The 110,165-nt window shown below is 51.5% G+C and overlaps 2 protein-coding genes and 1 pseudogene across 2 annotated transcripts; 1 reads left to right on the top strand and 2 right to left on the bottom strand.

Annotated features, from left to right (window-relative positions):
* The first annotated feature begins 3,832 nt into the window (after positions 1–3,832).
* Positions 3,833–5,711, top strand: LOC118904234 (annotated as a pseudogene).
* A 2,526-nt stretch (positions 5,712–8,237) lies between these two features.
* LOC118903076 (copine-5) lies at positions 8,238–21,898 on the bottom strand. The gene is made up of 9 exons (XM_036867754.1): positions 21,866–21,898; positions 18,536–18,597; positions 15,011–15,057; positions 13,207–13,388; positions 12,170–12,297; positions 11,826–11,928; positions 11,013–11,070; positions 10,505–10,578; positions 8,238–9,286 (listed from the first exon to the last, which is right to left on the bottom strand). Exons 1-9 carry the CDS (start codon positions 21,896–21,898, stop codon positions 9,068–9,070), a joined length of 906 nt encoding a protein of 301 aa, XP_036723649.1. The 3' UTR covers positions 8,238–9,067.
* A 15,792-nt stretch (positions 21,899–37,690) lies between these two features.
* Positions 37,691–98,275, bottom strand: LOC118903077 (copine-5-like). The gene is made up of 10 exons (XM_036867755.1): positions 98,181–98,275; positions 83,832–83,872; positions 81,997–82,043; positions 57,677–57,780; positions 56,185–56,224; positions 55,894–55,970; positions 54,056–54,115; positions 51,525–51,588; positions 40,299–40,402; positions 37,691–37,780 (listed from the first exon to the last, which is right to left on the bottom strand). The coding sequence occupies exons 1-10, from the start codon at positions 98,273–98,275 to the stop codon at positions 37,759–37,761; spliced, it is 654 nt and encodes a 217-aa protein (XP_036723650.1). The 3' UTR covers positions 37,691–37,758.
* Positions 98,276–110,165: the final 11,890 nt, after the last annotated feature.

Raw genomic sequence — 110,165 nt, 5'->3', positions numbered from 1 at the left:
GAAGAGTCTAGAAAAGTGACTTAAGGAAAATACACCACAATATTGGCAAAACATCTCTGGGTGGTAAAATTTACAGGGTAAATGTGTGAGAGTGTTTTCCTTCTTATATGTATTTGTATTTTCAGATCTTCTATAATGACTGGGTGTTGCTTATGTAGTCAGAAATAAGGGCAAATGTGGAGGGGTGGGAGAGAAACTTTTCAAAGAGCTTGCTTTGGTGCTGATTACAAATTGATATGGCCTGTTAATCGCAAAGTACACTGTTTATTAAAGCAGCCCCACTGTTCCATGCCTGGCAAAGCCGGTGAACCTTGTCACACTCACTGTATCTGTTTGCAAGCATGGGGTTCTTTCGAGCAGAATCCGATTCCTGGGGAAGAGCGATGTGCTGATGGCCCCTGATATGCTCCATCACCCCCTGTCTCCCTGAGCCCCAAACCCACTCTCTTTCCCCAAGATGTGCCTCTAAGGGGCCACATTTGGGGATCCCACTCCTGCCCCCATGCCATGGGGCCCCTGGTGCAGCCCTCTGCCTTGACGTGTCAATCTCTGGATACACTTGAGGCGCAGCTGGGGTGTGGCTTGTAAAGCCTGGGGAGCAGCAGGGGAAACTGGATTCAGATTACTCAAGGGTTCCTCTTTGGAGCTTTTGTGAGAGTTCCCAGAATTGCACAACATTTGCCTCCTGAAAGGTGGCTGCACATTACAGCCTGGGGCTGGGAATTTCAGTGCCCTTAGGGAGCTTGCTTTGAGAGTCTTAGACAGCCTCTTGGTGTTGGACTATCTCCTGTCATCTGTGTTTGCTGTAAATGTCGACTGTCTCATCTTACCGTTAACCAAAATAATGCTCACCAGGTACTGCGGTCCAGTGTGGGCAGGGTGCTGAGTTTGGTACTTTGTAATCATTCGGGTACTGGTGACTTCCTCAGCTGAATCAGAGGAAAGCTCAGTTGCATACAGAGACAAGCAAATACAGTTCCGGAGGCAGAGGTACAGAGAGAGAGCATGAAGGAGAAAGAGGAGGGCATGAGATAGAGGAAAGAGACCTCCAATCAGTTTAATCAGAGTCTCCGCTCTTGGCCCCTATCCCTCTGCTCAGTTCTAAAAGACTTCGAGCTCTCTGTCACTAAAGGCATACAAGCCAAAGCCAGGTAACACTTGGCAAAGAGGTGAGGTGGGGAAGATTCAGGTATCAGAAGCCACCCGAGGGTTAGATCAGATGCCCTAAATGGATCCCATTCAATCTCTAGACTAGTAAATGCAGAATGTTTCCTGTGATACAGCCATTTCTCTTACTGGTCCTGCTCACTGATTCTTTCTTAGCTCCAATGTCTTCTCCCTTCCTGGATCCTGTCAGCCCACAAGCCTCCTCCTGTTCTGAGCAGGTTCTAGGCTGTAGTAGGCTCAGAGAAAGACAGAGACAGACAGAGAGATAGGGAGAGGTGAGCTGGGGTAAATGATGCCTGGCCCTGGCTGAGAGTGGGGGGCAGGTCCTACTGTTGCTAATGGCTCTCTCTCAGGGGTCTGGGGATCTGGCAGGCACCAACATCTCTGTCCTATGGGCCAGTGAGTTAATGAGGCAGGTAGGCAGGGTGTGATTCCTGGGGGAGCCAGTAGAGTGGATAGAGCCCTTATTCTTTGGGGGATCCAGTATAGAAATGGCCTCTCTGCCTGCCCCTCCCATCTCAGCTCTGATCCCACCTCAGGCAGCTAGCTCAAGTTCCTTGGAGGTGGGGTGCTAGAAGGGACTGCACACCTGCCCAGAAGCCTCTCCTGGCTTTCTCTGGCTGGATCCAGCTTCTGTGCAGAGTACAGCTGCAGAGGGGGCGCTACACTTTCCTGGTGTCAAAGGGCTCCAAGTCACCAAGCAGGGCCCGGGAACCTCAGAGCAGCACAAGGCAGGTGAGGAGAGCAGCAGGAGGGACTCAAGGTAGACTTCAGAGTGAACTTCCAGGCAAGTGGTGAGTTCTCAGGGCATGTCAGCCAAGGGGGCTCTGGTCATAACTTAGCTTGAGGCTGATTAAGAAATGGAGGGTGGGACTAGGTTGATGGGTCTCAGGGTGTGGAGTGAGAAGGGGAGGGCAGGGGGATAAGATGGAGCCTGGGCAGGGGTGTCAGATAAGAGAGCTTTTTGGAACTGAGGGTGGGCAGGATCAGAACAATAGCCATCATTTACCAAGCACCTACTATGTGCCAGGCACTGTTCTGAGCACTTAGCTTGTATTACCTCGTTTAATCCTCACATCAACCCTTTGAGATGGGGCCTGTTATTATCCCCATTTTACAGATAAGGAAAGTTAGGCATAGAAGATTGAGTAGATTGCCCATAGTTACCTAGCTAAGCAAGTGGTTGAGCAAGGCTTTAACCCCAGGCTCCAGTGCCCCATAAGCTTAACCCTGAAGTTATAGAGCTTCTTATAGGAAGGTATGGATGCTTAGTTAGAGCAGGGGCAAGGTCCTTTGAGCCTTCTCTTTTCCCTTCTCCCTTTCCTTCCCCTCCTCTACAATCATATTTCATATTACTAGCAGGCAAGCCTGGGCCATGTAGAAGAAATAAAAAAGCAATGACAAATGCCTAGAGAGTGGCTCAGGAACAGTGTCCTTCCCCTGCAGCCCCTGGAACCAGAGTCTGAGATCTGGGGCATTGGCGGCAGAATTTATAGAGACCCCCCACCCTCCAGTCTCTTCTCAGCTGTTTTCAGGCAAGTGGCTGCCGTTGGGTCCCGGAGACCAAACAAGTCCTCCAAGCAGGGTTCTGCAGGAGGGACCTAGGGGACCCCCAGCCCTGGCTCTGAGCCAACTACCAGAGGGGCTTTCCAGCCTCCACCCCCTGGTGTAGGAGAAAAGGGGATGGCGACATCAGCCCCTGAGCCAACTCTGGGATGCCTTGACCCCATCTCCCAGCCTGAGTTCTCTCATTTGGGGGCTCCCCATGTCCTCAACGTGTCGGATGGAGTGGGGGTGAGGAGGAAGATCTGACAGCTGGGGTGCAGCACATCCCCCCCCCCCCCACCGCCAGGTAACCCGCATAGCATGACCACAGAGGGCAGTGGTTCCCAGGCTGGTCTTTCAAAACTGCCAAAGCCCAAACCAATCAAATCCGGTCTTTGGGGGTGTGACCCATGTATTACTATTTTTGAAACTCCTCAACTGATCCCAATGTATAGACATGCTTGGGAACCACTGGTTGGGGCTTTATACCTTCTCAAAGCACTTGCACATTCATTTTCCCACTTGAACTTCAAATTAAAACTTGCTCATTTTTGTAAAGCAATTATACTTCAATAAAGATATAAAAAAAAACTTGCTCATTTCACAGGCAGGGCAAGGTTTTGTTAAAAAATATATATATATATACACAATAAATAAATATATATACTAAATATATATACTATAATAAATATATATGCTAAATATATAAATAATGTTTATCAGATTCAATTTGTACTCCCTGCAGAAATTTGAGAAATACAGAAATTAAAAAGAAGAAAATGAAAATTACCTGAATCTCATCCTTTAGTGACAGTTACTGTTGACACCTGTTTTATTTCCTTTATTTCCTCGTTTCCTTACAGTTGAGGAAACTGAGGTAGAGAAACGTGAGGTAACTTTCCCGAGATCATGGAGCTCCCAAGGAGCAGAGTCAGGATTTGAACCCAGGGAATTGATGGAGCCCATCCCATCAGGTTGTTGTGAGGTCTAAAGGGGCTGGTGCACGCCAAGGGCACCCACTGTGTGCAGGGGTCTGTGAAAGGAGGGGGCTCAACAGGGAAAGAGGGAGGCAGCCCTTGGGCAGGTTTCTATACTGTCCTTGTGTGTCCAGAGCAGGAGAATGGAGGCCAACGCCACATCCACCACCGGGCTCACAGCTACACCTGAGCGACGGCTCCGACTCGTCTTTGCCGGGGTCTGTGGCCTCGTCCTGCTGGTGGGGCTTCTGGCCAATGGGCCGATGCTGCTGGTGGTGGGCTGGGGTCCGGGCGCCCCCCACCACTCCTCACCTTGACCAACAGCCTCATGGCGAGCATCACGCTGTCTGACCTGCTCTTCCTGGCCTGGGTGGTGCCCGTGGTCCTTCTGAGCTTCCTGCGGCAGGACTGGTGGCTGGGCCCCACCATCTGCACCATCAGCCAGGCTGCCAACAACGCCACCATGTTCTGCACCTTCTATGGCATGGTGGCCATGGCTCTTCTGTGCCACGTGGCAGTGGCCTGGCCTGACGTGGCCCTCCCGTCTGGCCTGGGTGCCCGCCTGCTGCTCTGTGGGTCCTGGGCCTCACTGCATCGCTACCCAACTGGCTGTTCCAGCGAGTGGTCGTGGAGGAGGAGGCCCAGGCCTGCCTCTTGCTCCTGAACCCTGCTCAGACCTCCTGCTACTTCACCCTGCTGGGAGTCCTGGCCTTCCTGCCTTGCATGATGAGGCTGGGCTGCTCTTTCAGCCACCTGGGCTGGCTCCTGTGGAGACATACCCGTAGCCCCAGGGGGTAGAACATCTGGGAGCACTGGGAGAACACAGGGCTCATCCTTGTAGTGCTGGTGGTCTTCATGCTGATGTGGGGGCCCTGCTCTGTGCTAGGCTATGCGGCAGCTGTGGGTGACCTGCCTGCCATGCCGGTGGCTTTTGTGGCATCCAGCTTCTGCACCATCCTGGCCTACTCCAACTGTGCTGTCAGTCCCATCCTCTGCTTCTACCTCTCTCGCCCCTTCCCGGCAAGGCTCAGGGACCTCTTCTGCAGGCCAATGGCAGCCAGGCATCCCAGGGATGTGGGAGGGGCTGGTGTGGCGATAGAGAGCATCCAGCCTGGACATGACAGGGCCCCAGGAAGCCTATGGGGTCTGGCGGGGGTCTGAGAGGTTAGGCTGATGGGAGAGCTGAGATTCAAGAGAGATGGGAAGACCCCTATGACATTAGATCCCATCCCCTCCATTTTACCAGTTGGGAGACTAAGATCCAGAGAGGGCAGGTAGCCCAGCAAAGGTGACACAGCAATTAAATGGCAACTAGGTCGCTGCTCCCATTCCACCTTGGGGCTCAGATGGATAACTATAGGCTCCATTACTTTCTAGTAGTATGACTTGAACAAGTCCCTTAACCTCTCTATGCCTCAGTTTTCTCATCTGGAAAATAGGATCATGATAGTACCTTCTTGATGGTGTTGTTATGAAGATAAACTTTCTTAACACATATAAAGGGCTTAGAAGAATGCTTGGCACTTAGTAAGTACATATGAGTGTTGGTCATTACTATTATTATTATAATCTTATTTTTATTAATTCAGGGGCATTTGACGTGAGAGTGGTAAAGGGACTTCTAAAGGCAGAGAAGTGGGTAGGGGAATGATCTGGGGGCTGATCATTCCTGGGGTCCTCAATCCTGGGGTAAGGCCTGGGGATTGAATGGGCTGCCTGGGTAGGGGCTCATAGCCCAGGCGGACCCTTCAGTTGCCTCTCTCTTCTCTGCCTGTCCTCCCCCAGCTCTGTCACACACACACCTCTCAGCCCGATAAAGGAATATCATGAAGTAAAGTCAAAATGGAGCCATGAGTCTGGGCCTGTGAATTTCTGAACGCCCTCCTTTCTTCTCTGTGGTTTCTCTTCCTGATGTGGCAGGGGCAGGGGCCCCTTTTGAGGCCCCTTCCTTCTCTCCAGAGCCAACTGGAGGTCTTCACCTCTCCTACCCCATCCCCTCTGAGAAGTTCCCCAACTCCATGACCTCCTGTGGCCTCCTGGGAAAAAGCCTCAGGCTTTTGTGTTGGCCTGGGAACCAGGGAGATTGTCTCTACTGAAATTCCCAAGACAACATGTTGTGCTTGGTGATAGTGTTACAGCTAAACACACACACACACACACACACACACACACACACACACCCCGACCCCATGGTCAAAAAGCTTAGAAAACATTGGGATGAACCAAGTCAAAATAGTCTCTTTGCCACAGGACTAATCAAAGCCTCGAATACCCTGAAGGCCATGGGGACTCTCTGAGAGGGGCTCGGAGTGGGCAGTTTCCCAAAACCCATGCCAGGGAACCAGTGTTCCTTGGAACACACCTTGGGAAAGAACACAGCTACCGTGTTGAGCACAGTAAAGACACTCTCGGTGCACCAGTGGCAGCGGCTCTGAGGCTCGACTGCCCTGCCAGGCGGCCTTCTCCTCCCGATGCTTTCCCACGGGATCCCAAGGTGAGGGAAAAACGGGCCGCTGGTTATGGGAACTTTCTTCTTCTCGAGCTGTGACTCCAGCCGGTACCCACTCAAAGTGGATCGGAACGCAAGTCAGAGGGGCATCTAATTATAAGGACCGCAGTGAATCAGCTCTAATTTACCATAAAATCGTCTAAGAAGCAAGCAAGTCCCAAACTTTGGTATAATTAGTACCAATTTCTTGTGATGTGCTGGTTGGGAATGGCTGCCTGGAGGGCTAATCTGAGAGCAAACTCACCCAGAGGAGGGAGAAATCCCCTTTCCCTGTGATCCTGGTCCCTCACAGCCACAGGGACTTACATGTGAAGAGGGACAAGGAGGAAAGTGGTGTTTACTGTGCACCTAGGGCAGCAGGCCCTGTGAATGTCACACGCTTCATGCGTGCACATCTACACGTCACTCTGACCACACAACAATCCTGCAAGGGAGGAGTGACAGTCCCATCACACAGAGGAGCAGTAAGTCATCCTGGGTACATGACCTGTGAGGCATTTAGGCTGCCCCAAGAGCCCCGCTTTGGTGGCCACAGATCCTGGTCCCATTCATTGGTTTGGCATCGATATCCCAGGGTGGTAGGATTTCCTTGCTTATTGCTCCAGAGCAGGGGTTAGGCCCATGAGGGTGCAACTGTGTGTCAGGCAGTGTCTCCAGGGCCTGGCACTAATGCTCACTAAATACTTGTTGAGAGATGAGTGATCAAATGCAGTAAAGTCACCCACGGAATAATCTGATCATGTTACTCACCTCTCTCACCTCCTCAGTGGCTCCCTGATTCACTCAGAGTAATGCTGAAGGCCTTACTGTGGCCTACAAGGCCCTGAACATTCCAGATTCTTTACCCTCAACCCCATCTCCTGCATTCTCCCCTCCTTAATGCAGCTTCAACCACACTGGCCTCCTTAATGTTCTTCAAACACACCTCAGGGCCTTTGCACTTGCTGCTCCGTCTCCTTGGAGCCCTCTTGCCTCAGATATCAGCATGCCTCCCTCTCTTTGCCTCAGGGCTCATCTAACTGTCATCTCCTCAGAAAGGCCCTCCTTCCCTGACCACCTCATTTAAAATATCACCCTGTCATTCTCTGTCCTCTTATTCTCTTATTTGTCTTTGTGACTCTTATCACCACCAGAAATTATATTATTTACCTATTATGTGCTTACTGTGTTTCCCCTGTCCTATTTGTGTGTCTGTTGTAAGTTCCATGTGGAGACAGGGCCTATGTTTTGTTCATTGCTGCATCCTCAGCGCCTAGCATAGACCCTGGCACGTAGTAGTTGCTCAGTACATTTTTTTGAACAAAAGAATGGAAGAAAGAGAGAGGAGAACCTGGACTCTGTCACACAGCAACATCTGTGCTATTTTTCACAGGAGAAAGGAAAACAAGGAATTTTAGTAAAAGAACCAAATTTACTTCAGTTTAAGGCAAATTCCACACAGAGACTGTCTTAGAGACAGGCACAGGACCAGACAGCATAGAAACACCACCATCATGCATGACAGGAAGGGAAGCAGTGTCTGGCAACAGACGGGGTGGGGCCTGGTCTCTACCCAGGAACGGGAGGTTCAGTGGGCTGAGGAGCCCCATGCGGCAGGAGGGACTGGCATGCAAGACCATGTGGGTAAAGGCTGGGCAGCTGGGTGGGCCCAGGGGTGAGATCATCTTTCTCACCTTTCCCACAGCAGGGGCAAGGGCTCAGGCTCAGATGCCAGAGCCCAAGGCTGAAGGACTAGGGTGGATTTGGGGTGATGGGATGGAACAGGGTGACCCTAAAAGCCAAGACGGTCTTAAGGGGTTGCACTGGTGAGGAGTGGGATGGGGGAAGCTGGGTGTGGGATGAATGTGGACTCTCAGGGTATCAGAGCTGAAGGTAAACCCAGGGCCATCTGGTCAACCCTCTTGCCTTACAGATGAGGAAACTAAGACCCAGAAGGTAGAAAGGCCTTGCTCAGGTTCCCACAGCCAGCAAGGGCTGGAGGCAGGACTTGAACCCAGGACTCCCATCCCCTATCCCCATAGGATAGAAGGGCAGTGTGGGAGTGCTGGAGCTGGGCTGCTTCTTGCCCAGGCCTCCAGGTGGGCAGCAGAGGATGGTGCCCCAAGGACACTGGGCAGTCTCTGGGGAGAAAAGGGGATTCCTGGAGCTAGGAGCCAACTGCGGAGGTACCTACGGGCCCAGACCAGGGAGAGGCCTGTGCATCTGTGTGTCTAGAACCAGCGTCATACTGGGCTTGAGAGGCACCAGAAGCAACTCTGTGCCTGAAAAGCCTCCATTCCTTGTCCACCATGTGGCCTCCATCCACTATCACAGCATCCCCTTCATGGGTCTGTAGGACTCCCACTGCATGCAAGGGTCCCAGGGAGGGGTCACATGTTCAGGCACTCCTGCAAACCCAGCAGCCTCACAGGGTTCACTGGAAATGGGACAGGATAGATACCAGGTGGGGGTCAGGGGCCAGGTATAGGAGTAGACACCACAGGAGGAGGGGAGGGAGAAGGGGGCCTAGAGGTGGGAGGCTTAGCCCAGGCTTCAGGGTGATATAGGAGCAGATGGGATTACCCAGGTAATAGCTCAGGTGGGCTGAGCGGGACCCCAGTCGTCCTGATTAACATCTTCCTGGCTGGTCCAGAACCAGGTGTCAATGAAAGGAGAGAAGAGCAGGGGCGCAGATCCCCACCTCCACCACCTGTACCCCCAAACTCTAGGGGCTTGGGAAGTATGGGAAGGAGTCTCCAGAAGCCCTACCCGCTGTGGGCCTCCCAGGCACACGTGTTCCAAAGGCTGGGCAGGATGGTCTGTAGCTGGGTCTGGGTACCCTGCGTCCCTTTCTACTGGCCTAAGCCCCAGCCATCTGAGCAGACCAGGCTCAGATGTGCGTGTGCAGGGGGGAAGCAGGGGGCGTGCGGGCGGGGGACTGCGGAGGCGAGCACGCTGGGGCCGCGGGCGGGGAGCGAGGGCGGATGCCCTGCGCCTTCATGTAGGACACCAGCTGGTCGGGAATCTCAGCCAGCACATCGCGGGCCAGGCGCGCCATGCTGAGCACGTGGTTGCCCGTGCGGTCCACATAGTCCCTGAAGGGCACAAACTGTCCAGTGCGGGAGGCAGGGTCAGGCGAGGTCTCCCTCTGGACACCAGTCCCCCAAATCTCCAGGTCTGGGATCCTGTCCCACTCCTCCCCAGCCTCTGCCCACTTCACTCAAGCCCTCCCCGTCATGGTGAATTCTCTGAGGGACTGTATCAGAGTCCCTGTTCTGTCATTCACTCAACAAATAACTTACTGCACACTTATTCATGCCAGGATACAATACACCGCTGAACAAGATCCCTTCATCTCTGAAGTCCTGGCACCAAGCACAGGCATTTAGCAGGCACTCAGGAAATGTTGAAGGAATCCCCTGGCTTCTGGAAAATGGGCCCTGCGGGTCTCCTCCCACCTCTCCTGCAGGGCACTCTCTGTCTCTGCTTCTGCTCTCCCCTTTCTGGGCCAACACCTACAGTCAGGCCCCTCTGGCTTCATCCCAGGAGATGTCTGGCCCCCTTCCCAGTGCCTCAGCCTCACTCCTGCCTCCAGGCCTTTGCATACACAGGTCCCACCTCCCAGACTGCCCTTGCTCCAGTTTCTAGCTCCCTGTCTTTCGTCTCTACACCTGGAATGACCCCTCCCCCCTAAATTTTTTTAATGGGGGAGGGGGTGGTATGGAGAATGTCAGTTTTTTTATTCTGAATCTCCTAAGCACTAGGGACTCAGTGTGCAAGAGATTCACAGAGGGATGTGCTTACTGAGGTGCATTCTGAGGCTTGACTGGACAGGGATTCCCTGAGGACAAAGACCTGTCTGCTCGTTACATTTGCCATCCTACATGGAGACGTTGATATTGATTCAATCAACCAAGCAACACTCATTCTTGGAAAGGGCTTCAGCAACACTAAAGACACCTCCCCCACCCTTCATGGGGTTTGCCATCTCACTTAGGAAGGCAGCCCAGAAGAAAATAACAGAAGGTGCAAGTAATTAGGCCTCTGTGTTCTACAGGAGACCCTGGAGGCCTGGGGCTTAGGGAGGGCATGGCAGAGCATTCCAGTCAGGGCAACACAATGTTAGGGGTGAGTCTCAGCCATGGTAGAGGTGGGTCCAGCCCTAAGACTGACTCCTGTTTCCTTCTGTGAGGCCAAGCCATTCTAGGGCTCCCAGTGCCTCCTTCCAGGGCCCCTTTCCAGAGAAGCCCCTAGAAGGGGGAGTTAGGTCAGCCTGCCTAGAGGGGCTCTTGCATTTTCCGTGGGGCGGGCAGGGTCTGGGCTTCACCTGGACAATGTCCCGCTCGGCCAGCTTTCCCCGGGAGGAGATCCGCACGTCATCACCATCCAGCTCCACCATGGCTGTGGGGGGGGGGGGGGAGGGGCAAAGGCATGGGGTGGGGGGACTAATTGGTGGGCACCTGGGCCTGGCAGGACAGAGACCGCCAGCCCAGACCCCCACGTTAGAGATGAGAAAACTGAGGCCAGGAGACAGGAGGAGCCCAACCACGTGAGTCTCTGACTTCCAGCCCATGGTGCCACTCCCCCACCCTCCACAGGCTCCCAGGGTGGAGGAGGGAGGAGTGACTTGGGGCCTCCTCCCCACAGCCTTGGTGTGTGGGTGTGCGGTACACACCTTGACACACCCCTCCCTGTGCAAACAAACGCACACTCACACCCTGCCTGCTCATCCAGATAGTTGCACACACCCTGGTGTGAGCTCTCACTCTTTTGGGAGGGGACATTCCCAAGGGCCTGAAGCCTCTGGGGGAACATCTAGGTGGGTGGGGACTCACCATCGAACTCTGCCTGGCCCACGCCGATGATGATGATGGACATGGGGAGTTTGGCAGCCTGGGAGACAACATGGGAGGTGGGCGGGGTGGTACCCAGCCGAGGGGCCAGTTAAAAGAAATGGGAGATCACAGGTAAGGACAGGAAGGGGTGGGTCAAAAGAAGAAAGGCAGGAGGACAGGGAGGAAATGGAGGAGAGAAGGATGGAGACACACAGAGAAACACAGAAAAGGGGGAGGAGGAGGGAGAGAGGATAGCCAAGGATACAGGGACACCAGAGAGGAAGAGGGGGTGGAGAGGGCAGGAGGCAGAGGGGGAAATGGGTCATAGGTTTGCTTCTGCAAGACACCCTCTTCTGTCCCCTCTTCTGCCTCTGGACCTCCGTCATGTGGGACAGCTTTTACGTGGGCCCAGAGGGAGGGCCAGCTGTGGCTGGGGCCCCTATATAGGGAGCCATATTCCTGGGCCTCCCCCTCTTTGGACCTCCCTCCTCTTCTACCTGGCCAAGCCAGGCTGGGGTTTGGGGCAGCAGCCCTAGAGATGGGTTAATGAGGGCACCATAGGAGTCTGGAGGGAGTGGACCATCCAGTGTGATGAAGAGGTAGGTAGAGAGCTTGCCAGCCAGATCCTTCATCAGCCGGAATCCCCTCCATCCCCCAAACCCTACTGCTGGCCCTCTAGGCTCTACAGCAAGAAGCCAGGAGTGGTCCCAAAGAGGGCAGGGAGAGGAGGAGCCATGCCCCAAGGGTTTCCCTAAAGGAGGGGGGGAGGTGCACCCCCAGGTTTCCCCATGCTCCATCCCCATCCCTGCTCACATTGACGATAGCCTCCTTGGTCTGTGCCATGTCTGAAATGACCCCATCCGTGATGATGAGCAGCACCGAGTACTGGGAGCCGTCCTGCACCTCGGCCGCATTCCTGGGGCAGGGTGGGGGCAGAGGTTTGTCTGGTGGGACTCTGGGCATGTCGTCCCCCCAACACAAGGACCCTTAACACTGGTGGGGACAGCTCTTCGGTGGGAGGGGGTCTCTTTAGGGTCAGGCCTCCCTGAAAAGCAAACCAGTGGGAAGGGACACTCCCTCCCACCTTCCTGGGAGGACAGTGGTAGAAGGAAGCAGCTTGCGAGCTGTGGGGATGGTCCAGTGACCGCCACACTCACCTGGCCACATGGGTGACCACGGGGGCGAAGTTGGTGGGGCCGTAGAGCTGCACCGTGCGCAGGCTGTGGTGGTAGGCTTCCAGGATGCCATCGATGCCACAGCACGAGGGGTTCTCCTGGTTGCCATTCTGAGGGCACAGAGGGCGAGGAGGCTGAGCCCAGGAAGGAAGGAGGGATGGGAAGGAGGGCAGCTGGGTGGTCTGTGGCGGCAGAGCCAGGGTTGGGGAGGCCGACAGGCCTGGGCTCTCCTAGACTCTTCTCTGGTGGGGCTTCGGGGGTTCGGGGCAGGGGAGGGAGCCCTTGGGGCCCACCGTGAAGGGCAGCACATGCTCCAGGTGAGCAGGGTCCAGACCTGCTCCTTGCCCTACTCCCTGTACCTGCTCAGACAGCATCCCCCCGACCCCCAGAGCCCTGGCTGCTTAGGGAACCTCGGGCAAACCCACCACCCCCTAAAATGACTGCAGAGTCTGAGCTGCTCTGGAAGGGCCAGCGGCTGCTCCATCCTCCTGTGTCCTGTGCCCAGCACAGTGCCTGGCACTCTACGGGCATGGGAGGGACATTTGCTGTGAGTGATCCAGCAACCAACTGAGTGTCCCCAGCTCATGGGAGGGAGGGAAAGGAGGTGGCCTGAGGAGCCATCTCCACAGGGCCCCCATTTCAGACTAACCCAGGGAACTCCTGGAACTACCCGCAGTTGTCCATACCCAACCCACACCCTTTTAGCCTCATTTCTGGGGCCTTGGGGAATAGTTCAGCCACATCCCCACTCCACCTCCACCTGGGTCTTGTTAGGAAAAGGAGGGCAGAGCCCACTGTGGACGGCTTCAGACATGGAGGGGAGGTGCTCGTGACTGAGGTGCGGAGTGGGTTTCTGGAAGCTCTGATACAAGCTCCCCTACATCCAGCAGGCAGCCTACCTCTGCAAAGACTGCACCTCAAGTCCCTAGGCGGGCAGGATGGGAATGCCCCCCACCCCAGGCCTGTCACCACACCCCCAGTCTGGTCAGCCCTCAGCCCTTTCTCCCAGGACCTCCTACCAGCGGGAACTCATGGGATACCCTGCCGTCAGGGGGTAGTTTGGCCCCAAAGCCAAGGGCGGGGAACATCTTGTCGCTGTCGTAGTGCTGGATGATCTCCCCAACGGCGGTCAGTGCGAGCGCGTAGGCGTTCAGCTGGTAGGGGCTCATGTAGTGCAGGGACGTGGACTGCGAGGGGTTCCCTGCAAGACAGGGCATGGGGACATTTGCCGGCCCGGACACTCCAAGCCACCAGGCTCAGAATGCAGAAGGGGGTGTCCAAGGGAACCCCTTTCTTTCTCTCTTACCGCACATTCAATCCTTTAGCAAATCATGGCTGCTAAACCCTCAGAATACATCCAGAATCCCACCTACTTCTCCCCTCCTCCGTGATACCATCCTCTTGCTCATAGGACTGCAGCAGCCCAATCTCCGTCTTTCCACCCTTGTGTCCATACTCAGCACACCAGCCAGAGCGAGCCTACGTCAAAACTCAGCCAGCTAATCATACCTCTTCTCTGCTCAAAATGCCCCAGTGCTCCCATTTCACCAGGAATTAAATCTGAAGTCCTTACAAGGGCCCACAAAACCCCACTTGATCTGGCCTGAGGTTACCTCTCTCCTCATCTCCTACCATCCTGTCACTCACTCAGCTCTGGCCTCTCACCATTCCCACCTCAGGGCCTCGGCAAAGGCTGTTCCCTCTGCTCTGGGATGCTTTTCCACAGATGTGCACATGGCTTGCTCCTTCACCTCTTGAGGTCTGCTGTGGTCTTCCCCGAGCAGCCTATTGAAAGTTACAGCCTCCTCCATATTCCTTATCCCTCTTCCTGACTTGTTTTTCTCCACAGCCCTTGTCACCACTAATATTGTCCATATTTTAGTTACTCGTTTATTAATAAGAGGCAGTACAGCACAAACTGCCAAGTATTAATCCGTTCTACTTCCTACTAGCTGTGTGATCCTGCATAAGTTTCTTAACCACTCAGCCTCAGTCTCCTCATCTGTAGAATGGGGGTACTAACAGTCCACACCTCACAGAACTGTTGTGAGGATTAAACAGACGTTATTATAACTCTCCTCACTGTTATGAATACTAAGGCCCCTCCCAGCTCTGACATCCCACCACTCTGTGATGGGAGGGCCCTCAGCCATGAGGGGGGTTTCTGACACACCTGTGGAGTACGAGACCTGGGCATCTTCTGACTGGCACAAAAATGAGCATTGAGCACTGCTAATGGGGGTCCAGAATCCAAGGAAGGTTGTGATGTTTCTAACAGTGTAAAGTTTGGCATTGATTGCTCCCGGCCACTTGGTCACAGCCTGACACTGGAGAAGGTCAGAGGAGGAAGGAAGCCCGAGCAAGGGTGAGGACCAGAGCTCCTGGGCGTTCCTGCCTCCTTGAGGACCACAAGGCTCAGTCTTGCCTCTGGCTCTCCCCTCCAGCTTGTGGGGTGGACTGCACAGGGGCTGTGCAATCTGATCCTGTGAGGAAATACCTCTGCTCCAGGGCTCTCCATGGGCCCAGAGAAGCTGTCCTATTCCCCTAGGGAGAGTGGGTATCCTCAAGGGCAAGGCTGTGGCTCAGGGTATGTAGGCCCAGAGGCCGGATTTGTTAGTGACCATGATCCAATCTGGGGGTACCTTCGCCACCTTGGTTGCATCTTTGGCTCTCTAGGCCTAAGTTCCTCCTCTTCGTGAGGATGAGGCCACAGAGTATGGGAGATCTGCTCCCAGCTAGGGCCAACTACCACAGCCCTGAAAAGCCCTCCCCTTTCCAGGCCCCCAGCCCCCCTCCAGCTCCTCTGCCCACGCCCCCACTCACCATTGGAGGCTGTGAAATCGATGGCCACCGTGAAGTTGATCTGGGTCCTAGAAAAGGAAGAACAGCAGGGGAGTAACCTGGACAAAGGCAGGCCTGTACTGGACAGGGAGTGAGAAACCTGGCTTCCACCCCAGCCCCACTGCTTGTCAGGTATGTAGCCTTGGTGAAGTCACTCGTCTCCAGTTCTGGAAAACCGGGATAGTATCATCAGCTACACCCTCCCCCAAAGGACTGTTGTGAGCATCAAAAGAGTTAGGCAGTGTGACAGCTCTCTGAAGATGATTATGTTCTGCTGGGCACGTGGCTGCGATTTCTTATTTCCTCTCCAAACCCTGCCCCTGGGTCCACCTGAGGCCAGTGAAGTAGGGTTTCCCTGTGTTCCTGGCGCAAATTTGGAGTCAGATTCAGGGTTAAAACTTATTTGGCAAAAAAGAAAGACAAACAGGCATTGTGCATCTCCTGAGGGAAGAACAAATGAAGTCGTCTTGCCAAAAAATTGAACTGGAATCTAACTGAGCTTCCGGAACTATCTACCAGTTGTTTACAGGAAACACAGGGGATAGAGGAATATGTTAAATGATACCATGGGGGATGCAGCCAGTAAAAGCCAGTCTGTGGGTCTGTGGGAAATTCTGTAGGAGCACTCCTGGAAGAGCACCCACGGACCAGCAGGATCAGGATCACCTGGGAATCTGTGAGGAGTCTCAGGCCCCCCCTGGACCTACTGAATCAGAATCCCTTGGTGCGGTGCAGGAATCTGTTTTAGCAAATCCTTCATGTGCTTGGGGGAATCACTAGATGAAAAGATAATTAGGAATTCCCTGGCAGTCCAGTGATTAGGACTGGGCGCTTTTACTGCCGTGGCAACTAATCCCATGTGCCACAACTACTGAGCCTGTGCTCTAGAGCCCATGAGCCACAACTACTGAGCCCACGTGCCACAACTACTGAAGCCCATGCGCCTAGAGCCGTGCTCTGCAGCAAAGGGAAGCCACCACAATAAGAAGCCTGCGCACTGCAACAAAGAGTAGCCCCGCTCACCACAACTAGAGAAAGCCCGCGCACAGCAACGGAGATCCAATGCAGCCAAAAATAACTAAATAAATGTATTTTAAAAAAAAAAAGATGAGGCAGGGCTCACCTCACCTGCATTTAGCAGATGGTCCCTATCAGAAACCACAGCCCTCTTTCCACTTCATCACAGCTGAGCTGCTGTTCAGGGACCCTTCAATCTCCAGGAAAGGTGAAGGACATGGTTAGCAGGAGACCCCACCCAGGGTCTGCTGGCCAGAGACAGTCCTCCCCACACTCTTTCCCCCTCGTCTGCTGCCTAGGGGCAGAGCATTCAGTAGACTCCAAGCTCTGAGGGAGAAGGAGCCACAAGGCGGCAAGAGGTGGGTCTGGCCTGCAGGACTACAGCTGAGGGACATTGTTGGCTTGGCTCTTCCAAATAAAGGGTGAGGGGAGAGTCAGGCTTTTTTTTTTTTTTAATAGTAATCTTTTATTTATTTATTTATTTTTGGCTGTGTTGGGTCTTCGTTTCTGTGCGAGGGCTTTCTCTAGTTGCAGCAAGCGGGGGCCACTCTTCATCACGATGCACGGGCCTCTTCACTATCGCGGCCTCTCTTGTTGTGGAGCACAGACTCCAGACGCGCAGGCTCAGTAGTTGTGGCTCATGGGCCTAGTTGCTCCGCGGCATGTGGGATCTTCCCAGACCAGGGCTCGAACCCGTGTCCCCTGCATTAGCAGGCAGATTCTCAACCACTGCGCCACCAGGGAAACCCCAGGCTTTTTTTTTACTCCTTAAGTAAAAACCCTGCTCTGGGTTCTGAAACAGCTCAGAGAAGGAAGGGACTGGAAAGCAGCTACTTTTGTGGAACAGTTACTCCCTGCAGGCTCGCCCCTCCTGCCTAACGGCAAAACACAGGCTGCTCAGCAACCAGCTCCATCTCGGACTCTGACGTGGGGGCAGAGGTGCCCATAGCCTTCCTCCTGGTCCAGGGGGCTGGGGGAGGGAGGCCAGGGAGGAGAGAATCCCTAGACAGAGGTCTCCATCAGCTGCCTGCCTGGACACACACGTCGGCCTCTCAGGTTCTCCAGAGTGTGAAGACAGCGGAGGAGGAGGGCCAGGGCTTGCCTCTGTGAGCTCCTTCTCAATGAGACAGCACCCAGCCCTTCAACTCATCCGTCTCTATCACACCTCACCTGGGAGCTGTGAGGTGGGTTCATTACTATGGAAGAAATGCAGCATGTGGTGACGGAAAGAACCCTGCCACCGACTTAAGTGCTGGGGCCTTGGACGCGTTATGTAAAATGGAGATAATCATCTTCACCCAGCCCATTGTGTTCTGTAAATTGGGGGCACTATGCAAATAAGAAGGATAAACAGGATGAGGATTGTTTGAAAATTACCATGGAATATAAGGGGTGGTTGCTTAATAGGATAGAGAGCAGAGCAGTTTGGGTGGGGGAAGGGAGCCAGGGCAGGGCCTGGAGAAGGCACAGAGGAGGGGCAGGAAAGCCTGTGGGTGACTGCAGGAAGGGCATGTGCTCAGGGGGTAGGACCAGAGCTCGAAACCTGGGCGCTGCAGGCTCAAGGCAGCAGGGAGCCTTGTCATGAGAAAGTAAGGGTGGCTTCCCAGGGCCTGACTTTTCCCTCTGCCCAGGAGAACCAGGCGGCCAAGCGCCCGCTTGGCTGGGATGAGCCTTTGGCAACCGCCCTGCCTGTCTCCTTTCCAGACAGGTGTAGTCACTCACCTGCCTGCACCTGTGCGCTCGGCTACCCACACCCGGCCCTGGCACCTGTCCTGGCAGGGAGTGTGCTGGGTAGGACCTCACCTTGGAGTCAGGCTCTCTTTCCATGAGCTGTTGGCTGGAGCCACCAGGCTTCTCTGCCTGCCTGGATGCCGACCCTTCTGGTTCTTTCTGCTCCTTAAACTTGTGTTTGACCATCCCCTGGCTCATTTCCCAGTTCCTCCTGCCCTTTGTAGGTCTCTAATGACACTGGGAAGGTTAATCACTGCCCGCCCCCCACCAGAGAGACCGTCGGTATCAGAAGCTCAGAGCAGGAAGGAACCTTAGAATTCACTTAATTCCAACTCTCTGTGCAGAGGAGGCTGATGCCCAGGGAGGGAGAGTGACGTGCCCAAAGTAATCCAGCAAATTCAAGGCAAAGAGGGGCCTAGGGCCTGGGCCTCCTGCCTTCCAGACTGGGGCTCTTTCCACCTCCCTAAGCCCATTTCTCTTTGTCATGGAGTCCCTACCACCAGCAGGTCCCATCTCCACACAGGGACCTCACAGGACCCAGGCTGGCCTCCGTGGCTCAGTAGCGCCCTCTGCAGCCACTCAGGATCAGGGGCATGCAGGGCTCTGGGTGAGTTGTCTGAGGGTCTGCTCAGAGCCCATGATCGCGGGCTTCGGCCAGGGCCTTGAAGAGGCCAGGTGGGGCCAGAGCTGCTCATGTCGATGTGCGGGGCCCCTTCCCTCTCCCTGAGGCCGAAGAAACGAGGCTGCATCTCTTCTCACCCTCCTTTGATGTAGTCAAGAAATGTGCACTCTGACTCCACAGCAAAAGAAAGCAGTGTGACCTTGAAAACAAAAAGAAGCTTGGTCAGCGGGGAGCACTAGGCAGAGGGAGAGCATTGCTGACAGTTATGGAGCACCCAGCACGTGCCAGCATTTGCCTACTTCATCGCAAACAGTGCCCACAACAACTCTATGTGGTACTATTATTATCTCCATTCTACAACCAAGGAAACTGAGGCTCAAAGAAGTGATGCAGTGTGTCCAAGGACACTACCAGGACATGGCCAACTGAGATGGGAACCCAGGTCTGTCTGGAACCAGACCCTGTGCTCTTGACCTTGATGCCAAACTGCATCTTTAGAAGGGCCCTGTCTCTGTCACTGGAGTACAGGGGCTCAAGCCAAGGAATCGAGTTTCCCCTAAGTGGACACGGGTGTGGAGTGTGGAGGGAGAGGGGGGTCTTCCTGACATAGGACCACGATCTGCCAGTGCTGACAAGCTCCATGCTTCCATGTTCCGCTAACTGTTAATCCTGAAATGTGTCTCTTTGGTCTGCAATGGTTTTAAATCTTACTTGTCCCACCTCATCCCTCTAGCATCTTGATCTCTACCCTCTCAGACACAAGACCCTCCTGCTAAGCAGCCTGTCCTTTCCCTGGAGGTAACTGAGCACCTGGAGCCCCCTCTCCCAAGCAGAGGTCTCTTGATCTATGCCCCTGGCAGCTCTCTGGCATCAGCTTTCCAAAGACAGGTAGCTACCTGGCAGCTCGTTATGAAAATGATTTAGGATGGTGGAGACAAGTGAAAAGGTTGGCAGCTAATATCAATTAAAGGAGGGAAGATTGGGGCGGGGAACCTTTTACCTGTGTCAGACAACTCCACTCTAGGATTTGGGGCGGCCCCTACTGGTACAGATTCAGTCATCTTTATCAACTCAGTGGGAGGCCAGGTAGTGCCTCTGCTTGACAAAGGGGATGAGCCATTAGCCCGAATAATGGGAGGGTCTGTGAGTACTGAGCTGGGCCTGGGAGACCCCCACTCGCTGTGGTTACAGTGTTAGGCACCTGGATGGACAAAGTCTCCTTTCTCTAGGAATGGACTATGACAGTGGCCTCTACTCTGACTGTGGTCATTAGACTCCCTGGGAAGCTTTTAAAACATCTTGCAGCTGGAGTGAGGACCCCAAACCAATAATATGAGGGTTTCTGGGACAGGGCTCTGGCCCTGGATTTTTTTTTTTTTTAGCTCCTCACATGAGTCTAACCTGCAGCCAGGGTTGAACCCTGCTCCAGGCCCTGGGATGAAGTAATTGCCTAACTTGCCTGGCCATATGGATTAACCCAGGGACTTGGTACTCAAAGTATGGTCCCCGAACAGCAGCATCAGAATCACCTTGATGCTGAGTAGAAATGCAGATTCTTGGCATTTTAACAAGATCCCCAAGAGACTCTGCACATAGTAAGTAAGGTATGAGAAGCACCAAATACAGATTCCTGGGCTCCAGCCTGGCTTTCCTAAAATGGAACCCCAGGAAACTGGCCTGGGCATCTGTATTTTAATAAGCATCCTGGACCCTGAGTGATTTTTTTATGGTAAAGATTGGGAAATACTGGAGCAAGGGAAAGTCAGGAGACCTCAGCCCAGTCCTGCTCTGTCCCTAACTCACTGTGTGACCTGAGACAAATCACACCTCCTCTCTAGGCCTCAGTCTCTTTATTTCTAAAGTAAGAAAGCTGGATGAGATCAGTGGTTTTCAACCTTTTTTTTTAGCTGTACATCTAATATTTCTTAGCTGGGGAACGTGTTGCCTCTCCTAGGGGTATTTGGGAATGTGAGGGAGAGCTTTGGGGTCTCATGATGACTGGGGCTCTATTGCTAGCTATGGGCTGAGGCCAGGGGTGCTAAGCATCCCACCATGTATGGGGAAGTCCTGTGAGACAAAGAATTATTCTTCCCCAAATACCGATAGCATCCCCACTGAGAAACACTGCAGCTTCAGACAAAGGAACTATTACTCCAAGCCTGCGTGTGAAACAATTACAATCAGAGAAGCAGTGGTCAGCCCCCTCTGAATGAGCAGAGCACTTTACAGTTTACAGTCCTGCATCTCCCATGTGTCTGCCACAGCCACCCTGTGCATTAAGCAGGGGAGGGATGATGTATTAGCCCCATTTTACAGATGGAGAAAATAAGGTTCCTTGGAGGAACGCTGGAGTTCCCTGTCTGTGACCTCTTCTAGTCTGGAGTTGCAGTTGGCCTGACTCAAATGGCTACATTTGGCTGTATTCGGTGATGGGGCTGTGGCCCTCTAGAGTGGGAGGGACACGAAGGGTACAGACTTGGGTACATTTGCACTGCAAAGACACTGGTTTGTTCTATAAATGCACTGGTGGGCTCCACCTCAGGGCCTTTGCACATGCTGATCCCTACAGCTAGAATTCTTTTTCCTCAATATCCTCAATACTTGCTCCTTCACCTTCTTTAAATCTCTGCTCAAATGTCACCTTCTCAGAGAAGCTTTCCTTGACTACTATAAATAAAATACTAGTTTCATCTCTCGCATTCCCTATCCATTTACCTCACCCTACTTCTTCCCACAGCAATCACAACCACCTGACACACACAGGTATTTGTGTGTATATTCGTGTTCTGTCTCCCCCGCCACTAGACGATAAGCACCAGGAGGGCAGGGATTTGGGTCTGTCTTGTTCCCAGCTGTATCCCTCGTGCCTGGAAAGGCACCTGGCACATGGTAGCACACAGTAAATATTTGTTGAAGAAAGGCACGAATGTCCTGAAGATCAGCCCCCAGAAGCCACTGGGCCGGTATAATCCCAGCATGGTCATGGTTAACCAGGGGTACAGCCCACAGCAGCTGCAAGCTCTGAATTTAATTGTTGTGCTCACTGCCATGTCTACCACCTTCTAGCTCTGTGACCTTGGTTGAGTCACTTCCCTGCCTGCAGCCTTGGTTTCCGCTTTCATGATGAGGTGATGATAATGTCTGCCTCTTAAGGAAACAACCTGTGAAAAGCACCCAAATGGGGAATTTCCCAGAGTAAGGGCCCAATAAATGCGACTCCTTTTCCTCTTCCTTCCACAGGAAGTCCCCATGGTAGTTTCTCTCTGGGATTTCTCATTCTGTATCACAGGGCCTGATGCGTCTCCTACACGTCTACCTCCATCGGCCCCTCCCTCCCCACCCCTAATCCTCCAGGTCTGGTTCCCACACCCCGCAGGAGCACACACAGACACACATGACTCCTGCCACCAGACCTAGCTCGGGCTCAGGATGTCTACACCCATGGCAGAAAGGGGGTGGCTACTCACTGTGCCAGAATTCACATATTTCTTTTTCTTCATTTTCTTTTTCGGGTTTACCACCTGCAGAAAAAAACCGGTTACCAGGTAAGAAGGAGCGTTTCCAAGCAGTCAGGGCTGTGCGTGGCCCTGAAGGCAGGAGAGAGGGAGGAGTCATGGGTGACTAGGTAGACACAGAAGGAAGAAAGAACTGGATTTCGGGCACAGGTGGGAAGTGCAGGTGGGAGGCTAGCAGGCTGTGCAGGTGGAAACTGAGAGCCTGGGGAGAGAAGCCCAGAACAACCTTGGAGCCAGCACAGGCATGAAAGTCACCCAGATGACGTGGTGCTCACTGACATATTCATGGGACGACAGCTTGCTAGGCAGCCCGTTGAGATGAGGGCACACTCCAGCCCCAAGACTATACTGCGTCTCAGTTTCTCTACCTGTTCTATGAGGGTGTGGAACTTTTAGAATTTACCAGACCTCAAACTTTTACTCCAAAGTAGCCCTCCCAGTGGAGGAGAATGAACATGGACTCCTGGGGGCCTGGGCGTCGCCAAAAACTCTGGCCACAAGCACATTTCTTTGAAGTCTTCTCTGTTATCTTTAAATTTGCCTGTATTCCACATTTCCACTCTCTAATTACAACTGTTTTAATATTAAAGCACTGTTTTGTTCTCAGATCTTCCTGTGAAGTGGGCACTGAGAAAGCATCCTGTTTGTTCTGAGGTTTCATGCATAACCCGGCACACAGCCCCTCCCCCCCCCCCCCCCCGTACCAGCCTCTCCAGCCCTAAGCGGCTGCACCCGAACTCTTTATGGGGGACCAGCACCCCCTAGGGGCCAGCCTAGCAACCTCCCAACTCCTGAGCTGGAGTTCCAAGCCTTCTCCTCTCCCTCTCCTCACATCCCCAGGGTCTCCAGGGCAGGTGTGGGGTCTGCCCTCCTGTGCAAGGGGGCACTGAGTGGCTCCCAGGACCAGCAGCTGTGCTGGCTCTGGATACAGTGGTAAGACATTGCCCCCCTTCCTGAGGACATCGTGGTCTCTGAGGGGGTAGGAAGTATGATAAACAGGTAATAGGTATGGGAGTGGGGTGGGGGGGTGGAGCAGGAGCACCAAGGAGAGGCATCCACTTTAGACCTTGGGGTAGAGTGGGTGTGCAGGGGGAGGCTTCCTGAGGGAAGAACATCAAAGGGAGTCTCCAAGGCCCAGCAGGCCCCACCAGGTGAAGAAGAGCAAAGGGAGCCCCAAGGGAGGCACCAGCACAAATGAAGCCACAGAGACCGAGCCAGCATGGAGGTTCAGAGAGCCTCAGATGGCGTGATGGGGCTGAAAGTGGGGATGGGTAGAGGGAAGCGGACAGGGCTAGACCCTAGGGGCTCCTAGAGCTGTGATGTATATGGCTGCTTACACAGGCCCCCAGTTGCACATAGACTGCGGGTCACTGGGGCATGGCACCCGTGTGAAGGAGCTTGGACTCACCTTGTAGGTAAAGGGCCCTCTAGGATCTCAGCTGGTGTGGAGGCTCCCCCCTCCCCTGTGCGAACCAGGCAGAGGCAGTGGGTGACATGCACGGTCGGGTGTTAAGCAGGGCAGCAATGTGGTCAATTACAATTTTGGAGGAGTATTTGGGTTACTGAGTGGAGGACGGGAGAAGGCGGAAAGGCCATTATGCGGCTGTCACAAAGCCCCTACACAGGGGAGACGGTGACAGTGGGGGTAGACGGGAATGAAGGGGACAAATGTCAGAATATTTAGGTGGCAGGAGGAGTAGGATTCAGTCATGGACTGGGTGTGGGATGAGGGGCAGGAGGTGTCAAGGATGCCTCCCCAGGTGCCATGACCGCTGTGATGACAACACAGGAGGAGGAGCTGGCTGGCCAGGGGGAGAGGAGGGCTGCAGGGACTTTAGCCAGTGCATTCAGTTTGGGAAGGCTGAGTCTAAGGAGTGGCCAGAAGACAGCTGGGCATATGCGTTGGACACCCAGGTTGATGCCAGGGCCTGAGATGAGAGTCTTTCCTGGCAGAAGCCTGTTCTCTCTTCAGGCACTTCTGACTCTAGAAAGGCCTTCCTGAGCCCAAACAGGCCTCCCAGGGATGCCCTCCATGGTGCAAGGCCTGCCCCGGGGCTGCCAGAGTTTAATTCCTTTTCTACCTGATGGCGTTTCCGATGTGTAAAGACAGCACTTCTTTTCACCAGCGCTGCAGTTTCTCTCATTGATTGCAAGGGGGCAGGGATCAATGACTGAGAAAACAAGTCACTGAAGCCTGAGAGATCGTGGCCTCATCCGAGCCTGTCAAGCATCCTTAGAATCAAACTCTAAGAGACCTGACCCCTTCCCTTCACTTCCCTAAAAATCTCCTTAAAAGAGTCCAAAGACGGAGCCTGCTTCTCTCTGCCTGGGTGAGGGGACAGAGACAGCTCCGTCCTTTGTCCTTACAAAAAGCAAAGCAATTAACTGTGAGGATCAGAGCTCTTTCAAAGAAATCCATCCACGTTCCATTCTCACAAATAGCCTTATTCAATTGAATTCAGTGTGAATGTATAATAAGCACCTACTGGGTGCCCAGGAGGGCCCAGGCCAATGTGACCAGGGCAACAGGAAGGGCTGTCACTTTGTCTGCCCTTGGGGAGCTTCAGTCTAGTTGGAACACAAGACCTGCCCACTCGGAACAGAGATACAGGTTGAGGGAGTGGATGCATGGAGGGATTAGGGTTCAGAGATGGGAGTCAAAGCCAGCTCTAGCTGAGTGATGTAAGGATAGAGCCAGTGTAGGATGGTTGTGAAATGTAAATCTCCTGGCACCCAAGCGCTCAACAGATGAAACTAGGAGATAGCACTGACGTAATGCTCACTAGTGGCCAGACATTGTTCTAGTAACTTATTTAATTCTCAGTGTGCATGGCACAGAGTGGGGCAAGAACTCAGCCAGGGTCGCAAGGCTAATACATGGTGGAGTCAGGATATGAACCCTGGGCTGTAAATTAGGGTTATAAGTATCTGCAGTTCAGTAGGTCTGGCATGAACTATGCTGTCCATGAAGTTCATAAGTGGGAGAAAATAGGCCACCAGAGGAGTAGGACCTGAGCTAGATGTGGAAGGTGGGAGGGTATCCTGAGAAGGAGCACACACACAGGCAAAGGCTCAGCAGTAGAAAGTGTCCTTGGAGGGCAGACGATATTATCTCCAGAGAGATCGGGTGTCTTGTCCAAGGTTCTCTGGTCTAGATGGAGGTATCCTGATTCCTGTTCCTCTCTTTCCTTCCAGAAAAGAGAAGATATTCTGCAGGCCCTGAGACTGCTCATCAGAGGCAGTCTGGCTACTTGAACTCAGGACCTCAGGTCTTGGGCCTGGAACCTTCTGATACTGTTCCCCACCTTCTGCCCCACCTGCACTTTTATTCCCCCGCCTTGTTGGAAGAGCTCTCTCGGGGGGGACACTATACCTCAATGATTTGGAGTCAGATAAGCTTAGGTTGTTTGCCTCTTGATTCTGCCACTTACTGGGCTTTGGTCAAGTCCCCTCACTTGTCTGAGATTCAGTCTCCTTAAGTGTGAAATGGGACAATAACACCCACCTCACAGGAGAACATGCAAAAACCCCAGCCATGGCTCACTGTTAGTCCTCAGCAACTGGGAGCTACATATAGTCAGAGCAAACCCCAGCCTTCAGGTGTCTGCCTCACCTCATAGATGTTGAATTGGCTCTGCCCACGGGCCAGCTCCCGGTAGCTGGTGGTGAACTCCCCAATGAAGTCATGGCTGCAAGGGAAAGTTGCTGCTGAGACCGCGAGGCCCAGGCTGTGCACTGCCTCTGCTCATCCCCCCGCCTCTCATGTCCCTTCCCCTGGCTCCCAGTTTTGCCCGGGGCCTCTGCTCCAGGGGTACACACCAGCAGAGACGGTGGGCCCCTGGGAAGAGTCCAGTGTCACCCATGGAGCAAGAAACCCAACAGCCACCCAGCAAAGAGCAGGGTCCTGGAGAGTAGGACCCACTTCTAATACTTGGATTCTTATTTGAATGAACGAGCAATAGAATGTATTTTGGGGACAACTGGGGAAATTTGAACATGAAATGAATATTAGATGGTATTCAAGAATTATTGTTCAATGTGTCAGGTGCAATAATGACATTTGTAGTTATGTAGAAAAATGCCCTTATTTTTTAGACATTCCCAATGAGATATTTAGAGGTAAAAATGCCATGAACTGTAACTTAAACTACATCAAAACATAGATAAGGCAACTATGGCAACATGTAACACTTGTTAGATTCAGGTGATAGGCTTAAAGTGTTCATTAAACTCTTCTCTCTACTTTTCTGTGTACTTGACATTTTTCCAATAACATTTTTTGAAAAGACAATTAGCTCTAGGTCCGTCCAGGCAGCTTGAGGTGTTTTCTGCAGTGTTTACACCTTCTGCATCTCTGCCCCACAAGCGTGTGTTGATGGTAAGTGCAGCAAAACCTTGAACAAAGCAGAACTCCCATCTCCCCTGCGGTCAGCTGCCTTTCGACACCACTCTCCCTGACAGAGGGCAGTAGTTAACGTGCTGGCTGGGAATGCCTGCTGGAGTGTGATGCCCAGGAGGTGCCCCTGGGGCCTTGCCCCACCTTGAGTCCACACTGTCTTTTGTCTACATATTTACAGCTCTCAGCATTCAGACTATGAGCTCCCTGATGGTGGGACCCAATGGCATCTGGTAGCTGTCTCCAGCTTCCCTGGTAAAGGAAAGTTATGGGGAACTCCAGGGTAAGATGATGAGGTGAATCATGGGTGGAAGCCTGAAGCTGAGTTGCCTGTGATGTGGTTAAAGCGAAGAGAGGACGGGACAGAGTGAGCTGGCAGAGTAGTGCTGGCACTAGAGTTTCTCTATAGGAAGGTGTTGGACAGGTGAGCTCCTTGAAAGGAGCTCCGGCCTAATTTAGAGCTGTACTTGCACAGCCCTTCACGGCATCCCCCAACCATGTCACAGACTTGATAGGCACCAGTGGAGATTAGAGGGCTTAAAGCCCCTCTATGACACCCCTGGTAGCACCACAGGATGGAGGGCTCACAAAAGTCAGGAAGGATGACATACTTGGATTTGGTTGGATTTGGTTCAACAGACAAGCAGGAGCCGGTGAGGGATCTACTAAAGTTGTGAGAGGCCTGTTCTGGTCCTCTTCTATGAATTCCCTGTGATAACTGGCTCCTTGGGGGCACTTAGATCCACAGAAGAGGAAGCCCCTGGCCTCTCCAAGGTTAGGCTCAGCCCTACTCAGGTTCTGTCTTACCGCTCCGGGGTCCATTCATATGCTCACCTTTCCCATATCCCACTCCGTCAGCCCTGCTCCCCACAAACAACTCCTCTGAGGAGTCAAGGGCCTCCTGCTAGATTTCAGGGAGTCTCTGAGAGCCAAGCTCATCTTCTGCACTTCAGTCACCACACGATGCTTAGCCTCACACAGAGAACGCGGTCATGAATGCTCAGGAGGTCACTAATATCTGCCTGTACCTTAGAACATGCACATTTCAGAAAAGCCTACATTCTTCCAAACGTGGGGAGATTTTAGACACTGGCTGGCCGCTAGGCAGCTATTTGAGGACAAGAGGCCTCTTACACTCCTTGCACCATGTCCTGCAGGACACAGGCCCTCTGGTGCCTCAGTGGAGCTGGGCACAGACGAGCCACCGAGGCAGTGGTCCCTCCACAGGAAAACCCAGGCCCCTTACCCCCCAAGCTGCCATGGGTGGGGACCTGGGCACAGCTCTCTCCATGAGAGGGCGAGACCCACCTTCCTCCCAGGGGCTGTCCCCATCCCTGCTCACCTTCTGTCCTTCTGCCAGCTTACCTGCCATCTCGATCCCAGTCGTATACCTCCACCTTGATGGTCCTGTAAGGCAAAGGGCCCATGGTGGGATGGACTTGACCCAGCACCTGCGTGGCCTGAGAATGGGGCCACCTGCATGGCCTTCTCACGCTCCTGGGCCAAAAGGGGATGGAGGAACCCCCACCAGGCTCCGAGGGCCCTCGGTGAAGAGGCAGCAGCCCAGGAGACAAAGGAACTATCTTGAAGCCTTTAAAGGTCTTGGGGACAGAGGCAGCTCCAAAGCTGCATTGGGACTTCCCTGAATTTCAGGGAAGATGTAGAAAAGCAGCCTCAGACTTCAGTTCACCCCACCTTCTCCTTGGCCACCCCAGATGGGGCACAGATCCCAGCATGAAGCCATACTGCAGTTTATCAGGGGTGGGGCCGTTAGAGTGTGAGGGTGGTGCTCCCTAGATCCAAGGCCTAAGCAGGGTGGGCTCTCCTGGTGGGACCCTGGGGTCCGAGGAGTCTGAGTGGTGGGGAGCTACCCCGCATGTCAGGAATGGACCCAGGGGTCCTGACTCAGGATGGCCTGCTGAGCTTTTCCATGCCAGACTGGCTCCTGAGTGAGGGTGTAATTATCTTCACATTTTAGCCTGGCTGCTTTAATTAGTTTGTTTTGACTTCTGAGCTTGGGGCTGGGCTTTGGGAGCCCATTTTATTTTTAGCCTGTTTCTATGGCAACAGGCTAGCAGACCAGAGGCAGAGGAGGGAGGTGGAGGGTTGCAGGTTAACCCTTGGTACCAGCAGTCCTCCAGGGATGCCCAGGGATGGGGCAGATGCCAGGGTCCCTCTGCAGGGTCAGGGTGTGGGGAGGTGGAAGAGGCATGGAGGAGCTGGGTCTCCAGCCTTCAGTTCTAAATGGGGCACACAGAGGCGGCTGCCCAGGCCTGTGTTCTATGAATATCTCATCATTTGGCCCATGGCCGCGGCCCATCTCCTCAAGTCTGCAGGGAGTCGGCCTTGGAGTTCCAGAATCCCCAGAAGGAGGCGCTGTCTCCCTTCAGATGAGCCTCCATGGGGCATGGGGGTGGGGTGCAGATTCTCCTGCATCAGGGTAGAAACTGCTCAGGAAATGAAGGGATGCCCAGTATGTTGTGCAGCAACTGGATTTTTGTTACCAAAATGTAAAATGGGGCAGGCATAGAAGCCCACCATTTAGAGAAATCCTTTAAATTTTTGTGAAAAACAAAAAACTATGTCTCTCTGAGGAGAATTATTACAGAAAGAAAATAAAATCTAGGCCTCTAAAGGTAGGTTGGTGATCTGGAAAGAGTGGAAAGTGGCTGGGGTGTGGACTTGGATGCTGGGCCCTTTGCACTGGGACCTGGAGATGTCACTTAACCTCTCTGAGCCACAAAATCATTTTAAAGTAGGGATAATAACGGCCCTACAGAATAGCTGTGGAGACAAGTTGGTAAAACTGCCTGGCATGCGTTGGATCTCTATAAAAATGCCTCCTGGGCTTCCCTGGTGGCGCAGTGGCTGGAAATCCATCTGCCAATGCAGGGGACATGGGTTCGATCCCTGGTCTGGGAAGATCCCACATGCCGTGGAGCAACTAAGCCCGTGCGCCCCAACTGTTGAGCCTGCGCTCTAGAGCCCACAAGCCACAACTACTGAAGCCTGCGTGCCTAGAGCCCGTGCTCTACAACAAGAGAAGCCACCGCGATGAGAAGCCCACGCACCGTAAGGGAGACACAACACAGACAAAAATAAAAAAAAAATTTTAAAAAGCCTCCTCTCCACTTTAGCATTTGGGCCACACCTGGGATAGTTTTTTTTGTTTGTTTGTTTTTTGCCTTTTTTTGTTTTTTTAAATAAATTTATTTATTTTATTATTTTATTTTATTTATTTATTGTTTCTGGCTGAGTTGGGTCTTCATTGCTGTGCGTGGGCTTTTCTCTGGTTGCGGTGAGCGGGGGCTACTCTTCATTGCAGTGCGTGGGCTTCTCGTTGCAGTGGCTTCTCCTGTTGCAGAGCACGGGCTCTAGGCACATGGGCTTCAGTAGTTGTGGCACGCGGGCTCAGTAGTTGTGGCTCGCGGGCTCTAGAGCACAGGCTCAGTAGTTGTGGCGCACGGGCTTAGGTGCTCCGTGGCATGCAGGACCTTCCCAGACCAGGGATCGAACCCATGTCCCCTGCACTGGCAGGCGGATTCTCAACCACCGCACCACCAGGGAAGCCCTGGCATAGTTTTTCACATAGAATTTACTTAAATCAGGGACACCTGAGCCTGGGTACCTGGGCTCTGCAACTTCCAATTGCTGGAATGACAAGGCTGAAAGTGACCTTGGTGGCATCCTAGCCTGGCCACCTGGCAGATCACCAGGGAGCTTTTCAGACACACAGACCCCCAGGTCCAGTTCTTGGCAGCTCTGGACAGGGCCCAGGAATCTAGGTTGAAAGGCTTCCCAAGTGGTTCTGCTGTGCATGTTCTGGAGGGATGACCTCCAGCCCCTCATTTTCAGATGGGAAAACTGAGCCTTAAGGGCACCCAGTGACTTGCCCAGGGTCACACGGCTGGTGCGGGTCTGAGCCAGGACCCTGCCCCCCAATGCTGAAGTCTCCCAGTCCTTCCCCAGAGCCCCCCAGCTCTGCAGGGGACCTTCAGGGACCCCAGCAAAGAGTGCCTCTCCTCGGACCACCAACACCAGTCCCTCAGGTGACTAGATCAGTGACAGCCACATGCTCAGAGGCTATAGGAGGACCCCAGTCATAGCCACGGCCTTGGATACCCAAAAAAATCACTGGGGAGAATTTTTTTTAATTCTCACTGCCAGAAGCTGTGATTTAATTGGTCTGGATAGGGCTCAGGCACAGGTAGTTTTTAAAAGTCCCCTGGCTGATTCTAATGTGCTTCCAGAGCTGCTAACCTCTCTAGATGAAAGTACTGGTTTTCAAACTTGGTTACACATCGGATCCTCTGGGGAGCTTTAGCAATCCTGATGCTGATGCCTCACCCCAGAGATTCAGAATCAATTGGTCTGGGGGTGCAGCCTGTGCAGGGGAATTGTTAAAAGCTCCTCAGGGGATTTGAACTTGCAGCTGAGGTTGAGACCACTGAGTATGAGATTCCTGTGCCAACTCACCCCAGTAGCAATCACAGCCAAGGCTCCAGGGATGGCTGCAGGGAGTCAAATTAGCTCGGAGACCGAAATCTCCAGAACTGGGGAAGAAGGAGGTGCCCAGAGGCAGGGGAAGGCAGTGGCAGAAGCCAGACACAGCTGGTCAGTAGCAGCACCAGGCCTCTTGGCAGGGAGCCAGTGTCCTGTGGGTCTCTGAACGCGTGGGGCAGGAGTGACAGAGCGGGGTGTGTGAGCCTCAGCAGGCCAGCAAGGATGGGGATGCTGGCAAAGACGCCAGGCTTCCCCCCCCAGCATACCAAGCAGCTCTGTCCATAGCCTCCTCTGAGCCGAGCTGCAGGTCTGCTCCTAATGAGCCTCTCCCTCTCCCAGGCAGGAAAAGGTATGTTTCCCTGATGCTTACAAGTCCCGAGGGCTGACGGGCCTTGAGGGGTTCGCCCTAAACTAACTGAGTCAGTCCATTACTCTGAGAAGCTGCTGGGAGGAAGAAGAGCGTCGAGCCTCACAGGCCCAGGCAGTGAGGCTTGATGGCAGAGGTGCTGTACACCCCCAGCTGTACTGCACTGACTGTGGCTCCTGTGTCTGAGTTCAGCTTGTGCATGTGTGAACCAGGGATAAGACACTCCTAACTGAGGCCATGGTATTGGGCCCAGCCCCTCCCGGTGTTCAGTGTGTGGTGGGGTTCAAAGGAGAAGCAACTGGTTCAATCCAGGGGGCCGAAGTTTGGGTGATGTGACAGCCCCCCAGCTCCTGGGAACCCTCTCCCCTCTCCAGGTGAAGATCCAGTACCCTTAACACCCTTTTAAAACCTACTTATTCACCATGAAGGTGTGAGTGAGTGATAGCAGCCCAACCCAGAGGAATTTGGTTTAACAGGGACAAATCCTCAAGTTGCAGAATATTCAAGGACAGAGCAGGGGGACTTCAGGGAAGGCAAGAGAAGTGCCTTCATCACCCTTCACCCCACTTCACCCCACTGGAGGGCTAGACTAATTCTGACCCTGAGTCCACTTCCTCTGACTCAGGTTCTGCTCAGCTGGGTCACTTGGGTTTGTTCTTGTGTGGACTAGAAACACAGTAAAGGCAGGGGGACCCCAAACCAGGGGAACCCCAAATTAGAGGGCCAGCCCAGAAGTGACTTCTGGAGAAGGAACATGCACCTTCTCCTTGCCCTGGCAAGTGACATAATCTGTGGTCCTCTGTTTCCCCATCTGTGAAATGGGCATGTCACTAGTACCCACCTTCTAGGGTTATTGTGAAACTTAAACTCACAAAATAAGATACTGTATTTAAACCAATTAGGACACAATTTGGCCCATGTCCTAAAGACTCAGTAAAGCTTAATAAGATTAATTCATTTCCATCCCCATCATTCCAAGAAAACTGCCCTTTCTCAGCAGATCCCTGGTTCTCATCCCCTGGCCCTCTTTTTCACAATAGTAGTTGATATTTCTGTTTGAACTCTCTTCTCTCAACTCCCTGACTATGGCTGCCCTCCCCCTGGTCCCCTCTTATCTCTCTGACATCCCCCTACTCCTGACCTCTGCCAGCCCCCCTCCCGGAGACTCCCAGACCTCTGTTCTCCTCTCTCCTGGGAAGAACACCACTGTACCTGTCCCATAGCCACACACTCTGGCTCCCTGTCACACTTCCCATTTCCACCAGTGGTACCATCGTCTCTCATCCTCCAAACTCCAAACCCTAATAATCTCTACGTCTCTTTCACTCCCATATCCAGGCAGCTGTCAAGGCCTTTTGAGTCTTCCTTCTACCTCCTGTCTCGAAGCAGACCTGCTCAAGCCCCTGAGCAAACTCTCCTAGAGCTGTCCTCCAAGTGTCCCACCCCACTCACCCCACGCCTTGACCATTCATCAGCAGAGCGCTGGAGTTTAAGAACACAGATCCTAGAGCCAGCCTGCTTGGGTCCAGATTCTGGTGCTACTGGCAGTAAAACCCTGGGTGAGTTACTTAACCTCTCTGGGCCTCAGTTTCCTTACCTACGAGATGTGGATAGTATTTGTACCTTTTTCAGAAGAGGTACTAATTGTTGGGAGGATTAAATTAGTTCACATACATCAATTACCTCCGAAGTGCCACAGGAGCCTTTGCTGTTATTATTATGACCCATGTCTCCAACCTTGGCCTGGGAGCAACCTCAGAAGACTTGGGTCTGAGAGCTCACTGTGTCCACAGCACCCAACACGGTGTCTGGTGCCTGGCTGGCTTGGAAGACAGGGCTGCTGGATTAAACCCAATGTGTACTGTGAGGCTTCAAGAGGTGCCTCAGAAGTAGAGGAAAGCGGCCTTGTTTTCCTGAACAAGGCCCACCCTCTCCTGCCCTACGGGGGCCTCCCAAATGCCTGCACCTCCTGAGTGGCTGTTGGGTATGTGGGTGACCCTAGGGCTCAGCAGGGGGCAGGCCTGCTCACTCACCAGGCCAATGTGACACACCTGACACCTCCATTAGCACCACTGTCAGTCACATCACAGTTCATCTGTCCCTGGCTTTGGAGGAGGGCCCAAGCTGCCCAGCCATCCTGGAGGGAAGCCAGTCCAGGGCTCAGCCTGGGAGGGGGATGGGAGCCCACCTGGGCTTTCCGCAAAGCCTGCACCTTCCCCCCCGCACCCGCACCTCCGCCCATGGCTGAATGGAGAGCCCAGGCCTCTGAGCTGGGCTGCCCTCCTTACTGCCTCTGACAAGGCTGGATTCTGAGGCCCTAGGAGGCCTTCCCTGGGATGCGGGTTGTGGGGGGGTCAGCTGTACACCCCCCGAAACCTCTAGGCAGTGTGGTCAGAAATCCCAATTCCTTCCACCCCTATGAGACTGGAGCTGCCATGTTCTCCCATCCCCCAACCTTGAATTTCCCCTCCCTTCCTCTCTATCCCAACCATTTTTCCTACATCCCTTGTCCCCAGGAACTGACGCCGCCCCCCTAACCTTCCACCCTGCCCTGAGCCTCCTTTAGACCCTATTGCTTCAACCCCTCCCATTCCCCACCACTCCAGAAGCCCCAGGACCTGGCCAGACACGGAACAGCGGTTTGTTTGGCTGAAGTGCCTATTTTTGTTTCCAGTCTCATTTTGCACAACTATTTAGCTATCTAAAATATACGTGTGCACATCTGAGCTCCCTGTAAGCCCCCTGAAGACGGAAATGCGGCTACATTCCCTTGAATGCCGCACAGCTGGAGGCACAGTGCTGAGCACATCGTAGGTGCTCAATGACCACCTATGGAACAGACTGGCTTTTCTGTCCCAGCCGAGAGGCAGGAAAAGAAGCCACTTCATCTCCTGGGTCAGCATCCTAATAGGGAGGGAGACAGGGGTGCCTGGAGGCCATCCGTCTGCTCATTCCTGTCCCCTCACCCCACCGCACATACCCTGACAGTAGCCACTGTGAACAGAGTGCCAGGGAGCCCATGCCAAGGCCCCAGCCAGGATGCCCTGAGGTATCTGTTCTGACACCGTAGGGCTCCTGTCGGAGTGGCCAGCAGAGGTCCAGCTTCCTCAGGGCTGCCTGGACAGCCCTGCCCGACAAGCCCCTGCCAGCTCGCCCCCCTGCTATAGCAACCACCAGGAAACCAGGCTGGGTTCTTGTGACTTAACACAGACCAATACCGTGTTACAGCTCCCATCCTACGTGTCCCCTCTCCCCCCTGCACTTGCCACAATTTGTAATTATGTTTCTTTGTGCAATTATTGGATTAATGTCTGCCTCCCCCACTAGCATGTAAACTCCAAGAGGTTGGGTAAAGGGTGAAGACTGTGTGTTTTGTTTCCTCCTGACTTCCTAGCATCTAGTGTAGTGCCTGTCACATGGTAGGGCATCAATAAACGTTTGTGGATGAAATGCTGAACGGTATTTTATGCATACCAGAGCCTTAGCATGTAGGTTGTGAGCTTCAAAGCAGCCCTACAAGGTAGGTGGATGTTTAAGTACCCAGTTTACAGATAAGGAAACTGAGGCTCAGACAGGTCAAAGTTTGCCCAGGTTGAGAGTGCTTTTTTCGTCACAGAGCCAGGATTGGAAACTAGGTATCTGGTATCTATACTCAACAGTCTACACTCAAACAATGATGACGTGTATTATGAGTAGGCTTTGTAGCATCAAAAAATTCCATGAGCTGTTTGCACTGCATCCCTCACCCCCATTTATGGCAACTCATCTGGCAGCGCATATCCTGGGATCCTGACTCCCCAGAGTCCCTCAGCCAGGAGTTGGGGCTGCCGGGGACCAGGTCACCTCTACCTGCATCTAGAGCAGCCGCCGTCTGGCCCCCACCTGCCCCTCACTGGGCACAATGAAAAGACCAGCTACTGAGCTCCGGGCAGGGCGCCCAACACCCACCAGGGCTTCTCTGAAATCCTTGGTACCTCCCATCCCCCCAGCCTGGGAGGTCTTCCACCAATGGGAACGTCAGACTGGGAGGAAAAAAGGCGGGGTGTGGTGAGGGAAGGGCAGGGAGCCAGAGGGATCCCCAGATCCACCCTGTGCAGGGCCAGCAGCACGCAGCTCCAGGAGGCTCTGCTCGCTCGTACTGATGGGACGGCCCTCATCAACGTGACCGTGCCCCCCGCACCTGTGCTTGGGGACAGGGGACATTTTCTCATCTCACCGATCATAGTCCCCGTTGCAGAGGGCTCTCACAGGAATGGAGAAAGTTTGCCAGACTGGGTTTAGGGTGTTCTTCATGACCTCAGTCTTGTGGCAGATGGTGAACCTGGCAAAGAAGAGAGGGAAGACTGTCAGTCCTGACTCCAAGGGAGGCAGAATTCAGATCACCAGAGGGGCTGGCTTGTTAATCTCTGCAGTTGCCAGACAGTAGAAACAATGGCTTCGTGAGGTGATGAGCTGCCTGTCACTAGCAGCATCCAGGCAGAAGCTAGACAGCCATTTCTTTTTTTTTTTTATCTTTGTATAAACTTCAGTTTATTTTATTTTATTTTTTTTAACATTTTTATTGGAGTATAATTGCTTTACAATGGTGTGTTAGTTTCTGCTGTATAACAAAGTGAATCAGCTATACATATACATATATCCCCATATCTCCTCCCTTTGGCATCTCCTTCCCACCCTCCCTATCCCACCCCTCTAGGTGGTCACAAAGCACTGAGCTGATCTCCCTGTGCCATGCGGCTGCTTCCCACTAGCTATCTATTTTACATTTGGTGGTATATATATGTCCATGCCACTCTCTCACTTCTTCCCAGCTTACCCTTCCCCCTCCCCGTGTCCTGAAGTCCATTCTCTACATCTGCATCTTTATTCCTAGACAGCCATTTCTTGATAACACTACAGAAAGGATTCCTGCACCAGGTAGGAGTGTCAGGAGATGTGGTTCTGGCCCCTGTTCTCTGTGTGACCTTGAGCAAGGTTGTCCCCCTCTCGGCCTCTATTTCCTCGCCTCTAAACCCAGGGAGTTGGCCACTATTAGACTTTTTTCATCTGAGATCCATGGAAGGATCTGGGGATGGGCTTTAGGGGTCTGTGAACCCTTGAAATCGTCAGTGGAACTGGTTGCCTGAGTTTCATGTGCTTGCTGTTCCCCTGCCTGAAGGACTCTCTCCCAAATTTCCATGTTAACGGCTCACCTCCTCACTTCCTTCAGGTTTTGCTCCACTGTCATCTCTTTGACATGAGCACCTGCCCTGAGAACCATTATCTAAAATTTATAGCCCCCTGGTCCCCTGACTCTGAGATCTCCTAGTCCCTTTCCATACTGCTTTTTCCATCCCATCTGTCACCATTTGACATTTGACATGGTCTATCTTTCTCCTTATTTCTTTCACAGTCTGTCACTAAAATGTAAGCTCCATAAGGGCAAGGGTTTGTCTTCCTTGTTCACTGGTATATTTCTAGTGCCCAGAATAGCACCTGGCACTTAGTAAGGTGTTCATGTAATATTTTTTTCACAATGAACTAATGAATAAATGTATTTCTCAGAGGAGAGTTTCCATAGCTCTCACTGGCATTTCAAGCCAGTGAAATTAAAGCCCCTGGCTTAGATGATCTCTAAGACCCTTTCAGCTCTTGTAGTCTGAATCCATGAGCTTGCTTTGCAAACTAAAAGTGCAGAATTGGCTTAATCCCAGCTGGGCCCCAATCCAGCGCCCCTGCCCACTCCCTATGCTGTGCCTGACTGGCCCCGCCCTGGAAGCCTGCCCTGCCACGTGGAGGGGCAGCCAGAAGCCAGAGTGGAGCTCAGGGCAGGGGCTGTCCCCATGAGATTTCCCAGCATCCACCCCAGCTACCTCCTGGCTTGGAAAGGTCACCCAGGAAGGTGCCTGGGCCCCGCCCGTACCCACACAGCCTGTGCCATTTCTTCTCTGGCAATTTTCAAGTCAAAATGTCATTCCTGTCACCGTGGCTCAGTGTTTCTCTTCTGTGCTCCTTCTCGCCCACCCACTGGAGTGTGAGGTACGTGTGGGAGACCTCCCCACACACTCCAGAGCTGGTGATGGGGACAGGAATGGGGACGGGGAAAGGAGGGGCCACAGCTGCCCATGGCTGGGGCAGTAGGTCGGGCAAGAAGAGGAGCCTGGACTGGGGGAGGGGGCAGGAGGGAGAATCAGGAGCAGCAACTGGTGGTGAAGGGAGGGAGGTTCGCACCCTGCAGAAGCCCTAACCTCCCACCTGGAACAGTCGCACAGACCTGCTGTGGACCCTCCCCGTCTCCCCACCTCTTTGGAACCACTGCCTTCTCTAGCTCCTCTCGCTTGCCAGCCAAACTGCCTGACCAAGTCTTCTAAGCTATTAGCCACATTTCCTCCCTAGGTCTTTCTTCCTGAGCCCTGTGTGGTCTGTTTTCTGCTTCAGACTCTTGCCTGAAACCACTTTCTTTAAACTCCCCACCCCCATCCCCCTTTGCCATCACTAAATTCACAGGCCCCTCGATCCCCAGATGTACTTGCCGTGGGGGACGAGACCCTAGTGTGGAAATGGTCCGTGCAGTCATCTCCCAGTTCAACTCAATTCATTTCAACACACACTCGGGACGTGGCTGTGGGGTGAGGGTGTGAACCAACAGGGTCAGTCAGATGTGGGCTCCGGTCCCAAGACCAGTACCTCCAGCTGTGCAGCCCTGGGCAAGTGACTGAGCTTCCCAAAGAACCGTAACTAACGCTGCCAGATCCTGTTCTAATAACCGGAATTAACTCATTTAATCCTCACGGCTTCCCTGGGAGGGAGGTGTTATGATTCTCCCCGTCACACACACCAAGAAACTGAACCGCAGAGGGTAGGGCCCCACTGTCCAGAATGGTAGCCACTAGCCTCACGTGGCTATTTACATTTAAATTAACTGAAATGAAATGAAATAAAAAATTCAGTTCCTCTGTCGCACTAGCCCCTTTCAAGGGCTCAGCAGCTATACGTGGCTGATGGCGACCATAAGGACAGTGAGATACAGAACATCTCCACCATCACATAAAGTTCCATTCGGTTAGACACTTGCATAAAATTACAGAGTTAATGATTGGCAGCGACTGGCCGAGCCCGCTCTCCATCACCACATTCTTGCTCCCAGACCAGTGATTCTGACTGAAGAAGACAAGGTATGTGCAGTGCCAGGAGCACGGGTGCTCTGTGGATGCTTCCTGCCCTTTTCCCTCCTCGCGTGGCAGGCATGACATTTCACTCCCTTTGGTCCCTCTGGATCGGTTTCTCTGGCTGCCCTTGATGTCCCCTCACCCCAGACAGATCCAGCCCATGCTTTAAGTGAAACTCGCCCCCAAATAAACTCCCATCGCCTGCCCCATCTGACCAGCTCTTTTGCCATTTTCAACAGTCTGGGTTCCCTGCAGCTCGTCTGCCAGGGAGGGGGCGGTGACGGCGGTCCCCACCCAAGTTCTGCAGAGCCAGGTCTTGCCCTGCCCTTTTGCCCATGTCCTCCCCTCCCTGCCTCCTCCCCTGCATTTCCACAGCTCGCCTGGCGCGGCACCTCCCACCTGTTCACCACGTCAGTCACGAGTCTCTCCCTCTCCCCCGCCCCCTCCCCACCCAACCTACACACCGCTCTGCTAGAATAATCATTGGCAAACACTCTGTAACATGTCCATCTCCTGTTTCACAACCCAAATCCCTCCCTCCTGCTGGCCAGTCAGCCCTCGCCACTGAGACAAGCCCTGGGGAGGCCCCTGCCCTCCTTTCTGGAGGGGACTTGCATGGACATTTCCATGGGCGCCCAGAACATCACTCAGACCTTTTCCTCCCTCCCTCAAGTCAAGTCAAAGTCAACAAGAATTATTTAAAGAAATCCTGCTAAGAGTCCTACGGTGAGACAAAGAATCCTTTTGTTATGCAAATGATCGTACCTAATTTCCCTTGTTTTGTACGTTCGTTTAAAAATCAGTTTTCCCTTCGACTGAAACATACCTCCTCCCTGCTGCTGCCCTGCCCCCCAACACACACACACACGCACACGCACACACACACACTCACACACACACACTCACACACACACACACCCAGAGTTTCAGATTCCAGGGGACTTAGCGAGGCCTCCTTGCCCTCTGTTCAGGGCACACTTGCTTTGCACACACTGTTTCTCTAGCCTGTTATTCTTCCCTGCTCCTCCCCCCACCCCCAACCCCCAAACCCCGTGGACCCATTTTTTCCCTCTCCTTCAAAACCTTCTTCCTAGTTCCCTTCTCCAGCAGCGTTTTTCTAATTAACCTCCCTGGTCCCATTGCTTCCTCATTCTGCAGAATCCCAGCTAAGCAGCCGCAGCCTTCCAGAGCTGTGGTGCTTAGAGACCATGGAGACCACCTAATCTAACCAGATCATTTTACTGATGAGAAAACAGGCCCAGAGAGGGGGCATACTTGTCTAGGGTCACAGAGCGGGTTGGAGAAGAGGACTTAGGTCCCAAGACCCTCAACCTAGAATCTGTCCCTCTGTGTACATCACTGACCTCCTACATTGCCCAACGAGTTGTGTGTCTTTCCTTCATATTGTGGGTGGCTTCCAGATTAGGGAGAGGAGAGAAGGAAATGGGGGCTTCAAAGATGGGAGGGATTTTGAATGAAGCCTGGGGCCAAGGGGGGAAAGGGGTCCAGATTTGCCATGCTGAGTAGGAAGTAGTGGGGGGAATACGTGTAGTGGGGTGTTAGGAAGGCTGTGGGTGAGCGAGGACAAGGCTTAGAGATGTGGACTGATGCCTGTGGAAGAAGGAATGGACTATCAGAGGGGCCCCTCATTCCTGCCCTAGCCCTGTTTTTGCCCGCTCCCTCCATCTTTGACATGCCCAGCGCCAGCCATTTAGTAATGACCCTCAGAATGGCACTGTGGGCTTGCAGTCTGCCCCTAATCCCCCACCAGCCCCATCTGTGCGGCCAGGGTACTACCTTGGAGCCCCTGACTTCCACCCAGAGCCCCTGCCCTCTCTAGAGCAGGGGCCTCAGGGCAACAGCAGGAGGAGATGGCCCAAGCCACCCCGCCTGGCAAGTCACCACGGTCCATCCCTCCCCCACAAGCCCATGCCCCCAGAAGTGGGGGTGAAGCGTTGCCGGAGAACTCACGTTCCATCCTCGTTGCTTCTGTAGAACACCAAGAAGGGGTCAGACTTCCCAAAGAAATCCTTCTTGTCCAGCTTGTTGGCACAGAACTGCATTGTGGCGACATCCTGGTGGGAAGGAGGGAGAAGAGGGGTGTGAGGCACAGAAGGCTGGAGGGGGGCCCCGCCCCTATGGGAACACAGCCCCAGGGCCTGGGGATTCTGGGCCCCAAGCCAGTTAGAAAGGACAGCAGCTCACACTGCCCCGCACCACGTGCCAGGCCCTGAGCTAACACTTCGGAGGGTCTCATTTCATCTTCAAACAACCCCACCCGGCAGGTCTGGCAGAGCAGCCGGGCAGTGAAGCAGGTGGATTCTGGAGCTGGCTGCCCCAGTTTGAATCCTGGCTCTACCACTTTGTAGCTGTGTGACCAGGCAAGGGAGGTAACCTCTCAGAGCCTCAGTTTCCCCTCTGTAACATGGGGCTGATTGCAGTACACACTTCAAAGGGCTGTGGTGAGGGCTGAATGAGATCAAGTGTGCTAAGTCTGGAGCAGAGCGCAGGCACGTCACCCACTCGGTCAAGGTTCATGCACGAGGTACCATCACTATTGTACTGAGTGGCTCAGAGAGAGGTGCAATGACTAACTCAAGCCACTCTGAGCTTGGTCACCTAACCCCAAGCCCTAACCCCAAGCCCTCATTGGCCACATCGCCTCATTCCCTTACATGACTGTATGGTTCCTAGAGGACATTCAAGTTTAAGTATCACTTTCACATGCGCTGACTCACAAGAGGCTCATCTAACTCTGAGGTAGCTATAGCTGGACCACGACCCCCCCCCCCCACCATTTTACAGCTGAGGAGCCTAAAGCTCAGAGCAGGGAGCAACCCCTACAAGTTTATCAAACAGAGCCCTGGGTTTCTGACTCCCCTGACTAGTTCACGGCTTTGGCTGACCCAGACCCAACACTCAACCCAAGAGCATAAGGAAGGTACCAGGCCTAGTGAGAATCGGTTGACCTCTCCTCTCACACGGCTCCTAGCTCCTCAGCTCGCTGCAGCCAACAGGGCACTGGGCAGAGATGCCCCTGTGTCCTCCTCTTTGCCCATCCCCCTGTGATCTCTTCAACCTGAAAGCTCTGCATCCCGACAAATCAGCTGCCAACTGGCCAGAGCTCAAGGCTCTGTCAATAGTCCCTGGGGCCTGGCCTGCCCTCAAGGGCCAGGCCTGTCAGGAAGCAAGCCACCCAGCTCTCTCACGCTGCCCGCTTCCTCTCAGTGGCGAAGAGGGTCTCTGGAGATCAGTGTCCTACAGCCCAGTGAGGACCAAAATGGTGGCAGGGATAAAGATGCAACCTCTCACAGCTTGAAGGACATGGTCAAAGGTTGGGGCAGTGGGTATGATATAATGGTTAAGAATGTGGTCTCTGGAGCCAGGCTGCCTGCTTCCGTTCCATCCCCTTACTAGCTGTGTGACCTAGGGCAAGTTACTCACCCTCTCTGTGCTCAGTTTCCTCATCTGTAAAATGGGGGTACAGGCAAGGTCTACCTCATAGGCTTGTGAGGATGAAATGAGTTAATTGAGTACAGCGCTGAGAACAGTATATTGCACACACTAAGTACTGTGTGTGCACAAGTTATGATGATTTGGATATTTCTCCCCTCCCCCTGCGCACTGTGTGTGGTCTCTGTCTCTGTCCCTGCCCCACTCCCACCTCTACCACCTCATATGCCTTCCCTCAAGGACATCTGACAACAGCAAACAGAGTATCCCTCCATTCACTTGCTCATTCATTCATTCAACAAACATTTATTAGATACCATCTATGTGGGCCTGTCACTGAACTCAGTGCTTTACAGCCTTATCATATTTAGCCCTCAGAATAACCCTTTGTTGCTTTTTACAAATGAGGATGCTGGGGGTTGGAGAAGCTAGGTAACCTGCCCAAGATCACCAGCTCGCAACTGGTGGAGCAGAAATTCAACATGTATGAACTCAACATGATTTCAAAGTCATGCCTCTTCCAGCACAGAGCACACTATAGTTCACGTGGCCCGCTTCCCTGTATCTTTAGAGTTGCTGATTTCTTCTGACTCGGGTCAGGGCTGGACTCAGGTTAGCCTGGGCTGAGAGGGTCTCCTGAAGGGAGGCCCTGAGGGGCAGTGCTGGGGCACAGTGGCCAGCACACGGAGGCGCCCAGGTAATGATGGCTTTTATCATGTCCCTCAGCATCGCCCACCTGAGAGGGACAAGGAGGCCAGATTGGGGGATTCCAAGGCCTAGAAGCCCCAGGAATCTGAGAGCCTCCTGAGAAATCTAGGACTTCAGACCTGGAATAGAGAATGGCTGACTTATCAAGCACTTACTCGATGCCAGGTGCTGTGTTAAGCCTTCTGTTTACATACATTATTTCACTGAATCCTCATTATAACAGTATGAAGTAACTCCTCTAGTCTCCCCAGTTTACAGATGAGGAAACTGAGGCTTTTAGAGGTCGTCCAAGATCACACAGTGGTGGTAACAAAGGCAGTTAGACTTCAGGGCTTTCCCTCACACCCTCCCAGAAAGATCTCTAGTCTTCTAAGTCCATCTCCAGCAGTCACTAACTTTCCCAGGGAGAAAGTTCCAATCCCATCTCATTCTGGATGGAGGGAGCACTTTAAATGCCATCCTGGGGAGTTCCATCCCAAGGCCTAGAAAGAGGAGGAAGCCTAGGACCTGGTAGGCTTCTCCCGGCACTGGCTATATAATTTGTGGGACCCAGTAAAAAGGGAAAATGTGAGGTCCTTTGTTCAAAGAGTATTAAGAGATTTCAAGACTGTAACAGCAGAGCATTAAACCAAGAGCAGGTCCTGTGTGACTGAACAGATCACATGCCCATAAAGTGGGCCCTGGCTCCTCCCCATGGATGGAACCATCAGCGGCATCAGAAAACAGACCAGACTTTGCTGAGTAGGAGCCCCAGCAAGGAATGCAAAGCTCTGAGTTCTAGTTTGTCCCAGCAGTCCTTCAAGCCCTCTGAGCCTGTTTCATCTATAAAGTGATGCACTGTACAGGATGATCACCACTGTCCTTTTCAGCTGGGCGGCTTAGGTTTTGGTGCTGATGCCACAGGGAGCATACTGGGAAAGGGGTGGCATCTGGGGAAGGCTGGTGCTCAGGGGACAGTCTGGGAATCCAGGATCCCTCCAGCCTCCCCAGGCATAGCTTGGTGGTTATCACAGTGACCTCTCCCACGTCTGGAGGTCACCTGTGTGACACCTTCTCCTGAATGAACACAGGCAAGCCGCACACGACACCTATACTGGTTGACTACGAAATACACACATATATTTGAAACAACCAAAACAGATGCCACAAAATCCAGAGGCTAATCTCTTATTTTTCCTTCCTAGGAGAACCCCTGTGAGCCCTGCAAGATCAGGGAGGGGAGTAGGAATATCAGAAAAATATTAATGAAGAACTTAATAGACCCTAACTTCCAGGACTATTTAGTGCTCCACTGGGAGGGCCACGGTCCCAGCACAGCACCTGACAGAGAGAACAGTACAAAGGAGCCACAGACACCTGGTTGGAACCCCAGCTCTGCCATCTACTAGCTGAGCAGCCTGGGGCAAGCAATTTAACCTAAATCTTGGTATTCTCCTCTGGAAAAATGAAGTAATAATGCCCCCTGTGAGACTGTTGGGAAGACCAAGGGAGATGATACATGTTAAGTACCAGTCCACAGTGCCCAGCATAGAACAGCTAAAAGAATAGAAGCCAACACTCGCCGAGTGCCATCTACTCCTGGGCTGACCCATATGGAATTGCCAATGTTCAACTCGTGTTTATCTATGATAACTACAATCGTTATTCCCATTTTAAAGCTGAGGAGACTGAGGCACAGAGAAGTTAATACCCTTTCCTGAAGCTACAAAGCTTAGTAAGAGGAGAAGCTTGGATTGAAACAAGACAGTCTGGCTCCAAAGATTAATAACTGAGATTCCAAATGATGACCCCGAATCATCAAGATAAGTCTAATTATGTTCTGTAGCCTCAGTTTGAGAAGTCAGAGAAGTGTGAAATCCATTTTAGAAAAGTCTCCTCTATGCAAGCTAGTTAAAAAAAAAAAAGACTGACTCGGAAATTCATCTAACTGGAAACATCCTCCAGTGAGCCACATCTCATTCCCCCACACCACCCCCATGGCAAATATGTGTGAGGCATTGCTGGGGGCTTATTTCGTTCTTCAACCTGATCTGCCTTCCCTAACACCACCCAGACCCAGAAACATTCGCCAAAAGCCCATTATGATAAACTGTATGGGGCCATTGTCAAATCCATGGGCATAAGACAGAACTTCAGAGAGCTTTCTAGGCTATAACCAAGGAAAGCTTCCTCCCTAATGGGTGTGTGGCCCATGGGGAGCCCGTGAGACAAGGAGCATGGAGCTGCTTGGGGACTTGCTTTTGAAGGTGCCTCTGGGTTATGTCAATAGTCCTATTTACTATGCTTCAACTGTTCCCCTTAAATAAGGGTTAATGAATGAATCAACCCTTGATATACATGTGACCCCAGGAAGAGGCTAGGGAAGCGGCAATAAAATGCACTGGGCCAGCAGGATCAGGGAGCAGCAAATTCTGGCTGAGGGTCAGAGGTCCTGCTGTTTGACATTCTCAGCCTGAGAGTGGGGCTCTCTGAACACATGATATGCCTTTCCCAAACCAGAAGCATCTCTGGAATCAACTGCAGAGATGATAAAACAGCTCCTGCAATATATAATTTTCTGCAATTTCTGCCTTTTCACCCTATCTTTTAAAAAAGCATATTAAGTTCTTCTAAAACAGCAGGATTGCCTCAATTTGCATCTTTCCGCATGTTAATCAGGCTGCTTGGGAGACCACAGCAAACAGCCTTTCTCTCTGGGATGGTGGCCTGGCCCACTCCAGCATGTTAGGCCTCCCTGACCCAGGAGGTCAGCAAGTGGGCTGAAGGCTGGGAGAGGGTAGCAACACCCGGGGCGGGGAGGAGAACGGAAGGCTGCTCTGGCTTCCGTCTTGCTGGCAGCCCCCAGGATCAGAGCAAGGATAAGGCAAGCGCAAAATTTAAGGGACTCCAAAAATCTCCATAATCAAAGATTTTAATGTGATATTTTTTTAAAAAGATTTTTTTGATGTGGACCATTTTTAAAGTCTTTATTGAATTTGTTACAATATTGCTTCTGTTTTATGTTTTGGTTTTTTGGCCTCGAGCCATGTGGGATCTTAGCTCCCCGACCAGGGATCAAACTCGCACCCCCTGCATTGGAAGGCGAAGTTTTAAACACTGGACTGCCAGGGAAGTCCCTAATGCGATATTTTTAAAAATCAAAATCAATGCAAAAATCCATGATACATAAAATATCAAAAATCTAAATAAAGCCATTTTACAAATGAAGAAACTGAGGCACACAGAGGTCAGGTAACCTGCCCAGGGTCACATAGCTCGTAAGCAATGGCATTTGGTCTGGATCCAGAGCCCAAGTTCTTAACCACTTTGCCCTACTGCTCACACGCTGTACCCTAAGAAGCACTTTTAAATAGATGGTGGAACCATGGTGACATTTACTGTCTTCTCTTTAATATTTGCTGCATTTTCCAAATTTCCTGGAATTAGTACATTGTCTTTTTTAGTCTGAAAAAAGAAGACATTGATTAAAAAGAAAAAACCTATGCGGGAAAAGGATCCGAAAAAGAATGGATATATGTATATGTATCACTGAATCACTTTGTCGTACACCTGAAACTAACACAATATTGTAAATCAACTATACCCCAATATAAAATAAAAATTAAATTAAAAAATAAAAATAAAAAGAATCATTAGCCACAACTCTGAAATTTAGCATTCCAGTAGAGAGAAACACAACTCAGAGCTGGGGGTGATTCTGTGACCAGTGACCTTCAGAAGGGCTTCTGCATTCACAGAGGGGCCCAGAGCCCCAGCCCGCCTGGATAAGACTGCAGAAGCAGGAGACCTAGGGTGTAGGCATTCAGAGATAGAAGCAAAGACCCCATAGGCTAGAGTTTATTCTAATGCAGATGGTGAGTATTAAAGTTGGTCTAGGAGACTAAGCCTGTCGCTACACATTGATGGGAATAACCACCTTGAGGTCAAGCTGGTTTTTCTCTGCTGTCTTAATGACTGACTTCTCAAGCAATCCAACAGTTGTGTAACTGTTGATTTGGTCATTCAGAGGCTGAATAGTCCAGATTGACCGTTTTTCCTCCTGCTCACTGAGCCTGTGTGTCTGGGATACTAACCAAAATCCATCAACTAAAGTTCAAAGGAAAATGGAACAATTCAGCTATGAGGATGTTCACTGCAGTATTAATTATACTGTTTCCTTTAAGAGAATAGCTTTAATAAATTATGGCCCATCCATAAACAGAAAAATGATATACAGCTATTAAAAATGTCTTCCAGGAATATCTAGTGACATGGGAAAATAAATCTGGTTACCATATTCTACTAATTATAAGAAAAAACTATATATTTGTACGCCCAGAAAAAAAAACCTTGGAGGAAATGCATCAAAATGTCAACAGTGATTATCTCTTATTGATGTTTCTATTCTTTGTATTTTCCAACTGTCTGTTAGAAACATGTTATTTTTCTAGCATCAGGAAAAATGTTTTTGTTTTGTTTTCTTTCATTCTGTTTTTTTTTAACCAGAAAGAAATATAATTTCTAAGACCAAAACATTACAAATTAACTTTTTTAAAAGGTGATGTCTGAATCCTGATCATTTATCATGCAGGACACTTACACCCGTGCTGGCCACACACACATTTTTCCCAAACATCAACCTGCATATTCTGACACTCAGAAAACCTTCACCACTTCACCCCACTTCACCTTACCTCTTTCTTCTTATCTTTCTCCCTCCCTCCCAGGACTCTTCCTGAGCCTCCCATATAGAGACACTGGGCTCTCTCTGAAGTTTGTCTTTAGAACAATGAGAGTTCTGACTTTAACAGGATTCAAAGCTAAGCTCCCCGGCCACAAGGTCCCACACAACCTGGCCCCCACACTCACCCACACCCTTGCCTCTCTGATGTCACTCATCACTCTTCTCCTGTTCCTGGGCCTTTGCAAGAGCTAATCTCTTTGCCTGGATCCATCTTCCCCCAGGTAGCTGCAAGGGCTCATTGCCTCACCTGTATGTATTTTGGAATAGCGTATAGTATATCCATGAATTTTCCTTCAGGATACTAAAGAGTGCTATAAAATATTTGTTATAAAAAAGAGGCAGGGTTGAGGACCACTGCTGTACTGTGATTGATTGCTGGTTGGCAATTTCTGTCTCTCATACTAAATTGGAAACTCTGGGAGGGCATGAACTGAGCCAAAGCATATCTGATGAAATGAAATGAATGAATACACGAGCAGGCTAGTCATACCTATAAGGGGTGGGGGAGGGGCAGCTGCAGTGTGAAGCTTTGACTCCCTTGGCTTGTGAGAGGTGAGCCACACTTTGGCCAGTGTGTGCAGGGACCTGACTGGGAGGCAGTGAGAATGTGCATCCGGCCAGGATCTCCTGGCTCCAGAGCAAGGCTGGTCTGGGTGGCTGGCAGCCCTAAGGGTAGCTAAGGGTCTGGGGAGGGGAAGGCAAGGAGCTATCTGCTCCCTGCAACCGCAACACCCCCCTGCCTCTCTCCAGAAGCCCAGCCACTCACCATGCCTGCTAAAGGCTACTGGCCTGACAAAGACCACAAAGCTCACAGCTGTGCCATATACCATGAAGACTCGGGACTTCCCTGGGTGAGGGAAAGACTCCCTGAACCAAGGCTTGGGCTAGAATCCTGCAATCTTAGGCAGGTCACTTCAACCTCTCTGCATGTGTACACTGGGTTACTCACACCTACCCAGGCCTGAGCCCCATGGTGACAATCAAATAGACTGTTAACATGAGAGTCTTGGTCAACTCTGAGGACTATGCAAATATTGCTCAGTATTACACAGAAAAATCATTGTTTTACTGATGAGCATAATTAATTCTTTGGTCATTCAGAGCCCCTTCAGGAGATTAACTCGTCGTTGTCAACATCAAGCATCACTGAATAATATTTTGGATCAAATTCGGATTGTTGGAACTTTCTTGGTATTTAAATTCCAGATGAGAAGGGTTTTTCTATAACCCATCAAAGCACGCTGGTGACCCGCTGGAGTCTACTCTAATCCTTTGCTGGTCCCTGCCCGCCCACACCATCTCCATGGATGAAGGGAGGGTTTGTCTGCTTTGGCAGAATATATTCATTTGAGCAGGAAGCCCTGCTCTGGTGAAAAACCATCTCTCAGACTCCACCCTCTTCCTTTGATCCTCCTACTGAATGCTGGAACGACAGAAGCAAAGCCGTTCAGATGTAATTATTTTAATTCAGCCAGATGCTGGGAATTAGTCTCTTTTCCTTGCAAGTATTCTAGGGAAAGACAGAACTCAGCCAAAGATGCCCCAAAAGAAAAGAAGCTGACAATATCAAGAGGAAGGGAGGGAGCCCCCCCCCAAACCCAACTTGCTCTGAAACAGCTTAAATCAAAGAAACTGCTGTCATCCCTGGATGAAGGAGGGGAAGGGAGGAGTGGGGAAGGAGGAGGAGGAGGCAGAGCCTAATGGGTATTAAACTCAGACTGTTTACCAATCCCAGAAAACTAGACCAATAACAGCACCCAGCACTGTCTACAGCTTTAGAATTTCCAAAGCACTTTCACTTACATTACTTTATTTAATTATAAACTAGGGAGGAAGTCACCGACTGAGTTATAAGCATGGGGGCAAACTGAATCTAGGCTTCAGGGAATTCAAATTCAACCTTTCCCAGACACCCACTAGGAGCCCAGCCCCTGCTAGGCACAGTCACCTTCACGATCTCCTTTAATCCTCACAGCCAGCCTATCAGCCCCAGCATACATGTGGGGAAACTGAGGCTCAGCAAGCTTGAACAGAAGCTCTAGTCTACACATCAGCTGCATTCTCTCCCTTGTTGGGACTCTAACAGCGTTGAGGTCGCCAGCACGTATAGGCATAGGAGTTTTCATCATCACCTGCTACTAAACATTTGGTTTGTGTTTCCTATTCATTCAATCACAGATTCACGAAAGAAGCCCTGTGATCACCTACTGCACGCCACGCCCTCTGCTGGGTGTATACGAGGGGGAGGTTTAGTCCTGCGGTCAAGTTCCTCCAGACCCACTGAGGTAAACAGACAAGTAGAGAAACCAGATTGAGCAATTGTGTTTGAGATGATTTGGTCATTGTTATACTGCCCTGTCCTAACAATTCTGTGTCTTATTCTCCAACTGGAAGCCCCTGACAGCAGAGTTTGGGACACTACAGCCTAGTCATTAAAGACCCTGGCTCTAGGACCAGACTGCCTGGGTTCACATCTCTTCTACTCAGTGGCTGTGTGATCTTGGGCAGGTCCCTTAACCTCTCTGTAAAATGAGGACCATAATACATCAGATATTATAATACATCATTCTACGGATACATACATCAGATAAATAAACTGATACTATACACCACTTAGCACAGTGTGTGTCTCAGAATAATCGCTCAATTAATATTGGCTAACAATTTATACCTCCATACATACCAGTAGTTCTCAAAGTATGGACCAGGAACCCCCAAGGGAGTCCACGAGGCCAAAGCTATTTTCATAATAATGCTGATAAGACATGGAGTTTTCTAGAAGTTATCCAACAGTGATATCATAACAGATTGACTGCAGAAGCTGATATGAGAACCCAGCTCTTCTGTTAAGCCAGACGTTAAAGCGATTTTTTTTAATATAAAGCAAAGCACCCTTCTCACTAAATGACTTTTATTTTGGAAAATATAGTTATTTTTCAAAAAAGATGTTACTTCTGTTAACCTATAATGGGTTAAACTATTGTTATTTTTAAATGAATTAATACATAATTTAAATTTCTTTTTTTTTTTTTTGCCGCACTGTGCTGCTGCATGTGGGATCTTAGTTCCCCAACCAGGGATTGAACCTGCGCCCCCTACAGTGGAAGCGCGGAGTCTTAACCACTGGACTGCCAGGGAAGTCCCTCAATTTTAACTTCTAATATGGTAAATACTGATAGCTAATGGATACAATAGTTATACTGCCTTCCCAGGAAGGTCAGAAAATGCTGTTTCTCCTCATCCCTCCCAGGCCCTCTAATCTGAGCTGGATCCAGCCCCATAGGAAGCTGAGTTCCCAGGTTACCCCAGAATTGGTCTTGTGCTCACACTGTCGCTGTCTCCTCCTTTTCTCCTTATGACCTTCTATGTTCTCACCTGTGGCTCCTAATTAACCTAAGGGGCATGCAAGCCTGGGTAGTTTAGGGGAATAAGCCTGGGTTTCAGAATCAGGCTGACCTGGATTAGAACCCTGGCTCTACCACTTATTGTCCTTGAACAGGTGATTAGCCTCTCTGAACCTCACTTTCCTCAACCATAAAATGGGAATAACAATGGTTACCCTACCGCTTAGGATTGTTGTCAGAAGTAGTGATAACATGTAAAATGCCCAGACATTGACAGACAGAAACTATCATCATTACTGCATTTTATCAGCATTATTAGCTATTGGGTCCCCTGAGCCCCTTCTTCGGTGCTCGGCTACCTGCCCGCTGTCCCCATCTCCTTCTTTTCCACGGTGCCACAGAAGAAGCAAAACCAAGGGCTGCCTAGGATTGCAGACTCTGGCTTCCCAACACACACACACACACACACACACACACACACACACACACACACACACACACACACCACATGCTCTCACTCCCTCAGCCCCATGCAGGGGTGTCACCCTACTCCAGAGCTAAAAGTGAAAAATGACGACTAAATGCCAAGCGCCCAGGCTCCAAGACTGAAAAGGCCCCTCTGTTGCCAGTGTCAGTGCCAAGGCAGTCTTGGCTCAAGGACAAGTGAGCGGTGGCCATGATGGGGAGTGGACCAGGGCTCCCAGCCCAGCTCTGCTGCTGACTGTGGGCGAGTTTCTTCCTGTCTCTGGGCCTCAGCTCAGCTGTAAAAAGGGAAGACACCTTCTAGCTCCGATGTTGTGGACTTCTACGACAGCCAGGTCAGACTGAGGAGCCCTGTCTTCCCCCAGTCCCTCCAACGACACATAACGACCCTGTGGTCCCAGGGTCACAGAGAGGTCAGCTTGCTCTCTGTCACTGCTTCATCCCCACCCCCACCAGGTCCTGTCCTGGAGTCCCTCTGCCACTCACCCTGCAGTTGCTGAGCTCCTCAGCAGACAGGATGATGGTGCCACATTTCTTCCCTGGGACACCACTGGGAGAGGAGAAGATGAAAGAATGGAAAGTCAGACAAAGACAGAGACACAAGCCTGAACTCTCCCTGAATCAGCCCTCTTCATCCTCCTCCCGCCCCCCCCCAACCATCCAGCAGATCTGCCCCAAAGCCCCTAAGAAGACAGAGTCTCCTGTGGCCTAGGGCACTGCTTCCTGGGCCAGGCCCCCAGGCCTGGAGCTGCCCCGCCCCCTGCTCCCCAAGAGCCCGCCAAGAAGGGTACTGTCTGCAGTGAAAGTCCTAGAATTGGAAAAGCATCCAGACTCACCCGGAGGCTTCCAGACCAGTGGTCCTCAAACTTTCCATCCAAAGACCACTTCTGTGGGCAAAAGACCTCGTGGGCTAGCCACCCCACCCTGCGCCCAGCTGATCCCCAGAGTCCCGGAACATTCCAGCTCTGAGCCACTCTGATTCATCGTAGGTGGGAGAGCAGTAAGAGGGGGTAAAGCAGGAGGACTGGTATACTCTTGGTGGCAGCTTGCTGGGCCCTCTCCCATGGCTCCCTCCCCTTAAACTTCTTGGCTGGGGTCTCTCTGGGGGAGAGAGATCCCGGCCAACCATGTGCGTCCTCTGTGAGGGAGGCAACCAGGACATGAAGTCAGCCCACCCAGAGAATCCCCTCTAGGAGGGCAATTCCCAGGGTGGGGCTCTACCCAGGGGATCTGCACTACCTCTTCCTTTGATCAGGAGGGACCCCTCCCCCAGGCACCAGCCCATCCCACTCCGATGTTCAGGACTAACCCAGGGGGGTCCCAGTGCAGCCAGGGGCCACTGGAAGGGTGAAGAAAATGGCATGTTGTCCAGTAGCTGTGTGACTTTGGGCTCACTACTACACCTCTCTTGAGTCTCAGTTTCCTGGCCCATAAAATGGGTGTAATTGTAGCATCCATTTTACTAACTAATATGCACACACACAGTGCCTGGCACAGAGAAGGCCCTCAAGAGCACCATTTCTCTCCCTGCCCGGTTTCCTTTACAATTGTGCAAAGCTGATAAAATCCAGCCCCACACTTGGGCCAGCCTCAGGGCCACCAGCATGTTGACTGTGGATCACATTTTGAGAACCACTGATGGAGCTCTCCCCCGTGCCAGCTCTTAAAGGGAGATGTTCTCAAACAGGGGAGGCATGGGAGCTGGCCCTGAGGGCTGATGAGACAGCCCAAATCTCTCCAAATCAGGTGAGCAGAGCAGGGGCTGCATCTCGAGGTTCCCCTGCCATAGGCAGGTGGCGGTGCCTGCCAGCTTGTCCCCCTAGACTTGGGCAGCTGATCTGAGTAACCCAAAGCCCCTCCCTACCTCCCCCGCCCCCCCAATCTGGCCCTCCTTGCTAGTAAAGATTGATTTGTTTGACCAGGGAGATAGAATCCTCACACCAGCCTCCTCTGTCCAATGGTTCTCCATCTGCTCCTCTCTTTGCCTCTTAGCCCCTCTTCTATTTCCAATCTTTCCTTCCACGCTCTCAGCCCCAATCTGCTCCCACCCGCTCGCTCGGCCTCTCTCTCTCTCTCTCCCTCCCTCCCTCTCTCTGGTCTTTCTTGCTCTCCCTTTCTGTTTCTCTCTCTGACTCCTGCTCCCTCTCCAATTGTTGCTTCTCTACTCTTCTTACAAACCAGCATCCATATACTTCCTGGGTTGTGAGCATCCCTGGGTCCCCTGAAGGCCTCTTTCCCATATCCCGCTAGTCTGGTGGCCAATCCAGCTGCTGGGATCCCAACTTCTAGGAGCCCTCTGCAAAGGCCAGTGGAGCTTTGCTTACTCAGCCAAAATGCTCGTCTCCAGAGGCACCTCCAGGCTGGTCCCCCAAGCAGATGTTCCCTACCCTGGCTTCCCCACCCCTGCCAGGTGAGGACCCTTTCTCCAACCAGGAGAGGAAAGGGAAAGAGTGGGAGGGTCTTCGTTGCCATATCTGCGTGACGCCAGCCAAAAGCAGATGTTCAGGGTGGGGGCTGAGGGAACAAGGCCAGCCCACCGCAGCTGGTAAGCAAATGCGGAAAGTAAGGATTTAGCAGAAGCCACTCTGTGAGCAGGCTGACATCCAGCAGTGGAAGCAATGGAGAAGACGGGGAGGAGATGAAGAGAAGAGAGGGGAAGGGTTAGAGGAGGTGGGAGGTGGAAGAAAACTGGCCGGGGGAGAGGAAGGGAAGGAAGAGTGCCCAGCCCCTGCTGATTCCCAGAAACAGCCCCTACCTCTAAGCCCCACCCTGCTCCCTGAAGTCCTATGAGCCACTGGGGTTGGGGATGCGGGAGCTCTAGCCTGGACGGGGGGAGGGCCAGCTGCGGAGTGGCCCAAAGTGCCACTTTAGGAGGGACCCAGGACCCTCTCTGTGTCCCTGACCAGGGCTGAAGGCACGGTGGTAGGAGCAGGGACTGGGCCAGGGCTCTGAGGCCCTCTCTGCAGAGCTGGCTGAATATCTGAGGATTCCAGGGCCAGAGATGTCTGGTGGCCTACCCGTTGGATACAGCTGGCATGGGTTTGCCTGTCCTGGAATTCAGGCTGAATGCTCCTATTCTGTGGAGAGAGAGAGAGCAGGTCATGAGCTGAGTACCCCCATCCTGAGAGGCCAGAGCACTCGGCATCTAGATTCTTGGAGACGGGTTTCTGTTCTGGGTCAAACATCAAAACAGGACCAAGAGCCACAGGCCAGAGGAAGGAGAGGTCTTCTTCCCAAACCTTGTTGTGAAGCCCTGGGCAGCTCCAACCCCAGGGGTTCTCAAAGTGTGGACCCCAGGCAAGCAGCATCACAGCCCCTAGAAATGTGTTAGAAATGTAAATTCTCAGGCCCTTGCCCAGACCTGGGGTTGGAGCCCAGTAGTCTGTACTAAACAAGCCCTCCAGGTGATGCTGATGCCTGCTACAGTTTGAGAACCTCTGCTCTACCTCTTTGAGCCTCAGTGTTCGGGCTGTGAAATGGGGAGATTGCTGAGCTAATCACATGAGGCCATGGAGACAAAAGACTGTCTGGTTCAGAATAGATGCCCAATGAAAGGGAGCCATTCATAGGTCTAGCCTGGGAGACAACTAGACTTAGACACATGAAAACTTCATGTGTCTTCAGTGGGGAGAGTAGATCCCCCCTCCTTCACCAACACCCAGCATCTCGACATTTTAGATCCCGCTTACCCTTTAAGGCTCCTACCACTAGCCATCCCCTACCCCAAGTCTTCCTTGATCCCTCCTGAAGGTGTGTCCCTCCACCAAAGGTGGGCCAGGGGACATCACAGACCCAAATAACTCATGTGCATTTGATCCAGGCAGTGGGGAGCTGAGAGGGGCAGACACAAACTCACTCCTGGGACCCCAAACTCTATAAACTTCAGAGCCCCCAAACATAAGTTTACTCCCTGTTCTCAATAAATGATAGCTATTTATCACTATTTTCTGTGAACCCAGAGGAGGAGACCTTTGGGGGGACAGTGAGGCCTTTCTGGGGACCCTGAAGTTACCACATAGCTACTGGGGGTCAGAGACAAGGGCCTGGGAGAGAGACCACCCACACACACACACAATAACACATTCTGCAGTTATTGATCACGGTGAGGGGACAGCATCCAGTGTGAACTTGGCAGAAGCAAGTGGGGGGCTTTTCTGCCCACCCTGCCCTATGACCTGGACACTTGTCCTAGTGTGCAGGCCTCTCTTGCCTGGGCCCTACTCCTGGGGCTTCCTGAAACAGGGACAAGAGAGGTCACCCCATCACCTGGCCAACCTGGCTGGTCCCTGAAGCCACCCTCAGGCTCCACTGTGAGAAGACTTGGGACTCCACATCCCAGAGCCTGCTCAGTGTAATAATAGTCTTCCCCTAAAAGCACTTAAAACCCTATGATGCAGGGGCAGGGCAGGATAGGGAGGGCCTCACCATGCCCAGCTCTGGCCTCAACAAGGTATGAACAATCTGAGGAATACTCTTTGTGAGTAGATCCCTGGGTTCAAATCCCAGCTCTTCTACTTCCTAGCTGTGTGGCCTTGGGCAAAGCAATTTCCCTCTCTGGCCTTCAGTTTCTTCCCCTGTACAATGATGGGGTGGGGTGTGGGAGTGGGGTAGATAGTATCTCGGGCCATGCTAAGGAACATGGGGTTCTAATAACTGAGCCAGGGTCCCTCCAAGATAACTGGGTTAAAAGCCCTGCAAGGGCAAGGCCCACGAGGTCTCCTTATTTTCGATTGTCTGTTATGACTGGCTGACTGCTTTGCCCCTCCCCTGAGCCAGCCCTCAGCAAGGATGAATAGGAAGTTGGCCCATCACTGAGGAAGCAAACCAGACAGGTCCCACTCCCCTGAACACTTACGTGAGGGACTTCTCCAGGCGGCTCCCAGGGGACCCCACAATCTCTCCAAGGGTGCAGAAGGCCTGGCCCAGAAAATCCTGCACATCCAGGGTACAGAAAAGACCACTGTCACCCACTCTGCTCACAGCCATCCCACCTCCCCCATCACCCCACCCCTGGAAGTATGAGGGCTCTGAAATGACAGGATGCAGCATCAGACACACTCTGTGTCACAGTGAAGCCCAAGGCCAACTCAGAGTTTGGCATTTAAGAGACTTTCAGAATTGCTGGGCAGGCACTGGCAGAACTCACGTGTTTGGATAAATCAGGACTCTTGGAGTCAACGTCATATCTGCAGGGAACACAGAGAGATGGTGAAGGCAGCTGGGGCATCCTGCCCCAAATTGCCTGGCTTCTTGAGCTGAGCCAGGACCCCTGCTCCCCCAAAACCAGGCACCAACACAGTGGATATTTCTGGGAGTAATAGCAGGGAGATGCAAATGGGAGCCTTCTAAGGTGCTAGTCTGTCTCTTGATCTGGGTGGTAAATGGATATCAAAATGCATCATTGGGGTAGCGCTATTAAGATTTGGGCACTTCACCTCGTTAAAAATTGAAAAAATAAAATAAACTTGCTCTGCCACCCTGGCTGGTTCACAGGTACCCGAGCCACCCTGCTCTTCACTGACTGTTCTCCCATCTTCCCAGCTAAGGCTCAGCTGCCCTTGGACTTCAGTACCTTGCCTTTGACCTTCCCTGGTTGTTCCCTTTTGCCCAGGCCTGCCCACCCTGCCCTCAGGCCTGGGCACTCAAGAAAGAGGGAGGCATGAATACCTGTACTCAGCCCGCCACAGGCAGCTGATCCTGCAGCTGGGCACCTCCCTTCACCTGGGGCCGGCTCACCCACAGCCTCACCTGCAGCCCTTCCCTCCTGCATCCCGCCTCTACTCACACTGGCCATCTGTGTAGCCAAACAGTCATTCTAGGTACAGACAACTCCTGCTGAGGGGCAGTCGTCATTGTGCCAGTTCCCTTCCCTGAGCACTTCCTCTCTCCAAAGTGTCACCAGGTGACTTCCCTACGATGGGCTGCATTGACTGCTCTGGGCCTCAAGTCCTCCTATTGCTGCCTCCAAAGTCATTTCCTTTCACTGCATTTTTTTCCTTTGCTCTCTCAGGTGCCAACCCCTCTTTTCTTCCCCACTCAGTCCACAATTCTCTAGGGTACAGTCCTTTCTAATCACCCTAGACCCCGAAAAAACAACAAAACACCACTCCTCCACCTGCTCATCAGACTAAAATCCCACCATCATCCTTAACCTCAGGAGAGGGGCAATCTGCATCTTTGTGATAAACACACAGATGCTTTGAGCCCCATCAGCCAAGTTACCTCTGCAGGAGGGGAAACTGGAGGGGACCCTCCCCCAGAACAAGCTTTGACAGAGGGAGAGGTCAATGGGAAGCTGGGGGGAAAAGGGCTCCCCAGAATTAGAGCTGGGCTGCCCCCAAGATCTTTCCTCAACCCCCCCGAATCAGGTAGCTTGCCCAGCACCCTCCCACACTGAGACAAATGGGGGGCGTGCATTTGTTCCCCCTCCCCACCTCCTTTCCACCTCCTGACGAAGGTGGGGCTGGATTCAGCTAATTGTCACTTTTATCCCAGGCCAACCCTGGGTTCCTCTACTATCACAGCTCCCCCCTACCTTCCCTAGTGAGGAAACTCCCGCCCCACTACAGGTCCTGTAGCCCCACCTCCCATCCACGGTTCCTTCCCCAGCTCCATCCTCAGCACGATCTTCTACTTACAGGTCAAAACGGAGGTTCTGCTTCTCCTCGAAGAAGTAATCCACAATGAATTTGCGCACAAAGTCGGGATTGAGTGTGTTGTCGATGACTTCAGTGCGTCCGAACTACAAGAGGAGATGGGGCATGGATCGCACGGCCAGGCTGGTGGAACAGGGAAGCACTGGGCTCGGAGCCCCTCAGTCCTGAACCCCGTAATGATGGAAGCCACACCTCTCCCAGCTCCTGCCCCACCCCCCCCATCAAGGGGAGAGCTCCCACATCTACAGTGGAAGCCGTCCACCTATGGCTCCAATCTCCAGTGTCACTTTATTCTCCCTTTCTCTATATAGGCTCCACTCAAGTGAGATGGTTTTGATACCTGGATACCTGAGCAGGCCCTTCACTTGCTCACCTCACTGCCTTTGCCTAGGCTGTGTCCTCCACCAGGCCTCCCCTTCTCAGTCAATGGCACATCCTCCACTCCTTCAAGGTCCGTTGTTAATGCCGCCTCCTCCAGGAAACCTTCCTGATTCCTCCAACCAGAGAATTACTTCTCTCTGAGCCACCACTGAACTTGTGCCACCTCTATGACCACCTTCCTTCTCTGACTGATTCCTCATTAGGTGTGTATTGATTTGATGCCCCAATTGTAAATGCAAGGCAGAGACAGGGACTGTGGGATCTTTTAAGGTCCCATCTCTTGGTATTCATGCCCTTGTGTAATCCCCTCCCCTTGAATGTGGGTTGGAGCTAGTGACTCACTTCTAATGAAGACTGGACTAGAGCACAAGTCACTTCCAAGGTTATGTTATAAACGACTATGGCTTCCGTCTTGGGCGCCCTCTCTCTCTTGCGTGCTCACTTTTTTTTTTTTTAATTAATTAATTAATTTATTTATTTATTTTTGGCTGTGTTGGGTCTTGGTTTCTATGCGAGGGCTTTCTCCAGTTGCGGCAAGCGGGGGCCACTCCTCATCGCGGTGCGCGGGCCTCTCACTATCGCGGCCTCTCCTGTTGCGGAGCACAGGCTCCAGACACGCAGGCTCAGTTGTTGTGGCTCAGGGGCTTAGTTGCTCCGTGGCATGTGGGATCTTCCCAGAACAGGGCTCGAACCTGTGTCCCCTGCATTGGCAGGCAGATTCTTAACCACTGCGCCACCAGGGAAGCCCGCTTGCTCACTTTGATGAAGCCACGTGCCATGATGTGAGCTGCCCTATGGAGAGGCCCATGTGGCAAAGAACCAAGGCTATCAGCCAACCCACCCCTGAGAATCTAAATCTTACCAAAGACCACTGAGTGAACTTAGAAGTGGATCCTGCCCCAGCTGAACCTTGAGAAGACTGAGGCCCTGGCCAACACCTTGACTACAGCCTTGTGAGAGACCCTGACGTAAAGGATTCCACAGAGCTACACCCAGATCCATGACCCTGTTGTTTAAGTGGCTAAGCTGTGGGCTAATCTGTTACTCAGCAATGCATAACTAATTCAGAGACTTAACTTTCTTGGTAACCCCTGCAACATATACACTAGGGTTTGGCACACACTGGACACTCAATAATTAAATCGCATTAAACTCCCTGAATGACTTAAAGCAAGTCACTCCCCATTTCTGGGCATGAGAATTACTTAAAGGGTTTGTTAAAACATAGATTGTAGCTTCTGATTCAGTGGGTTTAGGATGAGGGCTAAGAATCTGTACTTCTAAAAATGCAGGTGACACTGATGTTGCTGGTGCAGGGACCTCCCTTGGAGAACCACTGGGCTAGACTGTGGTCCACAGAGCTGGGAGCTCCCAGGAGCCTTCCCATGTCATGGAGGGGGGGGCAGTGTGGGCACCGCTCCGGGCTACCAGTTCCATCAAAGCAGCTCTTTTACGTCTTCAATCCACTAGATATATTTGGTGAGATTTTATTTTTAAAAAGGGACATGGGTCTAAAAGATAAAGTGTAAAAGCACTGTACACTCCATGATGGTAGGGCATGATATTCCCCAAACTAAACAAGATAGGCAGACAAAATGAAAATATTTTAAATAGGTTGTCAATCATTCTTAACATGTCTCCAGTTATCTGGGACATAGCTAGCTGTCCCCTTCTCCCCTGAAGTAAGTTAGAAACCTGCAAAGAGAACCTCCCACCCAAGGCAGTGTGGGGTCATCTGGGGAGCACTAGATTTGGCACCTTCCTGCCCTCAGGCCCACAGCGAATCAATCTCTCATTCCCGTCAATTCCATCAGCTAAATCTCTCCCCTCTCCCTGCCTCCTCTTCCGTGGCCTTGGTCAGGACTCTTCATTTTCTCACCTCAATCACTGCAATAGCCACCTCCTGGCAGGTACCCCAGGTAGGCCAATCGCTAATGCTTAAGGACTCAGCTCCCCGAAAGTCCAGCTCTCTAACTCCCACCCCTTCCCTTGCACTCCCATAATCCTCCTCACATCCCTATGGCTGCACTCATCACAAGACCTAATAATGATCTACTCTTTCCATCCCACTAGACTGAGCTTCTCAAGCAATGGGGGGGGATCCAAGTTTTCCTCATCTTTGCAGCTCAGGACCTGACACAGTGTTTAACAGAGTCACAGGCTCACAGTCCCACATGATTATAGCACCAGCAGCTGCAGTAAACACTTCACACCGTATTACCTTATTTAATCCTTTTTTGGTAGGCTTCCCTATTTCATGGATGAGAAAATGAAAGCACCAAAAAGCCAAGTAATTTGTCCAGGGTCACATGGCTAATAGTTGCTGACTTCAAGGCACAACCCAGGCATTCTGGCTCACGTTCTCTACGCCATGTTGCCCTACATATAAGGTCCTGAGGGCAAGGACGGCAGAAACCCACTGCTCCCAGTGACTGGTATACAGTAGGTACTCATTGTTGAATGAAGTAAGGTTGAATGAGGAAATCGATGAGAGGGTTTGAGTCCCAACTTCATCACAAGCTGACTGTGTGACTTGATCGGAGACTTTCAAAGCCTCAGTTTCCTCATCAGAAGATGGAGAATAATACTTGTTCTGCTTGCTTCTTAGAGTCACCCAATTCAATTCAATTATGAATTCAACAGTTTTTAAGCACTTATAAAGTAGGCCAGGCAGTGTGGTGGGTGCTGGGTTACAAACATAAATAGAACACGAATCCTGTACTTAAGGACTTCTCTATCATAGGTGGGACAGCTCAAACACAAATAACTACGATACAGTGTGATAACACTGTTAACAGAACTATATACAAAGGTCTAAGGCAGGGTGCTTCCCCCCTGGCTGGGGAAGTGTGAAAGTTATTAAAATGTACAAAAAAGCAGATCACTGGGCGTCCTGTTTCGCATACTAGTCCAGGTATCTGATTTCATAGAGGTCTGCATCGTTCATCATCTCTGAGCTACGTTACAACTCGGTAAATTACAGAAAGCATAGAGTAATGCAGATGATTTTATCCATAGAAATGCAAATGGATTTTCCTCAGTGGAATGCAATTGATTATTTGATTATTACCCTGTGGATACAGACCAATTTTGCAGCTATTTGTAAATTCATTTCAGCATTCCTGATTTCATATATGTGTGTGTTGTTGGAATTATTTGAACCAGTTATAATATCTTTCTGGGTCCCTCATTGATTAATAAGTTGAATAAATCTTTGCCGTGTGTTCATTTTCTATTTCTATGGGAATCGTGATTTTATCTTTAAAAAAAGTATCCTTTAACAGGAGATTTTTAAAAATACCCATGCTTGGAATTCCCTGGAGGTCCAGTGGTTAGGACTCCGTGCTTTCACTGACGAGGGTGAGGGTTCAATCCCTGGTAGGGGAAGCACAGCAAAAAACAGAAAACAAAAAAAAACCCCATCCATGCTCAAGCCCTACCACAGGCCAATTAAATCCGAATCTCAATGGGTGGGGCCTGAACAACTGTATTTTTTAAAAGTTTCCTACATGATTCTAAGATGCAGATGGAGTTGAGAACCACAGATTCTCAGTAGGAACACGGTAGGAGGAAGGAAGAAAACTAACATTTACTGAACCCCTTACTGAATGCTTAGTAGATCAGGTGGATCATTGAATTACCTCATTCAATTCTCACAAAAACCCTGTGACCATTTACCCATTTTACAAGTGAGAAAACTGAAAACCAGAGAGGTTAAGTGACTTGCCCAAGCTCACACAGCTAGGCACAGCTGGGATCTAAACCTAAGAATGTCTAACTCCAAAGCTCATTTTATATTTATATATATATATATATAATTTGAAGATCTAATTGGCTTTATTAAATGATTCACGAATCGGGCAGCATCTCATCTAGGAAGCGCAGAGATACTCCCCAAGGCTCATTATATTTTTACTTCATCTAACTGCCAAGAGTCCTCAAGCATTATGAAAGCCAAATAAAGATGAGGTTTACTTCACAAGCATTTATAGAAGCCTCCCTGTGTGCAAGGCCATGGGAAGGACATTGAGTTGAATAAGACTGGGTTCCTGCCCCACCCCACAAATTCCATAACGATCTTATAACTCTGGTTGCAAAAGAGTTCCTGCCCTTTCTAATTCTTAATACTGCGTGTCTTCAGATGCAAAGAAAATTTCTCCTAATAGCTTTCTAGAATGTAGACTATTCCAGGAAAACACCCAGGTTCGAGAGAATCCTCTCTTAAGAAAGGGACCTACCTCCTCCTCAATGCACTGCCTTCCTCTCTCAAACACAATAAAAAAATCCCTCCGACAGGATTTTATATAAACCCCAGCCCAGAAGGGGCAAGTATTCCTTTGTGCAGCCTTCCATCTCCCTCCACTCCCGGCAGAGACTCCAAGGAAAACACCCATTAGGGAAGATGACAGCGCTGCTTTTAAAATGGCACTTGAAGCTCAGTAGGGGGGAATTCCCTAGAGATTGATCTCTGCTGGAGAAGAAAATGGAGTTCCCCTGGAAACAGGACACGGAGGGGGACTCCAAGGGCACCCAATATCTCCTAGAGCAGGAAAGGGGACAAGTGAGCCTGGCTGGGCGGTGATAAATTACCAGGACCAGGGGTAATTAACATATATGCACATCCTAAACTACTGCGAATGAAATCTTAAACCCAGGGACTTACTAAAGATGTTTTATAGCCTTCATTACTTGGGCTAATAACAAAGGAAACAAAATGTGAAAACTTGGATTTTAAAAATCCAAGAAGCCACTGGGTCCGTGTCAGACCCAATTTATACCCGTATTAATGACGGTCAGAACACAGCTGAACTGATGTTTAAAAAAATAATAATAATAATAATTTGGTTGTATTTCGTTCTACATAGAGAATTAGAGATTTCAAGCCCGAAGGGACTTGGAGAGATGAGGTTTTAGCAGTGGGAGGCACGCAAAGGCACGAGATCTGACTCTGCTAAGGGGGGCTTGGGGAGGAGGGGAAGGTAGGTTAACCCCTCACCACTCGCAATCCTGCGCCAAGCCAGCCCTGAACGCCCTTCCAGGTCCCCGGAAGGGCCTGTCCCTCCCTCCATTCCATTCTGAAGCCCTTTGTCCACACTTGGTCTCTAAGGATGGGAGGGGGCCTGACACTGCTCAAGTCTGGGGCACAGACCACCAAACACTGGTAGGCACAGGAATTCTCTGATTAACAAAGCTGCAGGGAAGCCCAAAATCTGCTTTGTTTTACCAAGTGATTCTGATACAGAGAACCCTAGAGAATTGTTGGGTAGGTGGCAAGTGTGGACTGGGGAGGCTGTGGTATGAAACTGGGGAAGGGGCTGAGCAGTCGGGGAGGTGAGGGGACTTTGACCCCAGGGACTGGGACAGCCTCCCAGAGAGGAGAAAGTACAAATGAGAAATAAGCCTGGAAATTAGGGTTTTCACCGTCTGAAAAGCTTACTTCTTGTCCCTGGCAACAAAACCCAGTGGGAAAAGCTTCTGACATGTCACAAAAGATGCTCCCAAGGGTTCCTAAAACCCCTATGACTAAGTCCCAAGAATATCAATTAAGCAGCATTAATTACATATCATCAGTTTGAGCGAGACCCTCAAAGGGGAGGCAGACTTGAAACTTCTTTGAGGACTAAATTAAGTGGCTCCCAGGGGCTGTGCTACACATAGAAGTCGAGATTTATGGGGGCAGGTGGGCAGCTGTCCTGCCAAACTGCCCTGGGACAAGGGCCAGTGCAGGGCTGGGATTGAGAACCCAGGTCAGGCAGTAAGGTCTTCCCTTCCCACATCCAACTACAAGGCCGGGAAGGGGCAAGCCTATGTCAAGACATGGGCCTCCTGACCTGCAGGGGGCACTGGGCTGGCAGTTAGTCCTAGACTGATTTGGAGGCTTGTTCTCCATGCCGGAGAGTCTCCTGCTGCTGCCCCACCCTGTCCAGCTCCTTCTCCGTCCTGCTCTACATTCCAGGAGATTGTTTCCCGTCAAACTCCATCACCTGGTTCCTTTGCTCTGTGGGTTCCAGTTGGGTTTGGCCAGTGGTAGGCACTGGCAGATGGCAGATGGCAGATGGCAGATGGGAGACGGGAGATGAGAGAATGTGGGCTATTTCCTCCGTCTCTGGCCCAGTCTCAGCACCATGGTTCTGGGAGGGGCTGCTCTCCCCACGCCCACCACCACGCTCACCTCTCACTCACACACAATAACATTGTCTCCTCCCACTGCCCCTGCAAGCCTGGGTGGAAACAGCTCCCTGTTGTTGCCAGGCCCTGGGTGCTGCACTGTCCCTTGTGGGTGTCCTCAACCTCACCCGTACCTTTGAAAGAAATCCATTAAATCTCTTCAGTGAAAACAACTGAGTAGAATTCTCTTTCCTGCTGGGACCCTGACTGATATATTTTCTCTCTCACAAACACATTCACACACTCATACCATTTCCAACTCACCTGAACACAAACGAAGAACGGTCCCCACCCTTACCCCATTTTTCTTAGACACGGTAACGTTCATGTCACCAGTAAAGTGTGTGACTCCTGCCCATGCAGCCTAGGTACCCAAGGTCTGTGACAGCCCTCTGGGATGCAGGGTCCCAGCCCAGCCATCCTACCTGTGGGCCTTGGTGGGGACTCTCACCACAGCCTCTGCTTTGTAGAAAGTAGTCATCCCAGCCCCACCCACACAGATGCCAGAGAGCCCAGCAGGGAAGGGCAACTGCTAGATTAGAACCAGCTCTGAGTGGGCTGTGACACCCTGAAATTGAATGCAAATATCTGTACATGTCCTCATTTTCTGGGGAGAGAAGCCATGGTTTTCATCAATTTCTCAAAGGGAAGCATGTCTTCAGAAAGCTTTAAGAACCACTAATTCTAGCTTTGGAAGGCAGATCTTAGGGGTTCCCACATAAGGTAGTAAAGTGAAGTAGTAAATAGAGCAGTCTGAGGCCAGGCTTCCTGGTTTCAAATCCTGGCTCTGCTATTCACTGGCTGTGTGACCTTGGCTAAATCCCTTTGTTAGGGAACTGTTGACCGAAACTGCCCACCTTGGCCAGGCACCATGATAACCACTTGTATAAGTTTCTCACAACAGGAGGTCCTGATAAGGAACAGGGTGCTGCTGCTGAAAACTAATTGGAAGAATTTGGGAGGGGCCAAAAGGAAGGAGGAGACGCCAGCCCATAATATGTCCTACTAACCTCCCAGAATCCTTTCGCTGGAATCCTTCTTGGCGGAGAGATGCATGCACCACCAGGAAGGATCCTGAGTCAGACCAAATATGGGCCAAGCAAGATGACTGGCCAGAGACAACCCGGAAACTAACCCCATTACCATAAAACCTGAGACTGTGCTCCACGTGGCAGAGCAGTTCTCCTGGGTTCCCTTACCCTGCTGCTCTCCACCCGGGCGCCCCTTCCCAATAAAGTTTTTTGCTTTGTCAGCGTGGGTGTCTCCTCAGAAAATTAATTTCCGAGTGTTAGACAAGAGCCACCCTTGGGCCTTGGAAGGGGTCCCCCTTCCTGCAACACCTTCACCTCTCTGCCTTAATTTCCTCTTCCATAAAATGGAAATGACCATTTATCCACACTTTATAGAGTTGTTGGAGGCTTAATTGATTTAGTGTATGTAATATACTTAGAAGAGAGCCTGGGACATAAAACATGCTCTGTAAATTTGTGATTCCACACTCTGGTTCTTTATAAATCCCCAATCCTGGCCCAGCCACCCAGGAAGTATATATCTCCCAAGTCTCTGAACTCTGAGATGCTCCTGGCCCTAACCGCTAACATTTCCTACCCACCTTCCATGCCTGAGAAGGTTTCTATGCTCCATCTAAAGGGGTCCTCTGTGCTTAAGTCCCCTGGAGGTCCCAGTTCTGTGTGGTTTCTCTCCACATAACTTCCACATACAGGGTGAGGCTGAGGGGAAAATTCAGGGCTGGCCCTTTGCTCTTACAAACCAGCTGCTCCATTAAGATCAAGGCTCTGCCCTCCCTGTGGGCTCCCCTCAACACCTAGCAATGCCCCAGGCCTCAGTTAGAAAAAAGGCAGTAGAATGTGTAAATTTTGCTTAGCCACCCAGGCCTAGAGAAGAAAATTCACTCTGGCCACTGCAGGAAAGGGAAGGTAGGAGGAGCCCTTGGGCAAGGAGGCTGCTAGTGAGAATGGGGGGAGGGGTGCCCTTGGCCCACTCATCCCCAGCTCAGACACTAGAGATGCAGAACAAAGGCAGCCTGGGAAGAGGCTCTCTCTGTTGCTTCCAGATTTCTAAAATCTGGTCCTCTTCTTCTTCCTCACAATCCACTTGCTGGGGGCAGTGACAGAAAGCAGTTCAGGGATGTCTCCCACCATGTCGGTCAACTCCCCACAGATGCCCATGGCTGGTGGGGTAGGCACTGGGGGCTGGAGCCAGGGAGGTGCAGAGAGGTAGCCAGGCCAGTGGCCCAGGAGCCCCACTGGCCAGGGTTCTGTTACTTATTATCTATGTGAGGCCACCTGGGTAACACCTCGGAAGGTGCATTTCCCCATCGCTAAAACAGAACATCCTTCCTTCTTCAGGGGAAAGCTAGAGGGAAATGTGCATGAAAGGCTGCACCGAGCATCTGTTGCACAGTTGGTCTTCAATACAGTGATAACAACTGTCACCAAGCCCTACCAGGTGCCAGGTGCTAAGTGTTTTCCATATATTAACTCATTTAATATTCATAATAACCTTATGAGGCAGTACTATTATCATCTTCATTTTACAGAAAAGTAAACTAAGATAAGGCTCAGAGAGACTGAGTGACTTGCCCAAGGTCACACAGCTAATGGGTGGAAGGAACAGGATTCAAACTCAGGCATTCTGGCTCCTAATCAATTAGGAGTTGATCGAGTCACTCACCAATAAGAGGTTAATACTGTGAATGAGGCTGGGACTGTGTCCTATCAGTCTTTACCCCAGCCCAACCTCTGAACTTCTTCAGTGCTGTCTGTCCCTTCCACCTGGTTAATTCTTCCTGTGGGGCTGGGTGGTTCTACAGGTCAGGTGGCACAGGTGAGCGCCCCTGATCTATTCCTCTGCTCAACCCCCACCCCACCTCTAACCCCTACACACACACACACACACACACACACACACATCCCACAGTCCTGGTCCTTCCTATGATTTCCGTAAACATTCATTGATTAACAAGTTGACTCAGAACTGAAGATTTTAGGGCCAGAAGGAACCAGATCCTCTCAACCAATGAGAAAAGAGAGGCAGGGAAGCAGGGATGGGGTGCTCTGACAGAGGTCACATAGCTGATTAGGAAACGGGCGGTGACAAAAGCCCAGGCCAGGTGGGGCTCTGGCTCTGAGCAGTGCCCTCTTGTCCCAGAAGCCTGTCTATGCCCCCCTCTCCCAGGTTTCTCCCTTCCATCAAATCCTCCTCCTCCTTCCGCTTTGTATCGTGACTTCTCATCTTCACAACACTTCCACACATTCATGATCTCATTTAACCCCCCACTGACCCCCATGGAGATGATTTTATTATCATCCCCATTTTACAGATGAAGAAACAGAGCTCCAGGAGGCCGGGAGGGAGGGCCAGGGCTCCCAGGAGTGACAGGATCACGGTGAACACCGCGATCCCCTGCCTCAGTAGTGAGTGGGTGGCTCTGCAAGCCTGAACGATCTTAACAGCCCCTGAATTAAGCAGCTCTTGCCTTTTTACAAATTACAGCTGGATGAAGCTTCAGAGACCTCCCCCCCAGCTGCGAAGCCCCCAGTGACTGTGCTGGCCAGGACAGAAGGAGGCCAGAGCTGACAGACAGCTCTCTACCTCCAAGCTGCCCACCCTTCCCCAGCGGGAGCTCCCCTGTAATTTTCATATATTACTGATGGCTCCTTAATGGCAGATTCTAACGTCTCGCTGCAGAGCCCAGCCCCTGAGCCCTCATGAATCATGTTCACCGGGATTAAAATTAGAGGCCAGAAATCTATCTGACTCAAATACAAATAGGACAAGGGAATCTGCTTGGCTCTGGGAATAGGGGACTGGGTGGGTGTCCAGGGCTGGGGAGAATGGCCAGAGGTCTGGGCATCAGGCAGGAGGGCATGGGTTGTGGGGAGGGGCACAGAAGTCCCATGCCAGGTCCACCACCATCTTGGGTCTGGAAATTTCTCTCAGGTTCTCTCACGGGAGGGGTCCAGGATTCTGTGGTCATCTCTTCCTTGGAGAGTAAGGAAAACGAGGCCCAGAGAAAGCATGGGGCTTACCTAAAGGCACACAGAGCGAACCATGACTTCTGTGGCCTGGTGGCCTCCCAGACCATTTCCTGTTTTGTCAAGGCCTCTAGGTGAGGAAGGGCAGAGGTGGAGATGGGGGACCTGAGGCTCCAACGGCCTTCGCAGTGCTCAGGCCTGGACAGAGAAGGTTCCAGTTCTGGCCCCAGACACCAGCAGTGGCCTGTGAAATTTTATCAAGCTTTATAATAAAAGACTTCCTGCCAAAAAGCTTAGTTCCTAATTAGCCATTGTTCCAGATAATCTGTTAAATTGTCCCAGCTCCTGGGGGAGTGGCCCTTTTACCAATAAGCCCGGCTGCCGACCTGCTGGCAAAACACTCTCCACTGGCTTGTCCTTCTGGTCCTGCCTGAGCGGCTGAGCCTTGGGTCTGGCTGCAGCACTTCTGGGGGAATGGGGGAGCCTGAGAAAGCCTGCCACAATAGCACCTGTCCCCCAGCACACCCCAAAATGTCTATGGTTCCTATCAAATGGCATCAAGACGTCTGAAATGATAGCATCAGTGGTTTCTTCCTTATACACCATCAGTGAAATGATAGCATCGGTGGTTTCTCACTTAAGGGCTTCTTGTAGGAAGAGCCATTATCGAGCATTCTCTATGTGCCAGGCCCTTTACATGAATTAACTCCTTTAATCCTCACAGCAGGCTTGTGAGCCTAAGCATTTGCCTAAGCGCCCCAGCTGGGAAGGTGGTGGCCTGGATTTGGACCCAGTTACCTTGACTTCAGAGCCCACGCTCTCAACAGTTCAGCTGCAGCTATGAAGTGTGCCTGGACACTAACGCCAAAGAGTAAATAGATTTATCAGCTACCAAGGGACCTGGCCTAGATCCTCGGGGTTTACTAGAAAGGCAGACTCCTTTCTTTAAAGGGAATCTTAGGCTCCTGTCCAACGTATCACACAGAACTAACAAACACCTCTGGCTGAATGGGGGAAGGGGTGGCAGGAGCCACACACAAATTCACAGTTGGCCCCTGAGGCACCACATCAAACCCTGGAGCTAGAAAAGCCCATTTTGAAAGTCAGTGGCCTGGGCAGATGAGAGGAGCCCGGACTCAGACTCAGAAGACCACATCACTCCCCAGCTCTGCCACTTGCTAGCAGTCGCTGGGCGAAGCGAGGACCCCTCCATCCAACTGCTTCCTCATCTGGGATGTGGTGAGGGCCAAGGCAGATCACACGGTGCTGCTGATGTGGAGACTGCATGGGTAGTAGGAATGTCAGTCATCCTCCTATTGAGGATCAGCAGGACCGGGACAGAGCCGCCTCATAGCTTTGTCTGACTGTATTGCATAATAATAATATTTAAAGTATTGAGCACAACAAGGCACTGAGGTGATTCTGTCATTACGTCCCATCACAGCCCAATGAGCAGGTATCAGGGTCCCAGGGTCCCATTTTGCTGATGAAAAAAACTAGGACTGAGAGAGGTTAAGGGAAGTGGAAAAGTCAGGATTTGAAGGGACATTGTAAGCAGGTTCTAAAGCCCTAACCTTAAAACTGGGAACAGGTACCTGTGGACTCACCTGGTCCCTGAAGTAAGGCCTTGGTCCTAGACTGCCTGCTCCTGATGACAGGGAGTCAAGGCCCTGGAAATTCAGCTGTGTGACAAGAGCAAAAACCACTAAAGGCTGCCCAAGGGACCCAAGGCTCAAGAGGGCCCTTTCTTTGCAGAGGCAGACTCCTCTCTGCAAAAAGGGGAGAGTCTGGAAAGCCAACCCCATGCTGGCCTGGGAATCCACCTGCTAGTGAGGCTTGCCTCCTGCTTTGGGCTTTAGCAACAGTAACAGTCCATTCATTACTTTAAATCTTTTGATAAAGGTCTACATTTTATGACGGGGGCCAGGTCCTGTGCTGGTCATCAGGGATCCCAATTGGGCTCACAGCCTAGTGGGCGGAAGGTCATTTCATTTCACATTTAAACTCTTGGCCATTGGACCAAGCGGATCCCCACTGCCCTTGCCCACCCCATCTCATCCCAGGAGCTCCACAAACACTGCAAATTGTCTTCCTGTGTCTGCCCCTTCCCCTGCAATCTGCTCTGCACACAAGGGACAGAGTTATCTTTCTGAAACATAAACAAGGCTACATCACTCCCCTGCTCAAAACCCTCAAATAGCTTCTCATCACACTTAGAGCAGTGTCTGAACTCCTACATGGCCTACAAAGCCCTGCAGGATCTGCCCGTGCAAACTCTGTGACCATACGGCCCACTGTCTTTATTATTCACACCACTCAAACTGTACCAGTCTTTCTTTTGGTCCTTTGACAAAAAGAGCTTGTTCCCACCTTGGGGCTTCTGCACTTGCTGTTCCCTCTGCCTGGAACCTCCCCACCCCCAGACTAATGCATGGCACCACTTGGGGCTCAACTCGCATCACCAGCCCCTCAGCAGGGCCTCCCCTGACGCCCCTTTAACTAAAGCAGCTCCCTTCTCCCAGGTCAGTCTCTATTTCATCACACCGTCTTATCTTTTTCACGGCACTGATCAAACAGTACCTGAAATTATCCAATTTCTTTGCTGACTACACTAAGCCTCTCCGGAGCAGGGACTCTGCCTGTCTTGTTCTCCACTGTATGCCTGGATCAGTGTATGGCATATAGTAAGTGCTCAATAAATGCCTGTTCCTTGACTCCTGATTCTGGAAACTGTGATAAAATCTAAGACCACATACTCCCAACAGGGCTCCCAGGGGGGCGCCACCCTCCCCTCTGGAGCTGATCTCTAACCTCCCTCCAGCACACCCTGGGCTGCAGTTGGACTGAGTCACAGCCAGCTAGCTCATGGACATGCAGGCCATTCCCACCCCCAGGTTTTGCTCATGTCGGGTCCCATTCCTGGAATGCCCTTTCCTCCTCCCACCATCCTTCAAGTCCCAAGTATGGTGCTGTCTCCCCTTGGAAGCCTCCTTAGCCCTCTTGATCTCTCCCTGCTGTGAAGTGCTGAGAATTCATGTCTAAACTACTTGGGAGGCTCTTGGACTAGTTGTGGTCTGGAACTTGGGGTCTCAGAGAGGATCTGTTCCAACACCCTCAACAAGATGAATAAATGAGGCTTTTAAATCCTTCTATAGGGCTTCCCTTGTGGCGCAGTGGTTAAGAATCCGCCTGCCAATGCAGGGAACACGGGTTCGAGCCCTGGTCCAGGAAGATCCCACATGCCGCAGAGCAACTAATCCCATGCACCACAACTACTGAGCCTGCACTCTAGAGCCCATGAGCCACAACTACTGAGCCCACGTGCTGCAACTACTGAAGCCCGCGTGCCTAGAGCCCATGGTCCGCAACAAGAGAAGCCACCACTTGCCGCAACTAGAGAAAGCCTGCGTGCAGCAACGAAGACCCAACACAGCCAAAAAATAAAAATAAATAAAACAAATTTAAAAAAATAAATAAATAAATCCTTCTATATATGTGTCTGTTCTCCCCAGCTCCCTGTAAGGTCTCTGAGGGCAGGGACCTCCCTGCTACAGCTTTGCACCCTGGAGGATACCACAGTGTCTTACCTAAGTTACTTCCCTTCTCTTGGCCTCCACACTGCTATTTATAGAATGGGCTACCTGGGATAAAGTATATAAACTGCCTGGTACATTGCCCGGCACCATCAGTGATCTATTAACAAGAGCTATCTTTTACCAAGTGCCTACTTGGCTCCTCCAACTTATCCTATGTTATCTCAAATCCTTAGACAATCCAGAAGATAAGTATTGTTAGTTGTCCATATTACATGTGAGGAATCTGAGGCTCAGAGGGGATAAGTGTCTAGGCCACACAGCTCTAAGTACCAGGGTCCTGAAACAAACCCAGGTTTGTCTGACTCTTAAAACTGCCCAGGACCCCACCCCTTCTCCATGGTCTGGGCATAATCTGTACCTGCCTGCAAAGTTGTTATAAGGATTAGGGATGATGAGTATGAGATGCTGGACACATGGCAGGCACTCAGTAAAGGATGCCTGTTGTTACACAGATTTTCCATACATCTTGGTTGATTCTTTGAGTAACTTAAATAATCAGAGTTATCAGGGAGCAATCTTGGCTGCTGGGACAGAGGTGTCTGGGGAGCTCAGAGAGAGCTTAAGGTGGATCAGAGCTGGATAAAGGAAAGGGCATGGTGGAGAATTTCCTCTGGAGGAATAGAGTGAGGGTGGGCAGCACGCCAGACTGGGGGCTTTGAGTGTTTGGATGCAGGGAGAGGGACAGAGCTAAGAAGAGCTTCTTCCCTAAGATAGCGGGTAACAGGCCCTGAGGTAGGGAGGGAAAAGCCTGGAGTCAAATAGCTTGGATTTTGTTCTACTGTCTGTAACACATTATTTTAAATTATTTTTTAATGAGTTTCATCCATCTGATGAGTGGGAGTTACATTTGAAAGACCCTAATTAGGAGGCCTCACCTTTAATACGTTATCTCCTGGGTACTGGAGAGCCCTATTAACAGAGGGATGTTAGCAATGACTTTTCACAACCAACAGGAAGGTGTAGAGAGACATCTGGATGGTTAGGAGTGCTGTACAAGCACTTAAGCACTTGCACAAGCAGGGAGTGAGAATCTGCAGAGACCAGTGACCTCATGCCTTGGGAGTGGGCCTGGGCTTCTGATACCCCTGGGTTCTCCCACAGGTGGAGGCTGCTGTGGCCTGATCCTTACCAACCCTGGAACATCATCCCTCGGCCGGCTTCCAGAAGACTTTCAGGCAAGAGGCAGGCCCAGGGACCTCTCTGAGCTTGTAAGGACAGGTGTGTGACTAGGGGCCACTTACTAATATTAGGTTAGAGTCTAACCTTAAATGTTAGACCATATGAAATTGCCAAAATTTTCAATTTGCAGATTCATATGGTTCAATCTAACTCACAGGTGCGTGCAGCAGAAATGAGCCTGAGACCTGCTTTCACGGTTGTGTAGGCCCTGGCGTCGAGGTTGAGCAGAAGCAGAGATGTGCCTGCACCCACTCCTGACTGTGGGAGGCTGCAGGTCTCTGTCCCAAAGGCCTGGCAGCTGTGGACAGCCAACCAGGGTTAGGTGGCTTCATAACAGATTGAGTCCCAGCCCCACACTGATGAACTGCATGGCCTTGCACAAGCCGCTTCAGCTTTCCCTGTCTCAGTTCCTACCTCGGATCTGGGCCAATCACATCTCCTCACAGTTGGCTGCAGCATTAGGGATGTGCCAGCAGAGCACACAGCAAGTGCTGAATCCATGGTAGTTCCTGTCTTATGGCCATGTTTAGGGTAGTCCAAGTGGGAGAGGCTCTAACACCAGGCTAAGAAGTTGATGTTTTGTCTTAGAGCCTTGGGAAATGGGTGAATTCCTGAGCTGTGATTTGGAGAGCCACAGGAAAAAGCCCTGTTCTGTTCAGGAGGAGCTAAAAAGGAGACTTTGGGGATGAGCCTGGGGGTGACCTTTGGGGCCAGAGCCAGGGAGGATGGTCGGGGTCTTATAGGGGGCAGGAGGCAGACAGGCCACCACCAGAGAGGCAGGGTTTCGCGGGCAGACTGAGAGGAGATACCCAGGATAAACACCAGCAGGGGACAAAGGCGCCACAGAGGCTGGAAGCGGGGCTCCTGCACCATCCGTGGCCACCATCCTGGTGGCTGATATGCCATGCTACAATGCTCTGGGCACGACACAGGGATGACATCCCTGTGTCCGGCCTTTCCTGAAAGAGCCCCTCCTGATGAGGGACTCCTCACACACAGGGTTGGGATGCTTCCCTTCAAGCCCCTCTCCCCCTGGAAGCCCTCACTCCTTGGAGCGAATCAGGTCCTACAGCCCCAGGCTGAGGAGGGTGCCTGAGCTGGGCAATGGCACACTGCAGTTGATATTTCCAGGCATTTCACAAGCATTATCTTAGTTAGTCCTTCCAAGAAGCTCTCCTAACCCCATTTTACAGATGAGTAAGATGAGACTTGGAGAAGATAAATACCTCACCCAGGTCACGTGGTAAATCTCAGAGCTGGGATGGGCATCAAGTTCAGGACGTCAACTGACAAGGTATTTGACTGTTATTCATGATGTCCTTAGGGACCAGATGCAGAAATACGAGATGGGTTATAACAAAGTTATGTAGATCCTAGGTGGCTGAACAGCACTCCCCAAAGGTCAACTAGATAACTGAGATCAGTCTGGGAAAAGGTCTTTAGTGGAGGACCACAGCACTCCATCCCATTCAACCCCTATCACTCACGCGGACGATGACTGCTGCTGACCCAGGACAAGGAGGCAGAACCAAGATGCTGAATGCACAGTCATAATTCAACATGATCTTCACAGACCATAACAACAGACTGAATCTGCCAAATGACATGTAACAGAGATAAATGTAAAATTTCACATCTAGATTCAAAAACTCAATTGCCAAATCTGAGCTGGAGGAATTCTGTTTGGATAGCAGCTTGTTTGAAGAGGATACAGGAGCCCCAAAACTCAATATGAAGTAAGTCGAAGACACCTGCCAAAAAGGCCAGTGGAATTCTAGGTAATGTTGATAGATATATAACCCTTGGAAACAAACACACAGAATGCATGATTGTCTAGTCCAAGCCCCTGTGAGGAGGGAGCCAGCCCATGCTGCTCTGAGCTGGAGAAGGGAATGGTGCAGGACACACACTTTGGGAAGAACATTGACAAATGGAAGTGTGTTCCAGGGAGTGTGCCCAGATTGGCAAAGGGACAAGAGACAGTTATATAAAGAGGAACTCTTGATAGAAATTGTCACATTCTAGGTCTGCCCCAAAGTGTACTAACAGGGCCATGTGAGCTGTCCTCAAACATTGAAAGAATATGTGGGGGACTTCCCTGGTGGCACAGTGGTTAAGAATCTGCCTGCCAATGCAGGGGACACGGGTTCAAGCCCTGGTCTGGCCCTGGTCTGGGAAGATCCCACATGTCGCAGAGCAACTAAGCCCTTGTGCCACAACTACTGAGCCTGCGCTCTAGAGCCCTCGAGCCACAACTACTGAGCCCGCATGCCACAACTACTGAAGCCCGCGCACCTAGAGCCTGTGCTCCACAACAAGAGAAGCTGTTGCAATGAGAAGCCCGTGCACTGCAACGAAGAGTAGCCCCCGCTTGCTGCAATTAGAGAAAGCCCACACACAGCCACGAAGACCCAACACAGCCAAAAATAAATAAATTAAATAAATTAATTAAAAAAAAAAAAAGAATATGTGGAAGAGAAAATCAACTTACTTGCACATCTAAGGAGTGTGGAATTAGGAACGAGTGGAATTTTGCCCTTTATATATAACTCTATTATAGTTCTGACGTCATGTTCTAGAAACTACTTTCACATTAACTACTCTGTGCTTCAGTTTCCTGTTTTGTTAAATGGGGCCAATAATAATAATAACAATAACAATAATAATGCTGCTGCCACCTCCTTCACAGGGTTGTTGTGAGGATTAAATGAGTTACTACCGTAAGTGAGTTTTAGAACAGTGCCTGGTACATCACTGTTAGATATGTGTTTGCTATTAGCATTACTATTGCAGTTATTGTTGTTTTTGTTACCTCCCTGAATTGAAAGTGAGCTCTGGCTGTAGACAGTGTCTGGTCACCCTTTGTGTCCCCAGCATTCATCTCCCAGCACACAGTAAGTTGAGTCAAAGTTATGTGGAGGTTCATGTCAAGATGCTCCGACGAAGATCATCCCGAATATTCAGAGATGAACTGTCATTCCCAGCTGGTGTGAAGATGTTCAGCGGGCTGAGGTTGCTCAAAAATAGACTGAGCGCTCAGGCAGGGACATGCGGGCGTGGCGGCTGGGGCCACATGCTCTGCAGGTGGTGTGGGTTGATCAGTGGGACACCCTAAGATTCCATGATACCCATCTCCTCCTTTCTGAAGGGCCCTCAGCCTGGATAGCCACCTGGCAAGGGAGGGGCAGGGATCACCCCTACGCTTTTCTTTTTTTTTTTTTTTTTTTCTTTTTTTTGGCTGTGGGGCTTGCGGGATCTTATTTCCCCGACCGGGGATTGAACCCTCACCCTCGGCAGTGAAATCATGGAGTCCTAACCACTGGACTGCCAGGGAATTCCCAATGTGAAATTCATTATTATTATTATTATTATTATTTTTTTGGCTGCACCCCTACACTTTTCAAATGGGGAACCAAGCACAGCTCCCTCTTCCTAGTGAGAGAGTTTCTGGGACTCCTCCTACCTGGCCATCCTGCCTTTCCTGGGACATGCAGAAGGGCTTAGTAAGCCTTGATGCAAATAGTGGTCGATTTCCTGGGCTAAAATTACATCTTGAGTCAATTTTCACAAAGTGCAGTGACAGATTTAGGTGATGGGAAGACGAAGCTTTCTCTGAAGGCATTAAAATGACCCAAACAGTTAAAATCAGCTGAAACCTGGCAGCCAGGGGCTGTGAGAGCAGCTTTTATCCTTCTGTGGCCTTATGCAAACATGGGAGACCCTACCTGGAGAAACTGCTGTGCTTGCACTTGACTCCCTCCGGCCCTGGAATGAGTATCTCTTGGCCAAGGTTCCACTTAACAGAGAGACTTTTTGCAATGAACTAGCAGGTGGAGCCATGGGAATGGGTTCGTGTTTACTGGGAAAAACAGGCTTCCATCCCAGGGACAGTTCCATAGAGATGGATCTGGATTATTCTTTAAACTCTCCCTTCCTGATACTTTCCTCTGCAGGTCACACAAAGAATCAGGCAAAGAAGTAGGGCCTTGATATGTTTGAGGGTATCTTTCCTTCTACAGAAATAGCTTGAAGCCTGTGTCCCAGGGGTAGCCCATGCAACAGAGCTCTGCCACCGTCACCCCTGAAGGCTGGGCATGGTGCTGATGGTCCCTTGTAAATGGGGTCAGTCTCCTCTCTGACATTCTGACCCTATGACCCCAGCAGTCCTCAGTCTGAGAGTCATGAGCTCCCTTCAGCTGCCTCTCCCTGTATCTTACCAGCCTCACACCCTGAACACCAGCCTCACTCATCTGCTCACCCTGTTTTGGATGGTCTCCATTTGCCCTCTGGATCTACTTCCAGCCCTTCCCCACCCTGCTATGTGCCCGGGAGGCCGACCTGTGTGGACTGGATCAACAGCCGCCCCCCGCTCTAAGTCTTCCAGTGGGGTTCCACCAATGGGAGGTGAAGGCAGGAGAGCAGAGGGTGGGGAGAGAGTGAGGTTGCCCAGGCTGACCATGTCCCTCCACTGAGGGCCCCTGCTCCTGTAGACAAGCTCTCTTAGGGTTCCAGGAACCACCCCCGCCCCTTACCTCCTCAGGCCTGGAGTAGTCCCACTGTCCCCAGCCCCTGTGATTCACCAGCCCACGTTGGTTTCCCTGAACCCCGCCCACTCCTTCATAATTAGCCCTTTATTATATCTCCCAACTCTGCAGGACCTGGACTGGCCTGCTTACTCCAGCCACCTCCATGCCTTTGCTTTCACCACCATCTTTTTTTTACAAATTTATTTATTTATTATTTTAGGCTGCGTTGGGTCTTCGTTGCTGTGTGCGGGCTTTCTCTAGTTGTGGCGAGCGGGGGTTACTCTTCGCTGCGGTGCGCAGGCTTCGCATTGCGGTGGCTTCTCTTGTTGCGGAGCACAGGTTCTAGGCACAAGGGCTTCAGTAGTTATGGCACGTGGGCTCAGTAGTTGTGGCTTGCGGGCTCTAGAGCGCAAGCTCAGTAGTTGTGGCACACGGGCTTAGTTGCTCCACGGCATGTGGGAATCTTCCCGGACCAGGGCTCGAACCCATGTCCCCTGCATTGGCAGGTGGATTCTTAACCACTGCGCCACCAGGGAAGCCCTCACCACCATCTTTGATGCTGGGCCCTTGTGTATGCCCCCCGGCTTCACTGAAACCCAGATCGACTCAGCTCCTCCAAGTGGACGCTGCCACTGCACTGGGGTCAAGCACCCTGATTCCAACACCTGAGGCCAATCCTGCTCCTCTATAGGATGAGGAGGGTGAACCAGCTGAGCCCTGAAGTTCCTTCCAACCCACATTCTCCTCTGCTCCACATCATGCATCCCTTAGCCAGATGGCTGGTGTTGAGGTTCAAATTCCACTGAAAAATCCAAATGACATTCTGGCTGTAATTTTCTCTCCTCTGAACTCCCATTCTATTCTCATCAATACCTCTCATCACATCCTCTGTTAGCATTATTCATGCATGGGAATCTCCCCTTCTAGGCTGCAAACTCCCTAGTTCCATCTTGCGCTTTCGGTGAAACACTTTTCTTTCGGCCTATCTCCCTCTTCCCCCCACCCCCCCCATCTTAAGAACACTTACTGTTGTAAATATTGACTGAAATGGGGGAGGGACCAGTAAGGCCCGAACACTCTGGATGATGCTGTACAATGATATTTACCAGACAATGACTACACAGCAGGTATGTTATATCCATCATCTTGTTTTGCCCTCACCACAGGCCTACAAGGTAGGTGTTATCCCCGTATTACATATGTGGAAACACAGAGGTTAAAAGCAACTTGTTCCAGGGGACTTCCCCAATGGTCCAGTGGTAAAGAATCCACCTTCCAATGCAGAGGACGCGGGTTCGAGCCCTGGTCTGGGAAGGAAGATCCCACATGCCCCAGGGCAACTAAGCCCGCACACCACAACTACTGAGCTTGCGCACCTCAACGAGAGAGCCCACGTGACGCAAACTACAGAGCCCACTTGCTCTGGAGCCCACGCGCCACAGCGAGGAACCCACACACCACAACAAAAGATCCTGCATGTCTCAACAAAGATCCCGCGTGCCACAACTAAGACCCTATGCAGCCAAAAATTAAAGAAATAAAGAAAAATAAATAAACACTGTGATTAAAAAAAAAAAAAAAGGGATTCCCCTGGTGGCGCAGTGGTTAAGAATCCGCCTGCCAATGCAGGGGACACAGGTTCGAGCCCTGGTCCAGGAAGATCTCACATGATGTGGAGCAACTAAGCCCACGTGCCACAACTACTGAGCCCGTGTGCCACAACTACTGAAGCCCACGTGCCTAGAGCCCATGCTCCACAACAAGAGAAGCCACCACAATGAGAAGCCCACGCACCGCAACAAAGAGCAGCCCCCGCTCACCGCAACTAGAGAAAGCCCGCGCGCAGCAGTGAAGACCCAACACAGCCAAAAATAAATTAATTAATTAATGGGAAAAAATAAATTAATTTTTTAAAAAAGCAACTTGTTCCAGAAAGGGCTGGAGCCAGAAGTGAAAGCACAGGTGTATCTGATTCCAAGGCCTGTCACCATTCCTCTGCTCCACCCTGCAGTGTGTGTGATAACAAGATGCAACATGGGGACTTCCCTGGTGGTCCAGTGGTTAAGATCCTGCACTTCCACTGCAGTGGGCATGGGTTCGATCTCTGATTGGGGAACTTAGATCCTGCATGCCGCAAGGCGCAGCCAAAAAAAAAAAAGATGCAACATGGGCCCTGACCCAAATTAGACAAGTCTCATTACAGGATGTAATTAAGGGTTCATGGAGCAGCACCCTTCTGAAGAGGCCCTTCCAGACTTTCCTGAATGAATCACCGAGACGTTAGGACACTACTGTTCTCTATGAAGCTCGGCCAAAAGGTCTCAAAAGTAATTAGTTCCTTTAAGCTAAACATTTCCCCAGCAATCTGGTTTACGCTTTAATTGGCTTAGAGTACTGGAGAGGGAGAAAAAGTCAACTTTAGCCCAGCCCCTGTGGAAATATTTCCCATACATTTTATGGATAAAATTAATTCCCTTTGGCCACTTGCTTCTGCCAAGCCTGAGGGAGGGCAGATCAGGGAGCAGGGCAGGCGACGCTCCAGTCAGTCCACCAACGAGGAAGGGGAGGTTCGTTTCTGAAGTCTGAATTACTGAAGCTATACTGGCCGTTTATCATTCTCATCAAGTCACCTGGGACCACCGCCCCTGTGGGCTCTTGGCTTTGGTCATCTCATGCACCACTCCTCTTCCTTCCCTTTCCGCAGGCCCTGGGGTCTGGACCTGTGTCCTTCTGCCCTTTGGAGCTGCCTCTGTTCCATTAGCCATTGGTACTTCCCTCTCTCAGTGGAGACACCAAGCTGAGTCTCTATCCAGAGCCCCTGGGCCTCCCTCCCAGGTCTGGGTAGAGAAGGGCATGGGTAGGGCTGCCAAGGTCAAATTCCCTCTCGTCCCATCCTTGGGCCTCTTCTGATCACCAGAAGGAGTGAGCACAGCTACGAAGGCCACGGGAAAACCCCTTCAGCTCTGAGTCCAGTAAATTCACCCCCACCTCCTCAACCCTGGAGGAAAACGTTCTTCACCTCCCAGACTTTGACCTCATCCTTGCTTGGCCAGATCCTCTTCTCCAAGAGTGAGGAGGTCTGCTCCTTCTTTGTTCAGACAGGAGCCAGGGGCTGCAAGGACCCTCCCCCTTGACCAGTTCCCCCTTTTATTCTCTGCACCTGAAAACCAGCTGGCACAGAAGGTCTAAGGGAAGAAGGAAGCAGAGACAGGAACAAGACAACAGCTGCCACATCCTTGCCAGCCTCTGTCACCTGGCTCCTTTTCCTAATCCAGTCATTCCTTCAACAGCCATTTATTAACACCTACTGTGTACTGGGCATCATTCCAGGTGCTCAAAATGTAAGAGTTAATGAAACAGATGAAAATCCTTGCCCTCATGGAGCTGACACATGACAAACAAGATAAGTAAGTAAACCAGAGTATCGTTTATGGCTTATGGTGAAAAGTGATAAGGAGGCAAAATTAAGCAGGAAAGGGTGGAGAGGCTGAAATGTTAGATGGGGTAGCCAAGGGAAGGCCTTGATAGGGTGATGTCTGAGTCAAGATCTGAGGGAACTGTGGAGGGGCCACGTGAACATCTGGGGAAAGAGCATTCCAGGAAGAAGGAACAGCAAGTACAAAGGTCCTGAGGCAGGAAGAGGCAGGTGTGGCTGGAGTGGAGTGATGGAGGGGATGAGCAGTAGGGAATGGCTCAGTCAGGTAAAGGAAGTCAGACCCTGTAGGGCCTGTTGGGCCACCACAGAGACTTTAGTTTTGCAAGATGGGAGCTACCGGACAGTTCTGAACAGAGGAGGGACAGAATTTGACTTGGGTTTTAATAGGATTCCTCTGGCTTCTGGGTGGGGAATAGACTGAAGGTATCTAGCAGCCACCCACTAAAAGTGTCTGTGATTCTTAAGAGCGAGCCCTTCAAGTCTGCCCTCTCCTTAAACACCCTATCACAAGGGGCAAAAGGCCTCGGGTGGGGACAATGGAATTGAGACAAGGCTGGAAAAGCGGGCCATCCTGAGTTATGGCAGAGCTTGGAAGTCAGACTAAGCAGCTGAGACTTGATTCAAAGAAGAGGGGAGTCACCAAAGGTTTCTGAGCAGGGGAATCACTTAACTAAAGCCACACTCACTCACATTAGTACAAAACCACGGGAAGGCTGCTCTGGTTGAGACATGGTGCTAGATGCTGTACCCATGTCTCAGGACATGATCTTGGTGGGCCTGGACTCCCTGTCTCCCCCCTCAGACTGGGGCTCCCTGAGGACAGGAACTTTCTCTCCACCTTCAGTCTCTTCTTGCATCAGCAAGGACGAGACTCTGCATGCCTTACTATCCTTCACGGGGGTTTAGATGCTGAAGTTGGAAACACATCAGGTGGGATGACTGCAGAGTTAGATGAACAGACAGACAGACAATCAGGAACAGGCTGATGTTTCCACGGTGGGAGAGGGGCTGTACCTACCTCCCGCCACTGCTTGTTCTCCATCCCTTGAGTATACATGACGCATACTGTGAGGAGAGGAGAGAAAAAAGGGTTAACACCCCAGGCCAAGAGGAAGGTGTGGGCCCCAGATACGGAGGGCCCTGGAGGGTCAGGCGCCTCAGAACACTACAGCCTGGGTAGCAGTGTTGGGTCTGGGTGGGGGTGGGGTCGGCTTGGAGGAGGGGGTCCAGAACAGAGGTGTGTCTGGGAGGGGCACCCTTTGGGAGGAGGGTCGGGGTCACTCACATCTAGGCTAGAGCAAGTGTAAAGTGTGAGGCAGGTAGACAGGTGTGCATGATGGAGGACTGAGTGGCAGAGGTGTGGCAGGAGAGAGCATCTGAAACCCGCTTGTCCCTTCAGAGCCCAAGGTGGCCTCATGGGGCCTATTATTATCATCAGCCCCAATTCCCTGATGGGGAAACTGAGGATCAGAGGAGGCCAATGAGTTGTCTGAGGTCATATACTTGAGAGGCATTGCTTAGGGCTAGAACCCTGGGCTCCAAAATCAGTGCTCATCCCCCTAGGCCACAGACATTTGGGGCTCTTAAATGCACTGGTTTCCCTGGGACTGAGCTCTTCTGAGCCCTCCCTACCCACTTGGTTGTGTTGAGGCTTCACAAGTACGGGGGCTGGGAAGGGTCAGACCTCCAAGTTCTCTTTCTCCAGACAGTATCGGTGAAACATTAGACAGCCTTGATGTACCGGGAACGATGCCTAGTACATAGTGAGCACTCAGTACAGGCTCCTGTTTGGCTACTGTAGTAGTCATAATGTCGTTGTAGCAAAGGAAACAATAAACAAAACAAAAAGACAGCCTACGTACAGACTGGGAGAAAATATTTGCAGATGCTGTGACCAACAGGGCTTAATTTCCAAATATACAAACAGCTCATACAGCTCAATAACAGAAAAAGCAAACAACCCAATCAAAAAATGGGCAGAAGACCTAAATAGACATTTCTCCAGAGAAGACATACAGATGGCCAATAGACACATGAAAAGATGCTCAACATTGCTAATTATTAGAGAAATGCAAATGAAAAACTACAATGAGGTATCACCTCACACCAGTCAGAATGGCCATCATCAAAAAGTCTACAAAGAAGAAATGCTGGAGAGGGTGTGAAGGAAAGGGAATCCTCCTACACTGTTAGTGGGAATGTAAATTGGTGAAGCCAATATGGAAAACAGTATGGAGGTTCCTTAAAAAACTAAAAATAGAGCTACCATATGATCCAGCAATCCCACTGCTGGGCATATATCTGGAGAAAACTCTAATTTGAAAAGATATATGCACCCCAATGTTCACTGCAGCACTAGTTACAATAGCCAAGACATGGAAGCAACCTAAATGTCCATGGACAGATGAATGGATAAAGAAGATGTGGTACATATATATGGTAGAATATTACTCAGCCATAAAAAGAATGAAATAATGCCATTTGCAGCAACATGGATGGACCTAGAGATTATCATACTAAGTGAAGTAAGTCAGAGAAAGAAAACTATCATATGATATCATTTATGTGTGGAATCTAAAAAGTGATACAAATGAACTTATTTACAAAGCAGAAATAGACTCACAGATATAGAAAACAAACTTATGGTTACCAAAGGGGAAAGGTAGGGGGGAGGGATCAATTAGAAGTTTGGGATTAATACTATATATAGAATAGTTAAACAACAAGGTCCTACTGTATAGCACAGGGAAGTATATTCAATATCTTGGAATAAACTATCATGGAAAAGACAAAAATAAAACATAATGCCATTGCTGTTGTTGTTACTGTTATTACTGTCAGTGCAGGACTTACATGGGTCAGACTTGGAGAACATGTCTTTGTCCAAAAGGTTCCTGAAAGAGGGGGAGAGAGCAGGAGTTAGCACAGCCCAAGGATCTCAGGGGATTCAGGCTGCTACTGAGACCCGGAGGCTGCCTCGGGCCTGGCTTCAGGCAAACGGGAAGCAGGAGGCTCCTTCAGCACCGTTTATTAGGGCTCATTGGAGCTGGCTGGGCCCCAGAGGTTCCTCAGCTCAGCTCCTAGGGTGTGTGGTGCTTCCTGCCGCTCACCCCCGTCACCAACACACACTCCTGTGGACCCTGATGCCCTGGATCCCACAGCCCCTTGCTCTTGGGCCGAAACCCAATCTGCCCAATGTTGTAGAAATTGTTCTAGAAATTCTCCTTTTACCACTTCTCTGTCTCTGAAAAAATAAAGTGAAATCAAGCCATCAATGTCCCATTCTCTCAGGGCTCTACTTACAGCCAGTTTCTTCAATCATCTCACCTGTGCCAGTGGATTAATTAATGATACCTCCCAGGGGATGCAGACTCATTTGAACAGGGTCCTTCTGTGGTCAAGGCCAGAGCTAACACATGGTCCTAACAATTAGACTTGAACTCATGCAGCAAGATAACTGGGAATTCCCTGGTGGTCCAGTGGTTAGGGCTCCGTGCTCTCATTCCCAGGGTCCCAGGTTCAATCCCTGGTTGAGGAACTAAGATTTTGCAAGCCGCACAGCGTGGCCCAAAAAACAAACAAACAAAAAATGATGGACATTGGGCTTCCCTGGTGGCGCAGTGGTTAAGAATCCGCCTGCCAATGCAGGGGACACAGGTTCGATGCCTGGTCCGGGAAGATCCCACATGCCACGGAGCAACTAAGCCCGTGCGCCACAACTACTGAGCCTGTGCTCTAGAGCCTGTGAGCCATAACTACTGAAGCCCGCGCGCCTAGAGCCCATGCTCCACAACGAGAGAAGCCACCGCAATGAGAAGCCTGCGCACCGCAACAAAGAGTAGCCCCCGCTCGCCGCAACTAGAGAAAGCCCGTGTGCAGAAGCGAAGACCCAACACAGCCAAAAATAAATAAATTAAATAAATAAATTAAAAAAAAAAAAAAAAAATGATGGACACAATGTTTGGGGGCAGAGAGGTCTCACAACAGGAGTGGAGCCCCTCCTGCCCTGCCTCTGTGCAATCATGGCTCCTACTCACTGAACCCCAGGCACTGCGCTAAGCGTTCTGCACATATTAGCTCCCAACTCTCATGCTGTCCTGCAAGATCAGTATTGGGTAGGCATTATCCCATCTTACAGATGGGAGATCATAGGGAGATCAGGCAAGGGCATGTCCGGCACATCTGGTGTCCCTCACTCCACAGTGACCCGCTGCTGTCAGGAAGCAACATGGCTCAAAGAAAACTTGGTCTCTGGCTGGGAAGTGACTCAACCTCTCTGAGTCTGTTTCCTCATCTGTACAATAGAGATAAGAGTGCCAGCTCTGAAGGTTGCTGATGCGCGGCCCTACCCCTTCAGCCCTCCTAGTTCCTGTACACACCCCCAGTTTCCTCCTACTTCTCTTCTGAGGGCTTTCTCGGGGAGGCAGGGCTGCAAATACCAGGAAGTTTACACTCCCCACGGCAACCAATGATGGGCAGGAGTTGGAGGATAAATGCCCGGCTTCCTGACTCCCCCCGGGACAGCTCTGAGCTGTGCTTCACACCGCCTCCAGAGGTGCCCACCGGGAGACCTGCTCATTGAAGACCCTTGTTGACTCGGGCAAGGGCTTTATTGCTGAAGGGGCTTCCTGTGAGCCCTCCCACCTGTTGGAGCTACTGACTCCTTCCTACACTGCCCTAAAGTCAAGCTCTGCCCTTGCCAACCATCTTACTCATGTCCCACTTCCCTCCCAGATGTCCCCGGGGGTCTTCTCATCCCCGCCTCCACTCCCCTACTCTCCCACGGGCCCCGATGTCCCTTGTACCCTTTCCCTAGAGAGGAGAAACACTAGGCTATGTGGCTTCCTGCCAGCCAACTCCAAATATCAGAGCTGGATGGGCCCCTCAGGATCATCTGTTCCACCTTCTCCTTGAGGAGGGGGAGACTGAGGCCCAGGGAGGGGCAGGGAATGGCCAGCTGCACAAGCAGTGGCAGAGCCAGAAAGGTCTAGAAGGAGACCTCACCCTAAGTCACCATCACTGAAGCCATCAGCAGTGACAGCCTGTCTGGACAACTTGACCCACAGTCAACCCCACCACCCATGCTCCCCACTCTGAGGTGGGAGCCAAAGACCAACCAACAGACAGACAGATGCAACAGCAGCCTGGTGCCAGGATACGGCATCCTCTGCTACCCGGAGAGGTCCCAGATGGTGCTCATCAATCATACCAGCTCTGGTCCCCGACCAGATTCCCGTCCTCTGCTCCAGTCTCTTCATTCAGGGCCCTCTCCCCAAAGGCAGCTACCCTGCTAGCCCTCCATGACCCAAAGGCACAGGACCCTTCTGCTGGCCTCCATCACCCCTCTCCCAGACCTGCTCCCCGCGGCTGTCCCTTTGGAAACCATCTGATAAACCTCTCAGCCCACTGCAGTGAGCATCAGATGAAATGATACACAGGCAGCTCTGAAAAGTAGGCAGCAGGAGCTACAGGTAAGATACCAATTTGATATATGCTCATCCACACCGAGGTGGGCTGACCTGGACCTGGGCTGACCCTCCCCTCCTGTAGTGTGCTAGGATTCGGGGCAGGAGTGTCTGTCTTGATTTAAACAAAGGACAAAATGCCTAAATTCCAAAGATGACTGTACAGTGGTGGAACCTGAGATGCGGTGAGGAGCTGGAAAGTAATAAAGAGGGTTGGGGGATGGGGGAAGAGGGGGTGGGGTGAGGGGGACTCCTACTAAAGCAAGTGCTGAGGTTTATCTTTGAATTCTGTAATGAAATTCTATAATTACATAAAATTCTAGAATGTTCAATCTGGAAGGGCCCTCAGAGGTCACCTTTTCTAATTCCTTTATAAATCAGGAATGTGAGACTCAGAGAGAAGGCAATTGACTTCTCCAAGGTCTGTGCCTCCTCCAAGTTTAGTTCTGGAACTCAGGTTCAGTCATGTCTAAGCTAGTGAGAAAGAGAGTGAGACCGTGTGTGTGTGTGTGTGTGTGTGTGTGTGAGAGAGAGAGAGAGAGAGAGAGAGAAAGAGAGAGGGAGAGATTGACAGAAAGAGAGAGATACAGATATGGGGTTTTATCTTCAAAGAGAAGCAGATGGGACCTGCCTGGGTGAGAGGTACACAGCTGGACTAAGAAATAGAACCCAGCCACCTAGCTTCGGTGGCTCCCTGCCCAGTGACCTCAGGACTCTCACTGAGCCCTGTGGCATGGGTCATCCTGGCCATGGCACCTGAAGAAAATGCAAACCCTCTTCCCCCTACCCTGCTGAGATTATCCTTACCATCCTTCCAGAACCATTCCTGTTCATTCTCCTCAGTTCTGCCTTCCTTGGACAGACACTGACCAACAACCATTTCCTCTGAGCTCTCTCTGGCCTGTACTGTGCCATCCTCTGACTTATAGGACCCATTACCATACTCGGCACACCCTGGACTGCAAAATCAGGGGTGCCTCTGTCTCTCACACGGGGCAGGGACCCCAACTCTGCTCCAGGCCAGCCCGGCACCTGACTCAGAGCAGGGTCCTGGCAAATTGGATGGATGAAGGAAAACCAAAAGGAATGGCCAATGGGTGAGCAAGGCTCTTGTCTCCCAACATGGTCATGCTCAGGGCCGGCCCCTATACTTCCTCTCAGCTGTAGAGCCTAATGGTTAAGTATGTGGACTGCAGTCAGACAAGTTGGGTTCACATCCCACCTCTGGACAAGTTACTTGCCTTCCTTGTGCCTCAGTTTCCCCACCTGTAAAGTGGAGTTAAAAAACAGTTCGGGCTTCCCTGGTGGCGCAGTGGTTGAGAGTCTGCCTGTCAATGCAGGGGACGCGGGTTCGAGCCCTGGTCTGGGAAGATCCCACATGCCGCGAGGCAACTCGGCCCGTGAGCCACAATTACTGAGCCTGCGCGACTGGAGCCTGTGCTCCGCAACAAGAGAGGCCACGATAGTGAGAGGCCCGTGCACCGCGATGAAGAGTGGCCCCCGCTTGCCACAACTAGAGAAAGCCCTCGCACAGAAAACGAAGACCCAACACAGCCATACATACATACATACATACATACATACATAAAAAAAAAAGAATGTTAAGCAGACAAGAATAGCATTAAAAAAATAAAAAATAATAAAAAAAAAAAAAAACAGTTCCTCCCTTAGGACTGCTGTGGAGCACTTGGACAGAGTGAGGCTCATCAGACAGGTTAGTCATCCTCATCGGCCTGGTGCTGAGCGGAGCGGTCATTCTCCTGGTGGGTGCTCAGGCTCTCTTGGTGACAAAGGTGAGACGGGACGGGTGACACAAGCCACTTCTACTTACAGGTCCCAGGAAGCCCATCCCATCACATACACTCCCAGTGCCCTGTTGGGGTTGATCCACTGAGGACTCCAAGGCTCAGAGATGGTGAGTGACTTGCCCACAGGCACAGAGCCAGTAAGAAGCCAAGGGGTGAAAAACCAGGTCTTCCAACGCGAAGCAGGGCTCAAACCGCAAGGACACAGAGAGACCAGCCCATAAGTGCTTTTCTCCACTATCTTTCTCTGGAGAGCTCAAAGAGACTTTTTTTCCAACAGGCAAATGTACTTTTCTCCCCAAAAAAGCATAAAGTTCTTCAGATGTCCAAGTGACAGCCTAAAGCTTGGCTTCTTTTGTTCCTTAAATCAAGATCAGGGAGCAGAGCAAAATGCTCTTTTCCTCACTGCTCTCCCCCAAAAAATCATTTCAAAAACAGTTGCAGGAAGAATGACCACGCACTGGGCGTTGAGAAGACCCCAGCAAAGACAGAAAGCACTGGAAAGGCTGACATGAGAACTCCTGCCTGGTGCTAAAGGACAGGGCCTGAGGGTGACACCTTCGCAACGAGAAGCTTAAAAGAGTCAGAATAGAAGCTGGGGCTCTCCAGTCAGAAAGAGGAGGAGATGCAGCCCTCCACTCAGGGAGTCTTGTTGGAGGAAAAACAGCAATGCCATCAGGGAGCTGCAGCCTGAGGGGAGACCCAGCCTTGTCCTCAGGGAGCCCCGGTCTGAGGGGAGAGACAGCCCCGTCCTCAGGGAGCCTCGGTCTGAGGGGAAACACAGTCCTGCCTCAGGGAGCCCCACTTTGAGGGGAGCCCCAGCCTGTGGAAACAATCCTACCCTCAGGGAGCCTCAGTCTGAGAGGGAGAAAACAGCCTTGCCTTTAGGAGGCCTACTCTGAGGGGAAATACAGCCCTCACTTCAGGGAGCAAAAGTCTGAGAGGAGACACAGCCCCGCCCTCAGGGAGCCCCGGTCTGAGGGGAGACACGGCCCCGCCCTCGGGGAGCCCCCGTCTGAGGGGAGACACGGCCCCGCCCTCAGGAGCCCCGGTCTGAGGGGAGACACGGCCCTGCCCTCAGGGAGCCCCAGTCTGAGAAGAGACACAGCTGTGCCTCAGGAAGTCCGAGGGGGGAGACACAGTCCCTCCTGTGCTAAATTGCTCAGTGAACTGATTATCACACATTCAGGTTGTCTCTAAGCGAAGCCTATACATGCTCCGTGGATTTACTAGCAAATGACTCTGGCTATAGAATAAAAGGAAACACACCAAGAACACTCAATCTCAGCTTTTCCTGGACTGGCGGTCCCTAATAAAGGTCCACGGACCCCCCTGAATCTATAAGCAAAATGTGGCATATTGGTCCATATGGATGCATACTTTTTTGCAGAATTTTCATCATATTCCCAAAGTGGTTCCTGAGGTTCAAAGGCTAAGGAAATATGGGAGGTTTTTTTGTTTGTTTTGGGTTTTTTAAAAAAAAAATGTATTTAATTAATTTATTTATTTTTGTCTGCGTCGGGTCTTAGTTGCAGCGCACGGGCTCCTCTCTAGTTGTGGTGCACGGACTCAGAGCGTGAGGGCTCTTTGTTGCGATGCGTGGGCTCTCTAGTTGTGGTGTGCGGGCTCAGTAGTTGTGGTGCAAAGGATTAGTTGCCCCGCGGCACATGGGATCTTAGTTCTCTGACCAGGGATGGAACCCGCGTCCCCTGCATTGGAAGGTGGATTCTCAACCACTGGACCACCAGGGAAGTCCCTGAAAATATGGTTTAACTTCTTTCCAACAAGCCTCCCTAAGCATCCCTCCAACCTCTGGCAAAAAGTTGGTGGTGATGAGCACATAGCTTGGATCTTCAATGCTGGGTCCAAAACCCAGCTCTACCCCTTAGCTGTATGACCTCACTTAGCGTCTCTGTGCATCAGTATCCCCATCTGTAAAGTGGGAGTAATAATAGTCCCTCTCTCCTACAGGTTTTCTGAGAATTAATGGAGTTCATATATGCAAAACAGAACAGTATCTGGCACATACTAACTTGCATTTAAGTGCCTGGCATACAATAAATGCTCACAAAAGCCCTGTGGAGAATAAGGTGGCTTCTAGGGAATCCCCATGTTCTCCTCTCCCTGCTCCCTACCGCTGGGCTTGATCAGGACCTGGAGCACCTGCATGTGCTCGCCCATCAGGGTTCACCTGGCTGTTGTACAGCCTTCATTGAGGAGAGCAGACTGGGGACAGGTGAGCCACTATCAGGGAGAAACAGGAATCCTGAAGAGGCTGGAGAGACCCCGGAGCTTGAGGGGCCCTCCAGATGCACCCTATTTCTCCATGGAGCAATTCAACACCAAACATCTGGTTAACCCCAAGCAGGCAAAGAGGGTGGGAGGGGGCCACATTAACTGTGGATATAATCGACACCAAATCCTTTGTTGTGTACTTAACCTATTGACACCCTGTTCACCCTACGTATCAATGCTGGGAGGTAGACATTGCCTCATTGTACAGGCAAGACAGCTGGGGCTGAGGTGTGCCAGTGTCACCCAGCTTGCCAGGAGCACCGAGACTGAACTCTGAAGCCGGAGACCATTCAGAGGCGCCTGCATTACCAAAATCCAGGGTCTCCCAAATCCCCACCAGCAGCGCCCCTCACATCCTCACTCCCCCGTTTCCTACCCCCAGCTTCATCAGGGGTGCTCGCAAAGGAACAGCTGAAGAGGACTGGAGGGCTTTCCATCTCTCCCTGCCCTGCTCCCTGTCCTAACAGGCAGAAGTAATCCCAGGAAAGGTGAGGAGGGAGCCGGGGAGGAGAGGGACCTTGGCATCCAGCCCCTGGCACTCGCCCATTTCCCCTTTCAAATCCTGTTCCTCACCCCCGTGCACTGTCTCCCTGCCAGGCAACCTCACCAAGGTCTAAAAGGCAATTTTCACGTGGCTTAAAGAGCTCTCCTTCCTGGAGCTATTTGCATTTTTGTTATTATTAATTATTGTAATAACTGTCCCTCTTAAGCTACGTGACCGAGGGAAAAGAGCCTGAGCTCTGGCCTCAGATCCATTCAAACTGGAATCTCCACACAGCCACATGGTAATTCTGTGACCCTGCACCAGCCACTTAACCTCAGTTTCCTCATCTGTGCACACAGTCACATACCTGCCTTGTACAGTTGTGAAGCCAATAGCTTACAACAGAAATGTAGGAAGTGTGCTCGATTTTTCTCTCCCTCATGCCCACCCCCCCACCCCATTCATCAAGTCTTAAAATTTCTCCTACTGGGACCTTCAGGCACTATGCTAGGCCAGCAGAGGGGAGTGACATTAGGAGACAGAGGCACCTTGCAATGTTTTGGAATCACACTAAGTCTTTTTTTCTTGACCAGGAAACTAGCAGGAAAAGAGGTTGTCAGGGGTCCAGCCAAGCTGTGCTTGGAAAATCACTCCCCAGTCACTTAACACTGGCTGTCCACTGACTGCAGGAAAATCTGAGGAGTCAGTCCTCAAAGACACCAAACTCGAGGCCCCTTGTAGCCCCAGGGATCTCAGGTAGTCTGTGGGTCACCTGGAAAGCCTCCTTGTGGCGGAGGCCATGGCTGTCCACCCAACAAGCATTCCTCACTCCCTTCCTAATAGAATCCACGCTGGTTCAGGTATCTGATGCAGATGGCCTGAAGTCAGAGAAGGTAGGCTCCTGTCCTTTGTTGCTGTTGACTGATTGTGTAACCCCCCAAATTTATACATTGAAACACTAACCCCCAATGTGCTGGTATTGGAGATGAGGTCCGTGGGAGGTAACTAGGGTTATTTGAGGTCATGAGGGTGGGTCTTTCACGATGGAATTAGTGCCCTTATAAGAAGAGCTTGCTCTCTGCTCTCACCTTCTCTCTCTGCCATGCGAGAACAGTGAGAAGGTGGCCATCTGAGGCCAGGAAAGAGTGCTCACCAGAATGTGACACCCTCATCTTGGACTTCCATCCTTGAAAACTGAGAAATAAATTCTTTCTCTTGTTTAAGTCACCCAGTCTATGGTATTTTGTTTTGCCAGCCAAACTGACTAATATACTGGCCTGGGGTGGACATGAGACCTGCCTTTGGCCTGAAATAGAAGGGGAAGTCTGCTGAGAGACTTTGGGAGGGACTGTGTTTCTAGATAAAAAGAAATTTTCAGAGAGAGGCCTTTGGTCCAATGTCTTGCTTCCTGTCTTTGGATGTGGTCATGATGACTAGAAAAGCGGCAGTCATTTTGTAACAATGAGGCCCACCATTTGGATGATGGCAGAATAGAAAGATAGCTGCATCCTTGATGGCAAAGTGAGCTGACAAACCAGAACTGAGATAACCTACGTACAGACTCACTGTGATCTGAGAAAAATAAATGTATTTTGGGTTTGACCTACTATCAGATTTTCTGTTACCTACAGCCAAAGCATTCCTAACTGAATCTGATTCCTCTGTGCCCCAAAGCTTGTTCCAGCCTTATTCCCCTCACCTCCTCCCCACCCTCTCTTCCCAAGGGTAGGTCATCTCCAGCAATGGCCTTAGGTCTGAGCAGGGAGACCTGTGGGCTAGGACAGGACAGATGGTAAGCTACTATCATATGGTCTAGATGCCAGGGAAGGCCAGCTGCCATCCCATGACCCTCTCTGGTCTCTGCTCCCTAGGGATTCCTCTGGTTCTGGGTTTGCCTGGCATCCCTGAGCAAGGAAGGCCTCTCTCATCCCTGGAGATAGAGTACCTACTTCTTGGCTACATCTACCATGGTTGGTACCCAGGCCCTACCGTGATTCTCATCCTTGGAGACCCCAATCCTCAAACTCAAGAGGCTCTCAAGGTTTTGAAGTCTGAGGAAACTGGATTTGGATCCCCCTCTCCAAAACACACTAACTGTATAGCCTTGGGCCGGTTCCTTAACCTGAGCCCTGATTTCCTAATCAGCAAAAAGGGAAAAATGCTACTCGTATTTTTCTAGTTCATAGGATTGTTGTAAGGTTAAAAAAGATGCAGTAATTGTGGTAGGCAGAAATCTAAGATGGTCCCTGAGATTCCCGCCCCCTGATGTACAAGCCTGCACAATCCCTTCCCCTTGAGTGTGAGTGGGACCTGGGAATATGATAGGATACTCACTTCTGTTACTTTATATCAAGTGCAGACTCTGGAGAGATTATCCCGCTGGCTTTGAAGAGGGAAGCTGCCATGTTGTGAGAGGCCCACATGGCTGGACCTGAGGGTGGCCTGTAGGAGCTAAGAGCCCCAAACCAACAACCAAAAAGAACACAGGACTTTAATCTTACAGCTGCAAGGAATTAAACTCTGCCAGCAACCTAAATGAGCTTGGCTTAGACCCCAAGCCTCAGATGAGATCATAGCCCCTGCAGGCACCTTGATTTCAGCCTGGAGAGACCCACAGCAGACAAGTCAGCTGTGCTGTGCCTGGGCTTCTGACCTACAGAAACTGTGAGATAATAAATGGCTGTTGTTTTAAGCTCTAGGACTGTGGTGATTTGTTATGCAGCAATTGAAAACTAATATAATAGTCTGAGTTTGTACCAAATTGCTATTTGAGTAGGTTAAAAACAGCTGAGTACAGGCAATTGCATATGGTTCAGCCTAGTACAGATGTTAAGTGCCTGGCATGTAGTAGGCACTCAATAAATCCCACTGTTTTTATTCCTCTGGCTCCACTAAACAGTACCTTAATGTAGTCAGTGGCTGAATGGACCTCTTTTTCCTAGCAATGGCTCTAACAGCTGCCACACTGCCCCCAGGCTCCTCCTTCCCCCAAAGCCACCCTCCCCCTGCCTGTCAGAAGACAGTGTTCTGAGCCCATTCACAACCCTTCTGAGAGGCTGAGGGCACAGCTCTTGAGCTAGGCTGCCTCTCCAAAATGCCAACCTGAACAGACAGCAGAAAACAACATCTCTGGGGCAGAGGCACAGCTGCCCACCAGCCCCATGTCAGCGGGAGGGGAGAGGGCAGCTGCTTGAGAGATCCCAGCAGGGCTAAGCCACCACCTGCCTCTGGACTCTCCCTTCCTTGCCTTCCCTGTGGGTTTCGGGAGCCCCGCCATGTAGAACCGTGCAGTGGTTCTGCCAGCAAGACCCTGCGGAAGTGCACAGGTTTCTTGTTACATAAAAAATGCAAATTGCTCTTTCTAACCAACACGCTGGTCTGGATCCCTGCGTCAGACGAGGCATAGAGAAATAGTGGGGCCCTTGGGAACGGGACACTGGACAGGTGAGTTTTGACTGGGTCTGCAGGGAGGCTAATAAAGTCAGGAAAGGTCTGGAACAGACCATCAGAAGAAAGAGAAGCTCGTGGCTCACACTTTCTACGATGTCTGCTGGAATCTGGTTTCACAAACCATCTACCTTACTCCCAAAACAACCCCTCAGAATCTCTAAATGTACACAGTATGTCAAATATATGTCAATAAAGCTGGGGGTGGGGGGAAATAGAACTTTCTAGATGGATCAGATCTCCAGGACCCACACAAACCAGCTATAGAGACAGATTTTTATTTACTTTCAGGTGTCAAATAATAGGCAACATAAATTACTATTCATGGCTTAATTCATTAATCCTTCTACTGTGATAAGGATTATTACACTTACTTTACAGGTGAGGAAACCACGGCCCAAGTTAAGTGCTTTACCCAAAATCACAGGGATTTGAACCCAGGTAGACAGACCCCATAGACTCATGTTCTTACAAGCATTGAGCCAGACAACCAGAGGCTTTAAAATCTTTGGCCCGAGTTTACCAAAATCAGTGAAAACAATTGTTTGGGAGTAGACTATAGATTAGCCCAGGAGATACCCAACACAAAGAAGCAGGGGCCCAAACATGTCCATCCCACAGTGTCACCTGCCTTCAGCAGAGGCTTGGATGGGCCTCTGCTGTGGTCCTGTGCTGGGGCTCAGACATGCCCCTGTGCCAGGCAGCTTTGCTCAGCTAGGAGTGTCCTAGGATAGGCATGGTGGGGGTCAGGTCCTCCCCTAGGCAAAAGCAGAGACCTCCTAGGGCTGCAGGGGATGGCAGGGACCTTCCTAAGGAGCAGAAGGGAAGGGAACTAGCTCCCAGGAATGCTAGTTTCCAGTTTCTTTGAAACACTGGCCCCCTCATCCCCAGCTGCCCATTCTGAAGCCCCCTGGAGCTCTCAGTCCACCAACCCCTCTGCCTGCCCTACTACTCCCTGCCCACCAGCAGGTGTCACCTAGATGCTCAGGGCAGGGGCACCCTGTAGCCTCCTCCCCTGGGCTCAGTCAATGCTGACCATGAGATGCAGGGGAGGAGGCCTTGGCTCTCATTAACTGGTGGCCATGGAGTATAGAATATGCTGGAGAAAGCCATTCTGTGCAGCTCTCCCTCCTCCCCATCCTCCTCCTCCTTGCCTCCTTTTCCTTTTCTCTCTCTCCCTCTCTCGATCTGTTCTAGAAACTGGATAGTTAGACCTGGTTGAGGCAAAGAGATGGATTTACAATTTCAAGTTTACCCACATTGTTTTCTTGCCTCCCTTCTGTTCCAGGTGACTCCTCCCTCCTCACCCCTTCCTACCAAAACTCATTATTCCCCACCCTCTGGCTTTTGGGAGGGCAGGAGCAGAGCCTGGGTCATGCCCTCCTCAGGTTGATGTCCCATGAAAGGGAATAAACACTAGGGTTGATTCCAGAACCACATCCCCCAGGAACTCAACTGCATCCCTAGGTACCGCTTAGGCAAAAGGTTTGAGTCTTTGGACACCTCTGCTTCCAGAGAGCAAACAGGAGGGGCCAAGTGCTACTGCCTTACAGTAATCATTGTAGTTATTTATTGAGCACCTATTGTGTGCAAAGCAAGTGCAAAGCAGCGTGCTGGATGCTTCATGATCCTCTACTCCAGTAAATTAATTCCTCCAACAGTATTCCGTGAGGACCTGCTACATGCCAGCCATGCTTCCAAGCATGAGGGCTACCTCTGTGAATAAGGTTTCTCCATAAATAACAGGTTCACTGTTTACACTTGACAAATGGGGGAAAGCGAGGCTAAAAGTTTGCCCCAAGTGGTGGAGCAGATTCCATTTTAAAGTGTCTGATTCCAAAGCCACAATGCCCTGTGCCCTCTGCCTCCTCTGGGTTCGTGGGTCTGAGTCCGGGTGGGGATCCCTGCCCTCAAATGCTTACTAAGTTGCTTTGGGGGAAGAGGAATGAAGTCTACACACCTGAGATGTCTTCAGAGGTTTTGTGCTCAGTATGTGAGAGACCCAGTGGCCCAGGCTGAGCGCTCAGGACCCAGGGAACACAGAAGGCAGTGATTTGGGCTGCGTGTGTCTCAAGGGTGAGAAGGATGGCTGGAAGTGGGGAGCACGAGGCCAGGCTTTTCAGGATGGGGGGACACGAACTAGCAGAGATGAAGGCAGAGTGAGATATGGATGGAGAATGTGCTGTTCAGAGGCTCTGAGGTGAAAAGCCTCCCGAGACAGCTCCGACACAGGCATGATTGAAGGCTGGGAAGCAGCATCAGGCGCAGGGCTGTGCACCAGCAGGGAAGGGAGGACAGGCTGGGGCAGCTGTGGATGGCTGAGGAGGTGAGACCGGAGCTAATGGGGAGTCAGGAATCTCCCAGCAGAGTAATGGCAAGATGCAAATGGCCTGGGGAGATAATTCTGACAAAACCGTGTGTTGGACCATAGGGGAGACATGTGGGGTTATCACAGGAGCCTCCAGAAGGGCCTGATGCAGGGGCCAGCTATGTTCAACTCCATCAGCCCTCACTCCCACTCACCCTAAACCGCAGCCGCCCCCCCCAAGTCCTTCCCTCTTTCACATCCCAGCCCAGTTCCCCTGGCTCCATCTACACCTCCCCAATGCCACAACTTGGGAACACAGGGTTGGGGTGCCATGAGGGTGGGTGAAAGGTCTGACCAAAGAGAGGCCTGGGCGATTTGGAACAAGTGCACACCCAGAACCCCGGAAATGCTGTTGGTCACTTGGGGCAGGGGAATGGCATTTCCAGCGGAAACTCAAGAGGTGGGCTCTGCGTAGGCCACAGTGCCCCCTCACAATCCCAGCAAGGCAGTGACCCTAGGCCAGCCACAGGGTGACTGCACTAGGGATAAATTCCCCCTTCCCCACTTGTATCCCTTACTGCCTGGGGCAGCCTTCCTCTCAGATAGGAGAACCTGGGGGAGACCCAGCTTAGATGGAGAAGTGACTCCCAAAGCCTGTGTGACACGACTGAGGATTTGGGGGTGGTAGCCCACAAAAACTCTCCTCCCCCTCCCCTGCTGGAATCTAAAATTCCACACTCATTGTTCTAGTCCTTTGGCTTAAGATTTTGTGCCCCAGTTATTGTTTTTTTAATGGTGCAACTTTAAGTTGTTATCAATTATCCACATCTCAGTATGAATGAGTCGATCTGATCTTTTCCTGAGAGTCAGTTTTGTTGTTGGAGGTGAAGAAAGGTTTTTCTGGGGTCTAGAATGGTGGGTGGGTAAGGGAGGAGAGGATGAGGGTGTTGGTTGGGGCAAAGGAGGGGGGAGAAGAGAGGGAAGGAGGGCACAGAAGGCAGAGGCTGGGCACGCCTGAGAGGGATGAGGCAAATCACTCTCTTCTGGATTTGGGGAGGGGATGATCAGAAATGGACTGCTGTGAAGACCCTGCTATGTCCTTTCACTACCTCCCTCTCCCCACACGGGCGTCTGGACCCCCGTCCCTGTGTCTTCTTCTCTCCTCGCAACAACGGCCCAGAGTGCAAACTTTCTGGGATACGACCCTAAGCCTGGCTTCCCAATCCGCGGTCGCCACCCGTGGCTGGGCAGGGGCTTTTGCCGGACAGGCAAAGGGGCGTCCTGGAGAAGAGGACACTCTGGAAGGGGGCGCACGGAGGTAGATGGTCGTAGCCAAAGGGGCTCAGGGGCTCCGGGGCCAGGGGCGGGGCGGGGGGCCGGTGCCAGCGGGCGGCTCACCTGCAGGACACGGTGATCTCCACCTTGGTGGCCGGGATGCTGCCCGCCAAGGAGTCGAACTCGCTCAGCGACGCCATGTCCTCGGGCTGCTCCATAGCCCACCGCGCCCCCCACCCCAAATTAGTAAATCCCTGCGCGATTCACGCCTCCTCCGGAGCAACCGAAACCCTGGGCTCTCCCCCAACTCCGGAGCCGGGGCTGGGCGGCAAAGGGAGGAGAGAGGAGAGCGAAGAGGGGGCGTGGGAAGTGAGAGAGGGAAGCGGGGCGGAGGGAGCGGGGGCCGAGGATACAGGAGGGGGCGCGGGTGACGCGACGAGGAGGCTGGGGGCCCAGCGGAGAGGCGCAAAGGGCACAGGGAGCTGAGGCGCAGCCGGGAGAGGCGGAGGGGCGCGGGGAGAGGGCACCGGGAGGGACGCGCGGAGTCGTGGAGGGGGCACCGGGAGAGGGGTGGGGAGCTTGGGGCGGGGACAGAAAGGGTGCAGGAGAGGGAGAGGGGTGTGGGGGGCCGGATGGGGCGCGAGCTGCGGGGGTGGCCGGACTCAGGCAGCGCGGAGCGCAGGGGCTGCGGCGCCTCTCGCTGGGTCTCCGCGGCGGGGTTGGGGACGCGGCTGCGAGCGCCACCTCCTCGGCTCGGGCTCTGGCTCCGGGGCTCCCGGGCTGCGGGAAAATCAAATCTGCCCGAAGCCGCCGCCTCCCGCCACCCAGGGCGGGCTGCGCGCCGGGTCCGCGAGCGCCGGAGGGGGCGCCTGCAGGGGCCGGGGCGGGGCCGCGGGCGGGGTCTGCGCGCTAGTGTGAGTGTGTCCGTGCGAGCGTGTGAATCTCTGTGCGTGTGGCGGGCGTGGAGACGCGGCTCCAGATGCTGGGAGCCTGGGGAGTGACAGCTAGAGATGGTCTCGGCCGTGCGCGTCTCCGTCTGCGCCCGCCCTCCACTCCCCACCTCCCTGAGGGGGTCTCCATCTCCGGGGAGGGAAAGGGACGTGTGAACCAAGGGGCATCTGTATGAGAAGGGTCTATGCGGAGCGGGGGTGGGGAGGGACCTGTGCAAAAGAGACAGCAACCCCCCACCAGAGGTTTGGGGGGGGGATCTCTGCTGAGGGTGCGCCCCAACAGAAGGCAGGTCTCAGTCCAGAAACAGCTTACACATCTCCTGGAGAAGCGTGTGGGGCCGACCCCAGTGCCCAGAGGGGCCGCCTCGGTTTCCCAGTGAGGGTCCTTAGGCCTAGGCAGAGTAGGTGCATGGGCGCTCCCCCATCCTCCTCTGGTTCCCGCCGGGCCTGGCCACGCGGAGTCAGCCACCTAAGCCACGCGACAGCGCCCTCCCCATCCCCGGCCTGTCGTGGCCACACGGCTTAACCAGCCCCCAGGTCTAGAAGCTTCCTCCAGCCAGATAGAGGGTGGCCCGAGATCCCCGGGGGTTCTCTGCAACCTGCACCAAGTAGGCGCCTGCTGTGTGCAGGGCTCTGATCCCAGCCGTGGGAGCGAGGAGAGAGTTGAGGCACCTCTCAGGCGGCCCCCTCCCAGCCAGGCCCGTTGCGGCCCCACCCTGCCCCAGTTTCGCCCTTCTGGGTTTGCTGCACTGTGGCGTCTCTCCAGGGCTTGGCACAGAGGGTCGTCTCCAGGAAATCTCCCGCGACCCTTCCTCAGCCTCAGTCTCGCCCTTGCGGAGCTGAAACCTCTTCCGCGCCCACCGCCCGGCGTTTGGACGCGACGCGCCTCTGTGCCCCGGGGAGGGGTCCTGGCCAGGCCTAGAGCCTGAGGCTGGCCCTGGAAAAGCCACGCCCCGCGGGCCTGGCTCTGGCAGCTGGGCCTTAACAGGCGCCTCGAGATTCTGTTTGAAGTCAATTCCCAGAACATCAGATACAGCCGGAGTCAAAGATAAATAAGAACACATTCATCGGCCTGGGTTAAGTGTTTTCCTTTTACCCATGGCTCAGGATTGGCTGCACTGTGTTCTAAAACCTGGGACCCGACAACAAGAACAAAGGCGCTGGGATGCCCAGGGCAGTGGGGGCCTGCTGGGTCGGAAGGCTCCACTCTCTGGTTTGGGCTTAAGACCCTCTCTGCAGGATAATAAGTTGGGCCGCCTTTTCTGAGGGATGCAAAACTGGGCTTGGACTCTATGTTCCCTCCCCCCACCCCATACCTGTCCTAGACATGTTCCAGACATACTTGTGGAATATGTTATCCATTCATTCTACCAGTATTTACAGAGTACCTGCCCTGTGCCTGGCCAGGTGCTAGGGCCCCTTGGAAAACTTCCTTGGTAACAGTGATAACCACCATTCTGTTTTCAAAGAGACTATCCTGGGCCAGACACCATGCTTAATTTTTTTTTTTGTTAAGATATTATTTACGTACTACAAAATTCCACCATTTTGTGTACAATTCCATGGTTTCAAATATATTCACAAGGACTATGCATGATTATAAATTCTCAAAATAAGTACAGGCATGAGGTATTATTATCCCATGGAAGCTAAGTAACTCGCCCATGATCACCCAGCTGGGAATCGGCAGAGTAAGAATTTGAACCCTGGCCATTGAGACCAAAGCCTGACTGAACAAGTCTTGACTGCCTCTTAGGATGGGGCCAGATGATGGAGGGTCTTAAAAGTCATCCATGAAATTAGGCCCAGTTGAGGAGGACAACAAGTGGGAGCCATTGTAGGTTATTAAGCAGGTGAGTGGTGAGACTGAAGTTCTACCACATAACCTTGTAATGTGACAGCATCTGGCATAGCAGCCCCTGATTCTCTTTCTAGAAAAATTCTGGAACTTGTCTGTTTCTCTCCATTCCCTCTTAGTCATTGCATTTCCATTGCTGGCTCTTTGGGGAGAAAAAATTATATTGGGCACCGTCTCTGTGCCAGGTGCTGTGTTAGGCTCAGAGAATAAAGAGGTGAAAAGGACATAGTATCTGTCCCCAAAGAGTTCCAGGCCAGTGGGGACCCCAGGACACGCAGAAAATAAATGACAGTGCAGCATGAGGAGTGCTGTTGAGGTAGGTATAAAGGGCCCAGAGAGTAGAGAAGAGTGACCAACAGCTCTACCCCACGAATGGGCACAAGGGAGGGTCAGGAGCAACTGCAAAAAGGAGGTGACACTGAGATGGACATGGATGATGTCTGTTTGGTTCCCTCAGAAGCAGACCCCGAGAGAAAGATTTAAATGTGAGCAGTTTATTTGGGAGATTAAGGAAATGCTATGTGGGGAGTGTGGAGGTGAGGTAAGGAAGGCAGCCTATAAGGGTGGTTTATCAAACCAGTTATCACTGTGGGCAACTAAGGCTCATTCCCACTGAGGATCTCTACGAGACCACACAAAACACACCTCACACTTAGCCCACCAGAAGGGCGAGGGAGCAGGGATATGTATACACCAACTTTCATCAGTCACTGGCTCAGTGGCTGAGGGCCGCTTCTGGAGGGCTTTAATTCCCTGACACTTCTGTGCCTGACCAGCACAAAGTGGCAATGCAGGTTCCAGAAGCCAGAGAAAGCATCAGGCAAAGAAGTACAGGTGCTGACAGTTGGATGTGGGGCTGGAATGCACTGAAGTGGTAAAGGTGAGGGTACAGACAGGACAGTGGCTGCTACGGATGATGAACTAACTTCTGCCTGGAAGACAAGGCTGAACAGGTGCTCCTGGCAGGGGACCAGCATGATTAAGGGCCAGAGAGCTGTGTTTGGGGACCCTAGTGTGGCTGGAGCACAGGATGAAAGTGGCAGAGATAGAATATGAGGCCAGAAGGTGAGGGGCCATGATGCAAGGCCATGGGCCTTGGCCTCCTCTGGGCACAGAGGCTTTTCAGAAGGAGACACTGAAGGAGGGGTGGTCTGAAAGACACCCCATAGCTACATAGCTAACCAGTGACTGCAGAAAGTTTTGTGTTTGATCAGAACGCAAAACTTGCTGATCAGGCCCAGAGCAAAATGCTCACAGTCCTCGTGCAAATGAATTGCTGATGGTTCAAAAGCAGTCTATGGGTGTTGACATTGGAGAGGTCATTTCTTCTCTGAGGGATATGATAGTGTCAAGAACTGAGGTCACCTGTGATATTCAGGCAAGCCAGCCGGCAGGCCATCAGGTGCTGCAGACGTGTTGTCTGGGCCTGGCAGCCGGATTAGAACCAACCACAGCTCTGCCCACCCCACCATGTAACCAATGATTGTCCCTCTGATTACAAACTGTGAGCACAGAATGGGCCATGTCCAGAAGATCTGGAATAATCAGCATCAGCGTTTTGCCTTTGCCTTCCAAGACTGCAAACACACTCTCATCTGACCTAATCCGCGGTGTTAATGACGGCAGAGCAATTTCGAGAGGCAACCCGCAGCATTGATAAGGAGAGGAAAAGCACCACAGGGCTTGGGAGGCAGAGCTCACAGATGAGGCAGCTGCTGCCTTCGGCCCTCCCCCAGGCCTGTCGTGTAAATGCTGCCCTCAGATCTGCCCTGTTTGAGGCTGGGGATGGTAAGACAAAAGGAACACAGAGGAGCAGAAGATGGAGTGAGCATGGGACAGGGGAGTGGGGGCTGTCCATACTGCACCTCAGAACAAGCTGGAAAAAGGTCTTCTTTACTTTGGGTAAATGCAACCCTGAGCCAGCCAGGGCACATGGCTTGTGGAGCAGACTATGGGCTTGATTTGAGCCTCCACTTACTCCCTTGGCTGGGTGCCCTTGTGAGGTGAATGCCCTGCACCACTGTACATGGGAGCCCTGGGGAGATGGAAAGACAGAGGGCATGACAGGAACCTGAAACCACCGTGGCAGTAGAGAGGTAGGGGAGATGCAGTGTCTGATTCCATCCATTAATAGAAATGCTAGAAGGGGCTTGGTTGGAGACCATCTAGGTTAAACCCCTTCTTTCACTAAAAAGTTTAGAGAGGGGGAGTAAAGGACTCAAGGTCACCTGACTCTTCCCTCGATAAGAAACTCCACTAACAACAGCAAGGTCAGGCACCCAAGTGCAGTGCAGACCTGCCTGAGAAGGTCTGGGGAGCAGCCATGTTCTGTTGGGGTGGAGGAAGAGGCACCAGCTGGCCACAGGGCTCTCCACGCCTCCAGCCCCCATTCCTCCTGGAGATGCCCCACCATCCCAACTGGAACCCCACCCTGCCCCTCCTTTCTGCCTCTCCCCACATCACAGCATGGCTAGGTCAGTCATCTGGGCAAAGGGAAGCCCCAGGGCCTTCCAGCTGCTGGTGCAGCAGCCTTTCCTGCCCCTAGGATCCCACCTGCGCCCCCCCCCACTCCCACCCCTGGGCTTCCTCTCTCACTTCTTTTGTGCTCCTCCTTCCAGCCTCTCCTGCTTTTCCAAGTGAGGGAGGCCTCCCTGCCTTTACAGTCCAGCTACTAGAATCTTCACACCAGACAGGGGATCCACTTGAAACCAGAGTCAGGTTGTGTCACTCCTCTGCTTCAGACCCTGCCCTGGCTTCCATCTCTCTCTGTGGTAAAAGGACTTGATGGGCCATGGGCTCTGTGACCATAAAGGCCTGTGACCTCTCTGACTTCATCTCATCTTTCTCTCCCCCTCACAGTCCTCACTCCAGCCACACTGGCCTCCTTATTGGCCCTGCAGGCCCCTGTCTCAGGGCCTTTGTACCTGCTGTTCCTTCAGCCTAGAACACTTGTCCCGGGTCCCCCAGGTCTCTGCCCAAATGCCCCCCCTGCAGGGGGCTTTCTTTGGCCACACTACCTAACACAGTACCTTGTTACTCTCAGCCCCCTGACCCTCCTTTATTTTTCCTCAGAGCACTATCCTTGTCTGTTTCCCCCACTAGAATACAAGTTTTATGCAAGCAAGAACTTTGCCTTGTTCATGGTTACACTCCCAGCTCCAAAGACAGTGCCTAGCACATAATAGGTGCTCAGGTGATCATATGACTACATGAAAAGTTCATCTCTCCCCTCTGAAACACTGACTCCTTCATGAGGACCCTTGGCTTCCACCTAGCAGTCCCAAACATGGCCCCCAAGTCTTCACTACCACATACATCTCACATCTAGCCTTCCATTTAATGAGCAAGCATTTATTGAGCATCTATTACGAATTCAGTTGTTGAATTGACAACTATCAGATTGAGAATCTCTGGGCTCCCTGACCAGTAGCACGGAGAAGGGAAGGGATTCTTATCTATTTATTTTGTTTATTGAGAACCTACCATGTAATAAGCTTAGCAATAAGAATTTAACATCCATCACACACTGAATCCTCACAATAACTCTATGATGCTATTGTCTCGTTTGATGAAACTTTACTCCTCTGTGCAGTGAGCTGGGCTAGTTCACTGCCAGGGATAGAGAGATGAGGGAGACCCAGTCTCCTCAGAAGCTCTGTCCAGTGGAGTTGGAGCACTCGTTTTGAGTTACGCTGTAGGAATCTGTAGAATATGGGCCTTCACTTGCCCAAGCTCACACGGATAAGTGGCAGAGACAGGATGCAAACCCAGGACTGTGTGAGACCAAAGCCCCTGTCTTCGCCTGACACCAGGCTCTCTTGTTCCAGTCTTCACTCAGGGCTTGTCTAGGTGACTCAGTGTCTGCAACACAGCCCCTCGCATGTCCATGGGGCCTAGTCCAGCACCATGTGATCTGTGCTCAGAGTCTTGTCCCTCCCACTTTTCACCCTGTCCAGCATAGACATCACAGCGTGTCACTATGCGCCCTCCCCCTGCCACACACACACATTTAACCCAGTATTTAGCTCAGTATTGTTAGTTGCGGTATTGGAAACCTCAGTGCTACAAAGGACTTTTAAGATAATGCAACCCACTTCGATTTTACAAATCTGAAGACTGAGTCCTAGAGAGGGAAAGAAATTGGCCCAAGTTTGTTTTGCCAATAAGCAGCAACTGGAGGTAAAAACTAACAGGAGTTCAGATTAGAATCAACTCCTAGATCTTTTCTTTTCTCACCTCAGCTCCTTCAAGGGATGGGTCCCCTTGACTTTATTTATAAATGCAAGTGTGCCATCTCTGGGCCTTTTGCGATAAGGGCCAATGTGAACCTCCATCTCCCCACCCCCACCATCAGCCTTTTACACCCAACCAGGACCAGCCACATGGTTGCCCTGGCCTTTCTTCCTGCCATTTCCTCTCCACCAGGCCCACATTCTACCCTTCTTTCAGGTACAATCTCTTCCAGGAAGCTGGCCTGGATTTACCCAAGGTCACCAAGTTTCTCCTTCCATTGAACCTCCAAAACACTTCTCTTGGGTAGATACCTCTCTCTTCTCCTGCCTAGCAGGGGGTGTGCCCTGAAGGCCTTGGTCTTGGATCTTGGTCCTCCACAGCCTAGCCTTTCCCAGGCCTCAGCCTCCCTCTCTTCCTTTTTGCTGGATTTAATTACATTTGAACATATTACCCCCCAGTCAGCCAGTCTGCTCTTGGGCCTCCTGAACTCTCTCCACTTGATATCAGCCCATTTCCTCTTATTTGCGCATCTTGGGAACTAGAGAATGAATCCTCGCATTTGAATCTTCAGAAGCTTAAAAGCAGCCTATGTCCCTCCCTGAAGTCCCAGCCTCCCACCAACACACTTGATGATTTCCTGATTGGCCTGGGTGAGGGATGAAACAGCTGGACTTTCAACTGGAAAGGCTTGATCGAGTCTATTCCCCCAAATCCCTCCCATTGCTCCCCTGCCACAGTTGCTTGAGGGTCTGCCTAGGCCTCAGGACTCTGTGCCCCTCCCCACCTCAGGCTGATGGGGTCGGGAGGGGGGCTATTTCACCCTGCCCCACCCTCAGATTTTCCCTACACTGCTGCTCCTTAGCATGTCCCCTGGCTGTACCTGCACTGGGCAGTCTGAAAAGCCACCAAGGGTGAAACATTCTTTTTTTTTTTCCCAAGCTCTAAATTCATTTTCATGCCAAGCTGCTTCTATCTGCCTGCCTGGCTGCTGAAGAAAACTGAAACGTGCACAAAATGCCACAAGCCTGGCTTTGTGTGGAAGCTGAAGTCCCAGTGGCCCTGCCCCTGGAGCCCGTCTGCTTGCATCTCCAGCTGCCTGATGTGATTTCCCTGAGTTTTATTAACTCTGGGCCCTGCACTGAGAGAGGAGCTCATCAGACACACTTCACATCTTGCCTCCTCCACCCCTGGCTAAGAAAAGTTGCCCTGATTACAGGAAGTATGTGTTCCCCAGTTCTCTGATAATTCTATCAGGAGCCAGGGTGAGGCTCAGGTGTCAGGCTTTGGGAGCTGCTGCTGACAGCCTCTCAGAGGCCGCCTGCCCGCCTGCCCGCCTGCCTGGGGGCAAGAGGCAGTGCTGGGTTGTCTCCATCCCAACCATTCATGTTATGACCTTGAACCCCTCATTCTATCTATCTCTGCTTCTCAGGTTCCCCTAGCTTAAAAAATGGGGATGATGATACCCATACGCCCATCCCCTCCAAATTGGTATGAGAGTCCAGTTAGATGAGAATGTGCTGCAAGAAATACCATCATAAAATTGCCCAGGTTTAGACCAGAGAAACCAAGTCTGGCCCTCTCATTCCATAGACGGAAGAACTATGGCTCAAGGAAGTTGCCAAGGTTACACAATGACCTGGCTCGAAAACCAGCTTCCATGTTTTCTGAGCTGGAGGGAGGAGGGGGCAGAGAATGGTATGGAAACCATTCCTGTGGGCGTTTCGGGTATGACCGAGGGAGACAGCAGACCCCAAGCCTGAAGCTCAGCTCTGCCAAGGCCCAGCCATCTGACATGGAGCTTCATCCATGAAATGGATTCATCTAGGAAACGGACATTATGATGTCTTGTTTACGGGCCTTCAGAGGATTAAATGGAATAATACATGTAAAGCACCTGGCATGTGGTATGTTCCCCAAACATGAGTTTCTTCCCTTCTCTTGTTTTCTCTTAAAAGTATCACAAATGCTTTCAAAAAGGGGAGGCACAAAGGGAACATTTTCTCTTAGAGCTGAATGTTTCCAAAGACAGTTGTGAACCTTGGATTCCCTTTCCTTGGGGGCTTTCCTTATACAGTTAATGTGAAATGGCCATTTTCTCCGTCAGCATAACGAGGAAGTAGAAATATTGCTTCCTCCCTCCTTCCCCACCACCTCTGCTGTACAAGAGCTTCCTCACAGGTACTCGGGCCAGCAGCTTTTAATGGAGCTGTGGCCAGATCCTCACAAAGAGGAAAGTGAGTCTGTGAGATTAGCTGAGTGGTGAGGCTAATACCATTATGATCCAATAAACACACTGATTAGGGTCATTTGTGCTCCTTTCCTCCCTCCCTCCTTCTCCCCCTCCTGCTGTGCCTTGGCAGGCCTAGTGCAGGCTCTGCTTAGAAGGGTCTTGGAGATGGCTAAGGCTGGAGCCTCCCAGCCAGCTTGGGCCGAGGATGCTCTAGGATGGATAGCCTGCAAGGCAGGAGTTTTGGGTCCTAACGCCTGTGCCGCCACCAGATCATTCTCTTTTTCTGCACCTCATCTTCCTCCTCTGTATGTCAAAGATAGAGATAAAAGGGCTAAACTTGGGATCAGAGGTTCTCAAGTTCAAGTCCTAGACCTGCCTTTTACTAGCCCTGCAACACTGGGCCTGTTACTCCATACATTCATTCACTTTGTACAAGGCTCAGTGCTACTTGTCTCTGGTCTTCAGTCTGCTCATCTGCAAATGGGCATAATAATGCCAACCTCAGAGGATGGCTTTGGGGATTAAGAGAAAAATACATATAAGAAGCTTCCACAGACCATGGAACAGAGAAAGGGCAATAATAACTTTTTTTTAAAAATAAATTTATTTATCCATTTATTTATCTTTGGCTGCATTGGGTCTTTGTTGCTGCGCGCGGGCTTTCTCTAGTTGTGGCGAGCGGGGGCTACTCTTTGTTGCGGTGCGCGGGCTTCTCATTGCAGTGGCTTCTCTTGCTGCTGAGCACAGGCTCTAGGTGCACGGGCTTCAGCAGTTGTGGCACGTGGCCTCAGTAGTTGTGGCGCACGGGCTTAGCTGCTCCGCGGCATGTGGGATCTTCCCAGACCAGGGCTCGAACCCGTGTCCCCTGCACTGGCAGGCGGATTCTTACCCACTGCGTCACCAGGGAAGTCCTCTAAGGTTCCTTCCGGTTGACTCTGAAAATATTTGCTATTGCTGGGCCTAAAAGAGGGGCTCCAAGATTACTTGCTGAATGAATGGCTTCAACTGTGAAGTGCAACATTAAGTGGCTAAGAGGGAGCTGGCTCTTTACAACGAGGCATGCTACAGAACCAGGCCCTGGGCACAGGGGCTCATCCACCCTCACCATGCACGGGGGGGCTTCTCCTCCATCTAGTCCAGTAGACAGGAAAGAGGGCTGGCGGGCCTGTGCCGACAGAGAGCCTTCCCAGGCCTGTTCAATGCCAGGCTGATGTCTCAATTCTGGCCCCACTCAGTCTGAGCAGCTGCTGGTTTTCCACACCCAAGGGGTGCCAGGCCTGGCTTAGAATCATGAAAAGGCATCGGTAGGCGTCTGCCTTTTGAAGAAGCTGCAAGGCTAAACTGTATTCACACTGGCCTCTAGTGGCAAATTTCCAAAACAGCATTCTAAATGGAAATTCGGCAGCTGAAGGAATCTTCTTAGAATGACCTAGATTCAGAAATTTAGGGCTAATAGGGGCCTTGTTCTGATCTTCGCTTGATGAATTAGAAAACCAAGTTTCAGAGGTAAAGTGACTCGCCCAAGGTCACACAAAAGCCTTACATCTCACTGTCCACAAACCTGACCCAAAACTGGCCATCTGTGGTTTCAGACAGTTAGGGATCATGGATTACCTACTTGGAAGAACAAATAAGGACCCATTTTTCAAAATCAGACCAAGCCAGCCTTAGAGTGAGACCCTAACACGTTTTCTTCCCCTACACTTTGCTTTTTTTTGCTGTTTTTCTCCCCTCTTTTATCTGTAAAAAAAAATGTTGCTGGAAGATCCCTATCCAATATTTACCTGAAAAATAGTAATCTACCCTACAGGCAACAGGGCTCTGAGGCCACGAAGTGCTTCGTAGGCAGTAAACTCTGCCACTTAAACAAATGTGCTCTTCAATGTTTCCTCCTCCACACGTTGCAAGAATGTAGTGCCAGAAAGGGCCACGCTGACAGCTCAGATTGGCTCGAGGATCTGAGGGTAGGAATCGTTTCCCTTGTGCAGGGAAAGCTATTTTGACATATTCTGGAGACACAGTCCAAAAATAAATCAAGCTGAGGACTTCCACAGGGCTTAGTGGAAAGGCTTTGCTGCCATACCAGCTAAAGCCTGGGTTTGGAGACTTGGGGTAATGCTATTATTTCTGCAAATGGATCTCAATCTTTTCCTGACAGAGAACAATTTTTAATTTGATTTATTCAGCAATAACCTCAAAGAATTGCATAAGGTGCTAAGAGAACTCCCAGAGGGGAATAAGACAAGGGCTTTTGCTCTCAGAGGTTAGCCCAGCGGGAGGGAGAGGTGTGCAAGGTCAGGCTGCTGAAATGTTGGTGTGAAAAGGCAGGAGAAGTATGTGGTGGCTTCAAGGGCCGCCGGTAATAAGGACAGCTGTTTCCTAAATGCTGGTCCCTGTTCTAAGTACCTGCTCTGGCTCATTTAATCTTCACAATAGCCTTATGAGGTTAGGACCATTATCCTCATTTTATAGTTGAGGAAACTAAGGCACAGAGAGATTAAGAAACTATTAATAGTTCATCACACTGCTGCTAAGCGGTGAAGCTGGGCTCTGAACTCTGGCAGTCTGGTTCCAGAGCCCTTTACCCTCAATGTCATAATTGCTGATAACCTCTCCCCTGAATTGCTGTGATGTCTACTGAACCATACCATCTCACCCACTCTGGTGCCCTCACAGGATCTTAGTGTCACACATGGTCTGATGTCCGTGGTGTACTAAATGGCAACGGAAGGTGGAAGGGCATTGTTTCTTAAAGCTCAATCTTAGCAGCCAAAGCCAAGAGCTTTGAATTCCTTCAGTTTTCTAAGACCACTACTGGTCTAGGAAGCAGAAGAAAA

The sequence above is a fragment of the Balaenoptera musculus genome, chromosome 11 (assembly GCF_009873245.2).
Source record: "Balaenoptera musculus isolate JJ_BM4_2016_0621 chromosome 11, mBalMus1.pri.v3, whole genome shotgun sequence".
NCBI lineage: Eukaryota > Metazoa > Chordata > Mammalia > Artiodactyla > Balaenopteridae > Balaenoptera > Balaenoptera musculus.
Note: the sequence above shows the minus strand (reverse complement) of the source record. Positions and strands in the feature narration are given on the sequence as shown.

What these genes read in the sequence shown, in the direction of transcription:
- LOC118903076 (XM_036867754.1), bottom strand. Translation starts at nt 21,898, where the DNA reads ATGAAGAAAAAGAAATATGTGAATTCTGGCACA. An exon ending in CTTGACTACATCAAAGGAGG is followed by an intron (nt 15,058 to 18,535) that starts GTGAGAAGAGAT and finishes TTCCTTTTCTAG; the next exon opens with GACCCAGATCAACTTCACGG. An exon ending in CCGAGCGGGACATTGTCCAG is followed by an intron (nt 9,287 to 10,504) that starts GTGAAGCCCAGA and finishes CGCACTGGACAG; the next exon opens with TTTGTGCCCTTCAGGGACTA.
- LOC118903077 (XM_036867755.1), bottom strand. Translation starts at nt 98,275, where the DNA reads ATGGAGCAGCCCGAGGACATGGCGTCGCTGAGCGAGTTCGACTCCTTG. An exon ending in GTTCTCCAAGTCTGACCCAT is followed by an intron (nt 82,044 to 83,831) that starts GTAAGTCCTGCA and finishes CTCTCCTCACAG; the next exon opens with TATGCGTCATGTATACTCAA. An exon ending in CAGAACCTCCGTTTTGACCT is followed by an intron (nt 56,225 to 57,676) that starts GTAAGTAGAAGA and finishes TGTTCCCTGCAG; the next exon opens with ATATGACGTTGACTCCAAGA.